Genomic DNA, 144,179 nt, shown 5'->3' with positions numbered 1-144,179 from the left:
GGTCAGCAAGTGGTTAAAGAGAGAGGAGAAGCAGCATTAGGAATTGGTATTTAAAGAGGAGGTAAAGAGAAAGTTTCCCCTTAGGCCAGCTTCAGGGAACTTTCCTCCACTGTCAACCAGACAAACTGCAAGGACTTGGGGGATCTCAGGTTGACCCAGTAATCTGGATACCTCCTCCAAGGGAAATGCTCCTCAGTCATTCTGTGGTCTGTAGGCTTAAATTGTATTACTGTTAAACTGGAAATATAGTGTATGTGGTGCCATTTCTGTGATAATTCAATTTCTACCATGAAAAGGAACATTAAACATCATGTGTTGATTACTCCCAATTCTCAGGTATGCTGAATGTCAGCTTCCATGGACTCCCATAAATTTCAAACCCCCACCCTGTCTTACACCTCTATGTTTCCCAGGCTCCACTATCCCACCAGATGTCTTCAGATACATAGAGGGGAGGGAGACCAACATCTGTTTGCTGATCTCCCCCACCTAATAAGAACTCAGAAGCAACAAGGAATTCAGCACTTCTGGTTTCTGTTATCATTTACTTCAGCTGCCATGGCCAAGGAAGAAGCCAATGGAGCATAATCAGTGCTCCGTTAGCTTCAATGGAATGTAGGAGAGACATCAGGGGATTAATAGACTTCTGATATCTCAATACAGCTGACACAGTACATAGGTTGCCACATAGGAGGTTTTTGGTCCCCTATTTGATAGCAATAAAAGTTAAAGTGGAACTTCACCCTCCACCCCCCCAATTTTTTTTTTAAGCCTTACCTACTTTGTGGTGAGTTCTGATAACTTTTGATACTTACCCACCCAGAAGATCAAGCACTGTCCAGCTGAGAGACTCTTCTCTTCTGACAGCGCTTGGTCATTGCTAGGCTGCCCGCTATTCTGGGATTATCCGGCACGCCTCCTGATGATGCCCGGACAGGTCCACCCCTCCTCCTTTCCTCAATGAAATCCTATGCCTCCTGGGATATGTGATGTACATAGCCCGGGAGGCAAAGCAGGCAGTGTGCATGTCATTCGCCTAAGGCGAATGACATGCCTGGAGAGGCAGGGTGGACTAAAAAAAATAGGTAAACAAAAGAAATAAAAAATTTAAAAACACTATTTCTGCAGAGGATGGAAGGAGGGGTGGAGAGGTGGGATTGTCCTCGGGAGGCTGAAGATCCACTTTAAAACCGCTTCAGCCCCGGAAGATTTTACTCCCTTCCTGACCAGAGCACTTTTTGCGATTCGGCACTGCGTCAGTTTAACTGACAATTGCGCGGTCGTGCGACGTTGCACGCAAACAAAATTGACGTCCTTTTTTTCCCACAAATAGAGCTTTCTTTTGGTGGTATTTGATCACCTCTGCGGTTTTTATTTTTTGCGCTATAAACAAAAAAAGAGCGTCAATTTTGAAAAAATGCTATATTTTTTACTTTTTGCTATAATAAATATTCCCCAAAAATATATAAAAAAATTTTCCTCAGTTTAGGCCGATATGTATTCTTCTGCATATTTTTGGTAAAAAAATTGCAATAAGCGTATATTGATTAGTTTACGCAAAAGTTATAGCGTTTACAAAATAGGGGATAGTTTTATGGCATTTTTATTATTAATTTTTTTTAGTAATGTAATGGCGGCGATCTGCGATTTTTATCGGGACTGCGAAATTATGGCGGACACTTTGGACAATTTTGACACATTTTTAGGACCATTGGCATTTATACAGCGATCAGTGCTATAAAAATGCATTGATTACTGTAAAAATATCACTGCCAGGGAAGGGGTTAACACTAGGGGGCGATCAAGGGGTTAATTGTGTTCCCTAGTGTGTGTTCTAACTGAAGGGGGGAGGGGACTGTGTATGGGGAGATGACAGATTGATGTTCATACTCTGTATGAATAGACAGTCACTTCTCCCCTCAGAGAAGCGGAAACTCGGGGCACACAGATCCTGGTTTTCCGTGTGCCCCGAGCGATCGCGGGAGCCCAGCAGTGATCGTGACTGCCGGGCACTTGCATCGGCTCCGTGGGCGAGCAGGGGGCGCGCACGCCCCTAGTGGCCACAGGGCGAAGTGACATTACTTTATGTCGTTTTCGCCCAGCCGAGCCATCCATTCTGCCGCATTACAACTGCGGTGGCTGGTCGGCTAGTGGTTAAAAAAAAGTAAAAAATAGAGGGTACATCTAAGCACTTAAAACCCCCCAAAATTTTTGAGCCCCCGTCTCGATATACAAGCATATATATTTATGTAAACACATGGGGGGTGCCCACATGCAAAATTGTACTTTCAATAATTCCAGGGTTATTGTTCACAGTTGACTCTAAACTGATGACCTGCAAAGGCTTTTAAAGTGTCTCCTAACGAAAGTTTTGTTTACCGAAGTGTTGCCATTTCAAGGGTGTCCACAATATTTACTCTGTACAACCTCATCTTTTATATATTACATAAAAATGCCTAATATATTGTGTATGAGTGCAATCAAATTTATTTTTGTGTATTTTTTACTGAAAATTTGGGAGTTTTTACTAATCTTCAGTCCTAAAATGATTGTTTAACATGTGTGCAAAAACAAACGTCTCTGGCAGTCTAGGTTTCCTTTAAATTGGTATCAGACCACTGAATCTTGAGTGCTTGATTAAATATATTTGTATCTCGACCTGTCAGCCAATTTTTTTGTATTATAGGATCTATTTTCCTGTTACAGCTGACTTGTTTTTTAATAATTTTTTGTTTCCTTTTGCTCTTGGCTCATTCTGAAGTATGTGATATTTCTAGTTGCCTCTGGTTATGACCATTGCTTCATCCTGCTGTAAGTTTCCCCTCTATGCTTGCCTGCTGGCTGTACTGCCCCATAGCCTGTCCTAATCTTGTTTTTGATTTGGTATTTGTCTTTAATTTGAATTGGTCTTCTGTCATATGACTTGGTACTGTGGTCTGATTCTGTTTGGGCTGTTGGCTGTTGAATACTATCCAATACTAACCATGAGGGTTACAATCTACTGTTGTCTGCAGTAAAATATCCGCAGCTCTAGAGAAGACCAGATGGGATCCTGCAAAATCAAATACTTTCAAAGACTCCTACACCCCAACCATGTAATCCTTTAATTACTAACAGCAACATAGGCTAGCCATTCATGTATAGATTTCGCCATCAATGCCAAACAATGTGGATTAGGAATTCCCTGCTTTTAGCAATCAAATATGCTGAGTGACTGTCACCAGAGCCAACCAAGGCTTGAATTTCGACTTCTGCACAATTCTGCTGAAATTCAAGCCTCATTTGGCCAGCTACACTAAGGGCCAATTCATACCTGTCTGTTTTGGTGTATTGCAATAACATGTTTTTTCTACTTTAACATGCACTGCATTAAGGTTTCTACATTTAGAGAAAAGGGGCGGCCATTATACCAGAACAGATCCAAAATCGGACATGCACCATTCTTTTCAAACAAGCACACCACAATCCATGTAGTTTTAACCTTTCATATTCTATCTAAAAGAAAAACAATTTTTTGCTGAACTGTTTTAAAGTAAGTCTCATGGCCCATACACACGGTCGGAATTTTCGACAGAAAAGTCAGATGGGAGATTTTGGTCGGATATTCCGACCGTGTGTATGCCCCATCAGACTTTTTCTGTCTGTTCCGACGGACTTAGATAGAGAACATGTTCTAAATTTTTCCGTCGGAAATGCCGACGGAAGTTATCCCATTCGCAAATCTGACTGTGTATGTACACGGCATTAGGGGCTGCCATTACTGTCCTCCTGAAAATAATAGCTGCCTGGCTATTATGCCATTGCCTAGCTGCAACACTTACTGAGACTAGGTTCACACTTGTGCAGCTCTGAGAGCTGCGTTTTGCATGGGCACAACAACCCATTCATTTGAATAGGTTACTGTGCTTCCTAGAAACGCAGGGAAAAGGTCCTTGCTCCATTTTTTAAAATGCTGCCTGCACAGAAACCGCAAGTGCAATGTGGTTCCCAGCGCGGGGGGTTGCCATTAGTATAAATGCCACCCCCTGTCAGGGCTGGGCTCTCAGCCCTTCCTTCTCTGTGCTCAGGTTGCTCGGCTGTTGGTTAATTGCCAGTACTCATCGTTCCACAGTGGCCACCTTTTGATCATCTCCTCCTCATCAGTCAAGCCCACAGTCAGCCCTTCTGGCTATTTTAACTGCCTGGTTCATTTCTTCAATGCCTTCGCCTTGGTCAACATATCTATAGACCAGGGGCGGACTGACAACTCATTGGGCCCCCGGGCAATAGGAGAAGATTATGGGGCCCCCGGGCAATAGAAGATTATGGGGCCCCCAGGCAATAGATTATGGGGCCACACAGTATACACACACACACACATACAGTATACACACACACAATATACACACACAGTATACACACACAGAATACACATTCACACACATTTTTACATACTGTCCCTGCTTTTATTGAGGCTGGCAACCCTGATGGGGCCCCTTAGTGGCATGGGGCCCTCGGGCAGTGCCCGAGTGCCCAAATGGTCAGTGCACCCCTGCTATAGACTCTCTGCTGTGTTCCTGTTGAAGACTTACCTGTCTGACCTCCATTCTGGTTCCTGATCCTGTCTGCTGCCTCTGACTATGCTGATCTCTGACTTCCTGATTTCCTGGCTTGTTCTGACTACCCAATTTAGCTACCGAACCCTGGCTTCCTTTTGACTACGTTTTCCAGTTGTACCATTTTTACCATTTTATTAAAAGGTTTTGATTTAACTGCATTTTCTGTCTCCATCTGTTTCATGGTTCCTGACACCCCCACGCATTTCCTGAGGGGCAGGAAATTTTTCTGTGTGAGTGGTTGCAGCTGCTGAAACAGGTGCGATCCTGCAGCGGCGATCACCAGCACAGGTGTGAACCGAGCTGACTGTTAATAAATATGTTTAACTGAAAAGTCTGAGTAAAGTCAGAATTTCCTTTTTGCATATTAAGGGTAAGTGTGCAAGCAGGTGCTTGCTAAGGTGTTACTGTGCTGGTTGCACTCATTATTTTCTGGGTCACACGTATTTTTTACTGTGTGAGTTGCACTGTTTAATACATGTTGCCCAGCAGAAGTGGTGCTGTAAGTAAGGTAAAGTGAGTGGGTAGGAGTTAAAATCTGCTAGCCAGATTTTCCCAGGCTTTTCTGAAGAGTACTGCCCTCTGCTGGACAAAACATATAAAAAGGGGAACTCTATGTTGAGGGCCGCTGGTCTTTGCTCTCTGATGAGAAGAGAAGGACAGTGCTGCTGTGGATGCAGTCACCACCACTTTGTTACTTTCACTACTCCTTGTGGGAACCTAGTTGGGGTTCCAAGGGATGTGGACTTTGCTGCTAAATGAACTAATAGACTTTTTTACCTATTTAAGGTATGATCACATTATGGGGTACAAGGGAGCACCAGGTACACGATAAAAAGGCACTTAGAGGACTTTACAGTATTGTTTATGGAAGATGAGAACTGTTTATGTTTACCTGGTAAATTCCTTATTTCAGTAAAAGAACTTTGTTGTTAAAGTGGTTGTAAACTTCAGTCGTTTACTTGTACCTATAAGTAAGTTATACTTGTAAGCTTATAATAAGGCCTACCTATAGGTACTGTAAATATCTCCTAAACGTGCACCGTTTAGGAGATATTCACTATATCGGCGCATGCGCTCTGAAGGAAAGGCCATTGGGGCCATTCCTTAAAGAGGTACATGCATGGTGTATCAAAGAAAAGAGCTTGGAAGGGGAATAAAGAGAAGTCAGTGCGAACAGATTACAAGGGTCTAACCTGCAGTGAAAGGAGAAGAGGCTAATTTGCCATTGCTAGGGGCCGGAGTAACGTCAGGTGCTTAAATAGCCAGTCAACGGGAGTTGTAGTGACATGGCATGGATGACGGAAAGCCCTGGTAGCGAGGGGGTGTGTGAACTTGGCCCCCTTTTCTAGCGACTGGTGTCTTCTCTACCAACATGTGAAATTTGAAAAACCTATGTATGTTATTCAAAACAGCTATGCCCACTTTTGCATTACTTTTGGTAGATCCCTCATATTTCAAAGAAAAAAACAAGGGTTCTGCAGGAACTGAAGTGAACTGAGGTCTCACTGTCAGTGCCATGGACAGCAATGAGGACCAAGCTCTTTCCAATAGTCAAATAGAGTTCTACTTCAACGCCTGACTTAATATGCACCATCAATTATTCTAATATTGAAACAAAAAGACCTTTAGAAACATCAGAACATGTAGGTCTCATACTGAAAACTGATGTGCCTTTTATTTTAAATTATATAAAAACTCATATTTAAAACATATTATCTTGCAGTTGCTAATTATGATCCTCAATGACAGTGTGTATAATACAGTTTCCAAGAGCCATAAACAGTACGTTTTGTACAGTTGCTGGTTTATTCGGTTAAGCAGTAAAAACATAAATCATTGTGAAGTCCTTTTTAAGCCTGTATAAATTCCAATGTCCAGAATATGTATTTTTTGATTAGTCTGCAGAAGCTCTAACAGCCATATAACCAACTAGAGTACTAATTAATGTAATAAAAAATGAGTATGACATCAATGGGCAACAGAAGATAAATTAAATTGAATTGAAGACTTTGTAAAATTGCTCTTGGAATACTTGAAGAGAATCCAGTAAATATTTGCAAAGTGGTTTTCCGTTCATTTGCATTAGTTGCTTTTAGCAAATTTGCAATGTGTTGCTCCAGTATTCTGTTTCTTGTGCTCCAATATTTTATAGTATGTTTGCATGCAACAAATACACCAGATTACCCTTGTCAGCCCTCCCTACATGACTGATAACTTATCTCAGGGGTTGATAAAGTAACTGGACATAAGGGAGGTTTGGGGCCTGTATTTCTGAACTCTTGAAAATGCTAGTTGCCTAGCTGTGCCTGACATAAGCAAATTTAATTTACAGACCCAGAAGATGCATGTCTTAAAGCCCTGTTGGACTTTCTTAAAGGAAAACTATAGTCACAACACACATTATTATTTTTTAATATCAGCATTGTAATATCAATACAGACAATAGTTATATTTGACAATCCAACAATCCTTACTTAGAAAAAAATCTTCTTTCATTTTGTGAGTGCTGCCTGTGTTGGCCATCTCTTTCCACAACTTCCGGATTTCCTATGTGCTTTACAGCTTCTTGTCTGCTGTTTAATTTTGATTTCTAAGGACTACATATCCCATGGTACCTTGCTGCCTGCAAATGGGGAAACCACCTACAGGATATATACATCATTAATTTTACGTTAAATACTGTTGTTATGGCAGAGGCTAGCTGCCACAACCCCGGTATTTTTTTATACTGTGAGCGATTCTCTTTTACATAAAAGTGATCCTGGCGGCAGATTCACCACGGGATCACTTTTAGAGGTGGCGGGAGAGGTGCCCTCAACCCACCTCCTGCCGCATCCCGGATGTCTCTGGGGTTACCGGACCTTTCGGTTAGCCCAGAGCCGATCCAATGCTCTCTGTGACTGGGCAGGAGGATATCCTCCAAACAACTCTATGCCCTTGAAGGAACGGAGTGAGGTCTGACGTCATTTGCGTTTAAGTATAAATGTGAGCTCTGAGGTCTTTTTGACCCCAGATCTCACAATATAGAGGCCATGTCTTCCTTATTTATATTACAAGGGATGTTTACATTCCTTGTAATATGAATAAAATAGATTAGATTTTTTTTAAAGTGATAGTGCAAAAAAAAAGAGAAAAAAATAAAATAAAAATTGAAAGGGCCCCGTTCCCCTTATATCTTTACTTTTACCTGGTCAGCAAATCAGGAAGCATTGTAGCCAAGGCTCCAGTATAGCAGCCAAGGTACTAGCAGTCTCAAAAAGAGCAATGGCAACCTCCATGTTTTTTTCATGACAGTGTCTCTTCAACCAGTTGAGCTCTACAGCGAATTTTCTCATTTGCACACATATAAAAAATCATCATTACTTAAACCCCCAGAGCAGTATATATTTTGTGAAAGCAGAGACCCTCTAGAATAAAAACATGATAGTTGCAACTGTATATTGAACACAAATTTTCAGGAAAAATAGAATGCAATAATTTTTAGTGCAAACACATACAATATAATTTGTGGTAAAATATAAAAGATGGGGTTGCATTGAGTAAATAGATACCAAACATGCCTTGTCCTAAAATTGTGTGTACCCGTGATATCGCAAAAAACTATGATGCCCAAAAATCACCATAGGTGATGCTCTAAAAGCTTTTACGGCTCATCAGTTTAGTGTTAACTAGGAGCTCTTGTGCTAGAATTATTGCTCTTACTTTGATGTTCACAGTGATATGTCACACGTGTGGTGCGACCGCAGTTTACATATGCGTGTGCACCCTGGGCACGTGTGCGAGGCAATGGGTATAGTAATTTTTTAATACATTTTATTAAATTAAAAAAAAAACTTTTTTCTTTTATTTAATTATTCATTTTTACATGATTGCTATCACAAAGGGTTAATAAACCCCTATGTAATAGCATTAGGCAGGTGACAGATACACTTTAACATTATGGAGACATTAGGGGTGTAATAGACCCCAATGTCTCCCCTGCCCTGGACATTATCTAACCAAGCACAGATCGTCTTGGTTAGATATGTCCCCTGGCTGTACCGGTCAGGAAATGGTAGATCTGAAACCGGAAGTGACATAATCATCGTCACTGTTGGTTCCATTATATACATGTGAAATTGAGAAATGGATTTGCCTTGGTTTCACATCACTCTCCCCACCGAAGCTGGCAGGTGTAGTCCCAGGCTCCCAATAAAGGCTGTTTCACACGGACGTGTCCGTGTATGGAGCCCGCTCTGCTCAGCGGGGGATCGCTCCGTGGATCCCCGCTAAGCAGGCAGATGACAGGTCCGTCGCTGCACACTGTGCAGCGACGGACCTGTCAGAGCGCCGCTCTCCCCTATGGGGGATCGGATGATGACAGACCGTAGAGTCCATCGTCACCCGATCCGATCCGCAAACGGATGCAAAAGTAGGTTTTTCCTCCGTAACACTTTTTCGGATCGGAGCGGGTCGGATGTCAGCGGACATGTCACCGCTGACATCCGACGCTCCATAGAGGTCTATGGAGGGTCCGTTCAGGTCCGCCTAAAAAACTGACAGGCAGACCTGAACGGATCATTCGTGTGAAAGAGCCCTAAGAGCGATAGAATCCAGGAATCATGGGGGGGCCACTGTGTTGCCCGCTCTGTGAAAGTGTTCGGCGGCTGGGGAGCCTCCACATCACTTTCAAACCTAGAGCCAGCTGAGCAAAACACACTCGAGCTGATGGCTGCTACTGCTTGTGATTAAAGGTTCACTCTTTAGAGTATGTCCAAAGAACTGAACTGATTAAGCAAAGAGGCTGAGTGATTGCAGTGAAATATAGAGCCCCCTCTAGTGGCTAATCCATGAATCTCCACATAAGCCAAAAATATAAAAAAGCAGTAATGTAGACCAGCTGTCGATCTTTGGCCGGTCTACTTCTGGGTACCATTCCTCAACTATTTTGATTGGCCGGGCCAAAATAATGTCATTCTGGCACATGCATTGGCATTGCTCAAATTGTACATTGAGCTGTACATGTACACTGCAGACAGGCAGCTAAGAAACGTGTACACTGCCTGCTTGCATAATTTTTTTAATCACAGTCTCAATTTAATATCAATTAAAGTCTGTTCATTTAAAGCTAATTTATTTACGATTCAGCTGACTTCTGTACAGATAGGAGTGATGATTTTTTTTTTTGTTCCTCCTTAGCTCACAAGCAAAGCCCCTGTTAGGAGAGATGTATGTATGGACATATATATATATGTGTATATATGTATGTCTATGGGCATGCCCAGGGATCTACACAGGCACATAATGCAAAACCTGCACCAATTTTTGGTTATGTGCACACATGCACACAAAAATGCGCATGCACACACTAATATGCCTTAGCGCAAACATGCATGTATGACTGGCTTTGTCACCAATCTTTCTATTCAAATAACACCCTGAGGAGAAGCTGCTGAGTGGTGTTTGGCTTCTAAAACCTGACCATCGTTCTGCTGCTCTGTGCTTGACCCGGCTTGACCCCTGATTCTGTTGCATCCTGATCTTCTGCCTGCTGATTTGGTACCTCCTGATTAGGGATGAGCTTCGAGTTCGAGTCAAACTCATGTTTGACTCGAACATCGGCTGTTCACCAGTTCGCCGAACAACGAACAATTTGGGGTGTTTGCGGCAAAAGTCTTTAAAAGTCTATGGGAGAAATCAAAAGTGCTAATTTTAAAGGCTTATATGCATGGCATTGTCATAAAAAGTGTTTGGGGACCTGGGTCCTGCCCCAGGGCACATGTGTCAATGTTAAAAAAAGTTTTAAAAATGGCCGTTTTTTCGTGAGCAGTGATTTTAATAATGCTTAAAGTCAAACAATAAAAGTATAATATTCCTTTAAATTTCGTACCTGGGGGGTGTCTATAGTGTGCCTGTAAAGGTCTGACAACAAAATGACATTTCAAAGGAAAAAAGTCATTTAAACCTACTCGCGGCTATTAATGAATTGCCGGTCCGACAATACACATAAAAGTTCATTGATAAAAACTGCATGGGATTTCCCCACAGGGGAACCCCGAACCAAAACTAAAAAAAAAAACTGGTGTGGGGGTCCCCCTAAATTTCATACCAGGCCCTTCAGGTCTGGTATGGATATTAAGGGGAACCCCGCGCCAAAATTTTAAAAAAATGACAAGGGGTCCCCCTCAAAATTCATACCAGACCCTTCAGGCTGGTATGGATTTTAAGGGGAACCCCGCACCAAAATTTAAAAAAAAATTGGCGTGGGTTCCCCCCAAAAATCCATACCAGACCCTTATCCGAGCACGCAACCTGGCAGGCTGCAGGAAAAGAGGGGGCAATGAGAGAGCGCCCCCCCTCCTGAACCGTACCAGGCCACATGCCCTCAACATTGGGAGGGTGCTTTGGGGTAGGCCCCTAAACACCTTGTCCCCATGTTGATGAGGACAAGGGCCTCAACCCCAGAACCCTTGGCCGGTGGTTGTGGGGGTCTGCGGGCGGGGGGCTTCTCGGAATCTGGAAGCCCCCTTTAACAAGGGGCCCCCCAGATCCTGGCCCCCCCATGTGAAATGGTAAGGGGGTACAAAAGTACCCCAACCATTTCACAAAAAAACTGTCAAGAATGTTAAAAATGCCGAGAGACAGTTTTTGACAATTCCTTTATTTAAAGTCTTCTTTTTTCCATCCTCTATCTTCTTTCTTCTTTCTTCTATCTTCCTTAGGTTTGTTCCTCCATCTTCTTCTTCCTCCGATCCTCTGCTTCTTTCTCCGGTGTTCTCGTCCGGCATCTCCCTCCGTGGCATCTTCTTCTCTTCATCTTCTCTTCGTCTTCTTATCTTCATCTTCTTCTCTTCGTCTTATTATCTTCATCTTCTTATCTTCATCTTTTTCATGGATGCAGAGCGGCCCGAAAAGAAGATGAAGACAAGAAGATGAAGAGAAAAAGATGAAGCGAAAAAGATGAAGAGAGAAGCGTCACACAGCGGGAGCCTCCCATCCAATCATGGATGCGGAGCGGCCCGAAAAGAAGATGAAGAGAAGAAGATGAAGATAAGAAGACGAAGAGAAGAAGATAAAGAGAAGAAGATGCCGTGGAGGGAGATGCCGGACGAGAACACCGGAGAAAGAAGCAGAGGATCAGAGGAAGAAGAAGATGGAGGAACAAACCTAAGGAAGATAGAAGAAAGAAGAAAGAAGATAGAGGATGGAAAAAAGAAGACTTTAAATAAAGGAATTGTCAAAAACTGTCTCTTGTCATTTTTAACATTTTTGACAGTTTTTTGACAAGTACCCCCTTACCATTTCCCACAGGGGGGGCCGGGATCTGGGGGTCCATTTGTTAAAGGGGGCTTCCAGATTCTGATAAGCCCCCTGCCCGCAGACCCCCACAACCACCGGCCAAGGGATGTGGGGATGAGGCCCTTGTCCTCATCAACATGGGGACAAGGTGTTTTGGGGGGCTACCCCAAAGCACCCTCCCAATGTTGAGGGCATGTGGCCTGGTACGGTTCAGGAGGGGGGGCACGCTCTCGTCCCCCCCTCTTTTCCTGCGGCCTGCCAGGTTGCATGCTGGGATAAGGGTCTGGTATGGATTTTTGGGGGGACCCCATGACAATTTTTTTTTTAAATTTTGGTGTGGGGTTCCCCTTAAAATCCATACCAGACCTGAAGGGTCTGGTATGAATTTTGAGGGGGACCCCTACGTCATTTTTTTTTAATTTTGGCGTGGGATTCCCCTTAATATCCATACCAGACCTGAAGGGCCTGGTATGGAATTTAGGGGGACCCCCACACCAGTTTTTTTTTAGATTTTGGTTCGAGGTTCCCCTGTGGGGAATTCCCATGCCATTTTTATCAATGAACTTCTATGTGTATTGTCGGACCGGCAATGCATTAATAGCCACAAGTAGTTTTAAATGACTTTTTTTCCTTTGAAATATCATTTTGCTGTCAGACTGTTCTAAACACGGGAAACATGCGCCCCTTTACAGGCATACTATAGACACCCCCCAGGTACTAAATTTAAAGGGATATTACACTTTTATTGTTTCACTTTAAGCATTATGGAAATCACTGCTCCCAAAAAAACGGCCGTTTTTAAAACTTTTTTTTGCATTGATACATGTCCCCTGGGGCAGGACCCAGGTCCCCAAACACTTTTTATGACAATACCATGCATATAAGCCTTTAAAATTAGCACTTTTGATTTCTCCCATAGACTTTTAAAGGGTGTTCCGCTGCATTTGAATTTGCCGCGAACACCCCAAATTGTTCGCTGTTCGGCGAACTTGCGAACAGCCGATGCTTGAGTCAAACATGCGTTTGACTCGAACTCGAAGCTCATCCCTACTACTGGTGTATCTTCATTTTTATCCTCACACTATGCCAGTGCTGGGCACAAGTTCAGTTTTGCTTTGTTCCCCTTTTCCAGTGTTGCTTGCATGTTCAACAGTAGTAAGGAACCAGGACAAACAACTGAGGCAAATAGATCAATTTTTACCAGTGTTAAGTGCCAATCCAGCTCAGATTTGTGCACAGTTATTAGAGGTGAGTTATTACATACTTCATAGCTCACAAATGTCCCTCTTTTGGACAGTGTCTGTTTTTGAAAAAAAATACATCTCTCCTTCATGTACCTCTTTTCTCCTCTTTTCTCCTCAGTTATTCTGGTGACACGTGCAGAACTGGTCTAAGCACAGACATGATGATTTTTGTGTGCATGGATGTATGCACGTACATCCATACAGACTAAGGTATTAAAATAGTTTTATTATTTTTTTCTTTTACCTTCTCCAAGAAATCACAGAAAACATCTGGTTTTCAGCCCACTTTCATAAATTCTAAATTTCTTTAAAAAAAAAAAAAGTAAACTCTATATCAGAATTGCCCTTTTCCTCCTGACTACCTGGGCAGAATTTCAACATATTTCAATAAGCCTTTCTTTGACTATCATTAAAGTAAAACTTTTTTTTTAGTTTTGCATAGAGTAGAGAGGGATTGGAATGCCTGTCAGTTTTTATTGCTGTCTGTGCCCTCTCTATTTGTCCTGTTTACCAATGTAAATGAAAGTGAAAGTAAAAGAAAATTCCAAATTTTGGGTTGTCCCCAGAAAAGTAATAGAGGGGAATCTACCAATGGGAACACTAGTTCTGGTGACCTGGGGGGCCCCAAAGAATTCCCTTAATTTCCAGGGTTTTCCTCTCACTTCCTGTTTGGATATGGGACAGAAAGTGAAGGAAAATCTCCACAATAGGAGACAGAAGACAAAAAAAATCTGATAGATGGTATAACTCTTCCTTGCTCTATCCAATATGAAAAAGAAAACGTTTTGCCTAAAGTTCTACTTTAAAGTGCCACTAAACTCAATTTTTTTACATTAATCATTCTAAATTATCAAGTATAACATGGCTCTACATTTTTTTAAAGTCTCTTACCTTTGTTTTTGGGCTTCTTTTTTGTTCTGTGCATGCTTACCACAGTCTGTATGCCTCCTTCTCATAGGTGAACACAATGTTTTATTTTTTATTGGGGCTACAGAACCCCATCTTTCTTGCATGTCATTGATCATAGAGACTCTCTGGAATGTGTCAAATGTGGGGCTTCACCAGGTGACCCAGTGCACTTTGCTTGACGATGCCAAACTAGGATGACGTGATCCTTAAATTTAATGAAGTATACTGTATGATACTTCTATTCGATATCACTCACTTACTTGTAGTTGATGTCACTATCGACCTTGATGCTCTCATTACTACTGCAGTATAAAGGTCGTTATTTGCAGCACGTAGAGTTTTTATGCTTAGATGTGTTGCCAATGTTGCTCCTACTAAATGTGACTGGATCTCTGAACTTTACAAATTATTAGCATTTAAAAGAATCACACATGAACAGAAGGGCTCCCTTAAAAAAATATTATTCAGTTTAGAACTGCTGGCATGAGGCTGCGGATGCCATAGACCCATAATAGGTGACTAGGATGTATATAAAAGGTCTGTTTGAGCCTTCTAGATAGTTGTAACATTGATGCACTTTGGTTTCCTCAAATAATGTCTATGATGTTTGTATGCAACGACTTAAGCCTGCTTTCTCTGAATTGTCCATTTCATATTATCTAGTGCTCTGTTACTTCATGGTCCTGTTGTATTCCACTCCTTGGGAAGGAGGAAAGGAAGGAGGAGCACCTAAGTGTAATATTATAAAACACGGTTTAATGCACAAGGTATTGCACTTACAAGATTGAAGAAATCATGGGCATATCTGTAATAAAATGTCCTCCTCGCGGGGTGCCTGCTATTCGGTATCTCCCAGCTTCTGGATGGTGTCAGAAGGCTGAGCAAACGCTGAAACAAAACAGGAAGTGCAGGGGACCCAGGCTTCCTGGCGTGGACCACACGGAGGGATATGACGTCACCCGGTGGGCGGGCCTCGATGGAAGGAAGGACGACTGAAAACTAGGCTACGTGCTCGGAACAAACAGTACAGAGTTTCTGGATACGCTCTGGGGATGGCTGGCACCTGAACTTTCATTTATACCACAGTTGTCATGAACAACAATACCTACAACAAGGACTAATACAATAATTTTTTGATTAACTGTGCAGATTCAGCATTGTCATGCTCTGGGTGAGATTTTATCTTTTCTGTATTCCACTCCTTGTAAACTATCGTTACCTATGTTGCTGTTTTGTGTGTCTATGTTGTTTGTTACCTAAAAACAGATTGAAAAACAAAAGTAAAATCAAATTAATAAAACATAAACAAGGGATCATGCAGAACAAATGTAGCCATCCTAGAACAGGAAATCTTAGAACAGCAGAAAAAAACTTGGATTTGAGAGATGACGCAAAGGAAGAGAAAGATGGAAGACACATTTTACTTCTATTTAGACATCTTGCATTTATTTTATTTTTAATAACAAATGTAAGTTTAGTGCCACTTTAAGAAAATAACAGCCGACTATAAATGTTTCTGCTTTCATCAAATGATTCAGACCAGTGAAAGATGATGTCTTAAATGTTGATAATAAGTGTTGTCGCACCTTGGACAATGCTATTAGTGTATACAGGCCTTAAATGTGCTGTACATGCAAATCTGGCAGCCTTATTAATTATGTCAGCTATACTATTGCAACAGGAATACAAGTCAGTCAAACATAATGAAAATCTGAAGAATTCAGACAAGGCAAGAAAGAAGCTTAAAGTATTTAGATCCACAACTTTATATATCAGAATTAATGAATTACTGACACATGACAATACTGTATATACAGATAAAATTAACGTATATATATATAGTTAAAACTTTTATTGAGTAGTGTAAGTGTGCCGGATTTTTTTTTTTTTCTGTCTACTCTGAAATGTATTTTTTGTTTTTGCCTCAAAGAAATAATAGGAAGTTAGGTGACATATTCAAAAGTGTTCCCAAAACAGGTGTCCCCATTAGAAGATTTCCCTTACCTCTTGCAATAGTGACAACACTCCTGCAACCCCTCCTATACCCTGTACTGGGGCAAATCTTATAAAGGATAGCTGTGCCACCATGACAGTTCAGCAGTCTGTAATGTAACCCACTTTCTTCCACTGGCCAGATCATTGGGGTCCAACTCTTATGTTGGAGCGCTCAGAGTCATGCCCCTTTAAGCACTGCCTCTGTGATGCTTGCAGGCAACACTGTCCCTCTTTTGTCAAAGTGTAGTGGGGTTTTGGTCAGTGGCCTCTAACCAACGCTTATTATCTCCCTCACTGTTTTTTGGGGAAAAATAACCGGTCAATGTCCACAATGTCCTTCCCTTTGATTGGGCCATGGCTCCACTAGCATCCGTGGTACACTCTGATGTCCCAAAATATCTGCTACTGTACCTCTTGCCCTCTCAGGTGCAGTGAAGACTGGACTGCTAGCAGCCTGATATGCAATTAGTCCCTTTGAACAACCTGCACACTTTTCTCTTCAGCCCGAGAAAAGCAACGGGAGACCACCTCTTCTCTGAGCCTCAGTGTCTCTTTGAATCTGCAGTTTTGTCCTTCCAGCCCACCAAAGCAGCTCAGTCTGTAAAGAACTACACCTCCTACAATCCTCTTCCCAGCAGCTCAGCTCCACAATAACAGTCTACATCCACAGCTGCGCCTGTGAAAAAGTCTCCTGTGCTGCTCAGACACAAAATCCTTTTCCTGCCACTGCTGCACCCTGGACTACATTAGTAAATCTCACATGTGGCTTGAGTCGATTGAAATGCAACAACCATTATATTCTATATATTATGAGTGTCTACCACTGGCAGTTTGTGCAGGAAGACGAACGTTCCTATTAAAGGGGTTGTAAAGGCTAAACATTAAGGTAAAAAATGTTTAGGTGTCAGCATCACCCCCTCAGCCTCCCTTTACTTATCTGAGACCCCTTTTGATCCTGCGCCATGTGCTTCCGCAGATCGTTTCTCCCCTCACTTCTGGGTCTTGCTGGCTTTGCTATCAATCAAAGCCAGTGACGATGGAGAGTTCCTCTGTCTGTGTCAATGGATGCAGCAGAAGGACTCGGGTACGAGCACGCATGAGTGCTCCCCATGAGAAGCGGCTTCCCATGGGGGCACTGGACAGCAGCTTCCCATGGGGGCACTGGACAGAGAGGAGGGGCCAGGAGGTTTCTGGACGATCTGTGCAATTCCATTGCACAGAGTAGGTAAGTATAGACATGTTTGTTATTTTAAAAAAATAATAAATTATGGCACCTTCTATAGATATAGTGGAGGGGTTAGTGTTGTGACCCTAGGAAGTAAGTGTGTTATTCTAAGGATTACCAGGTGATGTTAAGGAAAAAAGGTTAAAAAAAAGAAATCTAATGCAGTCACCTTATAGGAATGGTGAACTTTAATACATTACATTTTTTGGGGGGAGTTTAGATACACTATAATAACAAAAGTATTGGGGCGCCTGCCTTTACACGCACATGAACTTTAATGGCATCCCAGTCTTAATCCATAGGGTTCAATATTGAGTTGGCCCACCCTTTGCAGCTATAACAGCTTCTGGGAAGGCTGTCCACAAGGTTTAGGAGTGTGTCTATGGGAATGTTTGACCATTCTTCCAGAAGCGCATCTGTGAGGTTAGGCACTCATGTGGACGAGAATGCCTGGCTCACAGTCTCCGCTCTAATTCATCCCAAAGGTGTTCTATCGTTTTGAGGTCAGGACTCTTTGCTGGCCAGTCAAGTTTCTCCACCCCAAACTCACTCATCCATGTCTTTATGGACCTTGATTTGTGCACTTGTCCAAATCATTTGGTGGATGGGGGGATTATTGTGTGGGGTTGATTTTTAAGGGTTGGGCTTGGTCCCTGAGTTCCAGTGAAGGGAACTCTGTGCAAGCCAGGCAAGTTCCTCTACCTCCAAACTCACTCATCCATGTCTTTATGGACCTTGCTTTGTGCACTGGTGCACAGTCATGTTGGAACCGGAAGGGACCATCCCCAAACTGTTCCCACAATGTTTTGTTATGCTGATGCCCTAAGAGTTCTCTTCACTGGAACTAAGGGGCCAAGCCCAACCCCTGAAAAACAACCCAACACCATAATCCCCCATCCACCAAATGATTTGGACCAGTGCACAAAGCAAGGTCCATAAAGACATGGATGAGGGAGTTTTAGGTGGAGGAACCTGACTGGCCTACACAGAGTCCTGTCCTTAACCCAATAGAACCCCTTTGGGATAAATTAGAGCGGAGATTGTGAGCCAGGCCTTCTCGTCCACATCAGTGCCTGACCTCACAAATGCACTTCAGGAAGAATGGTCAAACATTCCCAAAGACACAGTCCTAAACCAGAATCTTCAACTTACCAGAATAGTTGAAGATTTTATAGCTGCAAAGGTGGGGCCAACTCAATATTAAACCCTACGGACTAAGACTGGGATGCCATTAAAGTTCATGTGCATGTAAAGGCAGGTGAACCAATAGTTTTGGTAATATAGTATATGTTTATGTTGAGACTTGACTCTTTATGTGGCCTTTTGAACTCCAGCAACTTTAGTTTAATTTTTTTGTTGTGTACTACCCACCATTTATCTACAGTGCCTTGAAAAAGTATTCATATCCCTTGATATTTTCCACATTTTGTCATGTTACAATCAAAAACGTAAATGTATTTTATTGGGATTTTATGTGATAGACCAACACAAAGTGGCACATAATTGTGAAGTGGAAGGAAAATGATAAATGGTTTTCAATTTTTTTTACAAATAAATATGTAAAAAGTGTGGTGTGCATTTGTATTCAACCCCCTTTACTCTGACACCCCTAACTAAAATCTAGTGGGACCAATTGCCTCCAGAAGTCACCTAATTAGTAAATAGAGTCCACCTATGTGTAATTTAATCTCAGTATAAATACAGCTGTTCTGTGAAGCCCTCAGAGGTTTGTTAGAGAATCTTGGTGAACAAACAGCATCACAAAGACCAGTAAACATACCAGACAGGTCAGAAATAAAGTTGTGGAGAAGTTTAAAGCAGGGTTATAAAAAAATATCCCAAGCTTTGAACATCTCAGCACTGTTCAATTCATCATCTGAAAATGGAAATAGTATGGCACAACTGCAAACCTACCAAGACATGGCCGTCCACCTAAACTGACAGGCCGAGCAAGGAGAGCATTAATCAGAGAAGCAGCCAAGGGGCCCACGGTAACTCTGGAGGAGCTGCAGAGATCCACAGCTCAGGTGGGAAAATTTGTCCATAGGACAACTATTAGTCGTGCACTCCACAAATCTGGCCTTTATGAAAGAGTGGCAAGAAGAAAGCCATTGTTGAAAGAAAGCCATAAGAAGTCCAGTTTGCAAGAAGCCATGTGGGGGACACAGCAAACATGTTGAAGAAGGTGTTCTGGTCAGATGAGACCAAAATGGAACTTTTTGGCCTAAAAGCAAAATGCTATGTGTGTGGGAAAACTACCTATCAGGCTCCTACTTACCAGACCGGCGAGTCCTGTCGGGCAGAGAGTAGGCTCCCTTACCCTCCGACTATCGGCCCCCTGGTAGAGTAAACAGGGGGTGCGACAGTACGGAGTGGTATGAAGGCCTGTATGGCTGTCCTGGTATAGCAGTCCGGGTGTCACAGGGTTAACAGCTGGAAAGACTGGAGTAGGCTGGAGCACCTTCACTGAGCTGAGCAGGCTGGAGTGGACAACAGGCAGGAAGTCTGCAGACAGGCTGATAGGATCCCAGGGAGCAGGCAGATGGATGGTCAGTAGGCAGGCCGGGTTTAGCAACAAGCAGACGGCAGAGGTACAGTGGAACAGGCAAGCGGAAGGTCAGACAAGCAGAGGTCGGTGCAGGCAGAATTCAGAGAGAGGTCGGGGGACAAGGCCGGGTCAACAGGTATAGCAGGAACAGACAAGGTACACGGTCAGGTTCTGGAACGACTAGCTGTTGATTAGGCAGCACTGGTCACCAGAACTCACTGGCTTAAATGGGGCTTTTGGCGCCAAACGACGTGCGCGCGCGCGCCCCGGCACACACAGGCACGCGCGCCCGCCAACGCCCGCGCGCGCGCCCCCGCACACCGGCGCGCACAGTGGAACGATCCTGGACACGCACACCGGCGCCGCGAGGAGCCCGCACAGCGAGGTCCGCAGGAACGCGCGCACCAACGCGCGCCGACGCACCCTGACGCACACCACCGCGGGCGCCCCGCCCGCCGAGGTAAGGACCCTGACACTACCACTGCGCATCATCCTGAACACACCATCCCCATCGTGAAACATGGTGGTGGCAGCATCATGTTGTGGGGATGTTTTTCTTCATCAGGGACAGGGAATCTGGTCAAAGTTGAAAGATGCATGGAGCCAAGCACAGGACAATCTTAGAAGAAAACCTGTTATGCCCCATACACGGTCGGATTGTCTGACAGAAAATGTTCAATGGGAGCTTGTTGTCGGAAATTCCGACCGTGTGTAGGTTCCGTCGGACATTTTCCATCGGAATTTCCGTCACACAAAATTTGAAATCTAGATCTCAAATTTTCCGACAACAAAATCCGTTGCCGTAAATTCCGATCGTGTGTACACAATTCCAACGCACAAAGTTCCACGCATGCTCGGAATCAAGCAGAAGAGCCGCACTGGCTATTGAACTTAATTTTTCTCAGCTCGTCGTACGTGTTGTACGTCACCGCGTTTTTTTTTTTTTTTTTTATCCTGTGCAATCCGGTACTTAGCTTAGATAATGTTAGGGTTTTTTTGGAATTGTCAGCCTCTGCAAAGCTCTGCAAGTATCAATTTAGAAATGTCTGTGTGTGCAGAATCAGGAACAGATTGTAACATTTCCATCTGGCTTTTATTTGTGCATTTTTATCCCATAAACCTGAAGGGCTGTCCTTTCTAGACAACACCTGCACTAATATAAAATTCTTGTCTGTTGATAACCTATTTTTTTTTTTATTCTTTTAATTTAATTTTATTTAATTTTATTTATTTATTTAATTTTATAAAAGTACAACAAGCACATATTTCAAGTTATCACAAACTGGAAAGTTATTCCTTAATACCAATGAAACCCCTATTTACCCCTACAAACCCTCCCCCACCCCCACCCCTACCCCTATCCTACAGTGTTAACTTGTAAGTTTAAATAAATTTTCCTATTCGCTTTATATTATCTTAAAATCTCCTCTACAAATCTCCCGGATTTTTTAAACAATACCCATTTGGACCACTTATCCCTGCAGTCAACTCCATCCCCCGCACCGCATTCTTGATATTCGGAATTTCCGACAAGATTTGTGTGACCGTGTGTATGCAAAATCCATGGACTTTGTTGTCGGAATGTCCGATCGTGTGTACGGGGCATTAGGGTCTGCAAATAACTTGAGACTAGGGTGAAGGTTCACCTTCCAGCAGGACAACGACCCTAAACATACAGCCAGAACTACAATGGAATGGTTTAGCTTAAAGCATATTCATGTGTTAGAATGGTCCAGTCAAAGTCCAGCCCTAAATCCAATTGAGAATCTGTGGCAAGACTTAGAAATTGCTGTTCACAGATGCTCTCCATCCAATCTGACAGAGCTTGGGCTATTTTGTAAAGAAGAATGGGCAAAAATGTCACTCTCTAGATGTGCACAGCTGGTAGGGACACACCCAAAAAGACCTGCAGCTATAATTGCAGCGAAAGGTGGTTCTACAAAGTATGGGGGCTGAATACAAATGCACGCCATACTTTTCACATTTATTTGTAAAAAAATGTGAAAACCATTTATCATTTTCCTTCCACTTCACAATTATATGCCACTTTGTGTTGTTTTATCACATAAAATCCCAATAAAATACATTTATTTTTGAGTTGTAATATGACAAAATGTGAAAAATTTCAAGGGGTGTGAATACTTTTTCAAGGCACTGTAAATGTAAGTGGAAGAAGATATTTTGCAGGGAAAGAAGTTACATGTAAGTAGTATAGTCTCTCAGGGAATTAATTCCATTTGTGGGGTAAAAAAACACTATTCCTCATGGGGATCATCTCTCAGCAGCCATGTGTCTTAGTTAGGTCAGGGTGATGTCTAGGAAAAAATAAGAGGCGCTTTCAAACAGAAATCAAGTGCGTTAAACACAGTGATGGTGTGACCCCCTACACGGGTATATAAACACTAATGCAAAAATGGGATCTTTAAACAAATCTGAACAAAATGTATATAAGTGTACATGTACCAGCCAGATAAGTGGTCAAGTAACTATCAACACAGTGATGGTGCGAACCTCTTAATGTGTATAAACTTACATACAGTATATTCTAAGGAAAAATCTCAATATATCCAGTGATATAATCTGTGCTGCCACTTCATAACATGCTGCACATGCAAACAAAATTTTCAAATAAAGCACAAAAATTGAAAAAATAAAAAATGAAAAATGAAAAAAGAAATCAGTCTACAACAAAACGTGACCACACACGTGAAAAAAATGTGTCCAAATAAAGTGATGATAAATCTTGATAAAGGCACAGGTGATGTTGTGTCTCTTCCACCTCTCCTCTCGTGAGCAGTGATTCCACTCCCTCAGGACCTACACTCACCGACTTGATTTGCCAGCACTTTCATGCAAGGCAATAATCACTTGTCTACCACACATCAAGGTAGTTGGATCAATCGTTGTTCCACAGTGAATGTTTTAATCCCGGTCCACATGAAAAAAATAATAATGTGCTCCAATAGTGTAAATCAGTATCACACATTTATTAAAACCACTGCAATCTTCAATCAGTACACTCACATGTAAAATGATAAAATACAGCCAAAGTGCAAATCACATCAAACGCAATTCCAGTGGATCCAAATAAAACAAATGGTCACGGCGGACCCGAGGTGTACTGATGCCGAGTTATCAATCTCACCCCTCCCTTGGATGTCCTCCGTCCCTCCGTGTAAACAATGCTCCTTTCCTTCAATGTGGCTCACAGTGCTGAACGTCACGTCTCACAGCCACGCCCCCGACATGTTTCATCACAGGTTGACTTATTCATGGGATAGGCTGTACTCCCTGCCACTCATCCCTTATATGCCTTAACTAGCTATCGCTCATTGGCCGGCTCGTCGCGCATGCGCACATCTCGGGTCCCCGTCATGTGAATTACGCTGAGAGCTCCGGTACAGAGCATAATGGGAATCGGGCATTCCAGCAGTGTGGACTGATGTTTGCAAAGAATCTCTTGTTCCGTGAGGTGCCATGTAGGCACAGCTGACACTCCAACTGCTCGCTGCATGTCACATCACATAGTGGAAGCAGCATTAACACACAGCACAACACAATATTAACCCCTGCAGCTGCCGCTCTCACATTGCTTCCTGAATGTCTTGTGTTATTTACACAAATACATGCATCTACATGGTGAGAATCTCCCTATCTGAATACACTGGAAATAATCTACCACTCCTAACCTCTAGGTATGAGCCATCCATATGACCAGATGTTCCCATCTATAGTGGGTATAGATTATATGTGTACACATCTACAATCAAATCTAAAATAGAATAGTTAATATGAAACAGCAAAAAATGTTTAAAGTACCTTATCACTAATAAGCATGTTAAATGTGTATAAAATGAGACCCCAATGAATTTATATTCAGAATAAAATAGGATAAAAATCGATATTAATAATAATAAAAGGGGCCTCTACATATATGCCCCGCCACTATGTTGAGTAATAATTGGATCTAATTCTAGATATGTATCTAATATCTCGGCAGATACACTTTCCCCTTAAATCCAGTGGCTTATATATACCTACAATACTAAAAGTGCTTGAAGTACATGTAATTAAAAGTCATTAATAAAACAATTCAGGTCTAGTTCTATATTTAACCCCCTCGGGGTCAGACTCTTCATTAAAAATATCCACCGAGTTTCTCTTTGGGATAGATTCCTGACTCTGTTGGACCCCCTCCACGAGGGATGGATCACATCTATCCCACAAAACTGCAGTAGAGAGGGGTCCTGCTGATGTTTTTCCTTAAAATGTAGAGAAACGCTATGGTATTTGTAACCATTCTTTATATTAGTTAAGTGCTCCGAGATTCTAATCCTAAGGAGTCTCTTCGTTCTCCCCACATATAATAGGCCACAAGGGCACCACATTAGATATACTACATGTGAGGAGTTGCAGGTGCTGAACTCCTTGATCTCAAAGGACTCACCATCACTATTGGTTACACTCTTTACCCCTCTGTGACTTACTTTCACCGTTCTGCAGCAAATGCACCTCCTGCAGCAGTAAAAGCCCCTAAAATCCAACCTCAAGTCCTTTTTTCCTGGCGGGTCCAGAATTTTCTTGACCACATGGTCACCGAAACTGGGAGCTCTTCTGTATATAAACTTTGGTTGGCTCGGTAGCACCTCTCCCAGGTGCCTATCTCTGCACAGAATATGCCAATATTTCCTAAAAATGCCTTCTATATCCTTATATTGGCAGTGATATCCAGAAATAAATCCAAACTGATCTTGGTTGTCCTTTATTTTTTTTTTTCAATTTTTTTTTTTTCAATTTTTGTGCTTTATTTGAAAATTTTGTTTGCATGTGCAGCATGCTATGAAGTGGCAGCACAGATTATATCACTGGATATATTGAGATTTTTCCTTAGAATATACTGTATGTAAGTTTATACACATTAAGAGGTTCGCACCATCACTGTGTTGATAGTTACTTGACCACTTATCTGGCTGGTACATGTACACTTATATACATTTTGTTCAGATTTGTTTAAAGATCCCATTTTTGCATCAGTGTTTATATACACGTGTAGGGGGTCACACCATCACTGTGTTTAACGCACTTGATTTCTGTTTGAAAGCGCCTCTTATTTTTTCCTAGATGTCTGTGGGAGGATTTGGGTAGTTCACAGACATCTCCGATTAAATATTCAGTATATATGCATTATAATTTAAAGGGGCTGCTTCATATTGGATGTGGGGATTTATTTCTTCACGTGGTTTATTGCATAATTTGATTTTAGCACAATCACACTCATTTTGTGAAACATAGTGGGCGCGGTGGAGGTATTAGTTTTTGGTGAAGGGCGGTAGACCATTTGTAATACCTATCATATATAGGTCAGGGTGATGGCTGATCCTGAGTTTTCAAGGTAAATTTTCCCCAGACCAAAAATGAGAGCAAAATTAAAGTGACACTAAACTTTTTACATCAATCCTTCTAAAATATCAAGTATCCCATGACTCTGCTTTTTTTTTTCTCCAAATATTGTTTACAGGCTTCTTTTTATCCTGTGCATGCGCCCTGATCTTCACTGGTGCATCTTACCGCTACTAGTATAGAGCGAGCACTGCCATTATTTATGGTCACATGCTCCACTTTATGGATAGTATAATTCCCATAGAGTTGAATGTGTCTGCAGGTAGATGTGAAGTCCATCTCGGGGCATTGGCGGCCCGGCCATACGGGGTGCACGGGCACCGCTATCCCTATCCATGTGTCTAGTCCCTCAATCTACATGCGGGGCATGGATTCAAATTGGGTTTTTTTTTAAGCATGTCATTAGAGCCAGAGGCTCTAATAGGTTTCAAAAAAGGGTGAGCTCACCCAGTTGTATGACAATAGCGAATTAATATTTGCTATTGTCACACTGATGCTCCTCCCAGCTAATCAGGAAACGAGTCTTGAGAGCTGTTTGCCAATTGGCCAAGAGAAGAGTTCCAATTGACCTAGGAGGAGGAGGGAGGAGACGCCGTGATGCAGAGGAGAAGAAGCAAGGGGAAGCCACCCCCCGTCACCCGCGCCATAGATATGGGGTAAAGTGCCGGGCTGGGAACCGTCTGACTGACCAAGGGTGGGTGTTTGTGGGTGACCCAACCAGGGGGGAGGGGGTGGCTGTGGGTGCACTGTTTCCCCCCCCCCCAGAAATATACCACCAATTGCCACTGCTCAGGGGTGAGCAGGAAAGGGTGGCTATATTCACATACACAAATGGGGGCATGAAGAATAAATGCAGCCAACCTAGCATAGGAAGAACTTAGAACAGAAGGAAAAAGCTTGCATTTGATAGATGAAAAAAGGAAGAGAGAAGTAGAAGGTATATTCTACTTACATTTAAACATTTTGTATTTATTTAATTTTATAAAAATGGAAGTTTAGTGCCACTTTAAATTATGATTCACAAATGAAACAAATATTTTAAAAAGTCTTAGAACAATTTAGAAATGCAAAAAGTCACATGCCAGATTTATTTACATCTGTTTATTCTGCTGCATTTAGTTACATTCAGAATTGCTTACATTTGCAATGGAACTCATTTATCAACACACAGACAAAACTAGTACAATGATATTTCCTGTAAAAATAGGTGATAACTTGCAGTAAAGAAAGTACACCTTTGCCTTGCTTTGCACTAGTTTTTATGAAAGCTTCTTTGATAACAAACATTACAGTTCACGTCTCTAAAGATTGTGGCTTGTGTTACCATATGCACCAACAACAGCAAATATGAATAAGCTTTACAATTCTATAGTTTATAATAATGGCAAATATACAAGTATTTACCTTTTATTATTGGTCTTGTTGGAATGTATGCATTTAAATGTGAAATTTCTAAACCTAATAAATACTTTCTATATAAAAACACATTTGAACATAAATACATAACAACACTTATGTCTGTAAAACGTAATTTTAAAAAAGTTTAATGTACAATAAGATTGACTTTCTATACATTTTCTTATACAACACGCACACACAGGCAGTCATGTACTAATGCCCCTCTAATTAGTCCTGTTAATGACAGGGTAAAAATGAATATGTGTATAAGTTTTTCCATTCTTCAAAAGGTATTACATAACTCTAATGTAAAACTGGACCTACCTAACTAGCCATTCATACAGAGCTAATATACTGTCTTAAAGGAACTGATATTTGTATTTGGCAGAATAGTGCAATATTTCTTTAAAGGTTTCTCCATCAGAGCTGCAGATTGTTCTTGCTTCAGTATGAGTTGTCTCTTATAACAGTTATAGTTACAATACAATATACAGGACTCTTTCTCTTCACCTGTACCTGCTTAAGACAAGAGACACTTTATCTGGACACAAATAAACTCTGCAGATGGGTGAAGCGCCCCATTCAAATTCGATACAATCCTTAAAAATTATGCTAATTTGATACATTATTCTTTTCAACACAGTGGGGGAAATTTACTAAAACTGGAGAGTGCGAAATCCACTGCAGCTGTGTACGGTAGCCAATCAGATTCGATGTTCAGCTTGTTCAATTAAGCTTTGACAAAAAAAAAAAAAAAATTGGAGCTGATTGGTTTCTATGCAGAGTTGCACCAAATTTTGCACTCCCCAGTTTTAGTAAATCAACCCCATTTTATATATGAACCGTTTCGCAAAAAATAATTTCACCACCTTGGTGGTTGTAAATGAATAAGATGTGAAGAGTCCAGCAAAATATGCTCAGCAATACTAATATACTATGGGGGTTATTTACGAAAGGCAAATCCACTTTGCACTACAAGTGAAATTGCACTGAAAGTGCACTTGGAAGTGCAGTCGCTGTAAATCTGAGGGGTAGATCTGAAATGAGGGGAAGCTCTGCTGATTTTATCATCCAATCATGTGCAAGCTAAAATGCTGTTTTTTATTTTCCTTGCATGCAGTGGATTTGCCTTTAGTAAATAACCCCCTATATGTAAAAAAAATTGTGGACAGGGATCAGGCTGGATCACTTGGTTCGAGTAAAGGGTACTATTAATGCTACAGCATACAAAGATATGTTAGACAATTGCTTTCAGGCAAGTAAAACCTGTTTCTGGAGGGCCCCTTTCTGTAGCACATTGACTGTGCCCCAGTGCACAAAGCTTGTACATCAAGACATGGTTCGGTAATTCTGGTATGAAGGAACTCATGTGGCCTGCACAGAGCCCTGACCTCAACCCTACTGATCACCTTTAGAATTAATTGGAACCATGATTGTGAGCCATGTTTCTCTTCCAACATCAGTACCTGACATTACAAATGTTCTTTTGACTGAAAGGGCAGCAGTCTTTGGGTATTTTGTTGGTTAGTGTTTTAGCTAAGCCAGAGCTGAAGAAGAAAACACTTACACACACATACCAAATGGAAGACCACTGCATGTTTGGTTAGCGTTAGTGCTCTGTCAAAACAGGCTCCACCTCTAAAAGTGCTTAAACAATCAAACATCAAAAATCCTAACAAAAAAAAGGTATTATTTACAATTCTGATTTGCACACAACAAAAGAAACCATGCATCAGCAGTTGACTTTCTTATCCATCTTTCCTTGAAAAGTTATATGTTTGGCTTTTGTAATGTAGCCCATATTTTCAAATTAATTCCCTAATTGCAAATAATAATAAATATGTTATTAATTGTGTAGTGTGAACAGTTAAGCAAAGAGTATAATAAGAGTGCAGTGGAAACTGAAATGAGTGCTTAAACTCACGTAACAATAATAGTTTTAAAAAAGCAAAATTATTATGCAGTTACACATGCTCCACCAGCATCATCACCCTGCCAATTCCCTAGGTTTTAATTGACCAGTTCAAGCAGGATGTTGAATCAGCTAGAAAAGAATCATAGGTAAGCCATCACCACTGCAATACTACTGACAATCTGTGGAAAGGAACGTGCTATAGACACCTGAATAAGTTTAGTATAGAGAAAATGGTTAGTAAATGAGAATGCAAAAGATGCAACTTAGTATTTTCTACAATGTGCTTTGGGAACAAGTGTATATTTGTATTTAAAAACACCCTGTATGGGCCACTTGCCTAGGTATTTTACCTTACCTACTAGGGATGAGCCCCGTGTTCAAGTTGAACATAAGTTCGACTCGAACATCGGGTGTTCGCCTGTTCGCCAAATAGCCAACAATTTGGGGTGTTCGCGGCAAATTCGAAAGCCACGGAACACCCTTTAAAAGTCTATGGGAGAAATCAAAAGTGCTAATTTTAAAGGCTTATATGCATGGTATTGTCATAAAAAGTGTTTAGGGACCTGGGTCCTGCTCCAGGGGACATGTATCAATGCAAAAAAAAGTTTTAAAAACGGCTATTTTTTCAGGAGCAGTGATTTTAATAATGCTTAAAGTGAAAAAATGAAAGTGAAATATTCCTTTAAATTTAGTACCTGGGAGGTGTCTATAGTATGCCTGTAAAGTGGCGCATGTTTCCCGTGTTTAGAACAATCCCTGCACAAAATTACATTTCTAAAGGAAAAAAAGTCATTTAAAACTCCTCGCGGCTATAATGAATTGTCTATGGGAGAAATCAAAAGTGCTAATTTTAAAGGCTTATATGCATGGTATTGTCATAAAAAGTGTTTGGGGACTTGGGTCCTGCCCCAGGGGACATGTATCAATGCGGAAGCAGTGATTTTAATAATGCTTAAAGTGAAAAAATAAAAGTGAAATATTCCTTTAAATTTCGTACCTGGGGGGTGTCTATAGTATGCCTGTAAAGTGGCGCATTTTTCCCGTGTTTAGAACAGTCCCTGCACAAAATTACATTTCTAAAAGAGAAAAAGTCATTTAAAACTACTCGAGGCTATATGAATTATCAGGTCCCGGCAATACAGATAAAAGTCATTGAAAAAAACGGCATGGGATCCCCCCAGTCCATTACCATGCCCTTTGGTTCTGGTATGAATATTAAGGGGATCCCCGAACCAAAATTAAAAAAAAAAAATTGCGTGGAGGTCTCCTCAAATTCCATACCAGGCCCTTCAGGTCTGGTATGGATATTAAGGGGAACCCTGAGCCAATTTTTTTTTTTAAAAATGGCGTAGTGGTCCCCCTCAAAATCCATACCAGACCTGAATTTTAAGGGGAACCCCGCGCCAAAATTAAAAAAAATGGTGTGGGGTCCTCCAAAAATTAATATCCGACCCTTATCTGAGCATGCAACCTGGCAGACTGCAGGAAAAGAGGGGGGGACGAGAGAGCCCCTCCTCCCTCCTGAACCGTACCAGGTCACATGCCCTCAACATGGGGAGGGTGCTTTGGGGTAGCTCCCCAAAGCACCTTGTCCCCATGTTGATGGGGACAAGGGCCTCATCCCCACAACCCTTGCCGGTGGTTGTGGGGGTCTGCGGGCAGGGGGCTTATCGGAATTTGGAAGCCCCCTTTAACAAGGGGAACCCCAGATCCCGCCCCCCCTGTTTGACATGGTAACGGGTACATTGTACCCTTACCATTTCACAAATAAAGTGTCAAAATGTTAAAAAAAACAAGACACACCTTGGGACAAGTCCTTTATTAAAAAATAAAAAAATAAAAATGTCCCACAAAGTCCATTCATCTTCTTCTATGTCTTCGCCAATGGACCGAAAAATAAAAAAGATCCGCCTCCATGGGAGGCACCCGCCATATGACGCTTCAGCGCCAATGACAGTTCTTTTAAAAGTGAAGGCGGGGCCACACGGTGGCGAACTTTGGTGACGCCGCACCCCTCTGACGCATGGGGACTTCCCAATGGCTTCTCCGTGGCATCAGAGGGGGCGGGGCCACCCGTTTACGTACCCGGGTGGCCCCGCCCCCCTCTGACTTTTGATTTTTCACGTTCGTGTCCCATAGACTTTAACGGTGTTCGCGTGTTCGAACAAATGTTTTGCCTGTTCGCATGTTCTGCTGCGAACTGAATAGGGGGGTGTTCGGCTCATCCCTATTGTCTACATTTGATTAAGTTTCAGTACCTATGCTGCAATGTACAGGCATGACTATAAGCTTCATAGAGATTGATGGGAGAGATCAACTATAAAACTACAGTATGTAAGTCATTGAAAGCCAACAGGAATATTTGACTTTTTTCATTTAGGTGACATTACACATTTAAAAAAAATATTCTTGACATCTATAGATATTGTGGTAACAGATCCATATAATTATCTTTTTCTATGTTGTAGATGGTTACCCGTGGATGTTGCCATTAGTGGCAAGGAAAATTTTAAGTCGATGATTTTAGATCACAGTAGGCACCTGTGATTAATTATACTCCAGGAGATGTCAGCATAAATGTCAGTAAATGGGCCCCCAAAACAGGTCACATCATACCTGCATGTCCAACCTCGCTTTTCTATCAGCAATAAGCTATCATAGGAAGATATCATTAGACATTGCTGGAGAGCAACCTACTTTAGTCCCCTCATGTTATATGGTCAGAGGACAGGCATTGTTTCAGAGATATATCTTTCATTGAATTATAAGAACTGTTCCCCATGTAAAGTGATTTCTATTTTAACTAATTACACTACTAATTATCTGTAGTTGACCCTGGTGTGTAAATAATTCTGTTTAACTCTTTGCTAAAAATACTGCATAAGGAACTTTGGTTAATTTTCCTTATAAAAGAGGTTTTCCAATAAAATGATGTGGATCTTAAATATATGGTGAGAGATCCTGAAATGCTCAATATGACATTTTAAACCAACAACTTAAATTATCACACCACATTACCCTTACAATGCAACTAGACCCTCCATTACTCATTGTTTAACAGATGTCTCTTTTAATAAAAGGATAAAAAGTACATTCTTCTTAGGTATGAAAAAAAATAGCATTTAGGGTTTATATTTTCTCAGAAACATTATTATTGGCTTAACTTGGGAAATATGTTTATAATATACATGGGGCAGTTATGAAGGAAGATCATTTAGACTAATACATTCCTTGTGTATGTGGTTGAAACTGTTTATATGGCCTATCAACAAGTGATCATCTCTAATTAAAAGTACCGCATGTCATGTTTTTATACAATTACTGCATCTGTTTTTGTATGTGGTTACTGTAAAACTACTAATTTTGTCTAATAAGCAATGTGGATGCTGCACATAGGCGCTGAACAGCCAGATATCTGATATGTAGATGGATAGGGCCGGATCTGCTCGTATACTGCCAATGTAAAGAGTACATCCAATGTAGGAAATGCATGCCAATTGATGTAAATGCGTGTACTTGCATGTTAATGCATTAAAATACATGTAAACTTATGCAAATAAAGTGATATAAATGCATGTTAATAGAGTAAATTCAAAAACATAAAAACTGAGGTCAGAAAACACCAGGTTTGCTAATTTCTGCAACACATTTCCACATGCTAAAGAAGAGTACTTGGGTTGGAATGAAATGACTAGATGCAGCTGCATAAAACTTACACATAATAAAATGTCTATTTAGATATGTATATGCACATAGCACCAGAATTTTTGTTAAGCACCTACTTTAAAGTGATTGTAAAGTCTCAGTTTTTTTTTCTATAAAAATAACAAACATGTTATACTTACCTGCTCTGTGCAGTGGTTTTGCACAGAGCAGCCCGGATCCTCCACTTCTCGGGTCCTTCTTTGGCTCTCCTGGCCCCTCCCTTCTGTTGAATGTCCCCACAGCAAGCAGATTGCTATGGGGCACCTGAGCCCTAGCTCCGTGTCTCCATTCAAACACAGAGCCCTGGTTCGGCCCCACCCCCTCTCTTTCCTGATTGAGTAACTGACTTTGATTGACAGCCAATGGCGCCGCTGCTGTGTCTCAGCTATTCAGGAGAGAGAGTCCCGGATGGCCAAGGCACTCGTGGACATCGCTGGATAGAGATGGGCTCAGGTAAATATTAGGAGGGGGGGGGGGGGTTGCTGCACATAGAAGGCTTTTTATCTTAATGCATAAAATGCATTAAGATAAAAAAAAAAAAAAATTCTGCTTTTACAATCACTTTAACTGCCTGCACCATATTTGATTATTTCTAGCTATCAGAGGTCACAATTTTAAAAAATATTAAAATAACATAGACATACTGCATTTCTCAAAATCTATGTCTGAGTATAATATTAAATAACTTAGCACCTACCAAAATTAATTGTAAATATAATTTTCTTTTTTTTTATGACCAAACACACATCCCCCCATGATAATTAAAGTTTGTGTTAAATTTACACACCCCAAAATTATGTAAATGCGACAAATCATTTTGAATGGTTACATCCTCTATGGTGATTAGATTAATGCGTGTGTCCCTGATAGAGTATTTTCACTCCCTTCCTGTCTTAATGACTGCCTCTCATTAGGACAGAAATCTCCCTACTGGGAAAATATTAAACGTGTTTTAGTCCCATTGACATCCCAATTTGAAAGATTGACCCTTATTTCCCATATTAGTAATCACCTGACCTTTAACCAGGATATAAGGAAAATTCCCCCAAAGTGGAGAGACAAACAAAAATACAAATTTTCACTCAATCCAAGGAAGAAAAAAAATGTCTCAAGTTTTACATTTTATGCATTTATAGTTATTAAATTTTAACCCTGGTCCAAAGGTTCCAAATGTTGCTATGCATGATAAAGTTTTTTTAAACTCTATGATTGGTAGATATAATATTATCTATGTTCAATGATCAACTATTGTTGACAATAAAATCTAACAATTAGTGAGAAACAATTCAATACTACTTTTCAGTTATACTAGTATGGCGTTGTCCCAGTATAAATCACTTCTAAAATATGTGGAAAAAGTAGTGTCTCCACAATTAAAAATATACTTCAAGAGGACAACTAAATTAATCAAACACAAACAGAATGAGAATGCTCATTTTAGAAAAAAAGATGTCTTAGGGGCACCTTTGTTAACATGTTTAAATATATCCAAGACTATTATAAAGATTTGGCAAATTAACAGTTTCCCCTATAATTTAGGAAGAAAGAAGGGGACATTAGCTACCTATGGGTCAAAGAAGATTTTACTGTTAATTTAGGAAGGGGTTCTTGGCAATGACAGTGGTTAAGCTTTGGAATGCTATGTTGCATAAGGAAAATATGGAATAAACATAACAATATTTTGAAAAGCATGAGATGGTTCTTAAAACCAACTACAATATCTAGAGCAGCCCTCAAAAATTGGATTTTGAGGACTGGCGAGCTATGGCTCTCTGGGAGCAGGGGGGGGTGCACCGCCGGCAGGTGGGTTGTATGGGAGCTGTTCTCCCAGCAATTGGAGGGGAAGAGAGAGGAGAGCCGCCGCCCGGATAATCAGAGCACCGGAAACATTACAGCTTTCATTTCAATAGCTGTGTCTTCCCCGCCAAGCGCGCTGTCACATACAGCCTCTCCTCTTTGTCCGGGCACTATCAAAGTTCCCCGGACAAGGGGGAGGGGCTGTACTTGAGGGAGCCCAGCGGGGAACACATAGCTATTAAAATTAAAGCTGTTATGTTCCCGGCGCTCTGATTATCTGGGTGGCGGCTCTCCTCTCTCTTCCCCTGCACAGGTAGGCTGCATTGGGGACACAGGCTGCATTGGGGACACAGGCTGCACAGGCTGCACTGGCTGGCACAGGCTGCACTGGCAGACACAGGCTGCATTGGCGGCACAGGCTGCATTGGTGGCCACAGGCTGCATTGGTGGCCACAGGCTGCATTGGGGGGCGCATGCTGTATTGGTGGACACTGGCAGGCTGCATTGGTGGACACGGGCAGGCTGCATTGTTGGGCACGGATAAAGTTGTTGTTAATATTTATTTTTATAACTTAATTGGACAAGGGGGAGGGGCTGTATTTGAGGGAGCCCAGCGGGGAACACATAGCTATTAAAATTAAAGCTGTTATGTTCCCAGGGCTCTGATTATCTGGGTGGCGGCTCTCCTCTCTCTTCCCCTGCACAGGTAGGCTGCATTGGGGACACAGGCTGCATTGGGGACACAGGCTGCACAGGCTGCACTGGCTGGCACAGGCTGCACTGGCAGACACAGGCTGCATTGGCGGCACAGGCTGCATTGGTGGCCACAGGCTGCATTGGTGGCCACAGGCTGCATTGGGGGGCGCATGCTGCATTGGTGGACACTGGCAGGCTGCATTGGTGGACACGGGCAGGCTGCATTGTTGGGCACGGATAAAGTTGTTGTTAATATTTATTTTTATAACTTAATTCTGCATAAAACAGTTAAGTGTCATTTCATGCGGGGCAGGGTAGAGGTTGGGCGGGGCAACTAGTGGCGAGTAACCCTTGAGGCCTGGCTAGTAGCTCAGGACTTGAGCCCTGATCTAAAGCCATTATTACCAAAGTATACTATGGGGATATTCTGATCTGATTCTGAGTGGATTCCACCACATTTTGTGACTTAAGAAGGAATTTGTGTTTTCTCTTGTGTGGCAAAATTGGTACCAGGAGTAATAGGGTGTATACATCCTATAACTATGGCTATAATCAATTATTACCTAATTATGAAGCAATTTTTAAAAAGTGGATCTATGGTGTGAGTTAGTCAAAAAGTCGAATGTTCATCAATCAAATAATGGCTATACTATGGAACATTTTATCCTGTTTGGAACTCATTTGTCTCTTATACATGGTCTCTAGTGAGAAAAACTGCTGGTAGAAGATTTTGTAGTTGTGGAAGTTATTGTAGGGGAAACAATGGTATATTCATGCAATATCATAGCATAACAATTAAATTAATGTGTATTTTTTCTCTGCAATTGTCATTTTAAAGTAATCACAACAATAAGAGATGAATCGTTCTAAAACAATAGATAAAGCTACTGCATACTAAGTGCTTCACAGCAATTTTAACCTAAACATTTTGCCAAATGTAAAACAAATTATTAGGAAGCCAGGCTGTAAAATCCTTGCACATCTATACTCCTTAGCAGTAACATAGTCTACTATGACTTCTGTTAACTACTTGAGTTGAAAAGTTATGACCTCCTCAACCGCAGATTTCTGGATGAAACCTATAGCAACCGTATTAAATGCAGAGCAAGGATGGAATTGGACAGTGCAGTTTCTTTGCGTAGGCCCTGAAGGTAAGTAGACATCTGATATGGATTCCACTCACTTGCAAATTTCCAGTGCTATGTGGAATATCTTTTAAACCAAGCCTTTGAACCATGTATAGCAACCTTTAAAAAGTTTCACAATTACCTAAATAAGAAATATAATTGCTAATGATTAAAGTTACTTAGCCATAATAAGCTAAATACCTGCAGATTTTACATTGCATTTTACATTTTACATTTTACAGTGCAATGATGTCATAAAAATTATTTAGTGAGTCATGAAGCAAAAATTGAGCAAAGACGGAAACTCTTTGTATTCATCTGATGAATGATGGAAGTCTCCATTATAGGGTTTGTCTTTAAAAAAATGAGAAACAAAACTGAGAATACAAATGGTATTTTTTCTAATAGTGACCAATCATGTTCCATGTTTTTTTGTCTGTGAAAACTTAACAAGGGATTTGATTGGTCACTATGGGATAATAGCTGTTTCCCATTTTTTTTAGCTAGCCCTTCAGAACACAAATCTGGTTATAGATGCAGTCCCCGCAACTCTTGTTCCTGAGCCACTGGAACTGCAATGCTGTAAAAAAAAAAAAAATAAGGTCCAACCCCAGTGGCATGCATCTTGTGGGTTGGAACCACAAATGGTTCATGTAGACAATTTTTCAACTTCCCAGATTATGTATGACTGTGAACTGCATCCCTAAGGAAAACTGACAACGGAAGTGTCAGAAAACGTTAGACTTAAATTTAAAGGGATTGGGAAAACTTGGCCCTAATCATCTAAAAAAATATTAGCCAGGATTTACATTGGCTTCTCTGAATGATGTTACCTTTCAATATATATGAGAATTAATTGAAGAAAAGTTTGGACATTTGCATAACTATTCCAAGCAGCCAGCTCATTATATATATATAATCTTTTTAGCCCGTGGTATTAATATACACTTACAAACATCACATAGAATACAATTGGGTTGAGAAACTGTAAAACGCTGTAAAAAACATACATATATTCGGAATAGTATCTAAAAGATCTTTCCTTTTGTATAAATACATATGAAATAATAACTGAATTCTAACATGAATTCAAAGGTACCTATAATGTACCCGAGGTGTGTTAATACACTGTATTGATTAATACAGTTTCCTAATCTTAGTACTAGAGTGGTGAGGTCACTAATTAATTAGATGTGATACTGATACTTTATGCTATTAAAAATGTTTAGTCTGTATCTTTTCTCGTGATTTATATAATTAAAAATCACGTCAATCTGAAATTGTTTTGAATCATCAGGCAACACAGCAGTTCACTTAAACCAGTATAAATAATTTGATGTCACTCCTGGAAAGCACTGATTATCTGTACAGGAACCTCCATAACTTGGAGGACAGGCTGAGCAAGGTACGCCAACTTTGTAAGGGGCTTCTCCAATCCAGTTTCCCCTAAGATGAAAAAAAAACAAGCAATATTTAAATACAAGAACTTTTTTTGTTAGTATATGCATTTATCAACTTGCTACATAATAAATAAGAGCATTAAACTAAACACCTGGCACAAACATACATGATTTCAACTATGTGTTTATTTTAATAAAAATGTATTTTTACATGCAACTGGTGTAAATCTCAAATTTGTCTTAGTTAAAGCCACATGTAATTTCCAGTTTGGCATTACACAAACTAGAAGAAGGAGGCTCAGCACTTGGGACCAACCAGATGTGCTACAAGCCCATTTACTAACAAGGAATATGTTGATAGAAGGAGTGAGCAGAGAGATGACCTTATTAGCCTGTTGCTAATCACAGGTAAGAGGCAGGAAGGCGACCTAGCTGAGCTGCTTAACTGCAGCAGAGAAAAGGTAGGTCACCAGGCGGCTGAAGGGGGAAATCAAGATCTCAGGACAGGAAAAACAAAAATACAAATAAGTTGACAAGTAAAACAACACATATTTATACAGTATATGTTTTTCAGTTTTCTTCTGTAGTTCAGCTTTATTTGTGTTGTTTTCACACCTCTGAAATGCTTGTTTTGTTGTGAATGCTGGTAACCATAAACCTGGTACACTGCTAGGTGTACCAGGCTTATGCGGGCTGCGCAGCGGGCTGAAAGAAAAAAACCTGATAGCTCAGGTCGGAGCCGCTGTACTAACAATTCAATGTTAGTTCAGTGATCTCCCTGCTGTTCTATTGCGTTCTGGCAGGGGGGTAGCCTTTGGCTGAGAGCACTGATAGGGAAGCGGTTGGAAGACCTTTTTCGCTCATGCCCCTTCGACAGAAGCCGACCGGCTTCTGTCGGACCAGCTGCAGTAAACACGGACCAAATGTCAGCCGTTTTTTACTAGCTTTCTCCTGTGTCTTCTTCCATCTGCCTGTATGATGACGCATCCTCTTTCCTTTTATAGTTACCTGGTCGTGTCAGAGGACCATTTATTGGGTAACTGCCAGCCCCTCTCTCCAATCTGTGGTAAGTATATATATATATATATATATATATATATATATATATATATATAACTAATTGTCTCTCACAATCCCATATGTGGCGGGGGTGGGGACATTTTATGCCCCACCCCTCACTTTTATTCCTTAGAATATTTGACCTCTGAGACCATATTATTTTCAGTTTGGGTGCTGCCATCTTTCTGTAAACATGTTATAAGTGAGTCCAGGCTGTTAATCACATCTATGAGGTACAGACAGGAACACAAGCCATTGGTGTTATTGAATCAGAGTTAAAAAGTGGGTACTGCTCAGGGAAGATATTGGTGGAAAGCCAATTGTCATCTTCTAGGAGGAAATCAAAATTTGCAGAAAAGGTGCACTGAGAGTCCACAACACATGCACATGAGTTACTGTACTAACCAACAACAATACATTTTCAATACCAATGACCATAACCTTCTACACAGCTAACTATGTAGAGGTTTGCCATTGAAGCCCAATACATTATTAGGAGGCTGATTCTTGGTACTAGTATAGTATGTTGTTTGCTTGTGTTCTGGCCTGTTAGCTATTCCGTTCCTATATTGTAGATGACAGTCTAAGAGCTCAGTTGAGCTCAGATATTGCAGTGTCATATGTGAAGAACATATACACTGAAGTGCAGATACAGTTCTTGCATTACCTTTCGAGACCACAATTCAAGCTGCCTTTTGAAGTACAACTATGACTGCACAATTGGTCAATACTTGGTAGGAAACTGATTACACAAATATAAAATACTGGTTCTGTCATCAGAACAGCTGCCCCTGCCATAGGTAAATGTGTAAAAAATTGGACTTACTTTGGAGAATAATTGCAGACCAAGTACACAGCTTTTCCCCATACAGCTCCCCAGACGTTCATATTGTAACATGTATGGATTGCACACCCAATTCTGTTAGTTGTTGCCCAAACCATCTGCCCAAGAAAACACATACAGCAGAGTGAACATTTTTAAACTAAAAATGGAATCATGCTGCAATATTATTACACATACTGAAATCATAACAAACCTGCGTATAATGTGTGCACATTGGTCCATAACACCTCAAGGGACATCTGGGATTGCAGTCTTGAGGATAAGGAAATGCATAGTCCTTCACTTCATCATACCATGGTTTTACCAGTTGTAAAATAGATTGGTATCTGCAATAAAATGAGAATATCACATATCTTTATATTATGTATATTATGTTACAGTATGTCTTTTCATTGAAGCCAATCCTAATTCCCTCACTGCCTATTCCATGCAATCCCAACAGCATTGGGTCTAGATATACTATGCAAAAAACAATGTTGTAGGTCTACCTTTGTGCAGAGAGTGAAGTTGCATTTGGGCCCCTGTGGTTGGGTGATGCCTAAACTATACTTTCTATTAAGATGGCTAGATACAGTGCCTTAAAAAAGTTTTCATACCCCTTGAAATTTTCCACATTTTGTCATGTTACATCCAAAAACATCAATGGATTTTATAGGGATTTTATGTGATAGACCAACACAAAGTGGCACATCGGAAGGAAAATGATCAATGGTTTTCAACATTTTTTACAATTTAAATATGTGAAAAGTGTGGCGTGCATTTGTATTCAGCCCCCTTTACTCTGATACCTCTAACTAAAGTCTAGTGAAACCAATAATTGCCTTCAGAAGTCACCTAATTAGTAAATAGAGTCCACCTGTGTATAATTTAATCTCAGTATAAATACAGCTGTTCTGTGAAGCCCTCAGAGGTTTGTTAGAGAACCTTAGTGAACAAACAGCATCATGAAGGCCAAGGAACACACCAGACAGGTCAGGAATAAAGTTGTGGAGAGGCTTAAAGCAGAATTAGGTTATAAAAAATATCTTAAGCTTTTAAAATCTCACGGAGCACTGTTCAATCCATCATTCGAAAATGGAAAGAGTATGGCACAACTGTAAACCTACCAAGACATGGCTGTCCATGTCCACCTAAACTGGCAAGCCGGGCAAGCAGAGTATTAATCAGAGAAGCAGTTGAGAGGCCCATGGTAACTCTGGAGGAGCTGCAGAGATCCACAGCTCAGGTGGGAGAATCTTTCCCCAGGACAACTATTATGCCCCGTACACACAGTTGGATTTCCGACGGAAAATGTGTGATAGGACCTTGTTGTCGGAAATTCCGACCGTGTGTAGGCTCCATCACACATTTTCCATCGGATTTTCCGACACACAAAGTTTGAGAGCAGGATATAAAATTTTCCGACAACAAAATCCGTTGTCGGAAATTCCGATCGTGTGTACACAAATCCGACGGACAAAGTGCCACGCATGCTCAGAATAAATAAAGAGGTGAAAGCTATTGGCCACTGCCCCGTTTATAGTCCCGACGTACGTGTTTTACGTCACTGCGTTTAGAACGATCGGATTTTCCGACAACTTTGTGTGACCGTGTGTATGCAAGACAAGTTTGAGCCAACATCCATCGGAAAAAATCCTAGGATTTTGTTGTCGGAATGTCAGAACAAAGTCTGACCGTGTGTACGGGGCATTAGAGTGGCAAAAAGAAAACCATTGTTGAAAGAAAGCCATAAGAAGTCCCATTTGCAGTTTGTGAGAAGCCATGTGGGGGACACAGCAAACATGTGGAAGAAGGTGCTCTGGTCAGATGAGACCAAAATTGAAATTTTGGCTTAAAAGCAAAACACTATGTGTGATGGAAAACTAACACTGCACATCACCCTGAACACACCATCCCCACCGTGAAACATGGTGGTGGCAGCATCATGTTGTGGGGATGCTTTTCTTCAGCAGGGACAGAGAAGCTGGTCAGAGTTGCTAGGAAGATGGATGGAGCCAAACACAGGACAATCTTAGAAGAAAACCTGTTATGCCACGTACACACGATCGCACATTCTGACAACAAAATCCATTTTTTTTTTCCGACGGATGTTGGCTCAAACTTGTCTTGCATACACATGGTCACACAAATCTTGTTGGAAATTCCGAACGTCAAGAACACGGTGACGTACAACACTTACGACGGCACTAGAAAAGGAAAGTTCAATACCAAGTGCACCACCCTTTGGGCTCCTTCTGCTAATATTGTGTTAGTACAAGTTTGGTGAGAGACGATTCGCGCTTTTCAGCCTCGTGCTTTTCCGATCATTACTGCTCTTCAGTTTGTGCTTGTGGGCTTGTATCTGGTTTTCAGTGCTTGCCCCCCCAAAGCGCACGCGAGGTCCATATAAAATATATGGAGTACTTTGCGGGTAGGGGGGCCACTGATATGCCAGAAAATGTTTAATAAACATTTTAAAAATAATTTGAAATAACATTTCCTTTGATTTACTGCTTGTGTTTCTTTTAGCTGTCTCCTAGGTTCTCCAATGGGCTTTTTTTTTTGGACATTTTCTTCAATAGTGCAGTCGTAATTTATTTGATACATGAGGTGTCAATCTCTTCTTCAGCTAACTATTATTATGTTGTGGGTCTGCTACACATACACCTTGTTTTTGTTGTTAATGTATGTAATGCATTACTGTTAAAAATATACATCATTTTCAGCGCCATGAATGAATTTTGCAGAGTCACGAAAATGGCATGATTGTGGCAAATTATAAAGCACTTTATTTACTAAAGGAAAATCCACTTTGCATTACAAGTGCACTGCAAAAGTGCACTTGAAACTGCACTGAAAGTGCACTTGTACTGCAAAGTGGAGTTGCCTTTAGTAAATAACCCCCATTTCAGTGTAAACACCAACTTAGTCCAAAAAATTATATTGAGCATTGAAAGAAGAAGCCACACATTGTTGAGTAGAAAATGATTTACTCTGTGCACATTCACATGTGCGTTAGAAAATGGTTTTTGAACAAACCAACATATTTTAGTAATAACATTTTGTTTTTGACAGTACAAATAGCCTTTTTTTGTGTTAAAACAGGCATGTTTAAAACCATAAAACAATACACAACTCAGGAACTTACAAAGTTCAACTTTAACAAAGTGAAGACAATATCAGACATTAGTATGTCCAAACTGTGTTGATCTTGCCTTCATCAGATGGGGTGATGTCACCCCTGTGAAAGCCAAATTTTGAAGATGCACACAAATTGAGTGTTAAAATGGGGATTTACCCTCCTGATCCCATGCCTAATGTCAACACGTGCTAACTCCCATCATGGGGGATCAATGGACATGTTTCGGGGGTGCAACCCCTTCCTCTCATCTACTTTATTTGCAAGGAAGGGGTTGCACCCCCAAAGCACGTACCTTGATATCCCGTGATGACAGATAGCACATGTTGACACACTGTGTGTATCTTCAAAATTTGGCTTTCCAAAAAATATTTAAAATGTGTGAAAATACTAAAAATAAGAACAAACTAGAAGAATTTTGGGGTTTTTTAGATTCTGCCTAAAACATCAATGATGTTTTTGAGTCTTTTTTCCACATCATTGATGTCTTCCTTGATCTTTTGTAAATCACGATTGCACACCATTATCTCCCCGATGAGGACGTGTGCACTTGCACTTGTGAAATGCGAATCTTCTTCCACAACATCCACATCACCTAAAATTAAAAAAACACACCATGTATTATAAATATCCAGGCATACATTTATTACCTGAAGCTGTGGTCTCAGACACTCATCTGTTGTGGTCACTATTTCGCTCACTTCATAAACCTCTCCTTCCTCCACATCTTCTGGTTGTGGTGTGGGGATTTGCTTTTCTTTCGGAGGTGGGGGATCCCTGGTGTCCTCAGATGTCCCTAGTCTTTTCTCCCCTATGTGAATTAAAAAAAGGTATACTTAGCACACAGATATTTGAGGCCAGAAATAGTAATATGAAACATTGCTTGGAAGTCTCGTACAATTGTCTTTTTTGGCAGAGTTCCAAGCTGAAGACATTATTTTTTTCCTTTCTAAAGCTTGAATACTTACCTTTTTTTGTGCAATTTTCACACATGGAGACACCCCTCGTATCCACTGGTGCACCTGTGTGGGACACCCTAAAAAGTTTGTTCTGGTGTCCCACACTAGTGCTCCTGCGTCCAGATGTGTAAACAGCTGCTGAGTGTTCTCTCCTTACACTGAATCAAGTTGGCATTTCATTCTAGTATAAACCCATCTAGACAACAATGTCATAAACTTCTTTTAATACAAATAGGCCTGAACAGATGTAGTTAACCAGTATCTGCCAAAAACATTGTATTAGTGGCCGAACAAACGATTTTTACTACAAATAATTACTGTGCCCACGAACCTGAAAGTTGCCATTTTAAACTGTACAACAGTAAAGAAAAGCACATGGAGCAGCATGCAAGCAATAATAATAATAGGAACACACAACAACTACTTACCTTTTTGAAGAACTCTCTTGAACTTTCTGTACTGATCCTGCTCCCTCAATTTCAGGTCTGACCAGCGTTTCCTCAATTGATCCTTGGATTGTCGTACCCCAAAATTCCTGTGCAGACTTTTCACAACTTTAGCCATGATCTTGGCCTTTCTGACATTTGGGTTTGGGTAAGGTCCATGCTTCCCATCATAGTCAGCCCTCTTCAAGATGTCCACCATCTCCACCATTTCTATAAAGGACATATTTGAGGCCTTAAATCTCTGGGATCGGGACGCTCATGGCTCCGGGCTTTCGTCGTTGCTGCTCTCCTCTGCATGCACTTGCTCTTTCATCGCCATGTGCTCTCCCACTGCACCAAAAGACAAGGGGCAGGGAATAGACTAGAAAGAACATCAGGGGCGGGCGGAGTTTCATGCATGCACAGTGTATATAAAGCGTAACACGCGTGCGTCGTACATACGATCTGTGAGAGGAGGAAGGAGTATCGGAAGCGCCGATCGTTAGAACGAAGGTACAATTTTAACTTGGTGCATCAGTGGCCTATACTGCTTACAGATTGAGGCCTATATTAGGACAAGATTAGGAGAGTTTAGCCTGACATTAGGGTTTGTCTTGTGTTGTGTCTTGCAGAGAAAATGTATCTATTCAATGATGAGGACTTTATCCCCATATTCATTGATATGTACAGGGAGCTGCCCTGTCTTTGGTAGGCAAACCACCCCTTTTATAATAATAAAACAAAGAGGAATGCAGTGCTGGATCAATTGCTGGAATTTGTGAAGCCGGTGATCCCCACGGCAGACATCCCCTATTTGAAGGCCCTAATTGGTGGCATGATGAGCACTTATAATAGAGAGCGCAGGAAGGTCCAGGATTCCCAGAGATCAGGAGCTACAGCAGATGACATTTATGTACCCAGGCTGTGGTACTATGACAGACTGCATTTTCTGGCAGGCCAGACTGAACCCAGGCCAGCACTCTCCAGTTTTCCTTCAAGGCTTCCTTCCACCTCAGCTGAGGCTTCCGACGTCCAACCTGGGCCTTCCAGCCAGGAAGAAGTGGAGGAGCCCAGCTTGAGCCTGGTATAGCATTGTTCAACATATTTCTAGTCAAATAATTAATTATGTTAACTAGATGTTATTATTGATCAGTAATTTCTGATTTTACAAAGTGTTTTACATATCAATAGACAGTAGTGGCCACAAATGATTGGGACAAGAATGAAAAATGCTGGGGTCAGAATGATAGTCTTTTCTATTTATTAACATTCAATTTGCAACAGCATGAGCTGAAAATTGTGTGTGATTGATGAACCAAAAACTAAAACTATGTCCCTTTTTCATACACAGGAAAGTCTCAGCCAGGAGGAGACTGTGGAAAGTGGCAGCCAGGAGGTGGCGGAGGTAAGTGGCAGCCAGGAGGTGGCCAGGCCCAGTAGCCCTTCCCGGAATCCCAGGTCCCTCCCCTTCGCCTTCCAAAAAAAAGTCCCAGGAAGAGGAGTAACCTGGAGGAGGCAGCACTTGGCCTATTTCGGAAGGCTACTGCGGCCCTTGGAACCCCCCCAATAATCAAGATGACTATGCCTACATGGCAGCCTGCAAAATGCAGGAAATGGAGGGGGGCCAACGCCTCTTATGTGAGGAAGTTATCTTACAAGCCCTAAATAAGGGGTTGAGGGGTAAACTTACAAACCAAAGCCACGTTTGTGAGTTCAACCATGGTCCTCCTCCTCCACCTCCTGCCACAACTATAACACTAGAGCCACAGCCTGGAAGCAAGCGTGGAAGGAAGCGTGGAAGGAAGACAAGAAAGTGATGGCCTGGGTTCAGTCTGGTCTGACAAAAGACGCAGGCTGTTGACCACAGCCTGGGGACAGATATGTCATCTGCTGCTGTTCCTGATCTCTTGTAGTCCTGGACCGGATTGTGCTCACTATTATAAGAACTCGTCAGGCCACCAATTTTGACTGTAAAATAATTGATGTCTGCCCTGGGGTACAAAGGCTTTGCAAACTTCACCAGTTTCTGTAGCATTGCTGTCCTGTTTATTTTGTTATTTTGTTATGACCCATAATTAATGGCTATTTATTTTTCACAAATACTTGCCTCTGTGTTTTACTTCAAAAAGGACAGTTTGTGAGTAGGCAGGTACATTGCAAAAATACAATGTCAAATTAACAAGGGACACCAACAACAAGCAACCTCATTGAGGTTAAAAAATACAAGATAATAATGGTGTTGTGGTAACACAAAACGAAACAAAAAAATTACGAAGATCACTAGCATTCTAGCAGTATAAAGAAGAAGAGAATGCGCTGCATTAAAAGATTTTAAAATTTGCAGCGTGACGAATGTGCTATCTCCATTACAAACGTTAGTTTTACCAGAACAAGCACTTCCGTCTCATACTTGATTGAGAGCATGCGTGGAACTTTGTGCGTCAGAATTGTGTACACACGATCGAAATTTACAAGAACGGATTTTGTTGTTGGAAAATTTGAGATCCAGATCTCAAAATTTGTTTGTCAGAAATTCCGACGAAATATGTCCGATGGAGTCTACACGCGGTCGGAATTTCCAACAACAAGCTCCCATCGAACATTTGTTGTCGGAAAATCCGATTGAGTGTATGCGGCAATAGAGTCTGCAAAAGACTTGAGACTGGGGCGAAGGTTCACCTTTCAGCAGGACAACAACCCTAAACATACAGCCAGAGCTACAATGGAATGGTTTAGATCAAAGCATATTCATGTATTAGAATGGCCCAGTCAAAGTCCAGACCTAAATCCAATTGAAAATATGTGGCAAGAACTGAAAATTGCTGGTCACAGACTTTCTCCATCCAATCTGACAGAGCTTGAGCTATTTTGCAAAGAAGAATGGGCAAAAATGTCACTCTCTAGATGCGCAAAGCTGGTAGAGACATCTCCAAAAAGACTTGCAGCTGTAATTGCAGCAAAAGGAGGTTATATAAAGTATTGACTCAGGGGGACAGAATACAAATGCACGCCACACTTTTTACATATTTATTTGAAAACCCTTTATAATTTTCCTTCCACTTCACAATTATGTGCCACTTTGTGTTGGCCTATCACATAAAATCCCAATAAAATACATTTACATTTTTGGTTGTAACATGACAAGGGGTATGAATACTTTTTCAAGGCACTGTAGGCCTTGATGCCTACAGTGCAGCGAAGTTGTACTTGTGAAGACTTCTACTAATTAGGTTGCCTCCAAAATCGACATTGTTCACACAAAAAAACATGAAGATGTTCCCAATGTACACCACAGCAAGATCAGTTCGTAATTATACTATCTATATCAGGGGTGCCCAACTGCTGTGTCCCACGGCTCTCTCTGATGTGGCCCATGACCTCCTGCTCTGGGATAGTGGGTCAGCATGCCCAGATTGCGGGTTCCTGAGCCGCCATCCCAGAGCATCAGTGTGAAGAATGGACCCGTGGTCCATTCTTCACACTGATGCTCTGGGATGGCGGCTCGGCTCGGAGAAAGCATGCAGCTGCAGTAGAGAGCAGAGCCAATGCTTCCAGTATAGCGCTGGCTCCTGTCACAGGTGGAGAGATACCAACTGCACTCTGACTGGGACAGCAGCAGCCAGTGATACCAAGGACAGCAGCAGCCAGTCACACCTTCACGGGGGGATATCAGCAGCCAGCCATACCTGCCTGGGGACAGCAGCAGGCAGCCATACCCGTCTGGGGGACAGCAGCAACCAGCCAGCCATACCCCCCTGGGGGACAGCAGCAGCCAGCCATACCCACCTGGGCACCTGGGGGACAGCAGTGTCCAGCCATACCTGCCTAGGGGACAGCAGCAGGCAGCCTATACGGGCCTAGGGGACAGCAGCAGGCAGCCAGCCATATCCACCTGGGGGACGGCAGCAGCCAGCCTTATCCGCCTGGGGGACAGCAGCAGCCAGCCATACCTGCCTGTGTGACAGCAGCAGGCAGCCAGCCATACCCACCTCGGGGACAGCAGCAGCAGCCAGCCATGCCTGCAGGAAGCCTGAGGTAGAAGTGAAGATTAAGGTCAGTTTTAATTAATATCAAACAGCAATGGGCATATCTCTTCTCTACACAGGTACACTAGCTATACTGGGCCGCTTTCAAACTTTCACATGATCAGTCCGATCGTGTCCACCTGTCCATTTTTCAGGCTGACCCAATTAAACCCTCCATTTCCCTCTATGGAGCAGCAGATGTAAATGGATTTGTGTCCATTTACACCCACCTATCTCCAATCCGATCCAAAAAAAAAACAGAAGGAGGGGTCTGTTCTACATGTCTGCTCTGCATTTGCTCCTCCCATTGTGGCCCGTGGTCGGTTACCAAGTCGCTTAAGTTGCCCTCGCTCTTCAAAAGTTTGGGCACCCCTGACCCGTATAGTGGCAAAAACATTGTAGGAAACTTAAAGGTAAAGCTGTACCTTTAAGCCCCTGCTTTCGGAATCAGACAGCAGCCAGTGGGAGTGTACATTCAGAGCCAGTGCCATCACTTCTGTGGGTCGGTGAGTGATAAGACATAGAAAGAGCAGTACTGGAAAGGGAGGAGTGGGCAAGGCTGGCCAACAGGGGAGAATGGACACCAAAAAAAAAAGCTACTGGGAAGTGTCTGAACAGGTGCAATTCTCAGTGTTGTTTGCCACAGACAGGAGGGTTGCTGAATGTCTGCATTAGACGGTTATTTGTAACCAGGCATTTAGCAATCCAAAAAGTGCCTAATACAAAAGTTTGTTATTTTTACCAAAAAAATAAAGGGGAGATTTTGATTTTTGACTGGAATTCTACTTTATTAGCTGGGTGTTTATACTCACCTTTACCTATGCTACCCAACTATCCCAGTCTGCCACCAAAACCTATTCAAGTATGGATGAACATATGATATACTCCATTGCTTCTTACGGTTCAATGCTCGCTGCTTTAAAGGACCAATGCTAGGACCAAGCATGCATCGCCTGACATTATATGTAGGATGGTCTCAAACTGTGCGCTGAAGCAGATGGTGCCTGTTTCAACAGGAAAAGGGCCCTAAATAGGTGTGAAAGTGACTGGATTCTGGTGGGTGCTGCTCACAAAGGAGAAAATTCTTTAGCTAGTTGTTGCTCCGATGTGCTGACACACATCGTCATGTGTTGAAGCCTGTCTGGCCTATGCAGATGTATGTCCTTGTTCAAACAGACCAATGTCTGAGCTAAGCAAGTAATAATCTCTATGTGGGCAGACAACAGGTCCAGTCTGGTGACTAATAGAAGCATTTAAGCAGAGAGGCTGAAACCAAGGCCGTGCTGTCTTAAGGTGGATTATTGACAAAATAGCCAAGAGGCTGAAAGATGTTTGTGTTTGTTGTTATGCTAAACAACCCTTGTGTGGGCAGAACACTGTGTTTATTTGACTTTTGAATAAATAAAAATGGGCAACAAGCCCTAAAACATCTTCTGAGTCATGGGGAAAACTCTACATTTCAAGCTAAATCTCACAATTGGTGGAGGATGCGAATGGCAGATGTGAAGCTCCTTCTGCTTGGAGTTTGCTGATCCCTTCTGAGAAGTAGGTTTTCTCAGAGGAACTGTGCATGCAGTTTGTTACAAGTGCAATTGAAAGACATGGTACATTTTGTAGAATTTGTATGCATGCAAAGATTACAGTAAGGACAGTAACCTAAGTTTGAGAACTGAAGAGTCTGTCTCAGCAGTGCTTAAAGTGAAAGTGCAATATATTGCTGAATTTGTGCAAATTGATGTGGACTTTGTTAGTATGTCTAAAATATGGGATTCTCAAAAAAAGACATTGGCGTTGATTTAGGTAAAATGATCTGCGCACTGCAAGTGCACCCACAAGTGCACTTGCTCTAGATCTGAGGGGGACAGGCAAGAAAAATAAAAAAAACAGCATTTTTGCTTGCACATGATTGGATTATAGAAATCAGCAGAGCTTTCCCTCATTTCAGAGCTTCCTCTCATAACTAAAGCAACTGCACTTGCAGTGCACAGTATATTTGCCTTTAGTTAATCGACTTCATTGCTTAAATTAGAGAGGTAATTATGTAACTAGAGAGGATTTCAACCACATAGGCAAGTCCATCCCACCCATACTTAAAACAGGATCCGGCAGTTTGGGAATCTGCCATGAACTAGTGTAAACATCATTTGGCAGTGGTGATCCCAGCTACAGAGAGAGCAGGGCAACTGTTAGTGCCTTAAAGAGCTGATGTCTGTCCAAAACAGGAGGAGAGTTCTGCTGCCCATAGCAGCACTGCAAGTAGACCAGCTGACTTTATGCAAAAGATGTTGCTAACTGATGATGCAAACGTTTTTATAGTACTGATCAGATTTGCTACTGTTTCTCTTGATGGCTAAATGGTGGCCTACTGGGTTAAGGACCACGGTAGCAACAATTATGACAGGTTTAACCCCTTACCTACCAAGGTATATTTCAAAATATTCTTGGGGACATTTAGCAAGGCAAAACATTTTTTACAAATACTGTACAGCGGAGACAGGGTACATGTATTGAGACCTCAAGGGCTACCAATCCTTTAAAACACCAAGTACATCTCTTGGTGATCCCTTTAAACTGCATGTTATGGAAAAGTATGATTTTCACAGACAGTGTCAACAACATTGTATTCTGGCACTACATATTTTAGATGTGTAATTGATTTTTTAGATGTTAAATTTGGCTTGGCTTAAATACAGTAGTAGCACTCCAATAGGATTAATATCAACTTGAGGAAAAAAGGATTTTTAAGGTAGTTTTGACTGCGACACCTGAATTATTTTATCAAGTGAAAATAGCCCTGAATTGACTGGTAGAGGTAGCAGCCACAATAAATATAAACGCTATTGGAAAAGTTTACTAGTAAAAAATAATAAAGATAATGTTCTTAACTTCATGCAAGTGGCAAAACAGTTCAGTAGTATAGTCTGTGAGCTTCTTTTGTTTGACCTACCACACTGCATTGTCTTTAATTTTGAATAAAATGTCAAAACAGAGTGCACAAAAAAAACCACAACATTACATTCTACAACCCCCCCCCCATCCCCTTATCCCCAATTATTCCTAAAATATTCAAATTTAGACTTCGGGTAGGTGCCTGGTAAGAACTGTCTAGTGTCAGGACACAAGCCCTCGAATAGGCAGAAAATATAAAGAATTGGGTTTTAACTTGAAAAAGAAATTAGAGTGTATTGTAATAGCCACAAATTGTTGGATAGTACAGCTTCAGGTGGTAGCCGACATCCGCACCTTCATCAGGCCAGACGTGTTGATTGCCACTTTAGAGTCATACCTGGCCAGATTTCTCCTAGTAGAAATGCAGTGACTGCCACTTTATTTGTGACATCCCTATGCACTGAAGCTCAACATTTCCCATGCCCCAGATGCTGCTTCCTTCCTCCACCTACTCCTCCCCTTTATCCTTCACCCCTCTCTCCTCTTTTCCCCCTCCTCTTTCTTCTTCACTTCATCTTCTTCCACCTCCTCCTCCTCCTTCTACTTGCCCCTGAATCATACATAATAAAGAACTGAAAACAGCCACAGAAGGTGACTGCCAGGCAGCAGCAAAAAATAAGCATACAACACTACAGTCGAATTCTGCCTGTCCTTTTCCACCTCATCTAATAACCACCTTCCTATGCCAGGATTTGCTGGAGTACAAAAAAAGTCCATATACCCCCATGCGCCCAGCACAATATGCCAGCTTGGCACTTCAAATGCTGACATACCAGCTGCCACAGCAGTCATCTTCCTATAGCTCAATCACTGGTCAGTTTCATTTTAACATCTTTACATCCATCATAGCTAACTAAAATACTTAAAAGCACTTATTCCAACTACTGGGTTTCAAAGATGTACCACTGGTTGAAAGTGGCCCAATATACGCTTGAGGCATTAGCCTACCCTCCTGCACCTGTCAAATCAGAGACAGCCTTCAGTGCAGCAGTGGGGTTACTGATAGAGAAGCTCACTTTTATTAAAATGAATCAGACCTAGATCAAAGATGACTTCCAAACACCCATTGCAGAGCTTACAGATAAAACAAAAACATTTATTTTATGTACGTTTAGCTAACAGAAGACCAAAGGAGGGGGTGGACCTTTCACAGTGATATTATGCATTTGCATCCTCCTCCTCTCTAAAGTAAATTTAAAAAAATAATTATTTACCTCCCTGTCCTAACTGAGAGATTCTGACCGAGAAATCTCATCAAGTAGGGAGGTCCATGATCCCAAATGCAGGCGGCTGCCCAGTTTTCGGCGGACTTTGCCAAGGAGTCATCCCAGACCTGGAGGAGGCATAATACTGAATTAGAAATGTTCAATTGTTATAAATAAACATATACAATATGAATTTATGTACTTTACAGGATTTCAAGGATGGGCCTTGACTGCGAAATATAGTTCCCCCTTTTGTACCCGCAGGAGGGGTTTATATTCACGAAACACTTGGGAACATAGGTGGATTAGCAGAAGTTTGAGCTTGAGACAGGTGTCTGGAGAAATTGTTCAAGCTACTGAAATGTTGAGCACTACTGACAGCTGTGTCTCCATTGGGGGAGACCCAGGAGTTCTTTGGACTGTGATACCTCTTCTACAGGTACCAGCCCTGAGTCAGTGAGCACTATCTTGTTTTATTTATGCTGACGACAAGTTGACTTTATTTTTTTTATGTTGTTTTGAACAAAATCCACTTTTCTGTTTTGCTGCTGGACAGAAAGCATTATTGTGTTTGCCTTTTGTAAAATAAAGCCTTTTCTATGATTATATATCTGTGCTGGTGATCCCTGACCTTGTGAACTTTACATCTAGTGCTCCAATGCGGGCACCATCGCTGCAGCTGTGAAAGCTGTTTAAGTTGAACTGACATTAAAAGGGACAGTGCATCTGGTGTAGGCCAGCCAGCTACAAGTATAGGTTAAATACAGGCACAAAGTTATGAGGACCAACAAAAGAGTTCCAGCATGTTGGCTGCCCAGGTTGTTTTTCAGCAAGTATTCATGCATGCTCAAATGACTACCCTGCAGAGGGCAATGCAGCAGCTCTCAGGACATAAGCAGGCAGCCATTGCTCTAGACAACTTTGAATGACAACCTCTATCTGCAAAAGCTGACCCCAGCCAATGACGTAGAAGTATTCTTCACCACATTTAGGAGGACAGCAGAGAAAGAAGGACAAGAAAAGAACAGTAGGCTGTTGCCCCTTTTCTCACTGGAGATCCACAAAAGGCCTACTAAGATCTGGTGAGGCCAAAAATTATAATTGACTGAAAGCAGAGGTCATGGCCATTCTTGAGGTGACTACTGCTATCCAGGCACAAAGAGTGTATAGCTGGAGGTATTAACGAAATGAGCTCCTGAGGACAAATATGATGACCAGGTACAGCTTGTTAAGAGGTGACTGCAGTTGAACTATCTGTCTGGCCCACAAATGGTGGAGCGGGTCATGATGGACCAGTATCAGAAGTCCCTGTCTGACAGTCTCCACCACTGGGTTAGCAATGGTGGCTCTAATTCTGTGGAGTCCTTATGGATTGCAGAATAAATAGCTTGAATTAATAAAAGAGATATGGGAAAGCACAACCACCCCCAATAAAACAATCATAAAACATATCTATCAGATACTAGGGAGAATCATCAATGCCTTTAGTGAAGGAATATACTGTATTCAGGGTGCTCAGGCTCTGCAGAGAAGATTGTATAACTGGTCAGCCAGTTCCAGCACAAGAGAATGTAATTTGGGTTCCATACAGCACTTACACTTTTCAATGGGCAATGGATAAATTGCTACACCTTTGTCAAAAATGTTCCTCAATCTACCTGAATTACATTGTATATGTTACACAGACTGATTCTTTGAGGAGAGGGGGTTTTACCGTCAACCCTGAGAAATGTGCTACTGGAATAGAGGCAGCAAGGTTCCTGGGATATTTTTTCATAATGAAAAAAGCAGTTCCCAGCATTTACGGGTATAGATGGGTACAACAGAAAGTTTATACCTAGCTTTACCACCTTAGCTGCACCATTCACCAACCTAACAAAGAGCAGAAAGTCAATGATGATTCAGTGGAGTTCTCATGCAGAGGATGCTTTCCTGAAACTTTAAGCGGAATTTCACTCTCTCAATCAACACTGACTATTTGTAAGCCTTATGCTACTAGCATTAGTAAATAGATAGGAACATATATCATATTCACTTGTTTAAATTTTTTTTTTTACTTTACTTCTTTTATTCCTTCAGTTACTTTCTGGTTTCCAGGCCTAGACAAATTATGTCATACATCCCAGGAGTCTTCAGGAGAGGAGGATGGATTTTCTCAGCTAAACACACCCTCCTGCTTGCATGCTTGAGCCAAGAGCAAATGGATTCCAGTAAGTAAATGCTACATGAATCATCTGCCCTTACTTAAGATGGCCATGGCCAGAAATGCTAGGTGGTATTTTCTAGGGCTGCTACTAATTAACTAATTTTCATAATCAAGTTGGCCAAATGTTGTTTTGATTAATTGGATAAAAACCTCAAAAAAGTGTGGTGTATAATCTAGTTAATATGTAAAATTTAAAAAAAGACAATTTATTCTTGAATATCTATATGCAGTGGTAAATATAAATAACCAGCTATATGGTTATGGAACAAACTATCTAATCCACTCTGAGAATAACAGAAGAGATATATATAAAGGTTAAATCTCATATCATCAGACTCAGAGATCAAAATTTGTTTTTAAGAAAAATAAATAAAAAATAACTAAAACTGTTCTGCGAATTTTCAGACAGAACTGTAATATAATATTATGCATGACAGGCTCCCTTGTTATAGACAGGTAGCTTGATACAAGCTCCCTGTGCCTGCTGTCACTAAGACATTTAGTAACAGCAACCTCCTTTTTCTGTCACCTATCATGATGGGGTTAAAAAAGTACATATATGTATAGTACAAAAACAGCAGATAATCACTACTATAAGGGGTTAATGTATACTGTGAAACAGTGAAAGTACCGTATTTATCCGCGTATAACACACACATTTTCCCCCTGAAAATGGCGGGAAAATCGTGGGTTTGTGTCATACGCCGACATAGTGCTGCCTCGGAGGGGAAGGAGGGAATGAGCGCCGCCAGATTAGACAGACCTGGGGTCTCCTGTGTACTCGGCTCATATCGGCTCAGCTCGGCACGCAATCATGCCCAGTCCTGCCTCCTGGACGGCTCCTAGCATGTCACATGTCCCGAATGGTGAGCCGAGTGCCGAGCTGAGCCAAATACACAGGAGATCTGGCTCTGTCTACATCCGCACTTGGCTACATTAACAGGCACTGGTGAGGCTGCATATGGTCACTGAGCAGGCTGCAATGATGGGTAATGGCAAGGATGGAGATGGGCACTGATCAGGCTGCAATGATGGGCAATAGCAAGGCTGCAGATGGGCGCTGCTGAGGCTGCAAATAGGCATTGTTCAAACTACAATAATGGGAAATGGCAAGGCTGCAGATGGGCACTGCTCAGGCTGTATTAATGGGCACTGACCCTTATGACCCTTATTTTGCTTCAAAGTCCGTTATTTAAAGTTTAAGTTTTTTTCCTGAAACATTCCTCCTAAAATTAGGGTGCGCGTTATACGCCTGTGAGTGTTATACGCTGATAAATACGGTAATTATATATATATATATATATATATATATATATATATATATATATATATATATATGGCTTTTTTTCAGCAGCAACTAGGAGGAACTCAGTTCCACCACCTCTGGCTCAGGTCGTCTGCTCCCTGCTCACCACTATCACTTGGTAACACTGAAGTCCAGCTTCTACGTTTTCAAGTGATAGCTTATCTCCCAGTACCTCCCACAGGTCAGATCTCCTGCGCAGATCCCACTGAGTGCCGGACAGGGACCAGGGAGATACAGAACATGTGCCCAGGGTTCAGTGCAGTCATGGGCAGGAGAGGGTGCGTGGTAGGCTGCACCCTCTGAGGTCTCAATTTTTTCCCTGGTGACTAGTTCTTGATGCTCCCACTGCATGATCTCCCTTGCAAGTGACTGTAGTATAGTATAGTATGCTGGGAGGTACTACAGCCAGATAGGTGTTTCAGCTTAATATTGCAACAAAGGTAAAACATATGACAGATGGTGGAGCTTTTTAAGGAGGAGGGAGAAGATGAGGACAATGGAGGGAGGGAATTGTATGCAGAGGGAAGAGCTACTATTTGGTGCCATTTGGCAGGTATGTGTGTGTGGCGGGCATGGTTGAGTTCCTGCACCTATTCTCTGAGAAAAAAAGCCCTGTATATATATATATATATATATATATATATATATATATATATCCAGAAGTAGGTACTTTAACTGGGTAACTGGGGTAACTGAGAGTCAGACATGATGCTACATGAAGGATGGAAGGGGGATATAAATCTTTTATATTAGAGCAGTACCCTAATGCAGTAGAGTGCATTAAAGTGGTTGTAAACCTCAGACATGAAATATGAACAAAGTATATCCCTTTATAGTGTGTACTTGTCCCAATTAAAGAGGAAGTAAAGTCTTCCTCTTTAATTGTACCTACAGGTAAGCCTATAATACGGCTTACCTGTAGGTACTGTAAATATCTCCTAAACGTGCACCGTTTAGGAAATATTTACTATATACGCTGCCGCCGCCATCATCGGCGCATGCGCAGTGAAGGAACGGCCCATGCACATGCCCAGGAGTGATGACATCTTGGCTCCGGCCAATCACAGTGCCGGAGCCTGTAATTCCGGAAGTAACTCTGGGGAAGATGTCGGCCCTTTTTATGAAGGTTTACAACCTCTTTAAGAGCACTAAGTGTCAGTTCTGTCTCCTGCAATGTTCCTTTGCTATCAGAATGAATCAATTCTGACAATTTTTCCTGACACCAAGAGAAAAATGGTGACAGGGAGAGATCTCCAGTTCTGTCAGGTTGGATGGTAAACATTGGTGGACAGCCATTTTTAGGTCTCTCCAGAGATGCTCAATTGGGTTTAAGTCAGGGCTCTGGCTGGGCCGTTCAAGAACAGTCACGGAGTTGTTGTGAAGCCACTCCTTCGTTATTTTAGCTGTGTGCTTAGGGCCATTGTCTTGTTGGAAGGTAAACCTTTGGCTCAGTCTGAGGTCCTGAGCACTCTGGAGAAGGTTTTCGTCCAGGATATCCCTGTACTTGGCCGCATTCATCTTTCCCTCAATTACAACCAATCGTCCTGTCCCTGCAGCTGAAAAACACCCCCACAGCATGATTCTGCCACCACCATGCTTCACTGTTGGGACTGTATTGGACAGGTGATGAGCAGTGCCTGGTTTTCTCCACACATACCACTTAGAATTAAGGCCAAAAAGTTCTATCTTGGTCTCATCAGACCAGAGAATCTTATTTCTCACAATCTTGGAGTCCTTCAGGTGTTTTTTAGCAAACTCCATGCGGGCTCTCATGTGTCTTGCACTGAGGAGAGGCTTGCGTCGGGCTACTCTGCCATAAAGCCCCAACTGGTGGAGGGCTGCAGTGATGGTTGACTTTCTACAACTTTCTCCCATCTCCCGACTGCATCTCTGGAGCTCAGCCACAGTGATCTTTGGGTTCTTCTTTACCTCTCTCACCAAGGCTCTTCTTCCCCGATAGCTCAGTTTGGCTGGACGGCCAGCTCTAAGAAGGGTTCTGGTCGTCCCAAATGTCTTCCATTTAAGGATTATGGAGGCCACTGTGCTCTTAGGAACCTTAAGTGCAGCAGATTTTTTTGTAATCTTGGCCAGATCTGTGCCTTGCCACAATTCTGTCTCTGAGCTCTTCAGGCAGTTCCTTTGACCTCATGATTCTCATTTGCTCTGACGTGCACTGTGAGCTGTAAGGTCTTATATAGACAGGTGTGTGGCTTTCCTAATCAAGTCCAATCAGTATAATCAAACACAGCTGGACTCAAATGAAGGTGTAGAACCATCTCAAGGATGATCAGAAGAAATGGACAGCACCTGAGTTAAATATATGAGTGTCACAGCAAAGGGTCTGAATACTTAGGACCATGTGATATTTCAGTTTTTCTTTTTTAATACTAATCTGCAAAAATGTCAACAATTCTGTGTTTTTCTGTCAATATGGGGTGCTGTGTGTACATTAATGAGGAAAAAAAATGAACTCAAATGATTTTAGCAAATGGCTGCAATATAACAAAGAGTGAAAAATTTAAGGGAGTCTGAATACTTTCCGTCCCCACTGTATATTTCTGCTTTGGACATGTACCTTCAGCTATGACTAAGCACCAGTAAGGGGTGTGAAATGCATCAGTAATCCATCCATTGTTTCTGTTCGCTGTATGAACTTATTCAATAAAAACATTTTTCATTGGAGTGCGGCTGTCCATTTTTCTTCTATTGCATGTGCTCTATACACAGAGCCAGCACCCAGGCTGTGCAGGGGAGGGGAGGTTTTGGTATCTTTACCTGGAGCGGTGTATATTTTTCTCTATTTTCCGGATTCTGCGACGTTCTGCCTCTTTCAGGAACCATCGGCGAGTCCCGATGATCATCGGGTCCACCAGACCTGCTGATTGGCTGCCACTGTGTCCAATCACAGCTGGAGCGGGTCGCCGGCAGCACACTTGCGTGCCACAGACCCGTGAATGCAAAATCACGCACCTGTACAAACTCTAGAGTGAGTTCCCCTCTCTCTAGGAATATACACTCACCGGCCACTTTATTAGATACACTTTGCTAGTGGTTGGATCCCATTTTGCCGTCAGAACTGCCTTTATTTGTGGCATAGGTTCAACAAGGTGTTGGAAACATTCCTCAGAGATTTTGGTTCATATTGACATGATAGCATCACACAGTTGCTGCAGATATGTCGGCTGCACATCCATGATGCAAATCTCTTATTCCACCACATCCCAAAGGTCCTCTATTGGATTGAGATCTGGTGAATGTGGAGGCCATTGGAGTACAGTGATCTCATTATAATGTTCAAGAAATCAGTGATGAGATGATTTGAGCTTTGTGGCATGGTGCATTATCCTGCTGGAAGGAGCCATCAGAAGATGGGTACACTGTAGTCAAAAAGGGATGGACATAGTCAGAAACAATACTCAGGTAGGCAGTGGGTTTTAAACAATGCTCAATTGGTACTAAGGGGCCCAAAGTGTGCCAAAAAAATATCCCCCACACCATTACACCACCAGCCTGAACCGTTGATACAAGGCAGGATGGATCCATGCTTTTATGCTGTTTACGCCAAATTCTGACCGTACCATCTGATTGTTGCAGCTGAAATCGAGACTCATAAGACCAGGCAACATTGTTCCAATCTTCTATTGTCCAATTTTGGTGAGATCTTGAAACAGTCTGCCTATTCTCCTCTGACCTCTGACATCAACAAGGGATTTTCCTCCATGCAACTGAAACTTACTGGATATTTTCTCATTTTTGGACCATTCTCTGTAAACCCTGGAGATGGTTGTGTGTGAAAACCCCAGTAGATCAACAGTTTTTGAAATACTCAGATCAGCCTGTCACCATCAACCATGCCACATTTAAAGTCATGCATTGAGCTGCTGCCATGTGATTGGCTGATTAGCAATTTGTGTTACCAAGCAATTGAACAGGTATACCTAATAAAGTGGCCAGTGAGTGTAGCTTTATGGTAGAGCATAGACCCAGAAGACACGATTAAAATGCTGATGCTCTCTCAAGTATATTTTAACTCATGGTGCCTCCACCACCAGGGGAGGAGGGATGTATAGGACATCAGGGATGCAATATATCTCCCTCTTGGATTATGGTACACCTCCTTTTGAGGCCGTAGAGGGTAAATGTACCACGTTGGAAGGCTTTCGATTCAGGAAACTCAAGGGAACAGTTAAACTGTTTCATTTATGGTTCGAATCTCGGCCGGTTCAGCGACACTGGCTGTGTTGATGAGGGAATTAAGCAATTTTCTAACCCACAACCAGTGGTTGCAGGAAAGAAAATCGCATCATCTATGTTCTGGTTTAGTGGAAGTATGGGAGTGAGACAGGTCTCTGAAGAAGTTGTTAAACCTCCTAAATTGTTGAGCACTACTGAGAGCTGTGTCTCCACTGGCAGAGACCTAGGAGTTCTTTGGATTATTATACCCCTCCTGCGGGTAAAAGCTCTGAGTCTGTGGGACACGCTATTGTTTTATTTTTGCTGAAGACAAACTGACTTTATTATGCTGTTGTGCTAAAGAGCCATCTTTCCATTTTGCTGCTGGAAGCATTATTTTGTTTGCCTTTGGGAAAATAAACCCTTTTTCTGTTATTTTACGGCTGCGCTGCGTGTTTGAACAGTTTATTCAAAATGTAGTGGATAGATCAATCAGCACAAGATAAACCAAAATTGCCTCCTAGTGTAATTTAAGATGAACTAAAATACAAAGAATTTGAGGTCTACAGTCTTGCACCCAAGTCCCTATTATTTTGAGTATAGTTACAGAGGTTTAAATTTAGCCAAAAGCAACTCATTTTCTGCCATTATATATATTCTTATGTAGACATTATCTGATCACATTTGTTTTCTGAGTATATAAAAGAAAGCTTACATGTGCCCTTGGAGATGAAGAGTTGCATGACAGGTATGTAATACAAAAATTAAGAGTTAAAGGCTAAGTTCACCCTTTCCAGAAAATAGCCAATGCAGTGAGTGGGCCCCAATAGATATTAACAAAAAAAGTGCAGCTTTGTATATTACAAATTTGCATGGTATATAGCAGGTAAGCATTTATGAGTCAAAATTTTGAGCATAGTGAATACAGACTGTAAGTTTCAATTTAAAAAATGTCTCAACTCTCGTATGTGACCTTTTCTTATATGTGTTAAAAAACGGAATGTAATCTTTCTCTATATCGTTGTCTTTTCCCTATTTATTGGTTTACTCTCCAGAATGTGGCTACTCAAATGTTTTGCTTTCAGTTAATCCAACAGTAGGTAAAATAGTTTATCTGATTACATTTTAGACACACTGCATGCCTAGAATAGTCTTGGCCTTTTTAGTGGTAGCTAATATGTAAAAATGTAACCACAGAACAGTCAAAGCTAAGTTTAAGCCAGAGCTCATGGGGGCGGAAGTATAGTTATGCAACATTAACATTGCTGAAACAATGTATTAAATACAAATCAAAATAGTTAACGTTCCGACCAGGCAGGGGCATTTTAGGCCAAAGTTAAAACCAAAAAAAAAAAAAAACCTACTTAGAATAATTTGTTCATATAATTAAAAATAGCTAATTAGATCTTTTCTGAACAGTGTTTGTAGAACATGAATATTACTATTTGTTGTTTTTTTTTTTTTTTTTACTTTTAATTATTCTGAGATGTGTTAGAAAATACCTTTTTTATTAGTAGCACCAGATGTTCACTATTTGACAATGATCTTGGCGTATATATTGGCCGGTGTAAGTAGGAGCAAAAGACTGAACCTATGCACATAGTTGCCAGGAATGGATTTATCTATTAATTACCAAGGGAAACCTGGTGTGAAGAAGGGGTGCAGAAGGGGTGTAGCATAATCTAACTAGATAAGTGTAATCCTCCAATAGAAGAAAAGGAGATTAGGTTTGGCAATGGTTATTGGAGCCCAAACAGAGGAGTTAAGATGTTTTTTTAAATCTCAAGGAATCCTAGTGATGAGCTCCAATAAATCTTGAATGCTACTGAAGTCATTATAAAGTCAAAGTACAAAGTCATGCTTCATCAATGGATATTCCATAATAATAAATAATCAAGTACCTGTGGGATCCAGCTACAAAATATTAACACAGGCATTACAGCTTTGTGGGTGGAAGTAGAATCACAAACTAGTACAGGTCAACCTTTCCAATGGATTTTCCAACAAAAACAAGAAGCGTGAAGGTTATTTAGTCCATTGGTGACTATCCTAAGGGTGACTCGCAAAGGTGTGAAGATCTGAGATCTTGATTTCTGCCTTCCTGTGCCAAAGTTGACAGTCTGCATCGGTGTTCTGTGGACCTCCATTTGTCTCTATGATTAATGCATATGTAAAGTACATTACATGACAAACACATTGGGTCTTCACATCAGTGAAACGGAAATGTTGGTGTATACATTTCTGGTATGCTGATGTTCAAATGCTTGCACATACTGAGCCTCACCTTCATTAAGCTCTGGGAAAAATTCCCTTTGCAAAGCGAATAGCCTATTTGCCTTTAGTAAATCAACCCCATGATGTACCCTGCAATAACCGTTATTCCTTAGAATTAATGTTCCACAGACAGCCACTCATGGATGTCAAAATCACTGCAGGAGTTCAGACATGAAGTTGGTAGACACTCCCTTGCACATAAGTACACCCTAGAGGAAAATTATTCTGCAAATATTTTATCATTCACTTATACATTATTATTGATAAGTGGTTGTCTTGGAGGTGTGTTTATGGTAGTTATCATGTTGGACTACTGCCCTGCGGCCCAGTCTCCAAAGGGAGAGGATCATGCTCTGCTTCAGTATGTCACAGTACATGTTGGCATTCATGGTTCCCTCAATGAACTTTAGCTCCTCAGTGCCGGCAAAATCTTTAGAAGAGGCTTCCTTCTGGGATGATAGCCATGCAGACCAATTTGATGCAGCGTGCAGCGTATGGTCTGAGCATTGACAGGCTGATCCCCCACCCCTTCAACCTCTGCAGCAATGCTGGCAGCACTCATACGTCAATTTCCCAAAGACAACCTCTGGATATGATGCTGAGCACATGCACTCAACTTCTTTGGTCGAACATGGCGAGGCCTGTTCTGAGTGGAACCTGTCCTGGTAAACCGCTGTATGGTCTTGGCCACTGTGCTGCAGCTCAGTTTCAGGGTTTGGGCAATTTTCTTATAGCCTAGGCCATTTTTATGTAGAGCAACAATTCTTTTTTTTCAGATCCTCTGAGAGTTCTTTGCCATGAGGTGCCATGTTGAACTTCCAGTGACCATGAGAGAGTGAGAGTGATAACACCAAATTTAACACACCTGGTCCCCATTCACACCTAAGACCTTGTAACACTAATGAGTCACATGACATCGGGGTGGGAAAATGGCTAATTGGGCCCAATTTGGACATTTTCACTTAGGGGTGTACTCACTTTTGTTGCCAGTGGTTTAGACAATAATGGCTGTGTGTTGAGTTATTTTGAGGGGAGAGCCAATTTACACTGTTATACAAGCTGTACACTCACTACATTACATTGTAGCAAAGTGTCATTTCTTCAGTGTTGTCACATGAAAAGATATAATAAAAGATTTACAAAAATGTGAAGGGTGTACTCATTTTGTGAGATACTGTATATATATATATATATATATATATATATATATATAGATATAGATATAGATATACACGGTATATCTATATCTATATCTATATATATATATATATATATATATATATATATATATATATATATATATATATATTGAGCAAAATTATAAACGCAACACTTTTGTGTTTGCCCCTATTTATCATAAGCTGAACTTAAAGATCTATGATTTTTTTCTATGCACACGAAAGTCCTATTTCTCTCAAATATTGTTCATAAATCTGTCTAAATCTGTGTTAGTGAGAACTTCTCCTTTTCCAAGAAGATAATCCATCCAACCTCACAGGTGTGGCTTATTAAGATGCTGATTAGACAGCATGATTATTGCACAGGTGTGCCTTAGGCTGGCCACAATAAAAGGCCACTCTAAAATGTGCATTTTTATCACACAGCATAATGTCGCAAGTTTAACGGAGCATGCAATTTGCAAGCAGACTGCAGGAATGTTCACCAGAGCTGTTGCTCTTGAATTGAATGTTCATTTCTCTACCATAAGCCATCTCCAAAGGTGTTTCAGAGAATTTGGCAGTACATCCAACCAGCCTCACAGCCGCAGACCACATGTAACCACACCAGTCCAGGACCTCCACATCCAGCATCTTCACCTCCAAGATTGTCTGAGACCAGCCACCTGGACAGCTGTTGCAATAATTGGTCAGAAACCATCTCAGGGAAGCTTTGTGCACTCTTGCGCAGTCATGTTGGACCAGGCAGGGACCATCCCCAAACTGTTCCCACAAAGTTGGGAGCATGAAATTGTCCAAAATGTCTTCGTATGCTGACACCCAAAAGGCCTGTACACACGATACGAAAATCAGATGGAAAAATTAGTAAGACAAGCTGTGTGTCGATTTTCGGATTGTTAGTACGATGCTTTTGACTGGCGATTTCGCTTTTTCGTCAGAATAAAAGCTGGATGTACAGACTATAAATTTTTTTTCGGATGTGAACTCAACGTCCAATTTTCTTTCATTAGTACGGTTTTTGTACGCAAAAAAATCGTAAGACCAAGACTACACATGCTCAGAAACAAAAGAATACGTACAAAACTATTCAACACATTACATCACTTCTGACGTTGTATTCTGTCATACGAAAAAGTTCGTATTGTGAGTAACCTCTTCATTTTTGACTTGAGACTAGCATGCCACAAAAACGAACGTTCGGTCGTCTGAAAATCTAAGTGTGTGTACGAGGCTTAAGTTCCCTTCACTGAAACTAGGGGGCCAAGCCCAACCCCTGAAAAATAACCCCACACCATAATCCCCCTCCACCAAATGATTTGGAGGGATGGCCCAACACTTTTGGCAATATAGTGTGGATGAGCGATTTTGGGGTGGAGGAACTTGACTGGCCTGACCTCAACCCGATAGAACACCTTTGAGATGAATTACAGCACAGACTGTGAGCCAGGCCTTTTCGTCAAACATCAGTGCCTGACCTCACAAATGCACTTCTGGAAGAATGATCAAACATTCCCATAGACACACTCCTAAACCTTGTGGACAGCCTTCCCAGATTAGTTGAAGCTGTTATAGCTGAAAAGAGTGGGTCAACTCAATATGGAACCCTACTGATTAAGACTGGGAGTGTATATATGTGTGTGTGTGTGTGTATATATATATATATATATATATATATATATGTTTGTGTGTATATATATAGATATAGATATCTAGATATCTATATCTATATATATAGATATAGATATCTAGATATCTATATCTATATATATATCTATATAGATATATATATCTATATATATAGATATATATATCTATATAGATATATATATATATACACAGTGCCTTGCAAAAGTATTCACCCCCCCTTGACTTTTTACCTATTTTGTTACATTTCAGCCTTTGGTTCAATGTTTTTTTTAATCTGAATTCTGAATTACATGTGATGGATCAGAACACAATAGTCTGAGTTGGTGAAGTAAAATTAGAAAAATATATACATAAAACTATTTTTCAGAAATAAAAAACTGATAATTGGCATGTGCGTAAGTATTCATCCCCTTTGTTATGAAGCCCACAAAAAGCTTTGGTGCAACCGGTTACCTTCAGAAGTCACATAATTAGTGAAATGATGTCCACCTGTTTGCAAATGTCACATGATCTTTCATTACATATACACACTTTTTTGAAAGGCCCCAGAGGCTGCAACCCCTAAGCAAGAGGCAACACTAACTAAACACTGCCATGAAGACCAAGGAACTCTCCAAACAAGTAAGGGACAATGTAGTTGAGAAGTACAAGTCAGGGTTAGGTTATAAAAAAATATCCAAGTCTTTGATGATCCCTAGGAGCACCATCAAATCTATCATAACCAAATGGAAAGAACATGGCACAACAGCAAACCTGCCAAGAGACGGCCGCACACCAAAACTCACGGACCAGGCAAGGAGGGCATTAATCAGAGAGGCACCACAGAGACCTAAGTTAACCCTAGAGGAGCTGCAGATTTCCACAGCAGAGACTGGAGTATCTGTGCATAGGACGACAATAAGCCATACGCTCCATAGAGTTGGGCTTTATGGCAGAGTGGCCAGAAGAAAGCCATTACTTTCCTCAAAAAAACAAAATGGCACGTTTTGAGTTTGCAAAAAGGCATGTGGGAGACTCTCAAAATGTATGGAGGAAGGTGCTCTGGTCTGATGAGACTAAAATTTAACTTTTTGTCCATCAAAGGAAACGCTGTGTCTGGTGCAAACCCAACACATCACATTACCCAAAGAACACCATCCCCACAGTGAAATATGGTGGTGGCAGCATCATGCTGTGTGGTTGTTTTTCAGCATTCGGGACATGGAAACTAGTCAGAGTTGAGGGAAAGATGGATGGTGCTAAATACAGGGATATTCTTGAGCAAAACCTGTACCACTCTGTGTGTGATTTGAGGCTAGGACGGAGGTTTACCTTCCAGCAGGACAATGACCCCAAACACACTCCTAAAGCCCTCCCATCATGCCTCTGACTGTGGGAGTCATGCTTGTAACTGTCAGCCTTGCAATGCCTGATGGGACTTGTAGTTTCGCAACTGCTGGAGGGCCGCCAGTTTGAGACCCCTGGCCTAGTCAAGGCACAGACCTCCATCCAATAGAAAATCTATGGTCAGACTTAAACATTGCTGTTCACAAGCGCAAACCATCCAACTTGAAGGTACTGGAGCAGTTTTGCAAGGAGGAATGGGCAAAATTCCCAGTGGTAAGATGTGGCAAAATCATAGAGACTTATCCAAAGTGACTTGGAGCTGTGATAGCCGCAAAAGGTGGCTCTACAAAGTATTGACTTTAGGGGGGTGAATAGTTATGCACATTGACTTTTTCTGTTATTTTGTCCTATTTGTTGTTTGCTTCACAATAAAAAAAAAAAATCATCTTCAAAGTTGTGGGCATGTTCTGTAAAATAAATGATGCAAATCCTCAAACAATCCATGTTCATTCCAGATTGTGAGGCAACAAAAGACGAAAAATGTCAAGGAGGGTGAATACTTTTGCAAGGCACTGTGTGTGTATATATATATATATATATATATATATATATATATATATATATATACATATATATATATATATATATATATACATATATTGTATATTTCAAAAAATCTGAGGCACTGTTTTGGAATAAATTCTAAAAAGCTCCTTTAATCCTTTAGTAAAGTAAATAGTATCAATTATTCTACAGAATTCATTGTAAATAAGTTTTATTTTGAAATTTGAACTCCAGCAAATAAAAAAACTATTGTGGCTCAGTATTCATTAGTAGATAATGAAAATAATTTTTTAAATGAAAGCTATGTGTATACCCAAATCAGACCAGGTATCAGTCTTTTGCAGTCCCAGCAAAGCTAAGAGTGACAGAGAATAAAGCAGTAAAAGGAACCATTCATTTCATGTGCTAAGAAGGAGATTGCTGACAGTACAAGAAAATGGTAAAATGACAGGGTGAGGGAAAGTGGGTTGAATGATGCTGACCATCATTCAGACAGAAAACTGAGGACATCTAGTGACAGAAAATAAGGCATGCAAAGGGCAATTTTGGATTGAAGGTCAGTAGTGCAGTAAACAATGCTTCTTTTTTATCTTTTCATGGTCTGTTCATTTTTCATTCCTTATTAGAGTTCTGCTTTATAGTAATTTGTGGGTGCATTGATTGCATGACAATTGCAGTAAGCTAATCCAACAAAATCAGATCCATTTATATGAAGTCAGTTGCATGAAAGCTCACTTCTGATTGGTTACCATGTGTTACTGCAATTTTCATTTTTGCTTAATTAAGCATGTTTATGTTATTCAATTTTATACTGTTAAAGCATGAAGAACAGAACATCATACATAGTTTGTGCAGGCCCGAGGCCTTAAAACAATAAATTATGAATATAATTTAATCCTAAACTCTGGGTATTGTACACAAAGCATTATGAAGAAAAACAGTTATGCAGCAACAAAATAAATGTAAACATAATGGAAAATACAGTGCATCTAAGGTTTATGTACAACCAAATTAGTTTGTACAGCCTCATATTGCACACCCACATGTCTTGCATAAAATAGAAATAATAATGATTGTTGGCAATCATAAACAAATCAGCTGTACCAAACTGAAATGTGTGATGAATCAGTAACATACACTATGATATCTGATATGCTTACCTAATTAATAGTCGTGATGTGCATTGTGCAACCCTATTCAATAAGAGATATACAGTACAGTACAGTACAGCTAAGTCTTGAAAATGTGTGTGAATGAATTCAGGACAGGTAAATGTACTTGAAATGTGAATATGATACACAAAATATAACAGACAAATATAACAGACAAGGACTCCAAGCACCCGCACAACTCCCAATGCATGTCACCCTCTCTATCTTCTACCTGTACATTTGTAGGCCCGTCGACCAATGATACAAGTACTAGTGATGCATGTTCTGGGATGGAAATGACATTGGCATATGATATCAAACTAATGAAAAGGGGGCACAATATGGGCCCACTTGGGTGAGAGTGTGGCCATCCCACCCCAGTGCTAATTAGTTAATAAAGTTAAAAAGGGTGAAGGGTATAGGAAGGATACTGCCCCTTTAAGGATTAGGAAAGCAGATTGCTGGCAGGATCCAATAGGAATTCAGGGAAGGTTCTGGAATAATGAGAGGCTATAAAAAGGGGTTATGCAGAGGAATTCCCCCTCTTCCGGGAAAACAGCTGAGAAGACAGGAGCCCTGAGAAGAATGGAGTCCCTTATCAGGCAGCTCCTAGAGAAAGCAGGCGGTGAAGGAGGAGAGGTTTTGCTTTGCCGCTGCCTGGAGTTCATGGATAGTAATGAGGAGCAGCCGGGCAGTAGCAGAGCAGCTGTTTCAGCTGTGGAAGAAAGGAGGGAGCAGCTCAGGAGTACGAGGCTGAGAGGAGCAGCGCTGGCACAGCATGACAGAGCCAGGAGAAGTACTCCACCGGAGCGAAGCCGACATGATGCGGGAACAGCCGAAGAGGAGAGAGAGCCGAGCGCAGCCGAAGCACAGGTCGGAGGTGTCACAAGCCGCAGCCGCTGTGCTGTGAAGAAGAGGCGGACTTTTTCCCAGTCACCAGCGTTAGGAAGAGGACAGGAGGACCACAGGAGCCAGCAAGCCAGCGCAGCAACAAGGGGGCGGATGCCCGCCCAGCGCCATACAGGTCAGCATGAGGTAGCAATTTTCCAGCATGACACTCCTCAGATAGAGGTGTCCAGCGGTGTGCAGGTTGGGCAAGAACTACAAGTCCCAGACCCCATGGTGCTGCTGGAGGAAAGTCAGCAAGCAGTAGTTCAGCCTCCAGCAGCGGGTGAGTTATCACAACTGAACGTATTATCTGGTTTGGTGGGGTCTCTGTCATCTTTAATACAGTCTCTTTCTAGTATGCCTGTCCCTGCTGTTCTTCTAATGTACCTGCACTACTTCCTGCTACTTCTATTACTGCTCCAGCTGTTGTTTTGAATACACAGGGAATTCAAAGTGCTTCCCTCATTCCTGAGTCATTAACCCCAGCTGCGCCTGTCAGGGTGCCTGTGCCTGAAACCTGCATGAAAGATGTTATGCCCTGTGAAGTCTCCCCACTAGGTTTCCATTTGAGTCTAACGGGGAATTTATAGATATACTGTCACTCTTACCTTTACACAAAGTATTTATGGGTAGGAATGACAGAAAGGGAGATGAGGAGGATAGCCGTAGACCTATACCATGGTCCTTTAATAATTGGCTTCAGGCTTTTTGCATATATGCTGGAGTACTGGCTGAAAAACACCCTGGGATGTGTGGGGGTCTTTTTCAGCATGTGGACCACATTCTTGAGGCATATAAGAATTTTGGTGGGCTGGGGTGGTTCTATTATGACGAATCTTTTAGACAAAATTGTCCATTCACCCTACGCTAAGCTGGGGAATGAAAGATGTAGGACTGTGGCTTAATCTGATATTGCCGCAGAAGCAGTTAGCTGTAAAGCCGCCCACAGTTAATGCTCCACATGCAACGTTTAGAAAAGGCTGCTGTTTTGCCTTTAAGGGCAATGCCGTTGGAATGCATCATGCAAATATAGGCATGAGTGCGCGGTGTGTGCGGGAGCGCATCTGGCAGCAAAATGTTTTAAGAAGCATGGGACTGTGGGAACCAGCCAAGTGCAAAAAGATATTTTTCCCAAAAGCCTGCACGCCTGTGAGGCTGGAAAGAATGCGCCCGTGGTTGGGCAAATACCCAGACAGGGAGAAGGCGTGTTTTCTTCTTGAAGGTTTTGCAGAAGGTTTCCCATTACCTGTCTTTTCAGGAGAAGGGTGTGAAGTGGTTGGGAATCTAAAGTCTGTGGAATTATTTCCTCAAATAGTTAGAGATAAGTTGTTAAAGGAGTTGGCGGAAGGTAGGATTGAAGGACCATTTGCGGATCCGCCTTTTAAAAATTTTAGGATCTCCCCTTTGGGTGTAGTACCAAAAAGGGAGCCGAATGAGTTTCGTATTATCCATCATTTATCCTTCCCAAAAGGCAGTTCTTTGAATGATGAGATAGATGGCGATTTGTGCTCAGTTTTCTATGCGACTTTTGAAGACGCATTAAGTAAGATCCGATCATGTGGCGAGGGGGCTTTGTTAGCCAAAGCCAATGTGAAGTCGGCTTTCAGGTTACTGCCTATTTCCCCAGCAGCGTTTAATTCGCTAGGTTTCTATTTTGATGGATTTTTCTTTTTCGACAAGTGTCTCCCTATGGGATGCTCTTTGTCCTGTTCATATTTCGAGGCATTTGCTACTTTTTTACAGTGGGTGCTTTGTTTACAGAATGGTTCAGATAGTGTAATTCACTATCTGGATGATTTCTTGTTCATAGGTCCACATGATTCTTCGCTATGCTTTGACTTGTTGAATAACTTTATGGCCATGTCTCAGTATTTCGGTGTCCCGCTAGCAGAAGAAAAGACTTGTTTGCCTGCTACGTCATTAGAATTTTTAGGGATTCAAATAGACACTTGTGCCATGGAGTTTCGGTTGCCGGACGCAAAGCTTGTTAAGTTGAGGTTGTTGTTGTCTCTGGTAATTAAAAAGAAGAAAATTCGGGTAAAAGAAATGCAGTCTCTTTTGGGTTCCTTGGCCTTTGCATGTCGGATTATGCTGGTTGGCAGAATTTTTTCTCGGCGGCTTTATTTGTCTACCGCTGGGAAAAAATCGCCTTTTGCCCATATTAGGATCACCAGTTCTCTTAAAGAGGACCTTTTGGTTTGGGACAAATTTCTTGTCAACTACAATGGGAGGTCTCTTTTCCAGTCTGAATTTATTTGTGCGCCGGATTTTCATTTTTTCACTGATGCGGCGGGATCAAAAGGCTTTGGTGCGGTTTGGCAGTCGCATTGGTGCTGTGCACCATGGCCAGAACCATGGGTCCAGAATCAGGCCACAAAAAATGTGGCGTTAGTTATCTGGGGGCCACAGTTTGCGAATAGAAGAATTATGGTGGAAACGGATAACAAGGGTGTGTTGTATGCGGTAAATTGCTTGTCGTCTAGCTCGTTTTGGGTCATCAAGGTGTTAAGACAGATCGTTTTGTTATGTTTGCAATTTAATATTTGGCTTAAGGCCAAATACACACCAGGGATTTTGAATAATATTGCCGACTCGTTATCTCGGTTTCAGATGGACCGCTTTCGGCGTTTGTTACCAGAGGCGGACGAGTGGGGCATTCCATGCCCGGAGCATCTGTGGGAAGTGATCTGATGGTGGCGGATGCAATTAAAGGTTCTGTCGCTCCAAAAACATGGTATAGTTACATGGCAGCCTGGAAAAGTTGGGTGTCATTTGCTGAGAGTAAAGGTTTTAGTTATAATATCCCTCCTGAAACCACGATTTTGTCTTTCTTAGAGTTTTTAATGCAGCAGCAGTTTTCCAGTCATTATGTGATGAAAACTCTTGCTGGCATTTCCTTTTTCTTTAAGCTACGGGGGTTGCTGCCTTGTTCTGGTTATTTCTCAGTTAAACAGGCTCTAAAGGGATATAAGAGAAGATCGTTAATCCCTGATAGTAGAAGACCGATATCGGTGGAATTACTTGGGAGTCTGTGTGAAGCAACTAAACGAGTGTGCTTCTCAGAGTATGAAGCTTTGCTGTTCAGTACAGCCTTTTCCTTTGCATTTTTCGGTGCTTTCCGTATTTCGGAATTGGTACCTGCAAATAAGAAGGTATTATTGGGCATTTTGTATGAACAGGTGGCAATTGACCAATTTGGAGTGCATATTTGGTTGCAACGTTCAAAAATGGATCAGACCGGCAGAGGCTGTTTGGTCAATCTTCATGCTCAAGAAAACGGGCTAGTTTGCCCAGTGGCTTTGGGTCAGCGCTACCTAGGAGTTAGACCCCCAGAAAGGGGGCTATTCTTTATTCATGCCAATTCAGAGCCTCTTACTAAATATCAATTTGATTCAGTACTCCGAAAATGTTTAAATCATTTGGGCTTACAGAATTTTAGATTCTCTTCCCACTCCTTTAGGATAGGCGCAGCATCAGAGGCAGCCCGTAAGGGGTTATCAGAAACGGCCATTAAGGAGATGGGGAGGTGGAAGTCGAAATGTTTTAAATTATATGTCAGACCTAACCTGTTCATTTAATTCCTAGGTATGCAGCACACGGTATGGATCATAGGACATCCGTTTATATACTGGGCACGTAAGAGAGTGGAGCACCGCTGTTACTCAGCTAATTTGTCCTTACAGCCTGAGCAGTTTAAGTTATTTTGGAAAGGAATAAGAGGCCTACAGTGGTATCAATTATTTTTTCATTTATCCAGATTGTTCCAAGTTTGGCCCCCTCCTTCTATTTTGTTAATACACTTGGGAGGAAATGATTTAGGGAATGTTAGAACACTGGACTTGCTGGCCATGATCAAGCGAGACCTTCACCGTTTTCATATGTCTTTTGAGGGTACTATTATAATATTTTCAGAAGTGGTTCCTCGTCTCTCCTGGTTGTCCTCTGATCAGAGGAGGGCTATGGAGAAAATGAGGAAGAGAGTCAATAGGGCAATAGAGAAGTTCATGCCCTCGATAGGAGGCTTGTCTTATCGACACATAGATCTTGAAGGTGGCATTCCGGGCTTGTACAGGCAGGATGGTGTTCACCTTTCGGATGTGGGTCTCGATATCTTTAATACAGGCTTGCAGTGTGGCATTGAAATGGCCGCGGCGGTTGGGGTGGGCCGGGCTTGATTCTCAAGTCCGGCTGGTGGGGACTGGTTTTTGATATTATATTGTGGATGGCTGCTCGAGTTCTGATAACTGAGCAGATAATAATAAAATGATATTGGTTGATCAATGATGTTATTGTTTGTTAATAAAAGAGTAATAAATATTTATGTGTTTAAACCAATAAAGGTGCCGCGGCCATATTTTTGCCATATTTTGATGTTTGGTGTTGTTTATTATGATGGTTTAATGGGGTTTAGATTGTAGTTGGGTGGTGTGGCCTACAGTCTCATGAAAAGGGGGCACAATATGGGCCCACTTGGGTGAGAGTGTGGCCATCCCACCCCAGTGCTAATTAGTTAATAAAGTTAAATAGGGTGAAGGGTATAGGAAGGATACTGCCCCTTTAAGGATTAGGAAAGCAGATTGCTGGCAGGATCCAATAGGAATTCAGGGAAGGTTCTGGAATAATGAGAGGCTATAAAAAGGGGTTATGCAGAGGAATTCCCCCTCTTCCGGGAAAACAGCTGAGAAGACAGGAGCCCCCTCCCGCCCGCCCTTGTCGCGAGCACTTTTATGTGGTAGGTTCACCTTGGAAGTCAGGGGGGACTGGTTTTTGATATTATATTGTGGATGGCTGCTCGAGTTCTGATAACTGAGCAGATAATAATAAAATGATATTGGTTGATCAATGATGTTATTGTTTGTTAATAAAAGAGTAATAAATATTTATGTGTTTAAACCAATAAAGGTGCCGCGGCCATATTTTTGCCATATTTTGATGTTTGGTGTTGTTTATTATGATGGTTTAATGGGGTTTAGATTGTAGTTGGGTGGTGTGGCCTACAGTCTCATAACACCTTATTATAAATATATACAATAAAGATTATATGTAAAGCTTTCTGGAATTGTAAAACTGTCAAATATGACATGATATAAGACACTCTCAATTAAATTTTCACCTCCTTTTACTTAGCACTTGTCAGCATACTTTGGGAAGTGCTGGACCATGTCAAAGGAACAGATGATCATTCCTGACATTCCACTACAGAATTCCCGTGCTTCCACTGGGATAAATAGCATGCATCAATTCTGCCACACTTTACAGGGCAGATTCAATATGAGCTGAGCCTTGTTATATGATGCTATAATTCAATACTTTATTACCTGTGGCAAATGGATGCCAGAAACAAGAACAAAATTAGGATATTTCAGCAATAGTTGACTATACAATATTTAAGTATGCATATAAAGTATTGATATTTTTTAGTAACAGAGGGATTGATTTACTAAAACTGGAAAGTGCAAAATCTGGTGCAGCTCTGCATAGAAACCAGTCAGCTTTATTGTCAAAGTTTAATTAACCACTTGCCGCCCGCTCTATTACCAAATGACGGCGGCAAAGTGGTTTGATATTCCTGACAGGACGTCATATGACGTGATCAGGAATATTGAGCCGCTGTGCGACCCCGGGGGCGCGCATCGCGGCGTTCGTTGTTGCAGGGTGTCAGTCTGACGGAGACTCTTTACCATGTGATCAGCCATGTCCAATCACGGCTGATCATGACGTAAATAGAAAGAGCCGGTGATCGGCTTTTCCTCACTTGCGTCTGACAGACGCGAGTAGAGGAGAGCCGATCGGCTGCTCTCCTGACAGTGGGGGTCTGTGCTGATTGTTTATCAGCACAGCCCTCCCTCGAATCTTGCCCAGGACCACCAGGGAAGCTGCCCAGGACCACCAGGGAAGCCATCCACACTGGACCACCAGGTATGCCCCTAGACCCCCAGGGAAATGCCAATCTGTGCCCAGGCAGCTGCCAATCTGTGCCCACTCCAATGCCTACCACTGCCAGTGCCACCAGGGATGCCCATCAGTGCCTCATATCAGTGCACATCAGTGCTAAGCAGTGCTGCCCATCAGTGCACAGCAGTGCCACGTATCAGTGCACATCAGTGCTAAGCAGTGCTGCCCATCAGTGCCCAGCAGTGCCGCCTATCAGTGCCACCCTATTAGTGCCCAGCAGTGCTGCCTTTCAGTGCCCATCAGTGTCGCCTATCAGTGCCCGTCAGTGTCAACCAGTGCCACCCAGTGCCACCCATAAGTGCCCATCAGTGCTGCCTATCAACGCCCATCAGTGTTGCATATCAGTGCCACCCATCAATGCCGCCTACCAGTGCCCATCAGTGCCACATATCAGTGCCCATCGTCAGTGCTCGTCAGTGCCCGCTCATTGGTGCCACCTCATCAGTGCCGCCGTATCAGTGCCTGTCAGTGCCGCCTTATCAGTGCCCATCAGTGAAAGAGAAAACTTACTAATTTACAATTTTTTTTAACAGAAACAAAAGCAAAACTTTTATTTTTTTCAAAATTTTCGGTCTTTTTTTATTTGTTTAGCAAAAAATAAAAACCGCAGAGATGATCAAATACCACCAAAAGAAAGCTCTATTTGTGGGAACAAAATGATAAAAATGTAGTTTGGGTACAGTGTAGCATGACCGCGCAATTGTCATTTAAACTGGGACAGCGCTGAAAGCTGAAAATTGGTCTGGGCAGGAAGGTGTCTAAGTGCCTGGTATTGAAGTGGTTAATAAAGATGTATATTTTTTCTACTCTCATGTTTACAGTCACTTTTTAAAGTCCCATACCTTAGGGGGTCTCCTTTATGTCTATATACCAGGGATGTGGTGACTGTTAAACTGTACTTTTCTCTGAATGAGGGATTTTTCCTATCCCTCTTTATGGTTATACCTAAAAAAAGTGAGTTGAGGTCATATTGGTCCACTGACCCAAATCACCATATGCCCGTGTTCTCTGCCTCCATGACCAGGGCTAGATACAAGCAGATCTTGCGATTTATGCACTTCAATGACAAAGAACTCTGTCGTCCGTGGGGTGACCCTGAATAGGATCCACAAAATTTGGCCCCTCGTAAACCACTTCAACCAACAGTTTGCAGCCTTGTAATGAAGTGGTTAAACAAGCTGATGTTAGAAGCTGATTGGCTACCATGCACAGCTGCACCAGATTTTGTACTCTCCAATTTTAGTAAATCAACCCCAGTGACCAGCTTCATGTAAGTTTTAGTAATGTGTGTTAATGTTTTAAAACCTTGTTTCTCTGTATATGTACACAAAGGCATCCACATTTATGCATTATATATAAAATGGGAGAAATCATTTTTTGATCCCCTGCAGATTTTGTAAGTTTGCACACTTACAAAGAGATGAAGGGTCTATGATTTTTATAGAATATAAAAGAAGCTGCGCTAAAAGAATACCGTATTTATTGGCATATAACACGCACAGGCGTATAACATGCACATTCATTTTAAGAGGGAAGTTTCAGGAAAAAAACAAAAATTTTAAATAAGGAACTTTGGAGCAAAATAAGGGTCAGTGCCCATCTGCAGCCTCATCAATCCACATCAATGCAGCCTCACGATTGCCTTCAATGCAGCAGCCTCACCATTGCCATCAGTGCAGCCTGACTGACGTCCACCTGCAGCCTAGAGGGGACAGGGAGGGGGCGGGACGAGCGCCGACAGATTACATACAAAGAGAATCTCCTATGATAGACAGAACAGTGGTCCAATGGCGGCCCAGGAGACAGGACTTCCTATTACAGAGGCTGCCAAGTAAACAGGAGATTCTTGCTGTATGTAATCTGACAGCGCTCGTCCGGCCCCCCTCCTTGTCCCCTCCGAGGCAGCTAAAATTGAAGTATTGGCGTATAACACGCACACGCTATTTGCACCCGATTTTCATGGTAAAAAAGTGAGTGTTATACGCCAATAAATACAGTAATTAAAGTGAATAAGTGAATGTGGTAGAAAGAAAGCCAGCCTGTGTACCACTGAAAACAATCAGTATGACCAGTTCTCAAATGGTTAATGAAAAGAACTAGTCCAATGGTTGCATGCAAGTGAAGTGAACTTCTTGACACAAAACACCACCAGCTGATGTGAACCTCCACCACATGAATTGCACACTTACCGGAAGGCAAGCTTAAGCAAGCCTGTATTGTTGGCCAATGTCCGGACATATATCCAGCAGCAGCTCACTGAAGTTAAACCAAAGGTAAACCAGGTGACCTCAAATCAGCAGGCATACAAGGCAAGGCATCGATCATGTACCCAAAAAGTGGAGAGAAACTCACCATAGTGTAAATCAGATTATTAAAGGATTATTAAAATAAAAGGTTGCACTTACAAGAAGCGAAGATAAAAAACATTGATAAAAAGTTTGCCGGCCGGCTTGCAGACACCCGTCCGCTCACAAGGTACACCGCAATGATGTCAGCACGTCAGCCTCCCAACATAGGTTCGTCACAGAATGACGTCGTCTTGGGGAACGGGCGACGCACTGACTCATAGTGGACTCGGTGGACCACCACTGAGTCACATGCCTTTGCCACCATGGCGTCCCCGTTGGATCGGGTAATACCTCCGGTGGCGGACTCGGTCGTGGCAATGTTTATGTAAATACTGGGTCAAGTCAGGGTCACCCCCCCTATATCAGGGCTCAGGGGCAGTATGGCAACGAGAATGGTGGGGGCCCTCCACCTCCCCATGGCCCCGACCAGGCGATGAGTACCTCCTTTTATATACCTATTCAATAGTATTGACCAACAATACAGGCTTGCTTAAGCTTGCCTTCCGGTAAGCGTGCAATTCATGTGGTGGAGGTCCACATCAGCTGGCGGTGTTTTGTGTCAAGAAGTTCACTTCACTTGCATGCAACCATTGGACTTTTTCTTTTCATTAACCATTTGAGGACTGGTCATACTTATTGTTTTCAGTGGTACACAGGCTGGCTTTCTTTCTACCACATTCACTTATTCACTTTAATTATTCTTTAGTCTATATAGTCTACAGTCTATTTACATTTTACTATGATTTTTATCATAGGTATATTTTAAATGATAGAGACTAAATATCAACTCAAAATCCAGGAAAAACACATGATACAAATGTTATAAATTAAGTTACAGTTCAGTGAGCAAAATAAGTATTTGATCCCCTACCAACAACCAACAATAATTCTGGCTCCCACAGAATGGCTGCAGTTAGTGCTCATGTGGTACACAGATTAGTCCTGTCAAATTAAGAAGGTGCTCCGAACGACAACTCGTTATGTGTATAAAAGACACCTGTCCACAGAATCTCTTTATTCCATTCAAACCACCATCATGGGCAAGACCAAAGAGCTGTCAAAGGATGTCAGGGATGAGAGTGTAGACCTGCACATGGCTGGAATGGGCTACAAGACCATCAGCAAGAAGCTTGGTGAGAAGAAGACAACTGTTGGAGCGATTATTCACAAATGGAAGAAATACGAATAATCAACCACCCTCTGTCTGGAGCTTCATGCAAGATTTCGCTTCATGGGGTAAGGATGATCATGAGAATAGTGAGGGGATCAGCCCAGAACTACACGGGATCTTGTGACTGTGAATGCTTGTGAATGATCTCAAGGCTTGTGAATGATCTCAAGGCAGTTGGGACCACAGTCACCAAAAAACAATTGGTAACACAATACTCCGGCATGAATTGAAATTCTGCAGCACCTGCAAGATCCCCCTCCTCTAGAAGGCACATGTACAAGCCCGTCTGAAGTTTGCCTATGAACATCTAACTGATTCAGAGAAGGATTGGGAGAAAGTGCTGTGGTCAGATGAAACCAAAACTGAGCTTTTTCACCATCCCTACAGTCAAGCACAAAGGTGGAAACATTATGCATTGGGGCTATTTCTCTGCTAAGGTACAGGCCGACTTTGCCACATTGAGGGACCAATAAACAGGGCCAGGTATTGTAAAATCTTGGATGAGACCCTTCTTCCCTCGTGGATTGGTCTTCCTGCATGACAATGACCCAAAACAAGGCAACAAAGAAGTGGCTCAAAAAGGAGCACATTAAGGTCATGGAGTAGCCATTCCCAAACTGTTCCCACAAAGTTGTGAGCATGAAATTGTCCAAAATGTCTTGGTATGCTGACACCTTAAAGCCTCGTACACACAATTGGATTTTCCGCAGACAAAGCCTCGAACTTTTGTCCGAAGGTGTGTGCCTGGATTTTGTCTTGCATACAAACGGCAAGGAATTATCGGCCAACAAACACAAACGTAGTGACATACTATGTGGTTTTTCAGCTCTTTAGAACCACCCTTTGGGCTCCTTCTGCTAATTTCATGTTAGTAGAAGTTTGGTAAGTGTTGATTCGCGCTTTTCATTTTGTGCTTTTCAGTTCGCGCTTTTCATTTCACGCTTTTCATTTCGTGTTTTTCAGTTTGTTTCTGAAAGGCCGTTCGTCAACCAGACATGTTGAGGAATCGAAGGAGATAAAGTGTTATTTATTATTGGCCTTGGAGTTATTGCTTTGACCTAAGTCTAGTCCAGGAACAGGAGGAGGAGGATTTCTTGGACCAAAAATTGGTTGCTTTATTAATCGTGATCAATTATGTCATATGCCTTTGCTGCGGGAGCTCCAGGAGAATAATCCAGATGATTTTCGGAATTATCTCCGGATGACGGACCCCTGCTTTCACCAATTCTTGGCATTGCTGACCCCCTATATTAAGAAGCAGGACACATGCATGAGGCTTTTTTTTTATTTTTTGGTTGAATAATAATGATTTGATTTGTTATATTTTCTATATTTTTGGATGCATAGAGTGAACTTTTTGGTTAAGTTCTATTGGCAAATAGCATGTCTAATTGTATTTGTTTTCTTTTTTTAAAGCACAATAAAAAAATTTGTGGAGAATAATACTTGGCTATGTCTTTTACTTCAAATGACAGTTTGGGAGTAGGCAGTTACATTTAAAAAAATACAATGTAAAATTGACAAGGGACACCAACATAGTTGTATCTTTGATCTACGGGATAATGGTGCTGTGGTAACTTGCCCCCCAAAAAAAAAGCATAATAATATTATTCTTGATATCACTAGAAAAAAACGCTTTTGAAAATTTGTTTGCAATAACTCCATCAATATCACCAGCAAAGCAGCTTCATTATTATCCCATTAAAGAAGAAGAGAATTATGCGTGGCATTTGCATCGCAAATGTTAATTCTCCATTACGAACGCTAATTTAAAAGACCGACCGCTTCTGGCTCGTCCTTGCTTCCGAGCATGCGTGTTTTTTGTACTTTGGACTTTTGTCTAACGGACTTGTGTACACACGGAAAATCCGACAACAGACATTTCTCCGTAGAAAATTTTAAAGCCTGCCATCCAACATTTGTCTGCGGAAAATCCGACAACAATTGTCCGATGGAGCATACAAACTGTCGGATTTCCGCCAACAGCCTGTCATCACACATTTTCCGTCGGAAAATCCGATTGTGTGTCTGCGGATTAAGAGTATCCTTCACTGGAACTAAGGGGCCAAGCCCAACCCCTGAAGATCAACCCCACACCATAACCCCCCCTTCTCCCTCCAGCAAATGATTTGGACCAGTGGACAAAGCAAGGTCCATAAAGACGTGGATGAGCGAGTTTAGTTTGGGGTGAAGGAACTTGACTGGCCTGCACCTCAACCTGATAGAACAAATTTGGGATGAATTAGAGTGGAGACTGTGAGCCAAGCCTTCTCATCCAGTGCCTAACCTCACAAATGCGGGTGGGCCAACTCATTTATTGAACCCTACGGACTAAGACTGGGATGCCTTTAGAGTTCATGTGTGTGTAAAGGCAGGTGTCCCAATACTTTTGACAATATAGTGTAGGTAAGTATACACATGATTTTTACAGAGGATAGGCAGTATAGGTAGCAGGAGGGGGGGAAGAACATGGTTAAGCATGGTAAGTGCTAGGCTGGAATCCCACTGTAAAGATTTGTACCCATTGAGCCCATTTACTACAGCAACAGCAACCATTTGACCTGTGTAATGCAGAAGACAACCATCTCATGCTTTAAGGTGGAGAAAGAGGAGGCCAGCATCATCAATGTAAGACCGTCTGTACTGTGTGGTCCTGTTGGTGGTCTCCGGTCGCAGCAACCTGCTAGCCAGCTGTTGTCACTGCAGCCACCACTAATGCTTAACGCATTGTCTGGGGGATCTTTAAAGCATTTCTAGACAGGTAAGAATGTGAAACATCTCAGGCCAGAATGTTTTCAGACAGTTCTTTCTACATGACCACAAACAGCTCTACACGTAGTCCAGGAAACAAGTCATGTTTGGAAAGCATGGTTTCTTTATGCCAACACAAACAATAAATCATAGTAAACAGGGCCGTCCAAGACTGACCAACTTACTGGTTAAACAAACCACTTCTGAAAGTCTGCACTCAGCATAGTACAGTAAGTCTGTATATACACATACATTTAATGTATATCAGAGCCGCAGGATGGGTGGGTGGAGGCCGTAAAAGAGTTATTTATGGGAAAAGTATAAGTGTAATGTATGTTTGTTTACAGTGTTTGTAATTGACAAAACATGGGGTTATGTGCATGGGTGAATGAATGGAAAATCAGATATGGTAGACAAAACAGGCAAATGAGCTAATTACCATAGATACGCTTTAAGGAGACATGAGATATTTCTTTCATATATAAAATGCAATACATTGTATGGGATTAACAGCAAGGGAAGTCCTGAAAACATATGCAAAATATTTATTTTTAAAGGAATGTCTGTTTTATCTGAGTTTTTATATTAAATAAATTAGTCCCTTATATTACAATACTGTATATAAACCTTGATGATTTTCTTACATCTTGCCTTGTTTGCTTAGTGTTTTCTTGTTCTTTTTCAGCAAAATTTGTTTTAAACCTGTTTCTTGAACCAGGTGTATGTAACAGATGTGCAGTTCATTCTGCTGGAAGTGGAGAAGTTGGGTATGATGCACAGAAATAACTGGCAGGTGGAGTGCTGGGGAAATATCATACGAGTTCATTGTTAAAAAGGTTGAGAAATTCTAGACACCTGCTGGTTCTATGAGGGTACTGCGAAAAGTTATAGCAAGAGTGTAATTGCATGACGAATACATTTAGAGCAGGGCTCTCAAACTCAAATTACCTGAGGGCCACAGGACAAATTTTCACATCCAATGGGTGCCACATGCAAACTGTCCTTTCCCCCAGCATTTGTGTCAGCGGACGCACTATTAACCTCCAGCACCGGTGTCAGAGGATGCAATATTAACCCCCAGTATTGGTGTCAGCGGACGCACTATTAACCCCCAGCATTGGTGTCAGCGGAAGCAATATTAACCCCCAGTATTGGTGTCAGCGGATGCACTATTAACCCCCAGCACTGGTGTCAGCAGATGCAATATTAGCCCCCAGCACTGGTGTCAGCGGACGCACTATTAACTCCCAGCACTGGTGTCAGCGGATGCAATATTAACCCCCAGCACTGGTGTCAGCGGACGCACTATTAACCCCCAGCACTGGTGTCAGCGGATGCAATATTAACCCCCAGCACTGGTGTCAGCGGATGCAATATTAACCCTCAGCACTGGTGTCAGCGGACGCACTATTAACCCCCAGCACTGGTGTCAGCGGATGCAATATTAACCCCCAGCACTGGTGTCAGCGGACGCACTATTAACCCCCAGCACTGGTGTCAGCAGATGCAATATTAACCCCCAGCACTGGTGTCAGCGGATGCGCTATTAACCCCCAGCACTGGTGTCAGTGGATGCAATATTACCCCCTGCATTGATATCAGTGGATGCACTATTAACATCCAGCATTACCCCCTACACCCCACAAATACCCCCCCCCCACATTCCACTTCACAAATATCCCCCCTTAAACTCCACAAATACCCCCCCCCACACACACACACACACACACACTCCATAAATACCCCCTCTTCACAAATTTCAACCCCAGTCACGCAACTAAGGACTTTACTCAGCCTCTGTGTAATGGCTCACTTACCTCTCCTCCTGGCAGTCAGCTGGTGGCCTGATCTTCTGCCTCCCCATAGTTGCCAACATTGTAAAAAAAAAATGTGGGACACTTTTGTGGCTGTAGGCGGAGCTGTACAATAATTAGGGGCGGGGCATTCGTTTGTAGGAGTGAATTAGGAAAAACACACAAGTGCGGCGCGCGAAAAATGGGCATGGTTCACGCGACCTAGTGGGCGTGGCTTGAATGGGCGTGGCTCAAGAGGGTGTGGTTAGAGTCTGAGATGAATGAGGGATGGAGGGGGAAAGGGGGAGAGGGGGAGAGGGGGAGAGGGAAATGACGGGACAGCAGCCCCAGATCCTACACAATAAAAATATCTGTATTCTAGAAAGTTTAACAATCAGCAGATAAAGATACTCCAAGCACCTGGTGTTAGCACTTCAATCATCCCGGCACCATGGTTGTTATGGTGTCAGGATGATTGAAGTGCATTATTTCTATTATTACATTGTAATATAAAATGAAATCATTCAACTCACCATAATGCAGAATCAGTGGGAGCCCTGAGCGTGTCACTAGCCACGTCGCCTGCCACCAGAGTCTGTCCTTGCATCAGGTGTCCCAGCAGAGTCCGTCCTTGCATCAGGTGCCCCCAGCAGAGTCCGTCCTTGCATCAGGTGCCCCCAGCGGAGCCCCCCTTACATCAGATGTCCCCAGCAGAGCCCCCCTCACACCAGGAGTCCCCAGCGGAGCCCCCCTCACACTAGGAGTCCCCGGCGGAGCCCCCCCTCACACCAGGAGTCCCCGGCGGAGCCCCCCTCACACCAGGAGTCCCCGGCGGAGCCCCCCTTACACCAGGAGTCCCCGGCGGGGCCCCACCTCACATAAGGTGTCCCCAGCGGAGCTCCCACTCGCATCAGGTGTCCCCAGCGGAGCTCCCCCTCACATTAGGTGTCCCTGGCAGGGCTCTCCCTCACATCAGGTGTCCCCAGCGAAGCTCCCCCTCACATCAGGTGTCCCCGGCAGAGCTCCCCCTCACATCAGGTGTCCCCGGCAGAGCTCCCCCTCACATCAGGTGTCCCCGGCAGAGCTCCCCCTCACATCAGGTGTCCCCGGCAGAGCCCCCTCTCACATTAGGTGTCCCCGGCAGAGCTCCTCCTCACATCAGGTGTCCCCGGCAGAGCCCCCCTCACATCAGGTGTCCCCGGCAGAGCTCCCCCTCACATCAGGTGTCCCCGGCAGAGCCCCCCTAACATCAGGTGTCCCCGGCAGAGCCCCCCCTCACATCAGGTGTCCCCGGCAGAGCTCCCCCTCACATCAGGTGTCCCCGGCAGAGCTCCCCCTCACATTAGGTGTCCCCGGCAGAGCCCCCCCTCACATCAGGTGTCCCCGGCAGAGCCCCCCCTCACATCAGGTGTCCCCGGCAGAGCCCCCCTCACATCAGGTGTCCCCGGCAGAGCTCCTCCTCACATCAGGTGTCCCCAGCAGAGCCCCCCTCACATCAGGTGTCCCCGGCAGAGCCCCCCTCACATCAGGTGTCCCCGGCAGAGCCCCCCTCACATTAGGTGTCCACAGTGGAGCCCCCCCTCACATTAGGTGTCTCCAGTGGAGCCCCCCCTCACATTAGGTGTCCCCAGTGGAGCCCCCCCTCACATTAGGTGTCCCCAGTCAGTGGAGCCCCCCTCACATCAGGTGTCCCTGGCGGAGCCCCCCTCACATCAGATGTCCCCAGTGGAGCCCCCCTTACATCAGATTCCCACAGCGGTGGTGTGCCCCCCCTACCCCAGAGGTGTCCTTGTGTCCGCCGGCCACATGGCTAGAACCCCGCCCCTTTCCATAACAGACTGGCTGGCAGCAGGGCGGGGGGTAGGCGGGGTGAGGCGGAGCGGGGCGGAGGGTGGGCGGTGACGCAGGAGCTCCGTCTAGCCCCCCCAGCTGTCTTCCTGAACTTCTCTAAGATGGCGGCTGGCGGAGACATTGTCTCCGCCGGCCGCGGACCTCTTGCGGCGGCAGCGGCGAAAATCGAGTACCGGATTTCTCGGTACATTTCCTGGGACACCAAAAATTCGGGAATGGAGTCCAAGTCCCGGGAATGTCCCGGGAAATCCGGGACAGTTGGCAACTATGCCTCCCGAGTCCTCTCTTCCTGTCAGGTCCTGGTTTGATCACAGGCCTAGTGGCAGAGCACCCTGAGAACGCCACAATCTTCTGTCCTGAGGTGGCAGAAGGACCCTGGATCCAGGGCCAGTGTTCTGTCGAGAAGTGCCCGCTATCGAATAGTGCCCGGGACGATCTGCGCATGCGCCGTACGTAATAGCACAACAGCTGATTTTACAATCAGTTGATGTGTCGGTGAGACAGCGCCGGCACACAATAGCTGACTGAAGGCATTTTTCAGTCAGATTGTGCCTCGCACTGCCGAGGAGTGTTCATGTAGGTGAAGGGTGGAATTTAACATGAAGGGCGCGGATGTTTTCAATGATGGGCAGTGCTGCAAGATGGGGGAGGAATTTTTAACGATGCCCAAACAAATCTGCTAAACAAATCTTTATCTGCTATTCTTCCCGGAGGGCCTATTTAGCTAGCTAAACGTTTAAAATTCTGTCCCCATCTTTGCAGCAGTGGCCATCCTTGAAAACATCCGCCCCCTTCATGTTAGATCAGCACTGGTCATCAATGAAAACATCCGCCTCCTTCATGTTAGATCAGCACTGGCCATCAATGAAAACATCCGCCCCCTTCATGTTAGATCAGCACTGGCCATCAATGAAAACATCCGCCCCCTTCATGTTAGATCAGCACTGGCCATCAATGAAAACATCCGCCCCCTTCATGTTAGATCAGCACTGGCCATCAATGAAAACATCCGCCCCTTCATGTTAGATCAGCACTGGCCATCAATGAAAACATCCGCCCCCTTCATGTTAGATCAACACTGGCCATCAATGAGAACATCCACCCCTTCATGTTAGATCAGCACTGGCCATCAATGAAAACATCCGCCCCTTCATGTTAGATCAGCACTGGCCATCCTTGAAAACATCCGCCCCCTTCATGTTAGATCAGCACTGGCCATCAATGAGAACATCCGCCCCCTTCATGTTAGATCAGCAATGGCCACCCTTGAAAACATCCGCCCCCTTCATGTTAGATCAGCACTGGCCATCAATGAAAACATCCGCCCCCTTCATGTTAGATCAGCACTGGCCATCAATGAAAACATCCGCCCCCTTCATGTTAGATCAGCACTGGCCATCAATGAAAACATCCGCCCCTTCATGTTAGATCAGAACTGGCCATCAATGAAAACATCCGCCCCCTTCATGTTAGATCAGCACTGGCCATCAATGAAAACATCTGCCCCTTCATGTTAGATCAGAACTGGCCATCAATGAAAACATACACCCCCTTCATGTTAGATCAGCACTGGCCATCAATGAAAACATCCGCCCCCTTCATGTTAGATCAGCACTGGCCATCAATGAAAACATCCGCCCCCTTCATGTTAGATCAGCACTGGCCATCAATGAAAACATCCGCCCCCTTCATGTTAGATCAGCACTGGCCATCAATGAAAACATCCGCCCCCTTCATGTTAGATCAGCACTGGCCATCAATGAAAACATCCGCCCCTTCATGTTAGATCAGAACTGACCATCAATGAAAACATCCGCCCCCTTCATGTTAAATCAGCACTGGCCATCAATGAAAACATCCGCCCCCTTCATGTTAGATCAGCACTGGCCATTCTTGAAAACATCCGCCCCCTTCATGTTAGATCAGCACTGGCCATCAATGAAAACATCCGCCCCCTTCATGTTAAATTCCGCCCCTCACCTACATGAACATGCCTCGGCACAATCTGACTGAAAAATGTCTTCAGTCGGCTATTGTGCGCAGCGTGCCGTATCGCTGACACAACAGCTGATCGTAAAATCAGCTGTTGCGGTATTACGTACGGCGCTTACGCAGTTCACCCCGGGCTTTTTTTTATAGCGACCACTTCTCGATAGAACTAGGTGGGTGGGGCGATGGGCGGATCCTTCTTCCACTCTGCTCTCCTGTGTTGTGCGCACTGGGCTGCAGCAGCATGCAGGGGAGAGGAGATGGAGAGAGAAAGCTCCCAGCCGCTGCCACCCGCCTAGGATCGGCCCTGCCTGCGGGCTATTTGTAACCTGACCGCGAGCCGTAAATGGCCCGTGGGCCAGTACTTTGAGACCCCTGATTTAGAGGCTTCCTCTTAAAACACTACTTCCTCTAGTGGTCAACTGAAGCATGTCATGATCACGTGCTTAAAGGGGTTGTAAACCCTTGTGTTTTTTCACCTTAATGTAGCCTATGCATTAAGGTGAAAAAACACCTGACAGTGACCGGCCCCCCAGCACCACCATTTTACTTACCTGAGCCCCGTATTTCCATCGATGAAGACGCGCTCCCCTTCTCTCCACGGGGTCCCGGCTCTTGATTGGATAGATTGATAGCAGCGCAGCCATTGGCTCCCCCTACTGTCAATCAAATCCAATGACGCGGGCGCCGGTGGCGGGGCCAAGTCCGGCATTCATGTCTATGGTCACAAATGTTTGGACTCACGAGCGCGCCCACAAGGTAACCCCCCTGAAGAGCGCTTCTAGGGGGTTATCTGATGCGGGGAGGAGCCGCAAGAGCCACCGGGGGACCCCAGAATATGATGATCTGTGCCACTCTGTGCAAAACGAGCTGCACAGTGGAGGTAGGTATGATATGTTTGTTATTAAAAAGAATGAGGGTTTACAATCACTTTAAAGAGGAACTGCTGTCTGCTCACATAATTTGTAATAAAAACATCTTTGCCATTATGAAGCTTCCCTCCAACCACTTTGCATATTATTTTATATATACTGTGATTCTGTACTTGCCAAAAATGGTGCAGAAATCTCCCTCCACTGAGTCTGGGTGAAACCATTTTGAATGTGGGCAGCTGAAGCTGCTGTCTGCTCACTTCCTGGATTTACACAGACACACAGGAGGCACACCTCCAGCTCTGCAGCCCTGCACTTCTTATTGGCCCGCTTATGACTCATCCCCTCCTCCCTTCCTTGCAAACTCTCACGAGAGTGAGAGAGGGAGCTGTGCATGATGTCACAAGCCTAGGCTTTTTACCAGACAAGAAACAGGAAGTGGGCTGTATAAGGTATATATTGTTACCAATATATTGGACCTATTGTATAATAATGAGCTATGTACATGTTTAAGGATTCTTGCACATGGCTTAGCTAAGCCTGTTCAGGGTAATTCCCAGCATATTTCCTCTGCTCGCCTAGGTGCAGCGTACAGCATGTCAATGACATAAATGGCTGTGTGTTACAGTAGTCATGTATGCAGTGGTGCTATCATATGCACTTGTACAGTGCACAAGCCCATACGCTGTACTCATGTTTATGATAGCACTGCCATATACACAAGTACAGCAAAGCACATCCATGTAAGTGAAAGACAGGCTATATCCTGCACCTGAGCTGCCATGGCGGAAGGAATGTGCTGGAAATTGCACTGAATGGGCTCAGCTGGCTCATGTGCAAGAGCCCTACTAGTTAAAAAAAGTATGGCCAAAGCTTTTTTTGCCATACTTCTCTTCTGGGTCACAGGAGTGCACTTATTTTTGCACTCCTGTTACCCAGATTCAGCCGACTGTAAGTAAAAGCCCAATGTTAGCTAACATCACAGAGCTGTTCCATGCTCTGAAAGGATCCTGACTTGAAGGTCAGGATCCACCCAGATGCCTGATCGGTAGCTGGCGCAGTCTCTCTCCCGCCCCTTCTGCAGCCCAATGAGCCTCCAATGAGCACTGAGAGGGCAGAGCAGAGAGTGGTGACTGACAGTCAATGCTCTCTACTCAGTGAAGACTGAGAGTTGAGTTATCAGTGATCATGTGATGCTCAGTATTCAGCTTTAGACCGCTGCAGCTGGGGGACAGCTGCAGCATTGGACAGATGCTGCAGCCATATAGGTGACTATTTATGTTTGTCCTTTTGATAGCCTACATTTCTCCTTTAAAGCAAAAATAGCCCAAATGGATATCTACAATCCATAAAACCAAAAGTGTCTAAAGTCAACATTTATTTTTGTTTTGGACAGGGAAGGAAAAAGAGTTAAACAATTTGTCAGGTTTTTATTGCTGCCTGTGTTCCATCTAGGAGAAGCGCCCCTCTGCTGGCCCTGGTAACCATTGTCACTATTATAGAAAGTGATGATAAATTTACCTTTTGTGGTTGTCACTGGAACAGAAGGAGGGATAAAATCTTCCAATGAGGACACCTGTTCCTGTGGCAACTGGCATGCTCTCTTACTTTGGAGAGATTTCCTCTCACTTGGTGTTTTGCCTCCCCATTAAGAAATGAAGAGCAAAAAAAGAAGCTGACGTGTTTTCCTTTAGATATACTTTAAATATGACGGGCATAAAATGCATATAATAAAATACTATACAATAGCTGTGCTATACAAGCTGCTTTGCTTAGCTTTATTGCTTTACTATCCATCCTTAGACAATAAATAGTAAAAATGGTTACTAATATTTGCAAATAAAGGGCATACAGCGTGCATAAAGCATAAATAGCCAGTGTAAGGTAGCCACAGGTGCACCATACAACCTCCCATTGCAATGAATGACTGTATGGCCTTGCATAAACTCGTGTATGTACAAGAGCGTACAATCCTGGACATAGTCTGCATTCAGCGTTGTACATCTATGTTCATGCATGAGTAAACCCTTACATAGCAGCGTATACCCATTCATTGTAATGAGTGGTTGTAAGCTGCACTAGTGTTTCCCTTACGCCAGCTATTTATACTTCCTGTATGCTGTACACCCTTCTGCGACTGTGTACATGAAGCCTAACACATGATCAAACTTCTTAATAATCATTGTTAAAAAACACTGTATAACCAATATTATTCATGGAGAGTATTGTTTAAAGGGAACTTGTATTGAGAATGCACAAAACCTTTTACAGTAGACCTTCCCATTGGAAATTCTGAATATTCCTACCTGTCCTCCTGGTCTAATGACTTTGATACCTTCTGAGTCACTGACCCAGAAGAAATAGATTGGAAGCCCTGACTTTCCTAATCTAGACACTTGTCCTAGGTCCTCCTGGACCTCTCTGCTGCCTTTGACAGAGGACCACCCCCTCCTCCTCAAAAAACTCCACTCCTTTAGTCTCCATGACTGTACTCTTCGCTGGTTCTCATCCTACCTATCCCACCGCTCCTTCAGTGTCACTTACAACTCTACTTCCTCCTCTCCTCTTCCTTTCTCCGTCAGGGTCCACCAAGGTTCTGTTCTTGGACCTCTCCTTTTCTCAATCTACACCACCTCCCTGGGTCAGTTGATTGCCTCCCATGGCTTCCAATATCATCTCTACGCTGATGACACCCAAATCTATCTCTCCACCCCCCAGCTCTCTCCATCTGTCTCCACACGCATCACTAACTTACTAGCAGACATATCAGCCTGGATGTCACATCACTTCCTCAAACCCAACCTATCCAAAACCGAGCTCATGATATTTCCTCCCCCAGGTGCCACTTCCCCTGATTTCTCTGTCACTATTAACGGCTCAACTATCAACTTGTCCCCCCACTCCAAGGTCCTAGTTGTAATCCTGGACTCCGAACTAACCTTTCGGCCCCACATCCTATCGCTATCCAAAATTTGCCCTCGTATTCTCCCTCACAGTAGAACAATTATAGATAGAACCTGCTTCCACTGTTTCATTTTACAGTTTTACAGTTTTTATAGCACAAACCATTTTTCAAACATTGATGCCACCTACACACGATCGGAATTTCGGCCCGCAAAAGACTGATGAGAGTTTTTCATCGGAAAATGCGACCGTGTGTATGCTCCTTCGGACTTTTGCTGGCCGAATTCCAGCCAGCAAAAGATTGAGAGCACGCTCTCAATTTTTCGGTCAGAAAAAGTTCCTATCTAAAAATGCGATCGTCTGTAGCATTTCCGAAGCGCAAAATTCCTACGTATGCTCGGAAACAATTCAACGCATGCTCAGAAGCATTGAACTTCATTTTCTCGGCTCGTTGTAGTGTTGTACATCACCGCGTTCTTGACGGTCGTAAGTTCAGCAAACTTTTGTGTGACCGTGTGTATGCAAGGCAAACTTGAGCGGAATCATGTCGGAAAAGCCATTGTATCTTTTTCCGACGAGAAGTCCGATCGTGTGTACGCGGCATTACTGTGAAATAGTACACATTTCATTTAATTTCACATTTTTTTTGGCTATCTAGTAATATATAAAACAAACAAATTTATAACTATAATTTCTAAGTGCAAGCTTGTATGCCATTATATCCAAAACTAGGTGGGATCAAATGACAACATTTCTGTATCCATTGCTATCCACATAAACACAAGAAAGGTATCACACTTATACTTGGAATTTTAGTCTCCATTATTCTAAATCCATCAAGGACACAATAGGGCTAATTTACTAAGGGCAGATAGACTGTGCACCTTGCAAGTGCAGTTGCTCCAGAGCTTCGTAAATTATGGGAAGCTCTACTAACTTCCATCATCCAATCATGTGCAAACAAAAATACTGTTTTAATTTCCCTTGCATGTGATTGGGTGAAGCTTTGCCTCCTTTACTAAGCTCTTGAGCAACTGCACTTGCAAAGTGTACAGTCTATTTGCCTTTAGTAAATCAACCCAAGTGTTTGCTTTACATTTGGAAATAATCATGTTTTTCCACAAGGAATTCAGCAAGATACAAGTTAGAAGATGCCAACTTGTTTTTGAATGTGCAAGTTCCAGAGCTTTCATCACCCTTCCTTCATCACTCATTGTCCCTGACCCAGAACATGCATGTGCATATCAGGTGTCTTGACACCTAAGCATATTTTTTTTGTTCTGGGTCAGCAAGTCAACCAATAGCAAAGGAAAAAGCAATGATGGCAACTCTGGAGCTCGCATCTTCAAAAACAAGTCAACCACAATAGCCCCTATAGGTATCTTTACACTCCTATGGTTGTATATTGCAGAATGGATAACATGCCTTGCTTGTATCTCTGATAAATAAACAAATCACCCACCATGTACTCCATATTTGCTGCAGGTGGAAAGACTTTGCTTCTGACTTGGTTATGGTATTCAAGGATGGCGATCATATCATTTTGGGAAATGTAGCGCTTCCTTCTGGCCTTGGGGATACTTGCTGAGTCCAGCTGAGCAATCAGCTCTGGCTCTAGGATGGTGGAATTGCTGGCTGATAATAATAAGTCTGTGGAATTAGGTAAGACTAAACCACATGTTTCACAGAGGAGAGAGAATATAAAGGCTGCAGCCACAAAGCACATCTCAATCATGCTTGGAAGGCAATGCACAGACTTCAGATAAGGCACAATGATTTGGAATAAACTGCTTCTTGCAACCTATATAAATGAAGAAAAGTAAAAATAAATAGTAAACATTAAGAATTAAATGTACTCTACTGTATGTATAAAGTACAATAGTGATATTTTAATAAACTAAAGAAAAATATTGATCTGCACAAAGTACTATAAATTAATAATTCGATTTGTTTAAAAAAAAAAAAGTAAAAATGTAATCAAACAATCAAACATGTATAGTAACTGTTGCTCAGAGTAATAGCAGTTATTATTTTGAGAAATATTATAACTTAAACATTCAAGCTCAAGTTAAGAGTTATTAAGACAAAATAGGAAAACTTCTGCACTGTAATGGATTAAACTCTTATTTGGAGTCCCCATGAAGAAATTCACCCCAATCTTACCTTTCAGCAGTTTGTCAGTTTTGCACCAGTGATATTTCTATTGCTCTGCTATGAAGTGTACAGCCTTGTAAGGGAAGGACATATCCTGTTGTAAATTCAGTGAAAGCAAAACTCTGCTAGGAACTTCTGGCTGCAGGATTTAAGTGATAACAGCTTTTTATATGTTACAGTCTGGACTCTCTTGCCAGACCCTGGAGAAGTACAGCTTGCAGAGGAGGGGTTTACAGTACAGTACAGTGATTGGGTGGCATCATATCACAGGGCTGGTAGGAACAATGGCATTTCCAATTTCAATCACAAATTAGGAGCAGATTACCTGATCTCATTTTTTTTTTTTTTTTACTATGAGCAAAACTCAGATTTAGTGTGACACAGGGGTTTCCTACCATTAGGAATTCATTCATTCATTCATTCAAAGAGTTCAGCCAAATAAAAGGAATATATTAAACTGATGACGTGGGTACCTTGTACCACCACGGGCATAGTGATTCCAATAAGAAAGCATTGGTATTTTGTTTTTTTTCTTATTACAAACATGTTATAGAGTGCACTTTATCTATTTACTTTCCTGTTACAAACATGTGATGGTGGCCGTACATGCTTTGATAATCTTTTCTGATTAATCTCTTCCCAAAGGAATAATCAATCCAAAGTTGAGAACACATTCATTTGTCACACATGGGGAACTGGATTTTGACCGATAGTTGAAAGATGCGATTGTAAGTTATTAATCACAATTCTGTTTTCATCATGCAGTCTCATAATCTGACTACTCAAAATACGATCAGTTTCATGAACAAGGTAGCTCAGTGCTGCCGATCAATAATTTTCCACCCTGCCCAATCAGCTCCAAAAAATTCCAACCAATTTGAATCCAATAAAAATCAAGTTTAAATTGTGCAAAATGGAAGTTATACCTGTTTGATTGTTTTCAGGTTTGATAATTTTGATTGGATAATAAAACCAAAGAGTATGTGGCTGACATCAGAGGCTGCACATAATTTTTTTTTCTTTCTTATTACATAGGTGTTATAGAGTGTTCAATGTAGCTATCATTGGGCTATGGGCATACTTAAAGAGGTGCTTCAGGCCCCCCCCCCCCCAAAAAATGAAAGGTCAGCAGCTACAAATACTGTAGCCGCTGACTGTTAATATTAGGGCACTTACCTGTCCAGGCTTCCAGCATTGTCCTCACCTGAACTGATTCTTCAATCGGCTATTGGGTGCTGCCCATGCCATCTTGTCTTGCCGTTTCACATCTGGTTTCCTACTGCACATGCGCAAAGTTTGTGAATGGGTCGCAGTTTTTTGGGGCCCGTAAAGTGTCCCAGAAGGCTGTGGGGGAAGGGGGGGGCGAACTTTCGTCTCAGTTCGGCATGATGAACTGAGCCAGAAGTGGGAGCAGTTACCTGTCAAAACCAGTTTCCTGCTTCCCCCTCCCCCCAAGAGGTGCCCCCCAAGAAGGTGGGGCTCTGCTTTAAGCGCACATCCATGCAAGGGCTGAGATGTCACATGCATTCACATGCAGGTAGTCTCATTCATGTCAACTGGGACACAGTGGCTGCAAAAACACAGCCACTGCTTCCAATATGACTTCCATGTGGGTGCATGTCCCCGAATGCAGATAGTGTGAGCAGAGGCAGCTCTCTAATTAGGCAAATTAGGCGGTCGCCTAAGGCCTCGCATTCACAGGGGCCTCGCGACCATCTAATTTGTCTAAATGAAGAGCTGCCTCTACTGACAACAATGCCGCTGTGGTGGTGATGCACTCCGGTGAGCAGAGGGTTAATGTCTGTGAGCTCCGTGAAGAGCGAGGATGGAGTCGTGGCTGTGTCTTGGAGAGGAGGTGGGGTCAGTGCTGTGTTGTCCGGGGGAGGAGAAGGGGAGGGGACTTGTTCCAGCAGCTGGAGCAAAATAATACAAATAAATATTCCCGCTGCTCTGGAGATGCAGATCGCCCCCCAATGACCCCCCACTGTAATGCTGTGCTGAGCAATCCCCGCACACCTGGAGGAGGCATCCAGCATCTAACTGGTAAGCAGAGGGGAAGAGGAGGGTCCCGCTGGGGAGGAATCCTCGCTAGAGGTGTATGGAGCCGATGGAAAAGGGAGGTAGGAGAGAAGAGCTGAAGAGGTGTCCGGGCCGCCCCTCTCTGGATCTGTCAAAAGAGGAGGGGAGATCCGGGGCTCCAGCTACAGGGAGAGGCACAGCACAGCTACCAGGTCACAACCCCTTCTGCAGCCAGTGACCACCAGCATGAGAGAGAGTAAACCCCCATCCCTGCTCCTCCAGCATCCCCTAGCCACAGCCACTGGCCTTTATATCCACCCCTGCCCCATCCCCCCAACTCCCTTCCTCCTGGTTATCAGTGCCACAGTCAGGGCAGCTCAGTCCTGTGCCAATGTGCCAACCTGTGATTGAGAGCCCCTGACCCCTCCCTCCACCCTGCCCTTACCCCCACCTATGCAGGGCTCCACTGCAGGGTCAGGAGGTCCCAGCCCAGTCCAGTGCTGATCCTCAGCCATGGTGGGCCGGGTGCTCTGCATCCTGCGTTAGCACTGCCTGCTGATTGGCTTCTCCGCTGCTACCTCCCTCATGGACACCAGCACTGAGATAGAGAACACTGACACCAGCACCGAGATAGAGAACACTGGCACCAGCACCGAGATAAAGAACACTGACACCAGCACCAAAATAGAGAGCACTGACACCAGCATTGAGATAGAGAACACTGACATCAGCACCGAGATAGAGAGCACTGACACCAGCACCGAGATAGAGAGCACTGACACCAGCACCGAGACAGAGAGCACTGACACCAGCACAGAGACAGAGAGCACTGATACCAGCACAGAGACAGAGAACATTGACACCAACACTGAGACAGAGAACACTGACACCAGCACCGAGAGAGCACTGACACCAGCACTGAGATATAGAGCACTGACACCAGCACCGAGATATAGAGCACTGACACCAGCACTGAGATAGAGAGAACTGACACCAGCACCGAATTAGAGGACACGCACACCAGCACCGAGGTAGAGAGCACTGACACCAGCACCGAGATAAAGAACATTGACACCAGCACCGTGATAGAGAGCACTGACACCAGCACCGAGATAGAGGACACGCACACCAGCACGGAGATAGAGAGCAATGACACCAGCACCGAGATAGAGAACACTGACACCAGCACCGAGACAGAGAGCACTGACACCAGCGTTGAGATGGAGGGCACGGACACCAGCACCGAGACAGAGAGCACTGACACCAGCATCGAGATATAGAGCACTGACACCAGCACCAAGATAGAGAGCACTGACACCAGCACCAAGATAGAGAGCACTGACACCAGCACCGAGATAAAGAACACTGACACCAGCACCGAGACAGAGAACACTGACATCACCACCGAGATAGAGAACACTGACAGCAGCACCGAGATAGAGAACACTGACACCAGCACCGAGACAGAGAGCACTGACACCAGCACTGAGATACAGAACACTGACACCAGCACCGAGACAGAGAGCACTGACACCAGCACTGAGATAGAGAACACTGACACCAGCACCGAGACAGAGAGCACTGACACCAGCACTGAGATAGAGAACACTGACACCAGCACCGAGACAGAGAGCACTGACACCAGCACTGAGATAGAGAACACTGACACCAGCACCGAGACAGAGAGCACTGACACCAGCGTCGAGATGGAGGGCACGGACACCAGCACCGAGACAGAGAGCACTGACACCAGCATTGAGATATAGAGCACTGACACCAGCACCGAGATAGAGAACACTGACACCAGCACCGAGATAGAGAGCACTGACACCAGCACCGAGATAGAGAGCACTGACACCAGCACCGAGATATAGAGCACTCACACCAGCACCGAGATAAAGAACACTGACACCAGCACCGAGACAGAGAACACTGACACCAGCACCAAGATAGAGAACACTGACACCAGCACCGAGACAGAGAACACTGACACCAGCACCGAGACAGAGAGCACTGACACCAGCACCGAGATAGAGAACACTGACACCAACACCGAGATAGAGAACACTGACACCAGCACCGAGATAGAGAACACTGACACCAGCACCGAAATAGAGAGCACTGACACCAGCACCGAGGTAGAGGACACGGACACCAGCACCGAGATAGAGAGCACTGACACCAGCACCGAGATAGAGAACACTGACACCAGCACCGAAATAGAGAGCACTGACACCAGCACCGAGATAGAGAACACTGACACCAGCACCGAGATAGAGAACACTGACTCCAGCACCGAAATAGAGAGCACTGACACCACCCTCGAGATAGAGGACACAGACACCAGCACCGAGATAGAGGACACTGACACCAGCACCGAGATAGAGAGCACTGACACCAGCACCGAAATAGAGAGCACTGACACCAGCACCGAGATAGAGGACACGGACACCAGCACCGAGATAGAGAGCACTGACACCAGCATTGAGATATAGAGCACTGACACCAGCACCGAGATAGAGAGCACCGACACCAGCACCGAGATAGAGGACACGGACACCAGCACCGAGATAGAGAGCACTGACATCAGCACCGAGATAGAGAGCACTGACACCAGCACCGAGATAGAGAGCACTGACACCAGCACCGAGATAGAGAGCACTGACACCAGCACCGAGACAGAGAGCACTGACACCAGCACAGAGACAGAGAGCACTGATACCAGCACAGAGATAGAGAACACTGACACCAACACTGAGACAGAGAACACTGACACCAGCACCGAGAGAGCACTGACACCAGCACTGAGATATAGAGCACTGACACCAGCACCGAGATATAGAGCACTGACACCAGCACTGAGATAGAGAGAACTGACACCAGCACCGAGATAGAGGACACGCACACCAGCACCGAGATAAGGAGCACTGACACCAGCACCGAGATAAAGAACACTGACACCAGCACCGTGATAGAGAGCACTGACACCAGCACCGAGATAGAGGACACGCACACCAGCACGGAGATAGAGAGCAATGACACCAGCACCGAGACAGAGAGCACTGACACCAGCGTCGAGATGGAGGGCATGGACACCAGCACCGAGACAAAGAGCACTGACACCAGCATCGAGATATAGAGCACTGACACCAGCACCAAGATAGAGAGCACTGACACCAGCACCAAGATAAAGAACACTGACACCAGCACCGAGACAGAGAACACTGACATCACCACCGAGATAGAGAACACTGACAGCAGCACCGAGATAGAGAACACTGACACCAGCACCGAGAGAGCACTGACACCAGCACTGAGATATAGAGCACTGACACCAGCACCGAGATATAGAGCACTGACACCAGCACTGAGATAGAGAGAACTGACACCAGCACCGAGATAGAGGACACGCACACCAGCACCGAGATAGGGAGCACTGACACCAGCACCGAGATAAAGAACACTGACACCAGCACCGTGATAGAGAGCACTGACACCAGCACCGAGATAAAGGACACGCACACCAGCACGGAGATAGAGAGCAATGACACCAGCACCGAGACAGAGAGCACTGACACCAGCGTCGAGATGGAGGGCATGGACACCAGCACCGAGACAAAGAGCACTGACACCAGCATCGAGATATAGAGCACTGACACCAGCACCAAGATAGAGAGCACTGACACCAGCACCAAGATAAAGAACACTGACACCAGCACCGAGACAGAGAACACTGACATCACCACCGAGATAGAGAACACTGACAGCAGCACCGAGATAGAGAACACTGACACCAGCACCGAGACAGAGAGCACTGACACCAGCACTGAGATACAGAACACTGACACCAGCACCGAGACAGAGAGCACTGACACCAGCACTGAGATAGAGAACACTGACACCAGCACCGAGACAGAGAGCACTGACACCAGCACTGAGATAGAGAACACTGACACCAGCACCGAGACAGAGAGCACTGACACCAGCGTCGAGATGGAGGGCACGGACACCAGCACCGAGACAGAGAGCACTGACACCAGCATTGAGATATAGAGCACTGACACCAGCACCGAGATAGAGAACACTGACACCAGCACCGAGATAGAGAGCACTGACACCAGCACCGAGATAGAGAGCACTGACACCAGCACCGAGATATAGAGCACTCACACCAGCACCGAGATAAAGAACACTGACACCAGCACCGAGACAGAGAACACTGACACCAGCACCGAGACAGAGAACACTGACACCAGCACCGAGATAGAGAACACTGACTCCAGCACCGAAATAGAGAGCACTGACACCACCCTCGAGATAGAGGACACAGACACCAGCACCGAGATAGAGGACACTGACACCAGCACCGAGATAGAGAGCACTGACACCAGCACCGAAATAGAGAGCACTGACACCAGCACCGAGATAGAGGACACGGACACCAGCACCGAGATAGAGAGCACTGACACCAGCATTGAGATATAGAGCACTGACACCAGCACCGAGATAGAGAGCACCGACACCAGCACCGAGATAGAGGACACGGACACCAGCACCGAGATAGAGAGCACTGACATCAGCACCGAGATAGAGAGCACTGACACCAGCACCGAGATAGAGAGCACTGACACCAGCACCGAGATAGAGAGCACTGACACCAGCACCGAGACAGAGAGCACTGACACCAGCACAGAGACAGAGAGCACTGATACCAGCACAGAGATAGAGAACACTGACACCAACACTGAGACAGAGAACACTGACACCAGCACCGAGAGAGCACTGACACCAGCACTGAGATATAGAGCACTGACACCAGCACCGAGATATAGAGCACTGACACCAGCACTGAGATAGAGAGAACTGACACCAGCACCGAGATAGAGGACACGCACACCAGCACCGAGATAAGGAGCACTGACACCAGCACCGAGATAAAGAACACTGACACCAGCACCGTGATAGAGAGCACTGACACCAGCACCGAGATAGAGGACACGCACACCAGCACGGAGATAGAGAGCAATGACACCAGCACCGAGACAGAGAGCACTGACACCAGCGTCGAGATGGAGGGCATGGACACCAGCACCGAGACAAAGAGCACTGACACCAGCATCGAGATATAGAGCACTGACACCAGCACCAAGATAGAGAGCACTGACACCAGCACCAAGATAAAGAACACTGACACCAGCACCGAGACAGAGAACACTGACATCACCACCGAGATAGAGAACACTGACAGCAGCACCGAGATAGAGAACACTGACACCAGCACCGAGAGAGCACTGACACCAGCACTGAGATATAGAGCACTGACACCAGCACCGAGATATAGAGCACTGACACCAGCACTGAGATAGAGAGAACTGACACCAGCACCGAGATAGAGGACACGCACACCAGCACCGAGATAGGGAGCACTGACACCAGCACCGAGATAAAGAACACTGACACCAGCACCGTGATAGAGAGCACTGACACCAGCACCGAGATAAAGGACACGCACACCAGCACGGAGATAGAGAGCAATGACACCAGCACCGAGACAGAGAGCACTGACACCAGCGTCGAGATGGAGGGCATGGACACCAGCACCGAGACAAAGAGCACTGACACCAGCATCGAGATATAGAGCACTGACACCAGCACCAAGATAGAGAGCACTGACACCAGCACCAAGATAAAGAACACTGACACCAGCACCGAGACAGAGAACACTGACATCACCACCGAGATAGAGAACACTGACAGCAGCACCGAGATAGAGAACACTGACACCAGCACCGAGACAGAGAGCACTGACACCAGCACTGAGATACAGAACACTGACACCAGCACCGAGACAGAGAGCACTGACACCAGCACTGAGATAGAGAACACTGACACCAGCACCGAGACAGAGAGCACTGACACCAGCACTGAGATAGAGAACACTGACACCAGCACCGAGACAGAGAGCACTGACACCAGCGTCGAGATGGAGGGCACGGACACCAGCACCGAGACAGAGAGCACTGACACCAGCATTGAGATATAGAGCACTGACACCAGCACCGAGATAGAGAACACTGACACCAGCACCGAGATAGAGAGCACTGACACCAGCACCGAGATAGAGAGCACTGACACCAGCACCGAGATATAGAGCACTCACACCAGCACCGAGATAAAGAACACTGACACCAGCACCGAGACAGAGAACACTGACACCAGCACCGAGACAGAGAACACTGACACCAGCACCAAGATAGAGAACACTGACACCAGCACCGAGATAGAGAACACTGACACCAGCACCGAGATAGAGAACACTGACACCAGCACCGAAATAGAGAGCACTGACACCAGCACCGAGATAGAGGACACGGACACCAGCACCGAGATAGAGAGCACTGACACCAGCACCTAGATAGAGAACACTGACACCAGCACCGAAATAGAGAGTACTGACATCAGCACCGAAATAGAGAGCACTGACACCAGCACGAGATAGAGGACACGGACACCAGCACCGAGATAGAGGACACTGACACCAGCACCGAGATAGAGAGCACTGACACCAGCACCGAAATAGAGAGCACTGACACCAGCACCGAGATAGAGGACACGGACACCAGCACCGAGATAGAGAGCACTGACACCAGCACCGAAATAGAGAGCACTGACACCAGCACCGAGATAGAGAGCACTGACACCAGCACTTTAAAGCTCTAAAAATATACGAAATTTATACAGTTAATTTTTTTTATCACTTGGATTATTTTTCCCGTTATGCGCGTGAGTGGGGCCTCATGTCTAGGTTTTGCCTAAGGCCTGACAAAGCCTAGAGCCGCCTCTGAGTGTGAGTTTGGGTATTCTCATCTGCACAGATGTCAAATTGGGAGCAACGGCTGTGTCTGTGCAGCTGCTGCTCCTAATTGACATAAATAGGACTGCCGGCAAACAAATACACACACAGCCCTCACATGGGTATTCGCTTAAAGGAGAAGTACAGTCGAAGAACATTTGGCTGTACTTCTCCTGTGGAACACAAGAGTTCAGTTCGTTCTTCACCCCTGTGACCCGTTTTCAGCCGACTGTTAGCTGATGTCACAGAGCCAGTCCAGGCTGGGGAAAGGTCACGACCATATGGTCAGGATCCACCCAGAATCCTGGACTAGCACCTTGCTCAGGCCCTCTGTGAGTCAGCTGCTCCCGCTCCCGACCTCTCTACAGCCCAGTGCTCCAGCCCAGGGGGGAGGGGCAGAACAGAGAGTCGGTGACTCACAGTCATAAGCTCCCTGCTCACGGAGTACTAAGAACTGAGTGATCAGCTGTCTTTGATCGCTTAGTTCTTACCCTTAGAGCCACTGGGGGACTGATGCTGCATCCACCTAGGTAAGTATGATTTCTAAAAAAAACTACCCATACTTCTCTTTTTGGCACACTTGTGTGAATGAGTCCTAACAAGTAAATACAATATAGAACTGCATTCATTTTGTGTATTTTATAGCTGCCTGGAGTTCAGCTTAAGAGTCTGTTGCCTAATGATTGATGACATGGTAAATTTGTTGAGGAGATGTTTAACACGACGATACATTGCTTTCACAATAGATCAGCTCAAGTCCAAACCACACATGTCTTTCAGCCACATGCGTCAGTTACGAGGTTCAGACAATGGTCCCTGCATTATTTTGTACAATTTCTTGTAAAACAGTCATTATGAAAAAATAATAGGACATATTTCAGAAACAGCTAAAAGTTACATAGATTGGCAATAATTTGATATTTGTCAACAGATTGCTAAACACTTTTAAAATTTAAAGTACAGCTAAACCCTAACTGGATGACATTTAGTTTGGTAAATAATTATGTGTCATGAGGAATTGCCATGATTTTTTTTTTTACATAAAAAAACTCTTTTCACCTTTTATTTATCCCTTTTGTATCCAATGCTGCTGATCTCACTCAACCTCTTTCTGATGCTTCCTGTCTACCTGCTTTCCCTCCAGCTTTGGTTACATATCATTGCTCTGCACCAGCTCCCTGATAGTTGTGTAGCGCTTGGTTGCTACTAGTAATTAACATCCACCATGTCATCCTGCTGCCAGACCTCCATCTATCACTTCTGAGACAATGAACAGTCATTTGTGTTGTTTTGTTTTTATTTATTGAGGGATATAACTTGGTTGGGGTAAAGGAAATATGGGATGCCCATAGACATAGGTGTGCGCAGCCTATTGCATTAGGTTGTGCACCCCAAAGCTCAAACACACATGCGTGTGTGTGTGTGTGTGTGTGTATATGTATATAAACTAATAGTGTCAGTAAAGCAGTGGACGATATCAGTAGGGCAGTGGATGGTGTCAGTATTTTTATTTTTTATTATTTTATTTTTTTAATTTATTAAAATGTATTTATTAGCTATTTTAATTTAAATTATTAAGTATTTAATTAATTTTTTTACTATTTTTTTAGGAGGGCTTTGGTGAAATATCAGGGATTAAAACAGGGGGAATGTGTGCCACATGGGGTGATTAGGGTGTGCCCAGGCACACCTGGCACAGCCTGTGCACACACCTATGCCCATAGAACAATTGTTTTGCCATCATATTTAAGAATTAGAACGAAAGGTTGAGCCGTGAAGTACTGATGTACATATAATATCTACAGGCACTTCCCCTGCATAATACCATGCAGACTATTTCTCCTCCTCTGCGTATCTCCTGCAGACTGTTGCTCCCAGGACTTCCACCCTCCTGCACAAACTTCCGCTGTAGATCATTATTCTTCCTGTCACATCATCCTCTTTTGATAAAGAGACCACTCTGAACAGTCTCAGTTGCTGACTAGAATTGGTTGCACTGTTACTAGGCCAGAGGTCTGCAGTACCTCTCCCTGGCGGCCTAGTAATTTAGTAATATGTGCTGATTGGTGGACTACTGTTCCCAGCTAGTCCGGCTTGCAAATCCTGTGCCCTTAGGCAGCAGCAATTTGACACACTCCCCACAGTCTCTCCTCTGGCCTCACACCCACATCCCCTGGCATGCCTCATCCAGAACTCCACTTTGGTCCACTCACCGACCTTCTTCTGCCCCCAGTCCATGATGGAGAACTTTAACTGGAAATACGTTCCGGCAGCTTCTCCATCCCCTCTGTTCCAGAATACTTCACCCATGACCGTGTAAAGATGAAGCTCCCTCCCAGCTCTCCTGGGCTTCTCCGCTAGGCCTCACACCACCCCAGATGGGGATGGGGCCCCTGCTGCTGCCTAGTACTCCATTCTCCACGTCTCTTGGCCAACAACTCCTCCCCAGCGAGCTGTTACCTCACCTTATATGGGAGGCCGGCCCCCTGCCAATTCCAGTTGGGGATTGGTCAGGGCTCCTATCATGAGCTGCCTGCCACTCCAGTCTTAGGCCCTGCCCCCATTCCAGATCATTCTCCCTGGAAGCAGGGGAGGCGCCCCTGAACTAAAGCACAGGTGGTCACACTCACTGCTGCACTAACCACTCCCTGCCCCCCCAGTTTCCCTTACCAAATCCTCACTCTAGCACCTACCTATGGTAGAGGGTGCTACAGTTGTAATGTTGGACCATGCCTGTGCATCAGCATAGTTTTCACCAGGGGCACATGTGAAACGGTGTCAACATAGGAGACATCCAAAACAGGAAGAGCCTTTACAAAGACCTTCAGGACTCGATCACAAGAAAATAGCTATTCTAAAAGGTTCCCTTTAAAGTGCACAGATTGGTGGATATGATATGTTGGGAAAATGAAGTGTAGAAAAGGTAGTCACTACTTGTTTGTTTTTCAGTAATTAATGTTTAAGCATATTGGGAAGTGTAATGTTGACCCCTTCTCAGCTGCCCTCTGAGGCCCTTTAACTGGGCGTTAAAGTAGTTCTATGTATGACGGTAATAAACCTTTTCTGTGCAGCAGCCCCCCCTCCTAATGCTTACCTTAGCTCCCTCTTGATACAGCGTTGTGCACAGGCTCTCCGGGAACTCTCCCTCTTCATTGGCTGAGACAGCAGCGGGGGCCATTGACTCCCGATGCTGTCTGAATGGACACGCAGAGCAGCGGCTCAGGAATGTGCCTGCTTGGGGGCCCCCATTGTAAGCTGCTTGCTCTGGGGACACTTGACAGGAGAGAAAGGCCAGACATGCCAGCAGGGGAATGAGAAGAGGAGGATTGGAGCTGCTCTGTGCAAAACTGCTGCACAGACAAGTATATAAGTTTTTAGCCTTTAATATCACTTTAAAGCACAATTCTGGGCAATTACATTTTTTTTTTTTTTTTTTTAGAGAATTTACAGCCACTAGTTCATCCCATAGTTTTAAGATAAAACCATTCATTACGTGTTCTACGATAGGGGTTGTCTATATGCTACAATGCCCTTGTAGGCTCCAGTATGTGGGCAGGACCAAGAGGGCCTTACAGGTGAGAATGAATGAGCATATTAACAACATTAGGAAGGGCTTTCCAAAACATTCAGTCTTATGCATTATGCATTGGTACACAATAAGGATCCCAAAAATACTATATTCATGGGTATTGATAGCTACAGTCCACATTGTTCATTGATTAGGGGGATTTCACAGCTCGAGAGGAAATGGATTTATAAAATAGTTTGTCTCTTCCCTTTGGGCCTCAACGTGGATGTAGATGTCAACGCCTTTGTAGACAACTCTTAACTAGCTATATATAATTTTTTTTTTTTTTTTATGTATGTGTTTGTTAGTTATATATTATGTAATGAATAATAGGGTATTTTTTTTTTTTTTTAAATGTACTAGTTGGGCATTCAGGATAATATTACATATACTGTCTGAAGCTGTACTCCAGTAGGTTTATTGTGTTATAACTAATTATTATGTATTACAATTGTACTGTTTACAACCGGAGGGACTAGCTGGACCCCAGTAGGATAATCTAGTTTATCTACATTTTTTTAACTTTATGTTTTAGTAGAAGGAAGTTAACTCTTAGTACCTTTCTGTGTTTATATCGCATGTAAGGTGCAAAACATGGCGTATCCTGCAGAAGGCAGCATGCATAGTGTCTCCTTTATTGGAAATTTTCATGCTTCTGGTTAGATTAATGCAGGTTTATGTCTATGTTCGGTTTAAGTTTAGTATTTAGTTATTTTTATTTTGGTAGGGTTTAGGATATCTAGATAGTATCTATTTTACGGAATATGTAGAAATACTACTGCTGTATGTTTGCTAGGGTTGTTTGGATACCTTGATAGGGCTCTGAACATGGCAAGCATCTGAGTTCAAAGAGATAAAATTGATGTCCAGCTTAGCCCTCAGGAATCAAAAGGAGGCTTGGTTTTGAATCTTGATTATATATGGCGATGGCAAAAAACTTTGCCCATGCCCCAGGACAACGTCAATCTGTGATGAAACGCGTAGGATGGACGGCGTGCTGACATCATCACTGTTTACAAGTCCCGGAAGTGTGGGCGCTTGTTGTTCTATGCCGGACGGCGTTATTTTACAAGTGACCTATGTACGTGAGGATTTTAAAATGAATCGTTGGATTTTATGCTATGTGGAGCCGCCTTTATTATCTTTGAGTGGGAATTTCCAGAAAACACAGAAAGAGGATTTGCCTGCAGGTCCATTGATCACAGGTTGGAGTACCATTCAAGGCCCTGGTGGGGTAATCAGCCACAAGTGTTACTGGCCTTATCCAAAGGTCCAGTACTGCTGGTAAGCAGGCATTTTTACTCTTGATGGTGGTTTGTGTGGTGTCCAGTCACTCATTGGATTCCACGTGACTGTGTGTCATTGGGACTGATATCTACATGTGGGATACTGTATAGGACTCATTCTTTTCTTTGCTCAACAATCACCTTCCTGCTTTAAGTGGACTGTACTTCTCATCTATCTGATGTTTTTTGTACTTCATAATTAATGATTTTACTATTATGTGTTATGTCAGTTTAAGCACGACTACTAATTAAAAAATTATACTTTGCAGTGGGGCTGTACTTGCACTGAAAAAGTTCATTGCTCGTTTAGGTCTAGGGCAGCAATAAAAGATTATACCCATACCTCTGTTCCCTTGCACCACTAGACTCCTCCCTAGACCAGGGCTTCTTCACCCTCATGGTTCTGTGGTCCAGGGTCCTGACATCAGGAAGACCAAAGTAAGGTCTATAACCCTACACCGGAAGTGATGAAACCAAGGGACAGACCACTGCCGGGGAAGTAGAGGATCAGGTAAAACAGTTTTTCCTCTCTCCTAGACAAAATTAAATATCAACCCTCGCAGCGTGGTCGCAATTCCACTGCAAGGGATCATTTTTTTGCTGTCCAGAGTTGGGCTCTAAGGTGGGGGTGAGACAGACTACTCAGTCACTTTACCACTGCAATTGGCTGTCAAAGTGGTCACATATGGAAAACACTCAGGGGGTAAAAACAGAACTGACAGCTCTACAAAATAGTATTATAATGAAGGCCAAGATCAATGGTATCTGTGCCTTGATGCAATCAAGGTAATTGACTTACACCAGTGGCAGCTACGCCGTGGTGATGGTGCGAACCTCTGAATTGTTTATGCATACCAGAACCAAAAAAAAGAAAAAGCAATTCTTCATAGAGGGATGGGCAATTACCAAAAATATAAATGTTTTATTGAAAAAAGTACACTTAAACACCAATCAACAATATATGGTTAAAAAAAAACAGGCACCACCACCAATATTAAAACATGACAACGTTGTCATAAACCAACACAGATGGCCACCACATGCAAACACCAAGCACTCCTCCTAATAAATAAATACAGAGTGTTACTATCAAGGTATCATATACAGGGGAATAGGTGATCCTGATGAGTGACTTGATGAAAGGTTAATAGTGAACATAAATGAGGGCAGTTGGGGATGCAGCCATATGAGGAATCATGTCTGCTGTGAGATTGTCAACAATGAGGAAGCTGACAATCACGTGCGAGCTGTTAAGCTGGTGGCCTGAATTGTCCTAGATAATATAAATACAGCAGGGTTACAGTCTACAGCAAGGCACGGTGGGGTGGGGAAGGTCAGCGACTGTATGCGATAAGTTGTGAGCCCCGGTGAATATGAGCAAGTATGGAAGGAGCTGCGGTGTCGGTGTTGAGCAAGTGGCGGGTGGGAGCAGAGTACTAGTTGGAAAGGCAGTCCAAATATAGCAAGGTAAGATCTCACCCAATTCTCGTTGCACCGATCAAGGCAGAAAGTCCGTATGTGGCTCCTTGTATCTCCGGCTGGCTAATCAAGCTAGCTTCCTTGATTGGAGATAGTCTCACCTACGGGTATACAGGTAACGCTGTAGTTGATGTGCTGTCATCCCGTCATTCAGTTCCCGGGTGGAGGCACTCAAACTCATGGAGGCGCGGATAGAGAATCCAAGGCTGATTGGTGGTTCTGTGGGAGGGCTAGGCAGGGCGTGATGGCGTCATTCTGACGCGTTTCATCCGTCACTCGGATTTCCTCATATATTGTCGATTGGTGTTTAAGTGTACTTTTTACAATAAAACATTTATATTTTTGGTAATTGCCCATCCCTCTATGAAGAATTGCTTTTTCTTTTTTTTGGTCAAAGTGGTCACATGATCGGGAGCCAGCCCCACGACTCCCGATCTAGTAACAAGGAGCTGTGGGTGACAGCTCGGTCACTGTGCTGGGAGCATGCAGCAAGCGTGCTCTCATCCCAGAAACTTTAGCTGGCATGGAAGCATATGTTCAGCTTGTGGGCATTAAGGCCCATCCTCCTTAAGTTGTTCCATCCCCCGCAAATAGTTGTAAAGGCAGAAGTTTTTTTTAAGCATATGCATTAAGAAGAAAAACCTTCTGTGTGCAGCAACCCCCTAATTCTTACCTGAGCCCTATCTCGATCCAGTGATGTTGCACGAGAGCCACAAAGTCTGTAGACCCCCCTCCCCCAATTGGCTGAGACACAGAAGCAGCCACTGCTTGCATTGGTTCCTGTTGCTGTCAATCAAAGTCAGCGAGCCAATGAGAAAAGAGAGTGGGCAGGGCCAGGGCGGGGCTCTATGCCTGAATGGACACACAGAGCAGAGGCTCAGCTTGGAACCCCCATAGCAAGCTTCTTGCCAGGAGGGGGACCAGAAGCACCGGCAGGGACCCGAGAAGAGGAGGATTTAGGCTGATCTGTGCAAAACCACTGCACAGAGCAGGTAAGTATAACATGTTTGTTATTTTTAAACAAAAAAATAGGACTTTAGTATTATTTTTTGAGCTATTAAAGCAGAACTTCATCCAAAATGGGATGTTCCGCTTGCGTGCATCCGCCCCCATGCTTGTGTGCATTGAAGAATCGGCTCGGGTGAGGACATCTCTGGATCCCTGGACAGGTTAGTGTCCTTATATTAAAAGTCAGCAGTTACACTATTTGTATCTGATGACTTTTAATTTTTTGGATGGAGACTGGAGCTCCTCTTTAATACTACCTAGTAAACAAAGCAAATGTGCTAAAGTTAGGAGGTTCACTCAAAGCACTTTTATCTAAATTCAATAAAACCCACTACAGAATAACCACACACAGTCCCCTAAGGTCAGTAAGAGGGCAGTTGGAGCGCTTCCTAAAGCATACAGTAACTTACTATCCTGTTTCTTTTGTCACCAATCACATTCACACTTTCAAGGCTGATTTCAATCTCTTTTTTGAAGGAAAAAAAATCTGTTTGAAAGTATTACTGCCCACTCTTACAATTACTTTATAACATATGATGAGCTAACCATTTTTCGCATTAGGGATCTAGGGGAGCATAAGCCCCCATCCATTATACCAGCAACCAGCTTAGTGGGCACTATTTATTTAGGAGCAGGTGGCAATGCCAGGGCCAAAGAAGAAATCCAGTCCTTGCAACTAATATCTCATAAACTAGTCTGCACTGTGGATGACCCATATCTAATCCTTACTGTTCACTCAATGTACCTTAATCTATGGTCAGCATAACCCTCTGCCAAGTAACCACACAAAGTCTCAGAGAGTCAATAGGAGGGCAGTAGGACCATACTTCCTAAGCATGTACAGTTTCCTGTTTTGACAATCACATTAACACTTTCAAGGCTGATTTGAATCTGTTTTTGAAGGTAAATAGTTTGATGGTAATACTGCCTACTGGTACAATTATAACATCTGATGAGCTGACTACTTTTAGCATTAAATATTTAGTGGAGCATGAGCCCCTATCTGTAGTAACAGCAATCAGCTTAGTGGGCATGGTTCCTTTAAGAGCAGGTACCAATAAAAGGGCCAGAGAAGAAACCCAGTCCTAGCTATCACATAAGGCAACTAATTGTGAGCCGTGAATATATATATAGAACGAAAAATATACTTAAAATATTGCAGTTCATTTATATGAGGAATCATATGTTTCCTTTACAATGAAACTCATATGTGTGACTTGAAGGTAGTGTAGTGCTGCTATAGCATATAAAACCTTTGCCTTTACTCAACAGGCTTATCTCATAGCTCAAAGCAAAACATTAAACCCTTGAAGATTGAACTAATTCCAAAAAACAGATGCTGCCAACATGTTTACGCAACTCAAGTAGTGACCAGAAACAGACCATGGGAACTACACATGTATGAGTTCATTGCAGTGTTATGAGGCGGACTTCTTACCAAAGCAAAGCACTCTGTTACAGATAAAGTACGCAGCAATGGACATTTCAGCTGATGGGTACTGTGCTGCAAGGCAGCTCTTTTTATGAGACTTTCTCGTGAGTTTACGGGAACTTGTCTTGTGTAACTATACAGGAGACATTTTCTAATATGCTGAATGAACTATACAAGGTTCCTGGAATACGTTCACTTTAGCCTAACTACTCTGGAACATTTGCTTGCTTTCCAATGTCAGACAATTAATGAAAATATGACAGCTGCAATTAGAACTCAAACAAATGTAAGAAACAAATCAATAGCAGTGTTATGACCTTTATACGTATAAATGATAAACTCTATTTTGTTAAACATAGATTCTAGGGCACAGACATGAATAAAGTGTTTAGCACACAGCGAAGCCCAAGCCTTATTTATTGCTATGCCACTGAGAGGAGATGGGAATTTCAGTCCTTACACATGTATCATTATTATTATTTGTAACAGAGCTCCAAACTGTCCCTCATTTAAAAGGACTATCCCTCTTTTGAAACATAGTCCCTGTTGTCCCTCTTTCCTCCTCATTAATCCCTGGGGATTCTCCGCTGACAGCAGAACGTAAACAAAAGAGCCCAAAAAAGAAAACAATGTGCAGTTTCCCCCTCCCCAATCCACACCAGGCCCTTTGGGTCTGCGATGGATTTTGGGGGGTTTCTCTATTATTATTGATCTGTATACCTCAACCCTACTGTAAATTTACTAGCTCTAAACCTCAGCTCTAATCTTTGAAGCAGAACTGCACTGTGGGTTCAATTCACTGTGGTAAAGTTCCCATTGCTCACTTGTACCAAGAGCAGGGACAAGGGGTGGGCATGAGGGTCGGTTGCCCTGGGCGCAATGGTTTATTGCAGGGATGTGGATGCCCTGACCCTAACCTTAAGGGAAGGGGGAGGTGCAGTTTGACATCTTTGCCCTGGGCGCTGGATGGCCTTGTCCCGGCATTGCTTATACCTACAGGTAAGCCTAAAATAATACTTACCTATAGGTACATTAAATACTATATCTCCTAAACGTGCACAGTTTAGGAAATATTTACTATAGTAGCAGCCAGTGATGTCACCGGCACATGCGCTGTTAATGGATTGCGTGCTGTCCATTGAGAGAGCCCTACCGCGGCCGTGACTCCCACGCACATGCGCAGGAGCAATGTCATTACGACTTGGTCAGTCAGACAGCTGAAGCCCACAAACCCAAAAGGTAGGCCAGGTGAAGATGGAAGTGCCGGGGAGCTGTAACAGCACACTACTGGAGGGTAGGGATGGGCCGAACATGGTGCGAACCGGGTTCGGTTCGCACCAGAACATGCGAACAGGCAAAAAATTTGTCTCCCGTGTTTACAACAGTCCGAGAGCCAAATGACATTTCTAAAGGAAAAAAAGTCATTTAAAAGTACTCACGGCTATAATGAATTGTCGGTCACGCAATACACATAAAAGTTCATTGATAAAAACGGCGTGGGATTCCCCCACAGGGGAACCCTGGACCCAAATTTTTTTAAAAAATGCGTGGGGGTCCCCCCAAATTCCATGCCAGGCCCTTCAGGTCTGGTATGGATATTAAAGGGAACCCCGTGCCAAAATGAAAAAAAAAATGGCGAAGCCATAGGGATGTCCCCGTGCATCAGAGGGAGGAGGGGTCACCTGGCTAGGTCATCGTGTGGCCCCGCTCTCAGTTATAAAAGAGCTGTCACCTGAGAGCGGTGGGTGCCTATGGAGGCAGATCGTAGGCGGCGTGCGGCTTTTTTTTTTTTTCTTTTTCGGTCCGTCGGAACGCGAGAAGAAGAAGACTGCGTGGGACAGTTTTATTTTTTGTATAAAATGTATTCTACTACACGTCTTTGGTAAAAAAAATCCTGATAAGTGTATGATCATTGGTTTGTGTGAAAGTTATAGAGTCTACAAGCCATGCTACGCATTATTGAAAATGTATCAATCCTAATGCACTGATGGCCTATCTCATTTCTTGAGGCCCGAAAATGTCAGGACAGTACAATAACCCCCCAAATTACCCCTTTTTGGAAAGAAGACAGTCTGAGGTACCGTATTTATTGGCGTATAACACGCACTTTTTTCCTATTAAAATAAGGGGAAAATCGTGGGTGCGTGTTATACGGTGATCCCCGCCGATCTCCGTTGATCGTGAGCGGAGCGGAGCGAGCGCCACCGACATACACAAAGCCAAGTGTACGCTAGTCTCGGCTCCGCTCACAGTCACGCCCAGTCCCGCCATTGGAGCTGTGTTATGTCCATCATAGGGGCGGAACTGGGTGGGACTGCGAGAGGAGCCGAGACTAGCCGAGTACACTCGGCTTTGTGTATGTCCGCGCCAGCTCACGATCAGCTGTTGATGTTCGGAGATTTTTGGAGTCTCCTCAGTGCCTGCGCACTACAGGGCGGACACAGCCGACGATCGGCGCCAATTTTAAATACCTGTAGCTGCAATGACACAAGGCTGCAAAGGCTGCAATGACACAGGGCTGCAAAGGCTGCAATGACACAAGGCTGCAAAGGCTGCAATAACACAGGGCTGCAAAGGATGCAATGACACAAGGCTGCAAAGGCTGCAATGACACAAGGCTGCAAAGGCTGCAATGACACAAGGCTGCAAAGGCTGCAATGACACAAGGCTGCAAAGGCTGCAATAACACAGGGCTGCAAAGGCTGCAATGACACAAGGCTGCAAAGGCTGCAATGACACAAGGCTGCAAAGGCTGCAATGACACAAGGCTGCAAAGGCTGCAATGACACAAGGCTGCAAAGACACTGGGCAAGGCTGCAGATGGACATTGATAAGGCTGCATTGATGGGCATTTAAATGTAAGTTTTTTTCCTTAAACTTCCCTCCTAAAAGTTTTTTTCCTTAAAATTCCCTCCTAAACTTGGGGTGCGTGTTATACCCCGGCGTGTGCTATACGCCGATAAATACGGTATTTAGTAAGAAGCATAGTGATTTTTTTGAAGTTGCAATTTTTTCCCCACAATGCTTTGGAAAATTAAGAAATATATATATATACATTTTTTTTTTTTTGTCATATTTACAAATTATTTCTCACACAGGGTGCAGGCATAATTGCAATTACACCCCAAAATACATTCTGCTATTCGTCCTGAGTATGGCGATACCCCATGTGTGAGATTTTTCCACAGCCTGGCCACATAGAGAGGCCTAACATCCATGTAGCACCAGGCGTTCTAAAGGCATAACTTACACATTTCATTTCCTGAGTACCTATCACGTTTTTGAAGGCCCTGGAGCACTAGGACAATGGAATTACCCACAAAATGACCCAATTTTGGAAATAAAACAACCCAATGTATATTCTATGAGGCATAATGAGTCTTTTGAACATGTCATTTCTTTCCAAAAGTTTTTGGAAAATGTGGAAAGAAAATGAAAACCTATTTTTTTCTCACAAAGTTGTCAATTTAGAAGATCTTTCTAACACATAGCATGTACATAGCCAAAATGACACCCCAAAATACATTCTGCTACTAGTCCTGAGTATGTGTGAGACTTTTCCACTACCTGGCCACATACAAAGGCCCGACATGCAAGTAGCACCTTCAGGCTTCTAACACATAGCATGTACACACCAAGAATTACACCCCAAAATACATTCTGCTGAGCAAAGGGTAAAAAAGAGCTCACCTGTGGTTTTAGCAGAAAGGAATACCGTTCCAGAGCAGTCAAAGCATTTGTCCAGACAGCCAAAGGAAATATCCAGGAATTGTCCAGGCAGCAGATAGATATGGAAAAGTATGAACATGGTTCAGTACAGTCCAAGGTTTAGCAGGCAGTTCAGGTAACAGGCAGAGGCATATCCAGTTCAGGTGGCAACAGGCAGCACTCTGTACATTGGGGCTTGGTCAGGTAATACCTGAGGACAGGGGTAGAGGCTTCTTCCCACCCAAATCTCTACGAAGCCTCCAAGTCTCCAGACCCTAATCCAAGAAAACTAAAAACCTGGAGAAAAATGTTTTCTCCACTCGGAAAACCTTTTCTGGAGCCCCTCACATGTGTGAGACCTCTGTGTTGTACAGTGGCAGGGCAAATGATCAGTTCAGGAGGCAGGCAAAAAGCATGGTCATTTAACAGGCCGAGGTCAATTCACGTTGAAGGCAGAATCATGTTTGGCAGAGGCATAGTCGTTAACAGTCCGGGTCATTCACAGAAATGGCAGATAGTGGAAACTGAAAAAAAATCATCTTCACTATACTAATAGTGTAGTGAAGTATGATAGCTTCGATAGCATGTTCCAATACAGAGGCCTGGCTGGGAGGGACATTGGGGACAGTAGTATCGGGTGTCACGGCGAATTCCTCTACTTGAACACACACAACATTTTTTGGGGGGGTTTGTGACCTGTTTGGGTAAGAGGGAGGATTTCGGGAAAGTGCCTTTCATGAAGTCTGGCTAATGAATCGGAGCGAATTAGTTGAGGGGCTTGGCCATGGGGATAGAGAAGGGCTGTGACAACGTCTTCTTGGAATTTTAGATAGGTTAGGGAACTTTGGGTGCACTTAGAAAAAATAATATATGAATTGAACAGGGCTAGTTGCATTAAATAAATGGTGACTTTCTTGTAACAAAACAGTGATCTCCTGGTGGCCAAGTAGGGCTGCATCATCTGGTCGTTCATACCACCCCCCATGTATAGGTTGTACTCATGCACACATTTTGGCTTCTGGATGGGGCCTCTTCTTCTCTGCAGTTCCACCAAAGTGTCATCATGCATTGTGGAAAGGATGTAGACATCACTTTTTTTATCTCTCCACTTCAGCGCTAGTACCTCTTCAGTCCACATACTGGCCATTTCACCCTGTTTCAATTGCTTGGCGACCACTCTCTGTGTGAAGCCTTTGCGGTTGGTCTGTGCTGTCCCACAGGCCACAGTCTTCTTTTGGTACAAATGGCGGAAAAGTGGGTGACTCGTGTAGAAATTGTCTACGTATAGGTGGTAACCTTTCCCAAGCAATGGTTGGATCAGCTGCCAGACAATTTGCCACTTGTTCCCATGTAGGTAAGGCATCCGAGGGGTTTAGCTGTCTGTCTTTTCCCTCATAAATGATAAAGTCATATGTGTAACCCGTGGCCCTGTCACACGCCTTATAAAATTTTACCCCACGTCTGGCTCTTTTACTGGGGAGGTATTGCTTTATTCCAAATCTTCTGGTGAAGTGTACTAGGGATTCATCTACACAAATATTTATATCAGGGGTAAACATCTGCTTAAAGCTGGTGCAAAAAAAATTGATTAGGGGCCGAATCTTGAATAATTTATCGTAACTGGGATGATTTCGAGGAAGGCATTGGGCATTGTTGTTGAAATGTAAAAATCTCATAATCATCTCATAACGGGTTCTGGGCATCAATGACGAATAGACCAGCATGTGGTGGATAGGTTGGGTAGACCAGTAGGAATGGAGTTCATTTTTTTTGTCAGCCCCATGTTGAGGGTTAGGCCAAGGAAAATTTTAAATTCTTCCACGGTGATGGTTTCCAAACAAAAGGATCGGCATATGAAGAACTTGGATTTTTGGCTATATGTTGGCTGCCGTTTAGATTACATTGCTCCACAATGTAGGTTAGGAGATCATTGGTAAAAAATAAATGAAAATAATAAAGTGGGATTACATTTTCTGTCTGTATCTGAGGGCCTGGCTGGGCTGTAAAATGGGGAATTACAGGTTCTACTGACGTATCGGGCAGCCATGTTGGATACAGTAGTACATCTGGGAGGCTAGTATGGGCACTGCCTCGTTGATGGGCTGCCCCGTTGCTATCATCTGGCCTATCCTCTAGGAAGGTTGCAGAACTGCTGGTGGATGCCTGCCTATCCCGGAGTGCTGCGCTCCTGGTGGATGCCTCCATCTCGGAACCACTGCTTTCCACTGGCTCATAGTCGCTATCTGAGTCAGACGGAGAGAGTTCCCCACTACTCTCGTCTGACATTCTCTGGAGCATATTTTTTCCCACAAATAGAGCTTTCTTTTGATGGCATTTGATTGCCTCTACGATTTTTATTTTTTGCGATATAAACAGAAAAAGACCAAAAATTTTGAATAAAAAAATATTTTCTACTTTTTTTTATAAAAAAAAATTAATAAACTCAATTTTATTCATACATTTAGGCCAAAACTTATTCAGCCACATGTCTTTGGTAAAAAAAATGTTCAATAAGCGTATATTTATTGGTTTGCGCAAAAGTTATAGCGTCTACAAACTAGGGTACATTTTCTGGAATTTACACAGCTTTTAGTTTATGACTGCCTATCTCATTTTTTGAGGTGCTAAAATGGCAGGGCAGTACAACCCCCCCAAATGACCCCATTTTAGAAAGTAGACAACCCAATCAAATTGCTGAGAGGCATGTTGAGCCCATTGAAAAATTTTATTTTTTTTTCACAAGTGATTGAATAATGACAAAAAAAAAAAAATTACACAAAGTTGTCACTAAATGATATATTGCTCACACATGGCATGGTTATATGTGAAATTACACCCCAAAATACATTCTGCTGCTTCTCCTGAGTATGGGGATACCTCATGTGTGAGACTTTTTGGGAGCCTAGCCGTGTACAGGACCCTGAAAACCAATCACCGCCTTCAGGCTTTCTAAAGGCGTAAAATGGTGATTTCACTTCCTCACTACCGATCACAGTTTTCGGCTAGGCTCCAAAAAAGTCTCACACATGTAGTATCCCCGTGCTCAGGAGAAGCAGCAGAATGTATTTTGAGGTGTAATTTCACATATGCCCATGGCATTTTTGAGCAATAGATCATTTAGTGACAACTTTGTGCAAAAAAAATATTTCATTTTCCTGCAACTTGTGGCAAAATATAAAATATTCCATGGACTCAACATGCCTCTCATCAAATAGCTTGGGGTGTCTACTTTCCAAAATTGGGTAATTTGGGGGGGGGGTTGTGCTATCTTGGCATTTTATGGCCTTCAAAACTGTGATAGGTAGTGAGATGTAAAATCAAAAATTTACACCCTTCGAAATCCTGAAGGTGGTGATTGGTTTTCGGGGTCCTGTACGCGGCTAGACTCCCAAAAAGTCTCACACATGTGGTATCCCTGTACTCAGGAGAAGCAGCAGAATGCATTTTGGGGTGTAATTCCATGTATAACCATGCCATGTTTGAACAATATATCATTTAGTGACAACTTTGTGCAAAAAAAAAAAAGTGCAATTTTCTCGAAACTTGTGACAAAATATAAAAAATTCCATGGACTCAACATGCCTATCAGGAAATAGCTCGGGTGTCTACTTTCCAAAAAGGGGTCATTTGAGGGGTTTTGAACTGTTCTGGTATTTTATGCACAACATTTAGAAGCTTATGTCACACATCACCCACTCTTCTAACCACTTGAAGACAAAGCCCTTTCTGACACTTTTTGTTTACATGAAAAATTTTTCTTTCCAAAAAAATTACTTTGAGCCCCCAAACATTATATATTTTTTAAAGCGCCCTACAGATTAAAATGGTGGGTGTTGCAATTTTTTTTTCACACAGTATTTGCGCAGTGATTTTTTAAACGCAATTTTTTGGAAAAAAACACACTTTTTCATTTTAATGCACTAAAACATACTATATTGCCCAAATGTTTGATGAGATAAAAAAGATGATCTTATGCCGAGTACATGGATACCAAACACGACATGCTTTAAAATTGCGCACAAACGTGCAGCGACAACAAACTACATACATTTTTAAAAGCCTTTAAAAGCCTTTACAGATTACCATTTTAGATCTACGGAGGAGATCTACTGCTAAAATTATTGCCCTCGGTTAGGGATGAGCTTCGTGTTCGAGTCGAACCCATGTTCGACTCGAACATCGGCTGTTCGATCGTTCGCCGAATTGCGAACGTTATGGGCCGTTCGCGCTAAATTCGTGTGGCGCGTCACGGCCCATAATTCACTGCGGCATCGCAGTGCATTGCTGGCTGATGATTGGCCAAGCATGCACTATGACCCGCATGCTTGGCCAATCACAGCGCTGTCAGTAGAGAGAGCTGTAATTGGCCAAAGCCAGGGTGGCTTTGGCCAATTATGGCTCAGGGGATTTAGTACACACCCCACACTATATAAGGCCGCCTGCACGGCGGCCCTGTGTAGTGTGTGTTCCGGTGTGCTGAGAGATAGAGAGAGAGAGAGACAGTGTCATTTGATTTGAGTTAGATAGATTAGGCAGAACAGTCAGTCAGTTAGCTGCACTTACAGTGTATTGTGTATATATATGCATCCCAGGTGTTGCATATATATATATACACTGTATTCAGTTTAGCTAGATCTGTTCCTGTTATCTTCTATCTAGACTATTTACATTTAATGCAGTGCGTCCTGCTCACAGTGTTCAGCTAGATCCGTTCCTGTTAAATTCCTACTGACCGGCAGGCTTGTCTGGTTACAGTATATAAAGCTACCTGAAGAAAATTACAGGTGTTCTATTTGATCCTATTAGTACCACGGTCAGGCAGCTAGACTATTTACATTTAGTACAGTGCGTCCTGCTCACAGTGTTCAGCTAGATCCGTTCCTGTTATCTTCCTACTGACAGGCAGGCTTGTCTGGTTACAGTATATAAAGCTACCTGAAGAAAATTACAGGTGTTCTATTTGATCCTATTAGTACCACGGTCAGGCAGCTAGACTATTTACATTTAGTACAGTGCGTCCTGCTCACAGTGTACAGCTAGATCCGTTCCTGTTATCTTCCTACTGACAGGCAGGCTTGTCTGGTTACAGTATATAAAGCTACCTGAAGAAAATTACAGGTGTTCTATTTGATCCTATTAGTACCACGGTCAGGCAGCTAGACTATTTACATTTAGTACAGTGCGTCCTGCTCACAGTGTACAGCTAGATCCGTTCCTGTTATCTTCCTACTGACAGGCAGGCTTGTCTGGTTACAGTATATAAAGCTACCTGAAGAAAATTACAGGTGTTCTATTTGATCCTATTAGTACCACGGTCAGGCAGCTAGACTATTTACATTTAGTACAGTGCGTCCTGCTCACAGTGTACAGCTAGATCCGTTCCTGTTATCTTCCTAATGACAGGCAGGCTTGTCTGGTTACAGTATATAAAGCTACCTGAAGAAAATTACAGGTGTTCTATTTGATCCTATTAGTACCACGGTCAGGCAGCTAGACTATTTACATTTAGTACAGTGCGTCCTGCTCACAGTGTTCAGCTAGATCCGTTCCTCTTATCTTCCTACTGACAGGCAGGCTTGTCTGGTTACAGTATATAAAGCTACTTGAAGAAAATTACAGGTGTTCTATCCCAGCTTAGTGCAGCTACAGGCCATTAGTATGTCTGGAAGGCCAAGAAGGAGAGGCAGACAGTCACAAGCCAATAAGAGAGGGCAAGCAGGCTCTGTGTCTAGTGCTGGTCGTGGAGACGGTGCATCCTCATCAGCACGTGGCCATGGGACACGCTTGGCCTTTTTTTCGGCAGCTGGCCATGTTGAGCCGCAACATGCGGAAGACTTGGTCGAGTGGATGACCAAGCCGTCCTCATCCTCCTCATCCTCTCTCACCCATGCCCAGGGTGCTTTGTCTGGCAAAGCAGCGGCCTCTTCCCTCAGCTCAATGTCATCAGTGACTCCTTCCCTAGCTCCACCATGTCCTCATGAGGATTCCCTCGAACTGTTTGACCACAGTGTTGGGTACATGCTCCAGGAGGATGCCCAGCGTTTGGAAGGCTCTGATGACGATACTGAGCTCGATGAAGGCAGTAACATGAGCGCGGACAGAGGGGGTGCCCAAGAAGGACAGCAATCTGGCAGTCATGCTCCCCCTGCTGCAGCATACTGCCAGGATTGCTCCAGTGATGAGGAGGGAGGGGATGATGAGGGCACTGACTCAACGTGGGTGCCTGATAGGAGAGAGGAGGAGGAGGAGGAGGAGGAGGAGGAGGAGGAGGAGGAGGAGGAGGAGGCGGCAGCACATCACCAACGAGGCAGGATGCCCTCCAGGGGCCAGCCTAAGGGCAACACATTGACTGCATCACACCCCAAAGCTCCACATGTGCAGGGCGCTGCAGTCTCTGCGCGTTATTCAAAAAGTTCTTTGGTGTGGGCCTTTTTTGAGACGAGTGCATCAGATCGCACCGCTGCTATTTGCAACATATGTCTCAAGCGTATCTCGCGTGGCCAAAATATCTCCCGCTTGGGTACCACATGCTTGACCAGACATATGTTGACCTGCCATGCAGTTCGTTGGCAAGCGTATCTAAAAGACCCACACCAAAGAACAAAGAGGATCTCTCCTTGCTCCTCATCAGCTGAGATTTCCAACCCCACTAGACCTTCAGTCCTCTCTGAGACCTGCAGTGAGAGGAATGAAGGTGTAGAATTAGGTGTGTCACAGCCAAGTACTTGTGGGCAATCTGCTTTTGGTACACCGACGTCAGATTGTACCAGGCAAATTTCCCTGCCCCAGCTGCTGCACCGCCGAAAGAAGTTTGCTCCCAGCCATCCACATGCCCAGCGGTTGAATGCTAGCTTGGCAAAATTGCTAGCACTTCAACTGCTGCCTTTTCAGTTGGTAGACTCTGCCCCCTTCCGTGAGTTTGTGGAATGTGCGGTTCCTCAGTGGCAGGTACCCAAACGCCACTTTTTCTCACGGAAGGCGATTCCGGCTCTCTACCGGCATGTGGAAGGCAATGTCCATGCCTCGCTGGACAGGGCGGTCAGCGGTAAGGTGCATATTACCGCTGACTCATGGTCCAGCAGGCATGGACAGGGACGTTACCTAAGTTTCACGGCGCATTGGGTGACTCTGCTGGCAGCTGGGAAGGATGCAGGACAAGGTGCAGTAGTGTTGGAGGTTGTTCCGCCACCACGCCTCCAAAATGCTGATTGTGACACACCTCTCTCCTCCACCCCCTCCTCTTCTTCTTCCTCCATGGCCTCTTCCTCGGAACCAGCGGTGCTCCGTAGGCGTTCAAGGGGCTACGCAAGTACGCAGGCCAAAAGATGCCATGCGGTGCTTGAGCTGGTGTGCTTGGGGGACAGGAGCCACACTGGGGCAGAGGTTCTGTCAGCTCTGCAGGGGCAGGTTCAGAGGTGGTTGACGCCACGCCAACTTAAGGCAGGAATGGTGGTTTGCGACAATGGCACCAACCTCCTCTCTGCCCTCCGACAGGGACAAATGACCCATGTGCCCTGTTTGGCTCACGTCCTTAACTTGGTGGTGCAGCGGTTCTTGGGCAGGTACCCGGGCTTACAGGATGTCCTGAGGCAGGCCAGGAAAGTCTGTGTGCATTTCCGCCGGTCATATAATGCCAGTGCTCGGCTGACGGACCTCCAAAAGGAGTTTAACCTGCCCAAGAACCGCCTAATCTGTGACATGCCCACCAGGTGGAACTCAACGTTGGCCATGCTGCAGCGGCTGCACACGCAGCAGAGGGCCATAAATGAGTACCTGTGCGACTATGGCACCAGGACAGGGTCAGGGGAGCTTGGTTTTTTTTCCCCACGCCAGTGGGCCATGATCAGGGATGCATGCACTGTCCTGTCACCATTCGAGGAGGCCACGAGGATGGTGAGCAGTGACAGTGCATGCATCAGTGACACTGTCCCCCTTGTCCACCTGTTGGAGCACACGCTGCGTGGAATAATGGACAGGGCACTTGAGGCAGAACAGAGGCAGGAAGAGGAGGACTTCCTTAGCTCTCAAGGCCCCCTTTATCCAGACAGTGTTCCTGCGTGCCCGCCGATCACACAGGAAGAGGACGAGGAGGAAGAGGAGGAGGAGGAAGATTGTGTCAGTATGGAGGTGGAGCCTGGCACTCAGCATCAGCAGCAGTCTTTAAGGGATCAGTCCCAAGAAACACATGGACTTGTACGTGGCTGGGAGGAGGTGGCTGCGGACCATGTCGTTCTTAGTGACCCAGAGGACTCCGGACCGAATGCCTCAGCAAACCTACGCTGCATGGCCTCCCTGATCCTGCAAAGCCTGCGTAAGGATCCTCGTATTCGTGGTATCAAGGAGAAGGACCAATACTGGCTGGCAACCCTCCTTGATCCACGTTACAAGGGTAAGGTTGCGGACCTTATCTTGCCATCGCAGAGGGAGCAGAGGATGAAACATCTTCGGGAGGCCTTGCAGAAAGGTCTGTGCAACGCGTTCCCAGAGACTGGGAGGTTACAAACTCCTGTTTCTGGACAACGTGTTGCTGAGGCTTCGGTCAGTCAAAGAAGGAGCGGTGGAGAAGGTGGCCGTCTGACCGATGCGTTCAGACAATTTTTTGGTCCGCAGCCCCAAGGTATGATCGGTTCCAGCAACCATCGCCAGCGTCTGTTTTACATGGTGCAGGAATACCTAGGGGCAAGATCAGACTTGGACACCTTTCCCACCGAAAATCCTCTGGGTTACTGGGTCTTGAGGATGGATCACTGGCCAGAGCTTGCACAGTATGCAATTGAGCTACTGGCCTGTCCTGCATCCAGCGTTCTTTCGGAACGCACATTCAGTGCTGCTGGAGGCGTGGTAACCGATCACAGGGTGCGTCTGTCCACCGACTCGGTCGATCGGCTGACCTTCATAAAAATGAATGAGTCTTGGATCACCACCAGCTACCAAGCACCTGATGCTGATGTAACCGAATAATTTTTTTTGAAATCTCAGATCCCTTCAAAGACTGCCTATGCTGATGCTGAGTGACTATCCCTGAGTAATTATCCTCTTCCTCCTCAATCATCACGCTGATAGCTTGTTGCAGTGTTGTGGCACCAGCACCAGTGCCTAAGGCCCAATTTTTCTGCCCCTGTCTAACAGGGGCGTGTAATTACAATTTTTGATGCAATACTTTGCAGCAGGGCTCGTTCCTGCGTTCCAACTAGAGTGTCTGTGAGGGGTTGCAGTGTTGTGGCACCAGCACCAGTGCCTAAGGCCCAATTTTTCTGCCCCTGTCTAACAGGGGCGTGTAATTACAATTTTTGAAGCAATAATTTGCAGCAGGGCTCGTTCCTGCGTTCCAACTAGAGTGTCTGTGAGGGGTTGCAGTGTTGTGGCACCAGCACCAGTGCCTAAGGCCCAATTTTTCTGCCCCTGTCTAACAGGGGCGTGTAATTACAATTTTTGAAGCAATAATTTGCAGCAGGGCTCGTTCCTGCGTTCCAACTAGAGTGTCTGTGAGGGGTTGCAGTGTTGTGGCACCAGCACCAGTGCCTAAGGCCTAATTTTTCAGCTCCTGTTCAACAGGGGCATGTAATTACAATTCTTGATCTAATATTTCACAGCAGGGCCCTGTGAGGGCTTACAGTGTTGTGGCCACAGCAACACCTAAGGCCCAAATTTCTGCTGAGTATATAGGGCAGGACCCTACTTTCAAACATCTAACTTACAAACGACTCCTACTTGCAAACGGAAGGAGACAACAGGAAGTGAGATGAAATCTACCCCTAGGAAGGGAAATTCTCTCCTGTAAGAGTTAATATGGGAAAACAAGTTCTCCTTTCCACTGATGCTTTCCAATCCTTGTTCCACAAAAAAACCCAAATTTTCAAAAAACATTTTTCATTGGGACAAAAAAGTGAGGTGAAATCTTCTGAAGAGGAGGAAAGACAGCAAAACAAATGTCACAGGGGTGATAACCCTTCCCTATGTTTTCCAAAAAGCTTAGAAAAGATTTTTTGGCTGGAGCTAAACACGTTAAAAATGTTCAAAATTACAAACAGATTCTACTTAACAACAAACCTACAGTCCCTGTCTTGTTTGCACCGCCTGTATACTGCTGTTCAGAGTATATAGGGCCTGGTGGCCCCACACCTTTCCTTATTTTAATTTGGGTGCGGGGTTCCCCTTAATATCCATACAAGACCCAAAGGGACTGGTAATGGACTGGGGGGTACCCATGCCGTTTGTCTCACTGATTTTCATCCATATTGCCATGACCCGACATGACATTAAACCCGCAAGCAGTTTTAAATGAGATTTTTTCCTTTAAAAATGACATTTGGTGCAGGGACTGTTCTAAACATGGGAAACACGCGTCACTTTACAGGCATACTATAGACACCCCCCAGGTACGATATTTAAAGGAATATTTCACTTTTTTTTTTTTACTTTAAGCATCATTAAAATCACTGCTCCCGAAAAAACGGCCGTTTTTAAAAGTTTTTTTTGCATTGATACATGTCCCCTGGGGTAGGACCCGGGTCCCCAAACCCTTTTTAGGACAATACCATGCAAATTAGCCTTTAAAATGAGCACTTTTGATTTCGAACGTTCGAGTCCCATAGACGTCAATGGGGTTCTAACGTTCGTGCGAACTTTCGGTCCGTTCGCGGGTTCTGGTGCGAACCGAACCGGGGGGTGTTCGGCTCATCCCTACCCTCGGTCTGACCTTCGCGGTGATATCTCACATGCATGGTGTTTACATATGACACCAGATCGACGCTTGCGTTCACCTTTGCGCGTGAGCATGGGGTGACAGGGGTGCTTTTTTTTTTAATTATGTATTTTGCTTTTTTATTATATTTTTAAACTGTTCCATTAATTTTTTTGTATCATTTTTATTGTTATCTCAGGGAATGTAAATATCCCCTATGATAGCAATAGTTAGTGACAGGTACTCTTTTTTGAAAAAATTGGGGTCTATTAGACCCTAGATCTCTCCTCTGCCCTCAAAGCAATTGACCACACCAAGACTGGTGTGATAAAATGCTTTGCCAATTTCCCAATGGCGCTGTTTATATTCGGCAAAGTCATGAAATGCTTGTAGCTTCCGGTTTCTTAGGCCAAAGAGATGATTGGAGCCATTCTGGTCTCTGATCAGCTCTATGGTCAGCTGGCTGAACCACCGGCTGCATTCTTGGGTTCCCTGTAGGGACAGGGGAGCCCGAGAAAACCATGGAAGACATTGGGAGGGGGGGACGTTCCTTCCCACTGCTTATAAAAGCAGTCTAGAGGCTAATTAGCCGCTAGGATTGCTTTTATATGAAAGCCGACCGCTGGTTGAAAAGAATGATACCAAGATGATACTAAAACCCGCAGGCATCATTCTGGTATAACCACTCAAAGTCTAGCAACATACCAGTACATTGCTGGTCCTTGTTGGGCATACATTGTAATGTTCTTTTTTTTCATGCAGCCTGTGGGCTGAACGAAATAAAGAGATTGATTGGTGGGTATGCCCACCATTAGAATACCGCCCTTCATCCACCCACTTCTAATGATGGGCATACATGCACCATTTTTTTTAACTGTGGTGGTCAAATCACCTCCGACAGCGCTGGAGTCACGGCTTTACGTATTGTGGGAGCAAACGCTGTTGCTGTCAAGATAAATAAACCCGTGCTGCAGCTGAATGGCATACCTGCTAAGAAAATGATGGTTAACAATAAAGCAAAGTAACATTACAGTACAACAGTAAGACTTACCATACCTGCAAAGCAAATAAAATAAAACATAGTAAAAATAAAACATTGCAATCTGTGCCTAAAAAAAATATATGCTGAAGCATGGGGGTAAACCTCCCCTAATGTTAGGAGCAAATCGCTCCTCCACCCCTGCTGCCCCCATGCTTCGGCATATATGCTCTTTTTTTTTAACTGTGGTGGTGAAATCACCTCCGACAGCGCTGGAGTCACGGCTTTATGTATCGTGGGAGCAAACGCTCTTGCTGTCAAGATAAATAAATCTGTGCTGCAGCTGAATGGCGTACCTGCTAAGCAAATGATGGTTAACAATAAAACAAACATTACAGTATAACATACCATACCTGCAAAGCAAATACAATAAAACATAGTAAAAATAGAGAGAACGATAGATATAGAACAATAGTGAGTGGACAGTAGAGAGCGAACATGAGAGAGAGAACAATAGAGAGAGAGGAGAAAAATACAGTCACAACTATTTTTTGATTTTTTATTCTATTTTTTTTGTGTGTTTTTTTTCTCTCACTTTTTTCACTTTTATAAAAACTGTAAAAAAAAACCTGGAAACTGAACCTTGCAGATTAGGGTCTCTCAAAATGTGATGGCCATCACATCTTTCGAGACCCTGAGACCCTGTGTTAATGTGCCTAGGACTGTGTGGTGCTGTACCCTATGCTAAAACTCCACTAGTGTGTGGTAGCATTTGAAACATTCACCAATGCAGAGACCAGGTTGGTCAGCACAGGAAGGACAATAATAGCGAGTGTCACGCCTAAATCCGCATTTGCAGACACAACATCTTTTTTGGGGGTTTCTTTGGGTAGAGGTACCAGGGAGGACAAAAGGAAAATGCCTCTTATGAAGCCGGCTCACTACATTTGGATTGGGAAGTTGGGCACGAGCACTGTCTGGAAACATAAGGGCTCTGATGAGCTCTTCCTGGAATTTAAGGAAGGATCCAATCCATCCTGAAGCTCTGTATAGCACATGAGCGTTCAGCAAAGCCAACTGAAATAAGTATACAGACACTTTTTGTACCAACGTCTGGCCTTACGGACAATTAGGTAGGGCGCCAACAACTGGTCATTGAGGTCCACCCCTCCCATGTTATGGTTGTATTCGTGGACACAGATGAGTTTCTCCACAACACCAGTCGCCGTAGAAATTTTGACTGCCGTGTCTGCGTGAAGTGAGGACAGAACAAAAACATTCCATGAATCCCTCTACTTCACTGCTAACAAATTATTACGCCTCAAGCAGGCTCTCTCCACCCATCCAGGTTGGGATACTACAAGCCGTTGGGGGAAGCCCCACTGATTAGTTCACACGGTGCCACATGTGCCAATTCCATAATCAAAAAGGTCACTAAAAAGTGGCACGCTCATGTAATAATTGTCCACGTACAAGTGGTACCCCTTTCCGAATAAGGGTGACACCAAGTCCCACACTATCTTACCAGCACTCCCTATGTAATCTAGGCAGTTCTCTGGCTCTACGTGACTATCTCTTCCCTCGTAAACCATAAAACTATATGTATAGCCTTTGGCCCTGTCACAGATCTTATACATCTTGACCCCGTATCTGGCACGCTTGCTGGGAAGATACTGTTTGATAGACAAGCGACCAGAAAACTTAATCAGGGACTCATCAACGCAGACAACTTGATCGGGAGTAAACAAGGCTGCAAAATGTTGGTACAAGTGGTTTACGAGGGGCCGAATTTTGTAGAGCCAATCAAATCCAGGGTTACCCCAAGGACGACAGAGTTCATTGTCGCTGAAGTGCAAGAACCACAAGATCTGCTCGTATCGTGTCCTGGTCATGGAGGCAGAGAACATGGGCGTATGGTGAATTGGATCAGTGGACCAATATGACCGCAACTCACTCTTTTTGGTTATGCCCATGAGGAGGGATAGGCCCAGAAAGATCTTAAATTCGGAAACCGTAATTGGTCTCCAATCTCTGGCAAGGGTCAGCTGGGGATTAGCGGGGATGAATTGATCAGCATACAAATTGCTTTGGTCCACAATAGATCTATAAAGATGTTCGGAGAAAAACAGCCAATCAAGTGACGTAAAATCAACTATTTCCACCTGAATTCCGGGTTGGCCAGTGAATGAGGGAAGTACAGGTGCTGCAGAAGTGGTGGGTTCCCAATTAGGATTGCCTGAATGCAGCAGGAAGGGCACTATGGGCTTGACGGGCCTGTCTTTGTCTTCTTCTTGGTGGCAGCGGGACACTACTCGTGCTTGCCACCTCGCTAGCTTGAACTGCAGTTATGGGACTCGCCACGTCACCAAGTGTTATTGCAGTGCTCAATGTACTAGGCCACTGGTGCTTGCCAGTTCACCAGAAGGAATAGCGGCGCTAGTACTGGCTCTCTGCTCCATACGAGGGACCTGCGGTTCTTGCACCTCAGCGACAGCAGAAGAAGATCGGGGTCTGGTACGCCTGACCTTGGCAGGGACCACAACTCCATTGTCAGAGCTATCTATTAGGGTGCCGCTGTCATCTACAGGATCGTATTCTGAGCCTGAATCTGACAGATGAGTGACTTCCTCTCCTGAATGTTAGCGACTGATTCAAACGCTACCAAATAAACTGTTAGCGATCGCAGAGATCAGGCCTGACTCTGCGAACAATGCAGTTATGTGTTTTGTAAGTGACAGTGATCGATCGATACTGCACTTGGGTGGTCTGGGCTGCGCGGAGGGGCTAAATGCAGATGCTAGCAGGTAGCTGGGCTGATCCCACTAACACTGTGTTTTTGGGAACCCTAAACTGCTGGGGACGCTAGTATAGATCTGATCAGATCAGATATTGATTCATTCAGACACTATACTACTAAGGAAAGTTTACAGAGGGAAGTGGTTTTGAGGGACTTTAGATGAACACATGGTATGGTAAGGCCATGTATTCCATTCCTTGGGATTGAAATGATGACCCGGTAAGGTCATACATTTCCATCCCTGTACTTGATCAAAAGGGGCAGAGCAGTGGAGTGGGACTTTGAATGAAGCGTGTGGTTAGCAAGAAAGATAAATAGATGAACGTAGTTAAAATGTATTGGTTGAATGCATGCCATATGATACAAATAATGATAACAATTAGAACACATGAATTAAGAAGATGGTAATACAATACAAAGATAATACTTGAATATCAAAAGATATGGCAAACAAAAAATTGAAAGTTCACCAAAAGCAATTTGCAGAGCCTTTAGCCTTATTGATCCTGGAATGGGTATTGACGATGGGCTTGAATATGTATATGGGTGTAGATGCAAATTTGACAAAAGGCAGCTCTACGCATTTCGTGGCTGGGGCGCCACTCATCAGGAGCAAGCAACATGATGGATCTATAAATAAGAATATTTGCTTAGATAAGATTATAGGAACAATAATGAACAGAGGTGGGGGTGCAAATCCCCCAACCAATGCAGGATGACTCACTGTGGTTAATATAGAGGTGATGTGTTGTCTGGCAAAGCAAACCATCTGAAAGTGCCCCCAGCCAGGAGCCGCGTGGACATCTCAGCGGGGCCGCCCCACACTCCATTTTTTTGACTTGAAGGGCCTGGTATGGATTGGGGGGACCACGCATTATTTTTTGTCAACTCTTTTGTTTAAATTTTGCTGTCAGCAGGGAATCCCCAACTGACAGCAGAGTCATGGTTCTTAGGACACTGGCCTTAACAACAACCAGCCCTTGGTTGGACTGTCACATGTGTTAAATACCACAAACATTTTTTTAACTCATGCAGTATTTAGCATGCATTTTTTTGTAAATTGCACATTCATTAATTAAATACTGCACTAGTTATTTTAACTCAAAAATTAATTTAACTTTTAGTGAATTGACCCCACAGTGTAGTTCCGCTTTAAATATTAGAGCTGAGGTTTAGAGATCAATAATTTTAGAGAAAAGACAAAAGTCCATATTTGCACAATTGTTTTAGGTCACTAACGTAAAGCATTGAAGGCAGAACCAGGCTATTAGCATTTTCAGAAGGTGAGGTCAGCAATGACAGGCTCCATATTTTCTCATGAGAAGTTTCCATTTTGGGTCAGCTTCCCAAAACATATATGGGTAGGTGTCAGCCAGGGACAGATTAGGACAAATGCTGACACATTTGGTAGGGCTCCAACCACTTTGTTAAACACGATATTGGTAGTTATTTAAAAGTCAGAAGATCATCTGCCATTTCAAGTCACTAGATTTTGACAGCTTTGTGCCATTTTTGCACCACTGATGTGAACTGGGAAAACAAAATGCTAATAAGGGTGATGACATTTGTAAGAAGCAGTGAAAAGTTGTAAAAAAAAAAAAAGTGAAAATAATGTATAAATGTGTAGTGCTACCCGCATAGGGGCTGATGCTTTCAACTGGTTCTTCCCTAAAAGTACAGCGGCTGCCCACCACCGCAAGCTTCTTCCAGAGTTGGTGGGGGTTTGGGGATCAAGCTCCCAGCCTGTAAAACTGTGAACAGACCAGGCCAAACAATCCCTTGATTGCAGAAGGAGCCAAAAACTAAATTTACCTAGGGTCCCAAATGGGTGAAGTATGTTATGAAAATGTTTTTAACCATAAAAATAACATGAAAAGTACTAAAAAACTAAATTAACAGTTATGATTTCCATAAGTTGTATAAAAGAAATCAACACTTTGACTTCAGTGTATCTAAAGCCCTTTTTTTTGTTGTTGATATTGTTGTGAAGGGTTAGACTCCCTGTCAAGTTTTATTGCTGTCTGCATCCCTACTGGGAAGATTTAACCATCCGTTGGCTACTGTCAATAGAACAAAATTAGAGGTTGGATATTCTAAATGAAACACTTGTTCTGGTAAGAACTGTCTAATAGGAGATTTACCGCACCTCTTACTGAAATATCTGGAATGGGACACACATAGCAAAAGAAAACTCAAACGTTCAAGTCCCATAGACTTCAATGGGGTTCTAAAGTTCGCGCAAATTTTCGGTCCGTTGGCAGGTTCTGGTGCGAACCGAAACGGGGGGTGTTCGGCTCATCCCTAGTCTACAATCATGTCCCTGATTGCTTCTGTGGACAGGTGTCTTTTATACAGGTAACAAGCTCAGATTAGTAGCACTCCCTTTAAGAGAGTGCTCCTAATCTGAGCTTGTTACCTGTATAGAAGACACCTGGGAGCCAGAAATCTTGCTGATTGATAGGGGATCAAATACTTATTTCACTCATTAAAATGCAAATCAATTTATAACTTATTTAAATGCGTTTTTCTTGATATTTTTGTTGTTATTCTGTCTCTTACTTTTAAAATAAACCTACCATTAAAATTATCGACTGATCATTTCTTTGTCAGTGGGCAAACGTACAAAGTCATCAGGGTTTCAAATACTTTTTTCCCTGACTGTACATTACTACATATTTACATGTTTTAGTGTTTTTGTTCATACATTAGGCAAAGTGAGTAAAAAATATAAAAAATGTAATTTTTTGATGGTATATTCTTTAAATAGTATAAACCTGATACGTGCCATTTTATGTTTCCACCATTCATTTCTGTTGGCCTGCTTAACACATGTAGATGTACAAAAATGCAGACCAATGACCTTCACCTCATAGATTTAATGTAACTTCCTAAAACTGACCTGGCTAGAACTAGTTCCTGAGGGAGTCTACTCCACATTTTCACAGCTCCTATTGTGAAGAAGCCTTTCTGTATGCTGAGGTTAAAATCTCTTAAAACCTCTCAAAGATCGCCCCCCTGTCCTTTATAATGACCCTAAAATCATTGTAAAGGTTTTTTTTTTCTTAATCTAAATAGCAAACATGTTATACTTACCTGCTCTGTTCAATGGTTGTGCACAAAGCAGCCTCTTCTCAGTTCTTCTTCCCCGCTGAGTGTCCCTACAGCAAGCCACTTGATGTGGGAGCATTCGTGTGTGCTTGCCCCCAAGCCACAAGCCATAAGACACAAAGAGCGGGGCTTGGCCCCTGCCCCCACTCTTGAATCACTGGCTCTGATTGACAGCTGTGGGAGCCAATGAGGAATGAGAGAGCCTCAGCTCTTGCGCACATTGCTGGATCGAGAACGAGCTAAGGTATGTATTTAAGGGGGCTGCGGGGGAAGCTGAATCCAGAAGGATTTATACCTTACTGCATAGAATGCAGTAAAGTAAAAAACCTTCTGCCTTTAGAACCACTTTAAAGTGCACCAAGTTCACTATCGGAAAGCAGTCAGTAGGTGGCAATGATGTGATGGACATAATTGTAAGAAGCAGCTGTGTGCAGTTAGTTACTGAGACACTGCTGCACTGTAGTGGCTTTTTCTTTGGACCCCTGGAGCCTTTGGCTCCTGCTGCTGTCAAGCACAGCCAGTGAGGCAGGAGCAGGGGGGGACTGAGCCACGCTTTCTGTGTTTTATTGGCACAGAGAACTGGTTTGGAAGCAAGCACACACGAGTTCCCCCATAGACAACAGCTTGGGGGCACTCGGCAAGGGGGAGGGGCCCAGAGTGCCAGCAAGGGGCCCAAGAAGAGGAAGATTGGGGCAGTAGCGTCGCTAGGGGAGGGCAAGGGGTGCGGCCCGCACCCAGGTGACACCTGCCAGAGGGTGACACCAGGTTCAGGCAATTATCAGTACCTCGGTTCCCTCCTTCCCTTCTGGGACCTGTTTAGCTGCACGCAATGTGCAGGGAGAGTGGAGGGAGTGAGGCAGAGAGACAGGCTGCCTGGATCTGACCATCCCGCATGCTACGGTCATCTCTCCCGCCGGCTGCACTCACTGCAGACTGGACTATAGCTGCCTCCTCCTCGTACAAGTACACAGACCGGGAGGAGGCAGACCACCACTCTACGGCATCTGGTAATGTAAGTTACAACAGGAATATTGCAGGGAAGGGGAACATGGTGATTGGGAGGGGGGAATTGACAGGTAACATCTATGCTGCTAGGACTGATTTTAGGAAGGGGCGGTGGGGGTTAGAGGAAATGTGCTGGGGGGAGGGGGCTTTGATTTGGGTTAGAACCAGTGTTCTAGAAGTAGGAGGGGGGCAGATTTGAACCCCCCAGCACAATTCCTCTTCCTTCCCAAAGCACACCCTTGTACTGCACATATCCTCTAATCCCACCCCAGCTTCATCCATTCCCCCGATCCCATCCCGGCTCCATCCACCCCCCCGATCCCATCTCGGCTCCATCCACCCCCTCTGATCCCATCCTGGCTACGTCGCAGCTCCATCAACCCCCCCAATCCCATCCTGGCTCCATCCATCCCCTGATCACTCACATCCCGGCTCCATCCATTGTGGCAGGCTAGTGGGGGAGAGCCGCATCGATGAACTAGCCTGGCTTAATGCCGGAGGGGGGGGTGACACCATTTTTTACAGCACCAGGTGACACAAACCCTAGTGAATCCACTGGATCGGGGTTGCTCTGTGTACTGCACAGAGCAGGCAAGTATGACATGTTTGTTATTTTAAAACAAAAATCATTTTTCCTTTACAAACGCTTTAAGGAAAGCCCGTCTATAATTGGTCCCAATGATGAACAGCTATTCAAAGAATGAACAGAAATTACAATGCTTATGTGCAGAAGTAGCAGAACCCAGGTAGGGGACTTTTGGAGAAGAGGCTATGCAGCACCCATCCGCTCACAGCAAAGATAGTAGCAGAACCCAGGTAGGGGACTTTTGGAGAAGAGGCTATGCAGCACCCATCCGCTCACAGCAAAGATATCAGAGAAGTGAGAATGGGGAGAATAAGACTCTAAGGCTACATGGCCAGCTTTACTATCTTAGTAGTAGTTCACACAATCATCTTACAGTGAATAATTGCACAACTATTTAATCCTTTATAGGAAACTATCTGTTTAACATGTTTAACAATCAGTTGCTAGGAATTTCCATTAGCAATTTAAATAGCACAATTGGGCTACTAAAATACACCTGTGTAAAACTGGCATAATTAAGAGATTTTCAGCAAGTAGTTAAATTTCTCAGTAACACAAGAATCAAAGTGGCCATGTAGCTTAGCTTTTACATTACTAAAATCACTAGCATTCAGTTACTAAGAGGAACGAAATCAAAGGAACTATTGGCTATCTATTGTGTAACAACACAAGTAGGATGTAAACTATGCAGCTGATTGCACCTACATGCTACTTGGGTACCCTATACGGTTGAAAGCCATCAGCTCTATATGTTTAGCAAACAGTTCTCAAGCCGTGATTAATCCTTAGCAGATTGATTTTATTAGTGCATTTGAGCTATTTGAAGATACACTATATCGTCAAAAGTATTGGGAAACCTATCTTTACACGCACATGAACTTTAATGGCATCCCAGTCTTAGTCCGTAGGGTTCAATATTGAGTTGGCCCACCTTTTGCAACTATACCAGCTTCAACTCTTCTGGGAAGGTTGTCCACAAGGTTTAGGAGTGTGTCTTTGAGAATGTTTAACCATTCTTCCAGAAGCGCATTTGTGAGGCCAGTCAAGTTCCTCCACCCCCATCCATGTCTTTATGGACCTTGCTTTGTGCACTGGTCCAAATCATTTGGTGGAGGGGGGATTATGGTGTGTGGTTGATTTTCAGGGGTTGGGCTTGGCCCCTTAGTTCCAGTGAAGGGAACTCTGAAGGCGTCAACATACCAAGGCATTTTGGACAATATCCTGCTCCCAACTTTGTGGGAACAGTTTGGGGATTGCGCCTTCCTGTTCCAGCATGACTGTGCACCAGTGCAAAAGAGAGGTCCATAAAGCCATAGATGAGCAAGTTTGGGGTGGAGGAACTTGACAAGTCCTGACCTCAACCCAATAGAACACCTTTGGGATGAATTAGACCGGAGACTGCGAGCCAGGCCTTCTCGTCCAACACCAGTGCCTGACTTCACAAATGCGCTTCTGGAAGAATGGTCAAACATTCCCACAGACACAATCCTAAACCTTGTGGACAGCCTTCACAGAAGAGTTGAAGCTAATATAGCTGCAAAGGGTGGGCCAACTCAATATTGAACCCAACGGACTAGGACTGGGATGCCATTAAAGTTCATGTGCGTGTAAAGGCAGGTGTCCCAATACTTTTGACCATATAGTGTATCTAAAAGAAGATTTTTCTATTCTGGATGGTGAGGAATTCTTTCAACAAGGACCAAATTCATCTGCTCAAAAGTAGGAGTAAGTATGTTTTTATGAATTATTTGTCAAGCAATACAAATATATACAGATGACAAATAGAGACAATAAATAGATTATCACCACTTTTCAAAACACCTAATACTGGATGCTGGATTTTTTTCCCATACTTGATGATACTTGATGATTTGTTACAAAAATTGCCTCAGTAGGATGTGCCATTAGTCCTGCTGACTCAAAATTTTCATGAGGGTGCCTCAAAGTTGAATGTAGAATGCTGACATCTCTAATTTGGCCCATTATTTAACCATTTTAGTGTTTTAAGATGTTTCAATTGTGCCAGTCGGTTCACTTTAAATATTTGTTTTCTTAAAGCCACTATGGCAACCTAGACAACCTGGTTAAAGAAGCAAATATTTAGCAATGATTCCTGGTTTACTAGAATATGTAGAAAGTGAGCAGAGGAAAGGAAAGGTTTATTTTTATAGTAACGATAACAGATAGTCGCTTTACACAGCATGTGTTAAGAGTAAGTAAACTCAGCTGACCTCGCCAGACAGCAGCTGGAATAAGAACTTCACACTTACAAAGGCTTGCTATATAAAACCGGAATGTTCTTTATGTACATGACCATCATGTACTGTAACTGTTACAAGTAATTACAAGGCACAAATAATTTTTTAGGACCACAGTGAAAAGAAGCAGGTTATAGGTATTGTTAAGGCATGAAAACCACAACATTTTCTTTTTTTTTCTCCTGGAAATTGGCACAACTTAACAAAGGGGCGTGGTCTTTCCAAAGGTAGGGTTGTGCAGGGTAGGTTGGGATTTTTATCAGAGTGCTGATGTGAATTATCTAGGCAAATTGTTTAAATTAAATAATTTAAAATAATTCAAACGATTTTAAGAGGACTTCAGGTGCTCTGGGGAGCCTGTGTTTCAGTGTTACTGAATTTAAAGCGGACCAAGCATGTACAGTGCATCTGGAAAGTATTCACAGTGCTTCACTTTTTCCACATTTTGTTATGTTACAGCCTTATTCCAAAATGGATAAATTCATTATTTTCCTCAAAATTCTACAAACAATACCCCATAATAACAACATGAAAGGAGTTTGTTTGAAATCTTTACAAATATTATTATTATTATAGTATTAGAGATATAAATGAAAAAAATCCCATGTACATAAGTTTTCACAACCTTTGCTCAATACTTTGTTGAAGCACCTTTGGCACCAATTACAGCCTCAAGTCTTTTTGAGTGGGATGCTACAGGCTTGGCACACCTATTTTTAGGCAGTTTCTCCTATTCTTCTTTGCAGGACCGCTCAAGCTCCATCGGGTTGGATGGGGAGCTTTGGTGCACAGACATTTTCAGATCTCTCCAGAGATGTTCAATTGGGTTCAAGTCTGGGCTCTGGCCGGGCCACTCAAGGACATTCACAGAATTGTCCCGTAGCCACACCTTTGTTATCTTGGCTGTGTGCTTAGGATCATTGTCATGTTGGAAGATGAACCAGTCTGAGGTTCAGAGTGCTCTGGAGCAGGTTTTCATCAAGGATGTCTCTGTACTTGTGTCTTGGAATGTTCGGGGCCTTAACCACAAACTTAAGAGGGCCTCAATATTCCAATACCTTAAACAGACCCGACCGCATATCGTACTTCTACAGGAGACACACTTGGATGGCAGTAGAATACTTTCTTTACGCAAACCGTGGATTCAAAAAGCCTTACATTCAACGTACTCCACATTTGCTAGAGGAGTCTCTATCCTAATTTCCAGGTCTCTACCGTGTACGATCAATCAAGTGTTTACTGACCCAGGAGGCAGATATGTGGCGATAGTTATAAAAATCTGTTATAAAACTATCATGCTAGTGAATGTATATATGCCTCCACTCTTTCAGGTTAAGCTATTATATGACCTCTTGACTAAAATGGCGCCATACGCTCACCTCCCTGTGGCTGTGTTGGGGGATTTCAATGCTGTTCTGGATGCGGTGTTGGACACCTCCAACCTGGCTAGGGGGGGTTCCGCTGATCTAAATGGATGGAGGACTGTGGCGGATCTTACGGAGCTGTGGTGATGGAAACACCCAGCTGATAAGTGCTTTTCGCATGTATCAATGGCCCACGGGTCTTCTGCAAGGATAGATCTAGCCTTTGGGAATAGTCTATTGCTACCATATGTAAAAGATATAACATATCTGGCTGGGGGTCTAACAGATCACAACCCCCTTGCAGTTACCCTGTCATTTGCCACGGAAGCAAAGGGAAGATGCTGGCGTCTCACCCCTGGATGGATACAAAATGAGCAGGTTTCCGTCCAGGTGACGGAGGCCATTCAGTCGTATTGGTCCTCCAATGTCGACACAGCAAACCCTCACATTGTTTGGGATGCTTTTAAGGCAGTGACAAGGGGGGGAATATATCTCTGCCATTAAAACAGCACGTAAGCAGGATAGGGAAGAGACAGAGTTCCTACAGCAGAGGGAAAGGGAAAGTTCCAGAGCCCATGCGGAGTCTTCTACGAGGGCCTCGTATGACGCCTTGTTGGAGGCGAGACGTTCCTTATCAATACACTTCACGAGTCAAGCCTGCGCTGATATGACAAAGAGAGCTCAAACGGTCTTTGCGGAGGGGGATAAGAATGGGAAACTGCTGGCCATGTTGGTTGCTGATTATCACCCGTTGACCAGCATTCCAGTCATTAAAGACCGGGGGGGAAATTTGCTTAATGAACAAGAACGTATTATGCAGGAATTTGCCAAGTTCTACTCTTCTCTCTACTCGCCTATCCCTTCATATGACCTGACTGAATTGGACTCCAATTTAGGAGACCTAGCATTGCCAAAACGCTCAGAGACCGACATGACCAATTTAGAGGCTAAAATTACGGTAAAAGAAATTCAGAAGGCAATTTTCACATTCCCTTAGAACAAGGCCCCTGCACCAGATGGGTTTCCAACTGATTTTTATAAGGCTAATGTTGAAGTCTTGGCCCCTAGAATTAATTTACTCTTAGAATACTGCCACAACCATGATACCTTGCCAGACTCTATGCTGGAGGCTTACATGGTTCTTTTACTAAAACCAGGGAAAGACCCAAAGGAGTGTACATCGTACTGGCCGATAGCTCTGTTAAACACAGACTTAAAAATTTTAACAAAGATTCTGGCCCTCAGATTGGCGGAAGTACTCCCCTCTATTATTAACATGGATCAAACAGGGTTTATGCCGGGGAAGTCAACCGACACTAACTTAAGGAGACTATTCACTCACCTACAAATTCAGTCAGGGGCTTCCAACACTAGAGTAGTGGTCTCTATTGATTTTGAAAAGGCCTTTGACTCTGTAGACTGGTCATTTATGTTTAAGGTCTTGGAGATTATGGGTTTTGGCCCACGCTTTAGGAAATGGGTAGCCATGCTTTATAGACATCCAAGAGTGGCGATCCAATTGGGGTCGTCCACCTCCGATTTCTTTGAAGTAGGTAGGGGAACAAGGCAGGGCTGCCCGCTATCTCCTTTCTTATTTGCCCTTGCCCTAGAGCCTCTGGCAGTCGCACTTAGGTCCTCTCCAGCAATAAGATCCATACGGGTGGGTACAATAGAAGAGTCTCTGGCACTATACGCAGACGATATGTTATTGTTCCTTGATGATCCGGGGGGACTCCTTGAGAGCTGCACTAGGAATCATAAATCATTTTGCAGCCTTCTCAGGACTAAAAGTAAATTGGGGAAAGTCATCCATCTTGCCAATAGATTCAGGGGCCAAGGCGGGAGCGGATCCCAATCTGCCATTACAGTGGGTCACGTCCATTAAATACCTGGGGGTACAGATTACACCAAATGTTCAAGACTATATGCTCCTTAATTTACTGCCGCTGATAACTGTATTGAAACAAAAAGTACAAACTTGGACAAAACTCCCGTTATCCCTAATAGGTCGCATCAGTTTGTTAAAAATGAAATTTCTCCCTGTTATCTTATACTTCCTGAGATATGCACCTGTCTGGATTCCGAGATCATTTTTTCGGAAATTAAACAGCATCATCTCATCTTTCATCTGGGCTCCTAAAGCTCCTAAAGCTCCCAGAATAGGACTCAAGGTACTGCAAGAACCGGGGGAGCAAGGGGGATTGGCACTGCCTGATTGGCAAAAATATTAGGGGCAGATGGTTTTCGCTCATAGGTGGTTGATAGCAGAAGATGGAGATGCGGCTACAGTGTTAGAGGCTCACTTGGGGTCATTTGAAAGACTGCGTTTTGCCTTGTTTAGAGGTACCAGGTACTAACAATGAAAGCCACTATTAAGGCCTGGGAGACAGCAGTGAAACTGGTGTGCCCTAGTTTTGGGGGGTGTCACCTTCAACCCCTATTTGGATGAACCCGACTCTACCCCAATTCTACAGCTTGCCAGACCCTATGATCTGGGCTAGTAGAGCAATCAAGACATTAAAAGATATAACAGCTTATGGTGAGCTATTGACCTTTTCTCAACTACAGTCGAGGCATGATCTTCTCAATTCATATCTGTTTAGGTTTTTACAGGTTAGATACGCTTTTCAGGTGCAGTTTGGGGAGATGAGGATGGAGTCCCTGCCCTCGTCTCTTGAAACGTTGTTGACAGATGAGAATCTGAGTAAGCCTCTCTCAAACGTATAAAGAACTGTTTAAGGTAACCCCTTAGGCGATCACCAGATGCAGGGAGAAGTGGGAGGTGGAGGTCCCGGATATACAGGGGGAGGACTGGGACGATCTATGGACCCAACCATTTAAACATCTGGTGTCTGCAAAGGACAGGTTGATCCAGTTCAAGTTTTTGCATAGAAGCTATTATACACCAGCTAGATTAAATAAGATTTTCCCTACAGCCTCGGCAGAGTGTTAGAGATGCTCTCACTCACCTGCAGATGCAAACCACATTTTCTGGCATTGCCCCCATATTCAAAAATTTTGGATTGATATCACAACCTATATCACTGAATTAATATCAGTACCGATCCCACTGACAGTCAGGGTTTGTTTGCTTGGACTAGTAGACGAGGTAGTACCCACACGGGCCATGCGCACGATGCTAAATGTTCTGCTCTTTTATGGTAAAAAAGCTATTTTGTTGACATGGAAAAGACCAGAGGCACCAAGTATCTCCTCCTGGAAAGGCCAAGTGAACTCCATGCTACCTTATTACAAAGCAACATATGAGGCCAGAGGGTGTATGAAAAAATTCAATAGGGTGTGGCAATCGTGGTTCAATTCCAGCAACACGGTGGGGTAGTGGATGAGGGTACTAAATAACAATGATATAACTAGACATGATACGTCTTCTGGTGGATATATGCAATATAAGGTATATAGCTAGGGGCACGTCTGCTGAGATTATTATTGGTATATTTATAGACACGCAAGCATTTTTCATTGATTTTTATGTGATGGAAAACTGAAGATCCTGTTCTTCCGTCGAGCTGTGGTTCGGGGGGGGTGGGAAGGGGGAGTTGGGAGGGGGGAGTGGGGTATATTCTAGTTAGTAGGTCTTTGTTAGATAGGATTAAGGTCATGTTGACCTAATATGGACAGTGTCCTACAGACACGTCCAAATGTTCTATGAATGTCTTTAAAAATAATAAACAGAATTTTTCAAGAAAAAAAAAAAGGATGTCTCTGTACATTGCTCCATTCATCTTTCTCTCGATCCTGACTAGTCTCCCAGTTCCTGCCGCTGAAAAACATCCCCACAGCATGATGTTGCCACCACCATGCTTCACTGTAGGGATGGTATTGGCCAGGTGATGAGCGGTGCCTGGTTTCCTCAAGACATGATGCTTGTCATTGAGGCCAAAGAGTTTAATGTTTGTTTCATCAGACCAGAGAATTTTGTTTTCTCATGGTCTGAAAGTCCTTCAGGTGCCTTTTGTCAAACTCCAGGTGAGCTGTCATGTGCCTTTTACTAAGGAGTGGCTTTCGTCTGGTCACTCTACCATACAGGCCTCATTGGTGGAGTGCTGCAGAGATGGTTGTTCTTCTGGAAGGTTCTCCACTTTCCACAGAAAAATGCTGGAGCTCTGTCAGAGTGACCATTGGGTTCTTGGTCACCTCCCTGATTAAGGCCCTTCTCCCCTGATTGCTCAGTTTGGCCGGGCAGCGTGCTCTAAGAAGAGTCCTGGTGGTTCCAAACTTCTTCCATTTATGGATGAGGAGGCCACTGTGCTCATTGGGACCCCCTGCTCCAAAGCACCCACCCCCCCATGTGGAGGGCATGTGGCCTGGTATGGTTCAGGGGGGGAGTGCTGGCTTATCCCCACCCTATTTCCTAACCTGCCCGGCTGCGTGCTTGGATAAGGGTCTGGTATGGATTGGGGGGGACCCCATTCCACTTTTTCATTGTGGGGTTCCCTTTAAAATCCATACCAGACCGAAGGGCCTGGTATGCTCTTGAAGGGGGAACCCATGACGTTTTTTTTTTTACATGTGGCGTGGAGTTCCCCCTAAAGATTCCTACCAGACACAAAGTGCCTGGCATTGTCGGGATCAAAGTCGGATCCCCGATCATTGAAGTCGGACGGATGTCAGACTTCAAGTCTCAGGGTAAAAGTGGGATCCACAGTCGTACGACTCAGGCCGGGTTCACACTGGTACAACACGACAAGCGTACAACTGTGGATCCGACTTTGCCCTGCGACTTGAAGTCTGATATCCATCCAACTTCAATGAACAGGGATTTGATCCCTGACAATATCAGGCACTGTGTTTGGTATGAATCTTTAGGGGGCACTCCACTCCAAATAAAAAAAAAAAAACGACATGGGTTCCCCCTTCAAGAGCATACCAGGCCCTTCGGTCTGGTATGGATTTTAAGGGGAACCCCCATGCCAAAAAAATGGCGTGGGGTCCCCCCCAAAATCCATACCAGACCTTTATTTGAGCACGCAACCCGGCAGGCCAGGAAAGAGGGTGGGGACGAGCAAGCGCCCCTCCCCTCCTGAACCATACCAGGCTGCATACCCTCAACATGGGGGTGGGTGCTACCCCTACCCATTTACCTAAAAAAAGTGTCAAAAATAAACAGCGTACACAGGTTTTTAATGTATTTTAATAAGGCAGCTCCGGCGTCTCTTCCAATTTCTTCTCCCCCCTCTGGCTCTTCTCCCTCTTCTGGCGACGTCTCCTCCCTCTGCCGGTTCTTTTCCTCTCTGCACTGTCTTCTCCCTCTTCTGCCGTGTCTCCTCTTTCTTTCTCCTCTTTTCTCCTCTCCCTTTCTTCTTGCTCTTTTGCTGGGTCCTCTCGCTATTTTTGCCCGGTCTTCTCGCTCTTTCGCTGGGTTTTCTCTCTCTGTTCTTCTTTCGATGTTGACTCAATGCAACCTCCCAGTGTAATGCTGGGTCCGCCATGTGCAATGACTTATATTGGCATGAGGCGGGGCCACCCGCTGATGTCATACAGCCTGCCACCTTGTGACATCTTCGCCCCATCATGCCCCTCAAGGGGTGGGGCCTCTGGATGACGTCAGCGGGTGGCCCCGGCCCATGCCAATATAAGTCATAGAACACGGTGGACCCAGCTTTACACCAGGAGATCGCGTCGAGTCAACACGGGAAGAAGAACAGAGCGAGAAGACCCAAAAAAAGAGCGAGAAGACAGCGGAGAGAGGAGACCCGGCAGAAGAGGGAGATGACAGCAGAGAGAGGAGAAGAACCGGAAGAGGGAGGAGAACCGGCAGAGGGAGAAAACGTCGCCAGAAGAGGAAGAAGAGCCAGAGAGGGGAGAAGAAGTCGGAAAAGATGCCGGAGCTGCCTTAATAAAAATAATTTACAAACCTGTGTACTGTGTTTATTTTTGACACTTTTTTTTAGGTGAATGGGTAGGGGTACGATGTAGCCCATACTCATTCACATATGGTGGGGGTCGGGATTCCAATAAGCCCCCCTGCCCGCAGACCCCAACAATCACCGGCAAGGGTTGTCAAGAAGAGACCCTTGTCCTCATCAACATGGGGACAAGGTGCTTTTGGGTGGGGGGGCGCAGAGCCCCACTGCCCCAAAGCACACACCCCCCGTGTTGAGGGCATGCAGCTTGGTATGGTTCCAGTGGGGGGAGCTTGCTTGTCCCCACCCCCTTTCCTGGCCTGCTGGGCTGCGTGTTCGGATAAGGGTTTGCTATGGATTTTGGGGGGACCTCATGCCGTTTTTTTGGCATAGGGGTTCCCTTTAAAGTCCATACCAGACCAAAGGGCCTTGGAGGGGGAACCCACGCCGCTTTTTTTTTCTTTTTATTTGGCTGGGGTTCCTCTTCAAGATGATCAGAGCACAAGTCGCCTGCCAAAGTCGGATCAGTTAAGACCGGAATCCGACTTTGATCTGACTTCAGTGATATTCAATGGGCTGAAGTAGGATCAAATTCGGACCAAAGTAGTGCAGGCAGCATTTTAAAAGTCGGACCAGTTAAGATGGCTCTCATAGGGAAACATTGATTTTCACATGTCATGCGACATGAGCTCCCAATGTCGGAGCGTTTGTCGTACAAGTGTGAACCCAGCCTCAAGGATAATCAGTAGAAACAGGATGCACCTGAGCTCAATTTCGAGTGTCATGGCAAAGACTGAATACTTACGTACATGTGATTTTTTTTGTTTTTTATTAGTAATAAATTTGCAAAGACTTCAAACAAACTTCTTTCACATTGTCATTATGGGGTATTGTTTGTAGAATTTTGAGGAAAATAATGAATTGAATCCATTTTAGAAAAAGGCTGTAGCATAACAAAATGTGGAAAAAGTGAAGCACTGTGAATACTTTCTGGATACACTGGATACTTAGATTTCACAATCTTGGAAATCCTGGTGCTTGTACAGGAGACAGGGTTTATGGCCCAAATCCATCCAAAATCATTTTTTTAATATTGGATATATTTGTGGAGGGTAAAAATTTTTTTTTTTTTTTTTTATTTCATTTTTTGCTTGATCTGATTTCATTGAATACTACAACTAAAACGTAAAGCGTATAAGGGCAGTGTATATATAAAACATTACATAGGTCCCAAGGAATGAGACTAATTTTGTTCACTGCTCAGTTGTATAAAGGGGAGTGTAGGTATGGCACTGTTCTGAAAAATAGAGTGTTTTATGAAAAAACTGCTGTGTTACACCCTCTGCAGTGCTTCAAAGCAAAATGTGGATAGTGAGGAGATTAATACACAGAATGCCAAAAAATGTAGATGTTAAATTTTCAGCAGGTGCCTAGACCTGTGTGTATGCACTCCTAACAGGGTGTGGTACCATAAACCCATGTGCAGGTATGTTATCCTCTAATGGCTATACTCAACTCAAAAGAGGGAATATTAAATAGATAGTAAATGTTCATATACTTTCCACGAAGTTTGGTATGTTGTGAAAAAAATCAGGTGAATTGTCCTCTAATGTCCACGTCTGAATTACAGAAAGGGGACTAAGTGTGCATGAAGGGAACACCAGTAGTGCCTTTCTTGTGATGATGCTAAATCCTCTATATAAAAGACCAGTGTTTGGGGTAATAGCTAGTGTCAAATAATTGATGCTAAAAATAAAATAAAAATAAATAAATAAAAATAAAAATCTGTCTGAATTGTGTAATGGGGCGTACACACGGTTGGACTTTTCGGATACAAAAGTCCGACAAACATTCAACGAAC

At 43.7% G+C, this 144,179-nt stretch overlaps 1 protein-coding gene across 1 annotated transcript; it reads right to left on the bottom strand.

Moving 5' to 3' along the window:
- Positions 1-26,283: 26,283 nt before the first annotated feature.
- PI15 (peptidase inhibitor 15) lies at positions 26,284-92,867 on the bottom strand. Its single transcript, XM_073631821.1, has 6 exons — positions 92,330-92,867; positions 91,629-91,967; positions 51,829-51,947; positions 39,332-39,464; positions 39,121-39,236; positions 26,284-37,281 (listed from the first exon to the last, which is right to left on the bottom strand). Exons 2-6 carry the CDS (start codon positions 91,899-91,901, stop codon positions 37,146-37,148), a joined length of 777 nt encoding a protein of 258 aa, XP_073487922.1. The 5' UTR covers positions 91,902-91,967; positions 92,330-92,867; the 3' UTR covers positions 26,284-37,145.
- Between the last annotated feature and the right edge of the window lie 51,312 nt (positions 92,868-144,179).

Source organism: Aquarana catesbeiana, linkage group LG05 (genome assembly GCF_042186555.1).
Source record: "Aquarana catesbeiana isolate 2022-GZ linkage group LG05, ASM4218655v1, whole genome shotgun sequence".
NCBI lineage: Eukaryota > Metazoa > Chordata > Amphibia > Anura > Ranidae > Aquarana > Aquarana catesbeiana.
The sequence above is the reverse complement of the archived record's forward strand: the minus strand, read 5'-3'. Positions and strand labels throughout refer to the sequence as shown.

Bases quoted from the DNA above. Each gene is read 5' to 3' on its own strand.
- PI15 (XM_073631821.1), bottom strand. From the start codon at position 91,901: ATGATTGAGATGTGCTTTGTGGCTGCAGCCTTTATATTCTCTCTCCTC. The intron at 39,465-51,828 runs GTAAATAATTAT...ATTTTATTGCAG, and splicing joins CTCTCAGTTAGGACAGGGAG to ATACCAATCTATTTTACAAC. The intron at 39,237-39,331 runs GTTTGTTATGAT...TTTCTTGGGCAG, and splicing joins TGTGCACACATTATACGCAG to ATGGTTTGGGCAACAACTAA.